The 144179-nt window shown below is 44.7% G+C and overlaps 2 protein-coding genes across 5 annotated transcripts in view; one reads left to right on the top strand and one right to left on the bottom strand.

The window, feature by feature from the left end:
- The window catches only part of PAX5 (paired box 5), a 128162-nt gene extending 101847 nt beyond the window's left edge, over positions 1 to 26315 (top strand). For both annotated transcript variants that reach the window (XM_038124857.1, XM_038124858.1), the window contains 2 exons: positions 12617 to 12703; positions 20076 to 26315. In XM_038124857.1, coding sequence (XP_037980785.1) covers positions 12617 to 12703; positions 20076 to 20152 — 164 coding nt within the window. In that variant the 3' untranslated portion in view covers positions 20153 to 26315. The remainder of the gene's footprint in view (positions 1 to 12616; positions 12704 to 20075) is intronic.
- A 31839-nt stretch (positions 26316 to 58154) lies between these two features.
- Positions 58155 to 140793, bottom strand: MELK (maternal embryonic leucine zipper kinase). Of its 3 annotated transcripts, none has more exons than XM_038125687.1 (19): positions 139655 to 140793; positions 139454 to 139555; positions 139080 to 139165; positions 138567 to 138683; positions 137895 to 138038; positions 136291 to 136359; positions 135104 to 135196; positions 133942 to 134040; positions 130927 to 130995; positions 130305 to 130403; positions 129186 to 129272; positions 127707 to 127835; positions 124074 to 124299; positions 122258 to 122351; positions 121629 to 121797; positions 117318 to 117421; positions 116023 to 116196; positions 72386 to 72444; positions 58155 to 60271 (listed from the first exon to the last, which is right to left on the bottom strand). In XM_038125687.1, exons 2-18 carry the CDS (start codon positions 139515 to 139517, stop codon positions 72423 to 72425), a joined length of 1845 nt encoding a protein of 614 aa, XP_037981615.1. In that variant the 5' UTR covers positions 139518 to 139555; positions 139655 to 140793; the 3' UTR covers positions 58155 to 60271; positions 72386 to 72422. The 3 variants fall into 3 exon arrangements, with proteins under 3 accessions (XP_037981615.1, XP_037981617.1, XP_037981618.1); XM_038125689.1 differs by lacking the exon at positions 58155 to 60271 and adding an exon at positions 70826 to 70924; XM_038125690.1 differs by lacking the exons at positions 58155 to 60271; positions 72386 to 72444 and having other exon boundaries at positions 115802 to 116196.
- Between the last annotated feature and the right edge of the window lie 3386 nt (positions 140794 to 144179).

Raw genomic sequence — 144179 nt, 5'->3', positions numbered from 1 at the left:
GTCCCCTGGGGCATGTACAAGCCATGATGCCCTCAAGAATTAACCTGCTCTGTGTGGGAGGAGACTCCCTTCTCCGCCTGTGTCTTCTCTCCCTCAGCACCATTTTTGGCTGATTCAGCTGGATCAAGTCAGTCTAAGCAGCTGCAGACATTATTTGGAAATGGTGTAGGCTGCAAAGCATTTGCCAGCAAACTGTCCCAAGCGTTGTGCCAGAGGACTGAGCTGCCACATTCCCAGACACCTGACATTGACTGACAAGATTTTGTTCTGCCTTTAGTGGATGACTGTAATGTGGATGTGGTGTAGAACCAAAGCAGTGCAGTGGAAATTAAGTGAGAAATGATCTGTCTTCTGTCACTCAGGCATTCATTTGCATCGTCTCTGGTGTCAGAAAGAAGACCTGACATCATCTCTTCTGGGGATGTGTGTCTGTATTTCAAGCTCCCCACAATCACAGAGTGGGGAAGGCAGATCCTGCTCAGGTGCTAAAGCCCCAGTCCAGGGTAGAAGCCTGCAGTCCAGCTGAAAACCTGGTCTTGCCGAATAGCTGAGATGCTGAGATCTGTGTGGCTCAGCTTGCAGAGCTCACCCACAGAGGGGGTGAGCACAAGAGACTTTTCCATCTCTCAGTGATGCTGCCACCTTGGCAGAGAGGGCAGGACGTGGCCCTCTCCTGGAGCTGCCGTCCCAGTCCCAGGAGAGCCATGGCCAGTCCGTGAGGGGATCTGGCACAGTCACCAGGGACTGGGGCACCAGAGGAATGCCTGAGACCTGCTGATGTGGGAGGATGCTCCCTCAGGCATGCAGATGCTTTCCTGCTCATGTTCCCACACCTGCATTGGAATACAACTGAAGACAGCCTCCCTGTCAGCAGCACTGTGCATATATCAAGCTGCCAAAACGTTTAATTTCCAGGCTTTACAATATTTGTGTTCTACATCACTATGGCTCGTAACGTTACATCTTCTGCTATGAGGTAAATTACTGTGTAAGTCCTGGAGGTGGCCGCACATTGCAGTGTCATTATGAAGGCTGAAATTATAGAAAAGGCTCAAGTCAGGATGAAGCATGGAATGGAATGTTTTCACCTGAACCAACTGCAATATTTCTGCTGCCTAGCTGAGGTATTTTAATCCCACAATATACTTCTTGTGACCTTTTAGACCTTTGGAATGAAACCATATTGCGAAACTTACTTTCTCTGTGTCAGTTGTTTACCTTTCATCCCACCTGCAGTACCATGCTGGTAAGTCTGCAGTAAAGAAGGGGAAGTGGTGCCTGCCCTGGTGTGCTACGGGGTGCTTCTGCGCAGGTCAGGAGTGCGTAGGCACATAGGCGTGGAGCGGCGTTCTGTGTGGATGCATCCCCGGTGCTGCTCCTCTGCTCCCTGACCCTTGTCCACCCTGGGCCGCTTGTCCCTCTGTGGTTCTCATCTGCTGCACGTCCCTTGTCTGCTCTGTGACCCTCATCTACCCTGCCCCCTCGTGCACTCGATGCCCTGCGTTCTCTCTGTGCTGTTCATCCACCTTGTGCCACTCACCTGTACTCTGTACAGGGTGCAGGGGGCTTTGAGAGGGTTGCAGCCGCCCCACCGACCAGGCTTAGGGAGAGGCAGTCTGGGATGGGCAGCTGCAGCAACGGGACAGAACAGCAGTGTGTTCCCAGCCCCATATCTGGCAGCACTGGTACTGAGGCTCTGCACGTGGCCAAGTGTGGCTTGCTGATCTTGATATCACTGTTGGCAGTGCAGCTTCCTGCTGCTAGGTCCACCTGGGATCCCAAGAGTCTGCATGCCAGGGGCTGCTGGAGAGGCGAGATGACTCTACAGGGGCAGCTGAGAGGGAAGGGGCAAACCACTCATTGCAATTAATTGCAATGCCATCTTATATTCAATGAGTTGGGCAATTGTCCTCCAGTACAGAGAAATAAATCTCTCCTAATGCAGTTCCAATATGGTTGCTCTGTGGCACCACCTACCTTTGTTGTATTAAAGTTAAATACCTTTGTGTACAAAAGTTTAAAGTGCATAGCTAAAACCCATGTGCTTGCAGTAATTGCGGATGTAAATCTTTTTGTCATCCTGCAAAGACTAGGTGAGGTATTTCATAAATATGTCAGAAGCAGCATTAAAATTTTATGGCAGGCAGCACGGGTCGAGAATACTACAGTGACTTCTCAGCAAGGTACGTCCACCTTAACCCACAACTCATTAGTCATTGATGGGATTTCTGTGCCTCATAGCTTCTTGGAAATGCAGTAGTGTTACAAAAATCTGCATGTTACTGTTTTCTTACAATATGACAGCCCACTCAGAACTGTTAAAATTCTACGTCTTTGACCACTGTTGGCTAGTGTAAAAATAAAATAAGGGAGAAAGACTGGCCAAACTGTGTGATCACATAATTATATTCAAATTCATTAGAAGTTAATTTGCAGTCTTGATGGGACTGGGAACTTTGGAGAGATGCTCTCGGAATGTGAGAGAATGTTTATTCTCAACTGCGATAAACTTCTCCTTGGCTGATGTGCAGGAGTAATTAGCCAAAGCAGGGGCTAATTTCATTTTGAAATCACATGGGTGAAAATTTAGGAGATGGCTGCAGCTCAGCCACTCTCTGAAGGGTTAATCAATGACTGAAATGGGACAGACATGGACTGGGTGTGCTTCTGGTTAGTGTGAGTATATGAGGGGTCATAGATGATTATCAGTGATCTGTTGATCCACTCACAGGAGATTTGCCAGTGGATTTACAAGCCTGCATGTGTGAGGAGCATGCACATATCTGTGTGTCCATGTTGGCAGGTCTGGTTAGTGTGTGTGTATGTCTGTCCTTCTGTGTGGGGTGTGTTTCTCCATGTGCACCCTTGCTGCTGCAATCCCTGACATCCCAGGAAAAGAGAGCCTGGTCCCCTTGCCAATGGCTCTGTATGCAAAACCCCACCTGCTATAGGAGCAGACCCTGGGTTTTGCCCCCAGCATTTCTCCAGGTGGCATCCAGCTGGATTGCTGTGATAGTGTCTGTAGGTAAATGACCATGAAGTGTGTGGTTTTGTATATTTATTTATATAAATGTATATATTATAGCTTCTTGGGGAAAAAGAAAAGTGGGTCGTTTTTCATGTTTTTAGGAGAGAAAATAGTTCTTACAAACAAAAGTATTCCTCTGTTTGTTCAGATTTTTCTAAGGAGGATGTTGCAGATGCTCAGCAGCCAAAGCAGAGTCTGGCTTATACCACTGACCCCTGTAATTAACAAAAAGTTATTGCCATTTTTTCTGGCAGTTATTCCTACAGGCAGAATGCTGTCTAATTATTAATACAGATTAGTGGCACTACCTAGGATCCTGTGAATATCAATGTCTCAGGGCTGGCATGATGGTTGCAGCACATCACAGCTTCAGACACTGTCTTGGCTGAAGGTGGATGAAATATTTGGTGTAGTTTTGTCATGTTGTGTTGAAAGAACATGGCTAAAAGGTGTACTGCTCTAAGGACTCACTGTTTGTCAGGGTTTTTTTTAAAGATCAGCAAGTGAAGGTTTTGTCCTGTCTAAAAAAAGTTTTACTTGAAAGGCATTTGTGAGGGCTGTTCTTCTGCTGAAATCTATTATTTTAAATTCCATCATCGGAATAAAAAAGCCTGGGGGTGGGATATTAATTGTACAGAAAGCATTTCCACTTTTCCATTATAATGCTTTTTTCACTTCTTTCCTGTGAGAATAAATAGATTGCTTGATACAATGCCAGGTTCAATGAGAGCAGCTTCCCATTTTGATGCAGAGGACCTCAGATGTGTTGAAAAGCAGCTTCCTTTTTTTGAAACTACTCACTGAAGGGGTTTTGCAAAATAACATTTTTCAGCCCCCTTTGGAAACATTTCTTTTTATTAAAGGTTCTTCCCACCACGACCCAGTCTAGCCCAAGGACCCTGGGAGCTCAGGGGGCTTCCATCATGCGTCACTGTGCTCAGAGTGCAGACATGTCTGTTGGGGGTGGCGCATGCACTGCTTGCAGGAATGGGCGCAAGAGTGGCATCTGAAAGGGGTGTACTGGCCCCCCAGGCTGCCAGGTCCTTCTGGGGGATCTGGCTGCAGCCTCCATTGCCATATGTTGGATGTGTCATTCCATCTGGCATCGTTTCTGGTAACGCAATCTTGAGAAAATTCTCCAAGCTTGCCCTTCAAAGATTCATCTGTGAATCCCACCAGTGTGTCCTGGATGTTAGTTGGTTAGGACCCTGAGTATCTTCATTGAAACAAATTGGATGGGTCATGGAAGGCTTTTGCTAGTTACAGTGTATTTTTCTGCTCAGCTTCTTCCCGGAGTTGGGGGATGCTGTTTCGAAAGTACCTGCTTTGTTACAGTAGGAGTGTAGTTTGGTAATTTTGCCCCATTTTTTGGCACTTCTCTAGCATGTAGACTGCTTGGTCTAGAGCAGGCAAGTTGGCAGCCAAGTGTGCTTGGTCTGCAGAGCTGATCCAGTTCCTTCCTCCTGTGGGACTTCTGCACAAAGGGCAGGTGAGGGACCAGGAGAACACCTGGCAGATGACTGGTGGTTAGCCTGTGGCATGCCCTGGGTTGCTACTCCCCCAGGTTAAATGCAGCTGATATTTTTAGATCAGAACAATGTATATCTCTGATCCTGCTGTCTGCTAATGAATGTTGAAGTTAGAAAAAAATACAAGATTCAATCAAAACAGAAAACAACAATAAAAATTACTGTGGAATTTTATTCAAAGTACAGTTCTTTCTTCCTTCCTTTCAAAGGTATGGTTAGTTTACCACTGAGACTTTTGGCTAAGTTTTCTTTTTTTTTTAGTCTCACTGAACTCAATTTGAAAATTCAGTATTTCTCAGAATTTAAAAGGAAAATATTTGTTTGGAAAACAACCATTTAAAAAAAACAAACCCAAACCACAATCCATTACTCTCACTGAGGTATTTTGTCTGAGTTGCCAAAAATATATTTGTGATGTGAAATAACATTTTTTTCATGTGATGTGGAGTATCACCTGAAAGGTTTTTCCTAGCTCTCCTGTTCATGGGGAAAACTTCTAATAGAATGCCTCCTGTGAGCTTCAGAGGCAGCAGCTTCCCACATGGGACTGCAAACCTCATTCTCTCTCACCCTAAACCCCTGCAATGCCTTGATGTGGAAAGGAAAGTTTATGTTACTGAGGGAAAGCCATGCTGTTGTTCTCTGCTGAGAGCCAAGACCCTTTTCCTGCCCTTCAGGGTCCCCCACAGTTGTTTGTCCCTCTGGCTTTATGTGGGATGTTGCCTGAGCTGCTGGATCATGTCTCTGGGGTGGTGTTGGCCCAGAGTGACGAGAAGCTTCTGCTCTGACTTACATTCTCCAGCTCAGGCAGTGCCCTGTGGCCGGCAGAACTTTGACGTGATTTCCAGGCTGTATTTGGATAGCTGCTGCCTCACAGAGTCAGCCAGTGATGTGTGGGTGTGAACACATGGCTCAGTGCAGTGCTTATGCCTGCTCCTCATGCATTCAAGCATGTCTTTGCTTACCAGGGTAATGATTGTTATTGGAATTCGCTGAAGAAATTTATGATCCATGTGATTACTTCCTTAAAATAAAACAATAGAAAACAAATAGAAGTCATGAGAATGTTAATTTTAAAAAGTTACGGTAAGATCCCTCAGCAGAAGGGAAAGGCAGAGGCACCAGGAGTTTAGACATACAGGGAGAGGGGTTTGTCTGCAGGAAACCAGCCTAGGGACAAATACAGCAGATTTTTTTTTCACTTATCCCAAACCCCCAGAAGAAGTGTTGAAGATATTGCTGCTCTGGCCTAACTCTGCATTTTGTCCCCTGACCTTCTGTTCTTGTCTCTTAAGCAGTTGTGTTAATTGAAATTCTTTTCATTTCTTGCCAGTGGAATGGCTGAGTAACACACTGTCCTAAATGCAGAGCTTGATTAACAAAAAGGTCCAGCAGTGGACACTACTGGAGAAACCAGCGGCTGCAGCAGCTCTGGCTGGAGGGGTGGCATGGCTGCCTGGTCAGGGTCACTCTCCCTGTTGGTGGCAGCTGGGAGTCTGAGGCTCACAGAGGCACATGGCTGTGGCAGGGAGGAGGGTGCGTTGCATCCATCATGTTACATCACCTGCAGTTGCATAACCTGCGTTACTCGTAACCGTTACATGGATAACAAACATCTACCCCCATGTTCCTGATGGCTTCTCTGTGCCCCAAACGCTTGTGCAAAAACCTGGTGTCTGAGAAAACTCAGCAAAAAGTGTCCAAAACCTGTGTCTGTCCACACGTAGCTGGCTCTGTCTTGGTTTGAAAGACAGGTGTCTGCCAAGGAAGGCGAGAACCTCCCTTGGAATGGAAAATATTATCTCCTACCCTTCAACTTATTATGACTTTGATATGATGGGGCTGTCAGGCCCATAAGGGGAAAGGAATAACAGCTCTTTACTTAAACAAACAAACAAATAAATAAAACAAGGCAAACAAACAACAGCAGCAGCACAAACAAACAAACAAAGGCACAGACCCAGTCCCAGAAGCACAGATCCCAGTCCCAAGCATAGACCCAGTCCCAGCACAGTCCCAGTCCCAGTCCCAGCACAGTCCCAGCACAGTCCCAGTCCCAGTCCCAGCTCAGTCCCAGTCCCAGTCCCAGCACAGTCCCAGTCCCAGCACAGTCCCAGTCCCAGCACAGTCCCAGTCCCAGTCCCAGCACAGTCCCAGCACAGTCCCAGTCCCAGCTCAGTCCCAGTCCCAGCACAGTCCCAGCACAGTCCCAGTCCTAGTCCCAGTCCCAGTCCCAGCTCAGTCCCAGTCCCAGCACAGTCCCAGCACAGTCCTAGTCCCAGTCCCAGTCCCAGCACAGTCCCAGTCCCAGCTCAGTCTCAGTCCCAGCACAGTCCCGGTCCCAGTCCCAGTCCCAGTCCCAGCACAGTCCCAGTCCCAACACAGTCCCAGTCCCAGTCCCAGTCCCAGCACAGTCCCGGTCCCAGTCCCAGTCCCAGTCCCAGTCCCAGTCCCAGTCCCAGCACAGTCCCAGTCCCAGTCCCAGTCCCAGTCCCAGTCCCAGTCCCAGCCCCAGCACAGTCCCGGTCCCAGTCCCAGTCCCAGTCCCAGTCCCAGTCCCAGTCCCAGTCCCAGCACAGTCCCAGTCCCAGTCCCAGTCCCAGCTCAGTCCCAGTCCCAGCACAGTCCCGGTCCCAGCACAGTCCCAGTCCCAGTCCCAGTCCCAGTCCCAGTCCCAGTCCCAGTCCCAGTCCCAGCACAGTCCCAGTCCCAGTCCCAGCTCAGTCCCAGTCCCAGCCTCTCCCGGCCGCAGGCGCTTTGCCCTCGGGTGCAGTTCCGGGCGCAGCCAGCAGGGGCGCCGGTGGCTCGCGGCCGGGCGGGGGTGCTGTGGTTCCCCCGCGGCTGCAGGGGGCGCTGTGGCGGCAGCTCGGCCGCCTCTCCCTCACGCGGCGGTGGCGGGCGAGCCAGCGGCAGCAAGAGAAAGGGGGCTTCCAGAAAAGGGCTTCTAGAAAAGGGGATTCCACAAAAGGGGCTTCCAGAAAAGGGCTTCTAGAAAAGGGGATTCCACAAAAGGGGCTTCTAGAAAAGGGGCTTGCTTGGCAAATGCATGGGGAGCAGCCGGTCCTAGTGCCTCACTGGCTGGTGGAATGGACTGTAGCAGGAAGCTCAGGCTGGAACAGCAGGGGCGAGCATACGTGGGGTGGCAAAACTAAGTGTAGCAAAAACTCAAAGCTGTGCCAGGGGCTGTGGGGGTCTCAGCAGACACAGGGTGTTGGGTAGAGTGTAGCAAAAAGCCCAAAGCAGTGGCAGAAAAGAGCGGGAGTGGGCAGTGGCAGCCAGGCTCCAGCTCTGGGTTGGAGTCCCAGATTTTTCCCTGAGGCGCCTGAGCAAATGGGAAAGGTCGTTTCCAGTGTCAAAAAGGTCCAACTTCAATGACCGCTCCTATGAGCAAAGGTCTCCCGAAGGTAAGGAGAAGCAGTGAAGAACAGAACATGGCAGTGGTGGCAAATTCTCCCCACAGCAGCGGTCTGGCACCAAGACCATGACTGTCCCTCCTCTGATCCTGAGAGTGAGCGAGCTGAGGCCGAGCCCAGTCCCTCACCCCCCAGCCAAAACCTTGCAGTATCTGTGCACTTCCTAAGAGAAGGCCCCCCAGCTTAGAGACGGTAGCAAACTGCACCCTTCTCCCTCCTCTTCCTCCAAGACACATATTTTTTTTTTCTCTTATGTATCATAGTTATCATCTCTGAGGAAACAAATGGGAGAAAATTCCCTCAGAGAAGAAAAAAAAAGCAAAAATCTTAACCTCCAACATTCCTGTTGAGCTGTACGCTCTGGAGCTTCTGATTCATGAGGTCTTTTGAGTCTAAAGTGTTATACTTAGAAGTGGCATATGAAACACCTTTGCAGACTATTTGCTCAAATTCTGCATTTCAATCCAAAAGTACCATCAACTGGACAAAAACGTTTGACTAATCTGCCGCTTTCTGCTGGTGTTGTCACACAGTCCCGGGACTCATGACTGCTGTGCTTCGTCGGGCTGCAGCCAGGTACTCTTCATGTTGAATGATGTAGTGCAATGGCAGTGGTCAGGCTTTTTTCATCCTGTGAAGTTTCCACTCCTTGGCTGAGCATGGTCTCTGTCAGAGCTGGTCATGCTTTGACATCCTTCTGCCATTCTGCAGGGCAGGGAGTTTTCCTCTACCCTCCTGCCCCGTTCCCAGTGCTGGTACGTGGATGTGCCTGCAGCCGCAGTTCTCTAAAGCCACAGCAGTATGAGAAACATGGTGATATTTTTTTATTCATCTCTTCATTCCTGAGATTTTTACAGTCATGCTTTTCAGCCTCTCTGCAAATCAGAAAGAAAACTTTCAGGAAGCTTACCTTAAAATCAAGAGGACTGGTAAACATGAGCTGATGGTCCCCAGAGAAGAGGTTCTGCACAGTGGACGGCACTGTTTTGCAGCAGCAGAAGGTCCATCCACCACCATGAGATTGTCTCTGTCCCCCTGCCTCAGGGTGGAATGCATCTCCCAGGGCTTGCCACTGGCTTGTAGCAGCAGTGTTACTGGGAATCAGTCTTTGTTCTTTCCCCTCCTACCTCTACTTCTGGAGGGGTGATGGAACGGTCTGACCCCTTTTGGGCTAAAGCAGTACGTGGAGTGTAGAGTCAGGCTTGTGGCAAAGAGGTGAGCTAACTCTCACGGGAATCCTTTGTTTTGTGTCTTTGTGTTTCAGCGAGGTGAGAACTACGGAGCAGGAAGCTAACTATTTCCCATGAAGGAGGGATGTGCGTGATTCCCACCCTTTCCTCACGTTGCGGCAGTCAGTGTGCGCAGCATGCTGCGCGTGTGTGCATCCTTGGATGGCTGATCCGTGGTGTTTGTTTTTGCATGGGGCCAGGGCTGTCTGCTAAGAAGTGCTGTCAAGAAGTGTAGTTGATGGACGTTGGAATATCTGGTGAAATTTGTGAAGCAGTCATGCAATGTTCATTCATCTACCTTAGTTTCACTTAGGGCTGCACCATTTGTCTGCCCAAGTCTTGTGGTGGTAATAACAGGGCTTGAGATTTTCTCCCCCACTTCTCTTTTTCCCCTCCCTTCTTCCATGCTTCTATGTTTCTTTCCTCTCATTTTCCTTCTTTCCCTCCTTCTCTCTCTCTCTCTTTCTGTTCCCCCTCCCCCCTCCGGCAAGGCTGATGGATATGCAGAGTATGTTAAGAAGCGAGCAATACTGTCACTGAGCTGATGGTGCTCAGTGACTCCTCGGGCTTCTGGCTGGTCTGTACTGCAGGAGCTTGACACCCTGACCAGTGAGGCATAAAAAACAGAGAATTGGAAGCCTCAGCCTGACAGGCACTGGAGCATCCCCCAGAGAGGGTCCACGATGTGTGTCTGCGTGTGAGTGCGGGGAGGAGGGCAGTGGGGATGGTGGGGGAGGAGGGCAAGACAGGAGAGGATGAAACAATAAAATGTCAGCCCATTCCCACCCACAGCCCTGCTGCAGCCGTGATAAATGCTTGGAAAGTGCTGCTGCCCACTCCATGGCATGCACAGCATGAGCATGGAATGGACTGTGTCTGTGCAGCTCCAGGAGAATAGGAGAGGGGAGGGAGAGAGGGATGGAAGGAGGGAGGAAGGGATCGAGGGAAAGAAGGAGAATGCTGGGAGAGCTGAAAATGAGGTGTCGTGTCATCCGAGGGGAGAATGCTTACCCTTGGGATGAAGCTCTTGCAGGCATGAAACAGCTCATTGTGAGCTTTGTTTCAAGCCCGGGGTACTCCTGGTGCAGGAATGACAGGACAAGCTTTTCTGTGCACTCCGTGCAAACAGCCCACAACAGTGATCTACATCTGCTGCCCTGTCCACTCTGTCCCTGGGTCCATGCACTGCACAGCTCTCTGGAAGGATGTAGCAGCAACACTTGCTCCCATCTGCTTTTGTGTGTCGTGTCAGGCAGCACAGCTGTTTTGTGCAACTTAACCAGGGCTAAACCTTTGAAAATCTCACTTCCCTGTGGAAAGGAAGAAATGCATCCCCTGGGGAAGGTGGTGTGTGATAGCCTTCTTGTAGAACAGGCACACAGAGAATGAAAGGATTTCAGTGTGACACACATTGGTGGGAGAAGGTGACCATGACTTCAGGCCTGGGAAACATTGTGACTCTCACAAGTGAAGTTCCCACACAGACTGCTGCCTGTGTGCTTTGCAGGCTTGGGCAAGTACCAGAACAGGCTGGGCCAGAGACGAGCAGGATGCCCAGGAGCTGTAGAAGCAGGGAAAAATCAGGGAGGACTGTGGGACAACAGCCTCAATTGTGTTGATGCAGAGGCAGAAAGGACCTAAGAGAAGCTGCTGTGTCCTGCAGGAGAGAGATGGATCCCTGTCTGGTGGAAGGCAATGGGGATGCTCTTGCCACTGGCTGCAGTATGTTGAGCAGCTCCTAGCATCTCTTTGGGCATTGTCAACTTTGCCTTACTCTTTTAGAATGAGCACTCTGGCAGAGGTAACCTTTAGGCACTGAAGTCATCCATCAGCCATTGGGACAGGACCAGAGAAGAATTGTAGGCACTGTATACTTCCCTGTGAAGAAATGTTTGAAATAGCTTCATTTTTCTTGGCTCAGGGTGAAGTAAAGCCATTCCTTAGAGACAATAGGAAAACCCTACTCTGAGCTTGTGAAGAGTTGTTGGCACAGCAAGGTGTGCTAAGTGTGGAAGTGCTTGGTGCTGCATGCTTTGGACCTTCTCTCTATGGATGCTGTGCTGGGGAGAGACAGTAGGTTGCTCCTAGTAAGTGCCATGGGTCCAAAGGGCTGCAGAAAAGAGACAAGAAAGAGATGCTAACAGAGACTTCCCGTAGCAGACTAGTGTTAGGCTGGTCCTGCTGTCAGCACGCTCAGTCTGTTCATCTTGCGATGCGAGCAGAGAGGCAGCTTGTTTTCACTGACGCAGAATCACGTGGAGATCAAGCCATCCTGGACCTGACCCTATGTTTGGGTGACCAGAGCATCATCCCCTCTTCCCTGGCACCAGTGTGCCAGCAAACGGCCTAAACCACGGCCACTCACTGGCCAGGAGACCCAGATGTGGTTTCCAGGTCGCGTCTATAGATTGTATGGGACAGGGGTGCTGAGCCTGAGGTGCTCAGGACAAACTGTCAGGGGTCCATTGCCTAGCTGGGGTTATGGCAGCTCCTGGGTATGGGGTCATGGCTATGCCAGTGCCAAGGACCAAAGCATGCAAAGGTCATGGCAAGCATCTGCTGTGGCCTGTCAGCCCTCAAATCTTGCCTTAGGACACATACCCTTTCTCCTGCTGTGCTGTGCTTGTATATATTTACATGTGGGAGAGGGAGAAGGGAAGGAGGAACAAAGAGAGAGAGGAGGAAATCTGTAATTCAAGGAATATTTTCTAATGTAACAGCAGCAGTGTTGGCATTTGTGTGGTGGAGAGGCCAGGTCAGAGCCCCATGGTGCAAGGCTCTGTTCTGAAGAGCTTGCAGCTAAAGTAAGGAGCAGGTGACATGTGAAGAGAACAAACAGATGGGAAGAATGGGAGCTGATGTGGAGATAAATAGCTGTAATCTTTCAAGCCTTTTTTGTGCCTTTGTCTGGAGGGTTCAAATCTGTCTGAAAGTGAAGCAAACATCCCTCTCCTTGGGTTACAGTGTTGGAGAACTATCTGGGACCACGACAACTTTCCATGAAGGGTATCCAATATCTAGAAATTGTCTGGTTCATCTTCTCCTGCAGCAGAGACTGTATCTGGACAGCCCTGTCATTGTATTGCGCCTCTCACCTGAGTCCTGTAGGGCCGGAGAGGCAAAGGCCAGCCCCATCAGTGTCCCAGAGGCTTTTCCAACTCTTCTTATTTCCTTGCTCCTGCAGCAAGTTCAGGAGGCCTAGGTTGCAGCACAAAAAAGACACATAAAAGATGTTTGCACCCATTTACTTAATAATTTATTCCATATTCCCCTTCCTCAAGGCAGAGTGTCCACCAGTGCTCTTACTGTGGCTGTCAGTGGAGCAGAGCACACACTGGAGAGCTCCTTTACCTCAGAATGGTAACTGTCATCTCAAATCAAATGACCTTTTATTCTGTGTTTGTCTCTTTAACTTAGGGAGCGAGTTTTCTGGGAGCCCATACAGCCACCCACAATATTCAACATACAACGACTCCTGGAGGTTTCCCAACCCTGGACTCCTGGGTAAGTGTTCACCCCTGTCTTGAGAGATCAGTGCAAGGTGTGCAGTGTTTGTCCAGCCCTGGGGTGGGCAGCATGTGTGTCCCAGCTTGTCCTCAGTCATGTTTAGACCCAGAATGGGACTGCAGGTCCCCAGGGGGGTGCATAATTGCTCTTGGTTCACTTTGCCAACAAGAAGACCTGGCCCAAAAGTCTCATCTTCCTGCTTTGGATAAAAATCCTTCCAAAGACATAGGGTATTGCTGGAAAGCAGGGTCACCATGTTTTTTGAGGGTAAGGGACCCTGTTCAGACAAAACTTGTGGTGCCAGTTTGCTTCCAGCCAATTGTAAGCTCCACTGCTTCCTATGACATTGCTGCTTGCTTGTGCATGTGCTTTGCATTTCTCCCTGATCTCGTGTTGTGTTTGCTTCCCAGTTGTGTGTATGCCCACTCCATCTCTCCTCAGCAAGGGACCACTGGTACAGCCTCACTGATGCCAGCATGGTCCTTATGAGCAATGGGAGACAGAAGCCCTGTAACTCCTGCAGGATCATGGCCCTCATGTGAAGGATAAACATAATCCATTTTACACCCCGTCAAAAGCTGGCCCACTTTGACCTTATATACATGTAGCATGCAGTAATTAGAATTTTTCCCTGCATAATTTGCATGGATGAGGTAAGTAAAATACCAATTAATTGTCATCTCTCAACACAGGAGTAGCATGCCTTAGAGATTTCCAGATTTATGGATGACAGGGCTGTTATATGTGACCTCCAGCAGCGAAATAATTTTGAATTTTTGTCATACTTTTTTCATCCAGTTTCTTTGTTTTAAGTAATTGAGTCCCCATGTAATTGAACCACCCAGGCTGTATTCATCATGGTTCTTGTCCTTAAACAAATCCTTCGGGAGCAATAGACAGCCTCTGCCTCCCATGCCATGGTGCTGGTATAATGCTGTTATTTGCTGTGCCACATTTAAGGGTTTGTTAGTGCTTCCATCATAAATCAACAGACAGATCTTCAGCTAATATGGATGGGCGTAGCTGCACAAAGCCAGGGGAGTCCCTGTGCTTAAACCCACTGTTTCCATGGCCACAGCCAGTGGTGCTGGCAGAATTTTGGTTGAGCAGCATGGGGAAGATGCTTTTGCCAGGGGCAAGAGCACACACCATGCTTTTTTCATTTCTCATTTTGCAACTTCTTTTGAATCAGGAAAGCTGCTTCAGCAATGCTCTGCATCATAGATAGGCCTGGGAAGCCAGGTTTTGTGTAAAACAACAATAAAAAAACTTTTAAAAAATTGCCTTCTGAAGTGTTAAAGAAATTGGCATGATACTAAAAGTAAATGACAACCCAGCTCTCATCCTTCTCTTCTGCATGGAGACAGGGCTTCTGGAAAGGCTCCTGGTCTGTTTACTCTGTTCCTGCCTGTGGATATCCTCCTCCATTAGAAGGGTGTGCACTCTGTCTGGAGCTATCCCAAAGCCAGTCCTGAGCAGCCCACAGGCATGGGCAGGGGCCCTTCCATTCTGTCAGCAGTAGGTTGCAGCCACGGCCTGCTCACTCTTTATTTGGGGCAATGGACCTGTTCCAGCTCTGAGCATGCTGTCCACGGTGCTGGGCAAGGTGATGCCCTGTGATGCCCTGAAGATGCTGAAGATGGCTAGGTCTGGGTCAGCAGAAGACTTTATACGGAGGCTAGTCATGAGGCTACTGCTTGCTGCCAGAACCTTTCACCTGTGCCATATCCTTTTTTCATCCTCTTTTTCTCATTTCCTTTTTGGATCATGCATTTTGGGGGCAAATTCTGACTCATCTTTGACATATAAGCAGTTACGGGGATAGTGTGCTCCTTACAGCAAAGCTGGTTCTCTGGCTGGGGGGATTTCTTCAGCAGTATTGACGCAGCAGCATGCTGTGAACATGTGTTTAAATGAGGCAAGGGCAAAAAGAATCAGAGGCTATCACATTTTTCTGGAAACTGTAGCTTTCTTGAAATTGAAGTGTTTCATGCTATAATGTCAATGCTGATGTTTCTTTTTCTGTTGGAAAATGTAAAATACATAATCTTGGCTTCCTTATTTTTGTCCTCTTCAATATACTTTGTTTTGGCCCTTAAAAAAAAAAAAAAAAAAAAGAAATGTGAATTTTTGTTCTGCAGCAAGTCCTGAAGATGAACTTACCATTTCAGTTCAGTCTGGTCACAAAACTGGGAGCTGGGCGGGAGGGCTGGAGTTTTGTGGAGAGGGAATCCCCTGTCTGACCATGGGTAGGTCCAAGTACAGTGGTATGATCTGATCAAGAATGTGTCTGCAATCAACCAGAGTCTGTGGGTCAGATGTCTCTTGTGCCTCACCGAGATCCCTTTCAGCCACAGCTCTACTTGTGTCACTGGAAGCCTGATCCTACAATCCCTTCTCCCTAGTGCTTGCTAATCCTACTGGTAGTTTAGGGCCAGTAGGAGTCTGTGGCAGGGCCTTTAAACCTGCCTCAAGTCTCCCTGCACACCGAGAGGGTGCTGTGTGATGAGCCTGGGCACACGCAGTGGAGAATAGGTTAATTTGAGCTATATCCAGGATGCTTCCTCTCCTCTCAGGAGTATACGTGAGTGCATTTAGTAATTCTCTCTCGAGAACAAGCTCTGGCAGTATCGGCCTCAGAGCAGAAACCTTGACAAAATTAATCAGGACTGGTACATTGCCTGACACAGTTTGTTTTACAAAGTCCTGCTCCTTTCACTGAGATGAAAGTGTAATACTATAAGCACTTAGCAGCACCTACGTTCAATTAATTCCCTGTGCTGGCAAGTAAGAATTGCACCACAGCAATCACACAAGTCTGAGAACTGTGAAAGAGGAGCTAAAAGGAGAAATGCCATGATTTGCAAGTGGAGGAAAGGATGCTTGGATTGAAAAATTATATTTGGGGGAAAGTAAAAAGAGAGAGATGAAAACAGTGAGAAAGCTTTGGGTTTTAGTCCCCAGTCTTTGTTGTGTATGTGTGGAGCAGCAAGGAGGGGAGTGTGGTGGTGTCTTCAGGGGAAGGCAGAACCATATTCATGCAGACACTGGGAATTGGTTGTCTGCCCCCAGCAGAACACCAGCTACTCACCATTACCCTGCTGTCTCCTCTGCCCTCGCTTTGATGCTTCTCACCTCTGCACCACACACCAAGCCTCTTCTGCCCCAGCTGTTGTGAAACCAGTGCAGATGGGGGACTGTGCTCCCTCCTCTCTGGGGCAGTCCCAAATTCTGTGCCCCATGGCTCCTGGGGAAGAGCAGACAATCAAGCCATGGTCCTTTGGAATGGTCAACAGAAGCAGGGGCAGAAGTCAGCTGTCTGCTGCAGCTTTGCAGTGTCTTCATAGTCTTGCATCCTGCATTCACCCTGGGGGCACCCACACCTCTTTTGGTGTCAGAGACATGACCCGCTTTGCTGTGGGGAATGACTCAGTCCCACCTCAACCACAGCAAGAGTGAGTCCAGTCCCCAAGTTCCTGGAGGCATGTGCTGGGAAGAGGACATAAACCCTGGCCACCTGTGTGGTCTGGCTTAGTGGCTGAAGGAGGTATCTCCATCTCATAGCCAGACAAAGAGCTGAGGGAAGGAGCATCTTTTACCTTTCTTTTTCTTCCCATATTGTCCTGCACACGACCTGCAAGCAGTACAGTGCAGGATGCACTGAGTGCATGGAGGCACATGCACGAGTGCCTGAGAGGCAAACGTGCATGCCTAGGGCTCAGGCTGTTGGCACATACTGGTGCACACCAGCATGGGATCAGCTCAGCATGTGCATGCTAAGGACAGATAACAGCAACATTTTCTAATGAAGAAAAAAAGTCATTTTTTGTTGGCTTGTAGCATTTGTGTCAATCCTGCTCACTGTGGTTCTGTTAGATGCAGTGTCCCTGCTCTCACACAGATGTGATCCCTGTGCATGGGCTGGAAGGGTTTGGCTGCACCATCGCTGTGCCATGTCTGCCAGCTCTGGCAGGGCATCATGCAAGGGCAGGGCTTGCAGCCTCTCAGTTAGGATTAGATTCAATTCCTCTGTGGGATTCTGTGGAAAGATTAGAGAACAAGTAGGCACTAGAAATGACTGTGTCAAGAAATAAATTGATGGTAGTATGAATTAGAAAGGAAAAATGACAGAAGGATGGACTAGTCTGTTCTGGATGGGGGCATGGTGACAGGAAGAGTGAGTGATTTCATTTTTCACTTTAAATACAAGCTTATTTGATTGCACAACTGAAAGGCAAACTGGCAAAATCTAAGTTGAAAGAAATGTAAGGCCTTTGGAATGCATGGGAGAAATATTGGGCTTTTTGTAGCTGCATTGAGTCAGAACAGATGTAGAGGAAGAGGGAGTGTGAAAACAAAGGCTCTGACCCCCAAAAGACCCCTTTACCCCAAAACCTCAGAAAGCACTGCATTCAGCTCTGGTGGGACCCACACACTGCTCTGTGAGTCAGGGTGAAACTGTTTGGGCTGCTGGATCCCTCCTGTGTGTTTTTCTCCCCTTTGCCTGAGCTGAGCTGCCGTGGCTAGTGCTAGTGCTAGTGCTGATACCAGTGGGGACTGGGGTCTCTGATAACCACCATCGCTGAGCTCCTGTGCTGTGATGGGTGAGGACAGCAGTTCCACTCGGTTCTTCACTGGCCTGTGAGCTGTTTTACCTCAAGGGACTGCCTGCCATGATCCCCAGGGACGTCTGTGCAGCTGGATTGGCCATGAGGGGACATGGGCCAGCAAACTGGGCACCTTCAAGAGGTCAGCTCCCAAAGAACATCCTCAAAACCCCAGCTAGATATGGCATGTACATTTTAAGGTCTGATCAGCTGTTAATTTTTGCCTTTGCTCATTCAAGAGTGGCCAATTCAACCCAGGAAGTTTTCTCTGCTTTCAATGGCTTGAGTTTGGCTGGGATACGAAGTATACAGCATTTAATTTTAGGCTACCCGTGAGAATGGTTTTTACTGTCCTAGTGAGGCGTTCCAGTATTCTCCAGGAAATATAGCTTCTGAGGCTGGGGCTCCTTAACCTGATGTCAGTTACCTGGAAGAAGACTATCTGTCCAGCCCAGGATAGCAGTTGTGATGCCCTCAACAGATGACACAAGACTACACTTGTGTAAACATAAGTGGAATGATGACCTGCTGAAGGGATCTGCTTTAACACCATTGACTATGGCTTAAAATTTTTTACTTTTAGTAAATAAACCTAGGTCAGATTGGCTCCTGCCTAGGAGTTTGTATAAAGACATCTTTGCAAGTGTTTATCCTGGCCAGTGATTTCATGGACTCTCTTGAATTATTCTTGTGTACTGTAAAACTGTCTTTCTAGTCAGGTAGGACCACACTTCTGAAGATTGCTTTACTTTGTTTAAGCCCTTTGCAGTGGGTTTGTCTGATTTTGGATATCTAGGTCTGTAAGGATGCAACTGAGGACAACGCAGACCCACACGCTCCTGTTTTGTACAAGCTGTACTGCACAAGCTCCTGTTTTGCCACAGCACTGTGCAGGAGACACATTCCAGTAGCCAAAGTCCTCTGTTTCTGAGCCCTCAAGGTTCCAGAAGCAGTGTGCTGCATGCTGTGGTAGGATACTGATCATGATCAAGTTTTCTTCTCTGACCAACTGTGCTGAGCAGCACATTGCACATGTTGGGCAAGAGCAAATGCTGCCTGTGCTCTGTTTTTTGGATGCATCAGCTTGTGCTCCCTTGGAAATGAAAAGCTGGAGGCTGGTGATGAAACCTGAGCTGATCTCCTGATGTGGCACTCTGGACAAAAGCAGCCTAGAAGGACCAGCTGGGCTTGCCTGTCAGACTGAGCCTGTTGGACCCACAGCAGTGAGGTAGCCCTGCATTTTGCTAATGGTTAACAGCAACTTTCCCTGATTTTAGGGATTAGGGTAGCCTAAAATCCCTGTGTGATTTTTTCTCTGTGCCTGGGCTTTTGAACCAGCAGCCCTCAAGAAATCACGCAGGTAATTTTGGAGTGAACAGCAAAGTGTTCCTCGGGAGGCTGTACAGTAAGAGGAGACGGCAGGAGCTCTCCAGCCTCCCAGAGGGGCAGGCCTTTGGCTAAGCTCAGAGCATGGTACCAACAGCATCAGGCACGCCAGCTGGGTTCCCCTTCCAGCTCCAGAGGGTGTGCAGGGCCATGGTGGTAGAACAACGGGGGCACTGTTACACTCAGGCTATGCCTAAGGGGTGGGCAACCACTGGACTGCAGGAGCAGTGTTTGCTAGAGTCTGGGATGGGAAGTGAACAACCAAAAAATGCACCTTTGGCTTCACTGCCACTGATGCTTTCCTAAGGGGTCCGCAGTCCCCACTGAGGTGGTGGCATCACCTTTTCCTAGTGGGGCCAGCTCCTTCGTGTCACTGAAGCAGCAGAAGTCACTGCCTCTGTGGCAAGTTACATCCAGGGCTGTGAAGACCCTTCACACTGGCTGATAGACTGCTGTCCCATGTGTGTTGAAAGCAGGGAGCTTAGGATGGAAGGCAGTTCTCAGACAGGGCCACTCATGAAAACAAACCCTTTACTGCTCCAGAGCTGTTACTCGCATGGGCTCATGGTTGCTCATCCAAACCTCCCTGGTGGTCTCAGATGCATGTGGCTGAGTTCGAGTCCTTCCAGAGGGGTTCTTCCACACTGTGATGAGCATCACATCCCAGACATGTGAAACTGGTGACTTGCAGACCCAACTGCTAGCACCTTGAAGAGAGGAAACTCCCTTCTTAGGATGGATTGGAGTTGCTTTCATTGCAGGTGTGCTTGGAAGGTTTCTTATAACTGGTGCTGGCTGGACAGATTGGTATCTCTCTGGATATCAGTCAAAGACTCTTCCTCATTCAAACATTCAAAACATTCAAAACATTCAAACATTCAAAAATAGCTCAGGTTCCCGGTGATCCTTGGGTAATCATCCTATCCACCAGTGCTTAGTCCTGCAGGACAGAGAATTTTCACCAATATTTTTCAGGCCTTTTCTTGCTAAACAAGTGCTTTCATTGAAGTACTTTGGATGCTTTGGGGTTCAACCTTCTCCTTTTAAAAGGAGGGGGAAAAAGAAAAGAAATCAGAGTGTGGTGGTGTGTTTGGGTTGGAATATTTTGACTTTCTGTTCTGGAAAGTAATTCACTTCTTTTTGTGAAGTAAATGAAGTTGATGGTTTGAGTGAAGGAATGGAAGAAGGTATCGAATGGCAAGCAGCAATGCAGAGCAATGGTGGCCTCCTTCTCATGCATGAAGGCAATTTTCATTCTATTTACCCAGCCTTTACTGAAGCTTTGGCTGGAGTGCTCTCTGACACCCATTGTCAGAGCACTGCAAGCTGGCACCTCTCCACCTTTGTCTTCCTCACAGTGGTCTCATCCCTCACAGGCTCCCCCTACTACTACAGCGCCACAGCCCGTGGAGCAGCCGCGCCAGCTGCCGCCGCCGCCTATGACCGCCACTGACGCCGGAGCTCAGGGCGTCGGCACTGACAGCACGCACGTCTGGGACAACCGAGACAGTCATCTTGCTGCCACCATGCCAGCCACCCCAAAAGGGAAGGAGAAAGTACCTAGTAGGAACATGATGATTGAAATTTTGCTCTTAAAGCTTGTTGAACTGATTATTATTGTATTCTTAAATCTGGTTGGGTCCTGAATCAAACAGAGAAACAGGAGGAAGTGGTACTCCTGAAGCTCTGTGTGGTCAAAAATGTGTGGTAGCTTCATGTTCTTTGCAGCCGGCTGGCTACTGCTTTAATCGCCTGCGGGTGCCATGGCTGTATCTGGGGATAAGGAAGAGGTGTCAGCAGCTCCCCTTGGGGCAGCTCCCTCTTGCTGCACACTGAAACAGGCTGTGAGACTTAAGGCAATTTTCTTTTCTTCTTCTTCTTCTTCTTCTTCTTCTTCTTATTTTCTTTTTCTTTTTTTTCTTTTTTTCTTTTTTTTTTTTGTGTGTGTGTGGCAAAGAAAAAATCAGTCTGCTCAACTTTACGCAAGCACACCACTGTAAATATTTGCTTGTTTGTATTACTGTAAGAGTAGCTTAAGCATAAACAGCAACACTGTACAAGTATGAAGTCAAAACACATCCAAAAGTGTGTTTTGAAACTGGTGCACTGATTCAAAGAACTCAGTAAGCTTTAAGCAACTTTGAACCAGGTTAACACTCATTGTGGCTGTATTTTGGGCTGATGTTGTTTCTATATAGAGCATCCTATTTGACAGTTGTGTGTGATCATGCTATATGCTGGTATCAAACACATGGGCAACTGAAAGACATAGGCAATTTTGTGATATTTTACCGCTTAATATTCATTTATGTTCATTTGTCATCATACTAAACACTGGAACAGATTCACTGGTTTCGAGTTAAGCAGCATCCAGGAAGGAATTCCTAAATAACAGTTGACACCTTACATCTATCTCTACAGATTGTGTGCTAAATCCCAGTCATGAAAACCCGAGAGGAAGGCAGAGAAATACTGTGGTTATGATTTTTGTTAAGTGCTTATATTGAGTGGGGGGTACCAGGCATGAGGGCAGCTGCACTCATTTTCCAAGCCAAGCTAAAAGGGAAATTACTTGTTTCAGGGGGTCTGTACATTTCTGTGAAGGCATTGCAGATTCCAGCACTGTAGTCCAGACATGCCTGAGGGGAATTTTTCCCTGCTAATTCTGTGTTTCTTCCCTCCTACTCGAATAGGAAGCACTAATAGTCACACGTTTCAATATGCACCTTGTGGGGAGCTAAATTAAGAGAGCAGAGCAGCTACGAATGACCACTAAGCAGCCACACCAATCACTGCCTCTCCATGGAGCCAGGAGAACTGCTGATCTCTCCCTGAAGCTTCCCCCTAGCCCAGACCAAGGCATAGACAACCTCAGCCACATAAGGATGATGGGCATGACCCCATCCCTTCCCTCCTGAGGGCAATGGAGAAGCTCCCTGGTCCTGTTGAGATGAAGACCTGGCTGTAGCCTCCTTACTCCCGACCCAACCATCCTCATCCACCCAGAGCTGCCTGGGCTCTTCTGTTGGTGCTTGCCTGCAGAAGAAAGGCTTTTGGTGGCAAACTTGAGATGCACTCCTGTGGAGGAACATTCAAGCAGGTATTCACCAGGTTCCAGCTGTACAAACCTTTCTCTGGCAGCTCCTGAGTTAACACTATTCTCTCTCTTCCCTTCCCACCTCATCACTTGTGCTGCATATCTGGTATCTGTAGTGGCCACTGATCTGCTGAGAAATTCCCTCTCCCACTCCAGTGGCATCTTCTCATCGTATGGAAATGCAGCTATCACTTCCACGTTTCCAGGGCAGATGTGTTCCAATCCTCAGCAAGGAGACATCCAGGTCCCACCAGCTCAGTGACATTCCAGCATGATTTCACAGACCCCATCAGGGATTTTAGCCAGACTCTTTTAAACTAACCCAGAAATAAGTTTTGTGATAAACTTATCAGTGAAATGAGTGCCACTTTTATTCTTTCAGCAATTAATTACTGATACACACCTGTTTTTAACAAAAGACAAATAACAGTATGGAAAATTTATACAAGGAATCTTCTGGAGCCCTGCTTTGGGTTCATAACTCTCTGCATTCCCCATGATTGCTTTCACTCCTTGGACAATACTGGAAAGGGCACTTCTGTCCCTGGGACCCTGGGCAGGACCCTTGCCAAGGGGTGTGCATTGTCTCCACTCTAAGCACATGCACCTTCTCTGGGAGCTCAGGAAGGGATGTGTCTGTCCTGTGCCTTTGCTGAAGAGATGAGAAACAAGGGCTTGACCACCAGTGCAGGTGATATATCTGGAACAGAGGTGTGCTGAGTTACACTGGCTGTTGGGACACCATCAGGCTTGGCTAAAACAAGTGTGTGTGCTCAGTAAGGGAAATGCAGCTCATTGGCACTGGGTCCTTCACCCACTCTGCCTGCTCTCCTGCAACCACATTACTTTTACTTGTTTCCTCAGCAGCATGAATTCTGTGACATACATTAATTCAGATAATGTTGAGAAGACCAAATGAGATTTCAGCAGATGTTACATCATACTAATGCCAGAAGTGCTTGTAGTTGGGCTGGGAACTTAGGAAAGACATGACAGGTGTGTTTCCTCCAGATGATGGATGGGTGAATGCCACTGGCTGAAGTGACCCAAAGTGCTCAGGCCTGACTGGTCTCAAGGCTTTCATCAGGGCAGCCCTTGGCCTGCCAGGCAGGGTGGTGGGCTCCATCCCAGGTGCTCTGGATGCACAGGCAGCTACTGAGGGGAAACCCAAAACTCCCACCCTTGCACATGTGAAGCAGGGACTTGTGCCTGACCCATCTCCCAAAACATGGCAGCCACGGCTCACTCACATCTGCTGGGACATCTTTCTGTCATGAACAGCCAGTATGAGTTAGGCCATGGAGTATTCACGCCATGCTGCTGGAAATGGCACTTCTTGACAGTACTTTCTGGCTTTGGGAATATTTCACTTGAGATTTACAGACAGCTTTCCTCAGAAAGACTTTCTGTCCAGAGTCTTCATTGTGGGAATCCTCCGCCTTGGGGAACATCTTTGAAAGGTACTATTGGTAGAAGGTGGTCATCTGGGGAGGACAGAGGATTGCCTGTCTCCATCCATCCTCTCTGGCCTCAGTATTTTGTGAGTGAGGGGCTACTGGGTGAGGTGGAGATGGGAAGCAAATGACCCTTAAGGGCTGCAAGGAGGGGAGAGAGCCAGTCCAGTTCTGGGGTCTGGGGTGCCCTGCTAATCCTTTACTTCAGTGCCCTGCAGAGCAGTGAATCATTACTAAACCCTTGCAGAAAACAACCCCATGAAGTGCCTTCAGGCAGTTTCAGCACTGAACTCCATTCTAGGCTTGGTTAGGTGGAGGGTTTTCCAGTACTTGACACTCCAGCAATAATTTGATCAAATACATTGCTGACACAGGCTAAGAAATTAAATCTGAGAGGTGAAGAGGAAAAATGCTGCTGTAAGACTAAATCATTGGAGGCCAGAATCAGGATTGCATGAATGAGGGGAATTCTGACTTGTTGAGGAAACCTTCAGTTAAATGCTCTCAGACTGTGACCATAAAGGAGACACAAAATGTTGAGGACACTGAGTTTGTTTATCATCTATGTCTGAAGGTTCAGTTATGGTGATATTATTGTTAGGCATCTCTACTGACTGCAGAGCTCTGGATGTCTCAGGACTGGATCAACAGATCAAAAGTTTTCTTTGATCAATGTTGCAGTAGAGAAACAGTCGGGGCTCTGGTGTCTTGGGACCAGAGAGTGACTGCTCATTCCAAGATGTCTAAGAAGTTCTCTGATTGGACTGGCAGGAGGCACGACAACATCAGTGCTTGAGGCACTTGGGAAGGAGATGGTGAGGAAAGAAACAGCACCGGCGTACATGGAGCTCACAATCTGTCACCCCTCCTTGACCCCCTGTGACTGAGTCCTCTTGGTGCCGTAGTGAGGGCAGTGCGATGGGAGAGAGCAGCATGGGGGGTGAGGGAGGTGTGATGGCCTCACTGTGCCAGGTCTTAGCAGTTACCGGATGTTGATAAATGCTTTGCCATGCTGGTCTTAGCTAATGGGGTTATATTCCTGCTTTTCTTTTTCTTTAATTTATGTATTTTACACATCATTCAGTATGAAGGAGAGAGGAAGCCATGCAATGGTCTTGCTTATTTCCAGGCGCGGGTACCCATAGCTTCCAGAGCTGTGGCCTGTAGCAGAGTCGACTTGTGTAGCTGTCACTGGCTCCAACACAGCTCTGACCAGGTGTCCTTCCCGGTGCCATGCTCTTCTCTGCATGCACGTGCCACTGGGAAGCATGAGGCCCAAGAGGTAGCAGAGCACTAGGCTGACCCACCCCATGACTCTGTCCCAGCAAATTCTGGAAAAAACTGGTTTTTCTTCTGGATTCATTGATGAAATGTTAGATGACCAGCAGCTCTTGGCTAACGTGCCCTGAGGTCTTGCTAAGTGTGTAAGTGATGGTCACATGTGGGTGTTGTTAGGCAGAGCTGGGCCGGGCAGCCTGCACTGACAGAGGCACTAGGCACACCTTCCTAGCTGCAGCCAGCTGCCCTCCACTCTGGAGGCAGAGTGCTCAGCAGCAGCACAAGGCTGGGGATTCCAGCTAGGAAGCCCTGTAGTTTCTCAGATCTGCTCTTGTCACAGGTACATGTTACCGCAGTATGACAAGCAAAAGGATCTGAAAGGATCAAAACCAATTAGTGCTTTTTTTTTGGTTGAGCTAATGAGACTTGACATGCAAATGCTGAGTGAAAAGCATGTCAAAGTGGTGCCCAGATTGCTCACCTCGGCATCACAGCTGGCACAGGTGTCAGCTCCAGCAGTGGCCTCACTCAGTCCCGTGAAAGGCTCACAGAAGGCAGGAGCTCCATGGTGGGAGCCAGACTGAAAGGACTGAGCTGGACATAGCTGCAGCACTGCTGGGTGAGCAGGCATGCATGTAGGGATTTCTGTCTACACACCTGTATGTGTAGGCACACTTGAGTATCTCAGAAGCTTGCAGGGGTTGTGGAGAGGTGGATCCTACTCCAGCATCAGCCCCAGACACCACCCAGCCAGACCCCTGTGTCCAAGGTTTCTGGCTCTGCCTTGTCTATATGAGGTGGGGAAAATGGCCCGTGGGCATTTAGACCTGCCTTTCCATTTGCTCAGCCTCCTGTGGGAAAAAAATCTTGTCCTGGTTTTTCACTTTCTGTAGTGGCCTTCGTACATTTCGAAATTACAGAAACTCATTTCATTGCAAATGGAATTCCTTTCCAAGAAAAAAAGGACAAACTTTTTTTTCTTACAGACAAACAACTATGTATTAGGGACTTCTAGCATCAAAGAAATACATATATATTGTATCCACCAAAGTCTGCAATGCCTGCATTGAACCTTACTTCTTTGAAAAGAGAGGAAAAAGAAAGAGAGGGAGAAAAAGAAATGCCTCCTCACCTTGAGAAGTACATACAAACAAAAAATAACTTACAAAAAAAATCCTAAAAATAACTGTTGAATTGCCTTTGAAAGTAGGGGATAACATCTGTTGCAAAACAGATGAAAAAATGCTTCTTAAAATGTGTATGTTTTGTATTCTTTTTTTCTAGTAGGAAAAGAACAAACTTGAAATCTTGGTGTTTTTTCCTTAGTGCTGTGTGTTGCTTTTGTGTGTTATAATATTTGAATGTAATTACAGCGGTGCCAATTTGCCAAAGACGTCGAACATTATTTTGGGGATTTTGTTTTGGGTTTTGTTTTGGGTAGCGGAAAGGGAGGTGGGCTGGGGACCAGGGGTGCTAAGGCATGGGTCGAAAAGGAGGGGCCATTTGAAGGGGTTTTTTTTCTTCCTTTTTTTTTTTTAATTCTTTTTCCTGTCAATACTGGAATTTGTGATTTTATTCTAAGTTAAATGGTTGACTGCAACACTTTTTATTTTTAGATTAGTTGAAGAAACATGCAATAAGATTGGCGTAGTTCAATATCTGTGTGTCTTTTCATGAGAGTGACTGTTACTTGTGGACATTTGGTTTTATGTAACCTTTATGTGAGATAATTATTTGTAAATATTTACCATAATTTTATTGGTTCCTAAAATAAAAGTAATTTTTTTAAGTTCAAAATGCCTGATTTCTCTCTTGTCCTCACCTTGTGTCCTGTCTTTCTAGGGAAAAAATCCACCAGGTAGTTGCAGTTGAAGTGGGACACTGAAGGCCTTCAGGAAAAAGCACCCATTAGCCAGGGTCAGTCACTGCAGCCCGGTGTCACCAAACACCCTCCCCAGTGCAGCATGGTCGGACCCAGCAAGGTGCTCCATGCTGTGGCAGAGCCCAGGCCACCAAAAAGTGATGAGATCAGTGTTGGTGAAGCGTGTCAGGCTCTCAAGTGTCAGGGTCCTGAGGACTGATTGTTCTCCCCATGAGCAGCACCCTCCAGGACAGCCCTAGGTGCAAGGTGGAACGGTGTGCTGGGGACTGGAGTCAGGTACTGTTCAGAACAGCTTGAAGGCATCTCTCCTGTCTGCAGACCACAGTGTTTTGGCTGAGGCCTTCCCTGCTTTGGAGCAGGGCTCTGTTGTATTGCGCTGCTGCCCAGCCGTTCCTCTGTGGGCAGGGCGTCCTCTGGCTGCTGAGGGAAAGGGGCTCCGAGGCATGGGGATTTTTACCCCAGCAGCCTTTTCGTTCCAAGCCAAAATCTCTTGTAGACTGTAGGACAGATGGGAAGGCCTCAGCCTCTGCCCGTGTAACTGCTGGCCACCAGAAGAGACAGGGTTGCACTGGGCTCTGGAGGGTGGGAGAAGTCTCCCTGCCCCTGCCCAAGGGACATATTCCACCAGACCATGTTGGTCAAAGTCCCAACAGACCCATGTAATTGACAAAAAGGGAATGACAGTGAAGGTGTCCAGAACTTTCACCCTCACACTTCCTGAATTCCTAATGATTTACTGATGATGTGTGTACCCCATTTAGCTGGGATGGAGTTAATCACCTTCATAGCAGCTGTATGGTGCTACTTCATAGTCAGGTGCCATGCTCGGGATTTGTGGCTGAAGCAGGGTTGGTAACGCACCCACAATTGGCTCTCACTGAGCAAACCAGCACAGTATCAAGGGTCACAGAGTTGCCTTGCGCGGGAAAGAAGGTGGTAGAGGGGCAGCTGGAGGGCTAACACCAACTGACCAAAAGGATATCTCTAAAATACAGTGCCATACTCACCAGCAGAGGCTGTGGAGGGAGTTTTTCAAAAGCAAATGTTGCCTAGGGACTGGCTATCACTATCAGTGTATTTGTGGGAGGTGGTGAGTGGATGCCTTTGTTTTATTTTCCTCCATCCTTTGGTTCACCTGTTTTTGTCTCAACCCTTCCGTTTTCTCACTACCACTCTTCCTGTTTTCTCTCCCATCTTGTTTTGGCAAGATTAAACAAAAGGCTACCTGAACACTGAGCTGCTGGCCACGTTAAATTCTCTACAGCAATGCACTCCTCATAATAAACATTGATAATGATTTTGACAGGTAAAGTCCTCCAGGAAGCTGAGGACAATGGATTGTGTCCCAGTACCACACATTTCAGTTTTAAACCTGACAAGCAGAACTCACAGAACTTTTCAACATTCAGTAAATACTTGTAGGTAAATAAAATCATAGTCATTGAGCTCATAGACAATGGGCAGAGAGAGGCAGAATTAAGTCAACCAGCAGCATACACTGTGACTAGCAAGCTCCACTTTGGGGAGAAGCCTGCAGTCTGTGCTGGCAGCATAAAGCAGGGATGCTTCAATGCAGTTGTATTTCAGAGGGAAGTGGGTATGCTTACACTTGACCCTGCGGTATAATGGAGTGCACTTAAGAAGAACAGGTGTTCAAAAAGCAGTTTTCCATGATTGCCAAGTTCGTACAGCAGCACTTGTCCAGCCAGGTTGGATTTGTTGCGTTTTGCTCCACCCATGTTGTTCCTCTCCTGATGTCCTGATGCATTCTCCATGCACCATGTGCACTTTGCAGCTCTTTGGGATGCCCTTCGGCTTTTGGAATAGCCCTTCACTTCTCCCACCCTATGCGGACTGAAGCAGCGCCTCCCAGTGCCACTGCCCATCTCATTGTTGCGAGCTACTGTTTGCCATTGTCATATTTCACTGTGGAAAACTGCAGTTCTTTTTTAAAATGAATGGCCAGGAATGAAATTAAGCCAAACAAGGCAAGAATTGTATCTGAGAACCGTTTATTTGTAACAAAAAAACCAAAAAAGACAAAGGAGTTGTCCAAAACGAAGGGGTAGAAAAGACAGAAAAGAAGGAAGGAAAATGGGAAAGGAGTCGGCGAGAGGGGAGAGAGAGAAACAGAAGGGAGAGGCAGAGGCAGAGGCAGAGGCAGAGGGAGCGTTACCACGGGAGGTCGGGAGAGCGGTCGGCGGCCCCAGGCGGGGGCTGTGCGCCGCTGCCCGTGCCCGGCTCCGGCCACACCGGCCACCCGGCACGGGTGAGGGGCGCTCCGGCCGCGGGTCCAGGACCATGGACACGGCCACAGCCAGGATTGCTGCGCCGGGCTGGCTCGGAGATGGGTGGAGTTGGACACAGGTGGCTCAGGCAGGGACACAGAGACGAAGCAGACGGGACATTGGTCAGGGACACGGGGAGGCAGGACAGACCTGAGAGCGAGCAAGAGCCAAAAGACAGTCTGGGGCCAGGGCAAAAGGGACAAAACACGGGCTAGGGCCAGGGCAAATGAGTAGCAAGATAGCGGGCAAGCTGGAGCCAAAGGAGAAAGCACAAGACCCAAAAGGCCCCTACATTCAAAAAGCCCAAAGCCAAAAAGACTCAAAAAAGCTCCCAAATGACAACTCTCAAAAAAGGCCTCCACTCAAAAAGCAATCTTCAAAAAGGCCCAAACCAACATCACCCCCCAAACCAGAAAGGACAGTCTCCACAGCCCCAGGCCTGGTGATTTACTTTTTATCCCCCGGGCCCTGCCAAAGCCTGCCTGCTGGCAGGACACCATCAGCCCAGTCAATGTCTCACTGCAGTCCAGTGGTAGAGATCTTTTGCCATCTGACTGGAGAATGTCTCTGGGGTACAGTGTCTTTGGTGATCTCCTGCTGAACTACCTGTTCCATGTGAGATGTGAACTGCATGCCAGACGAAGTGCCCCCAGAGACAAGGCTTTCCTCCATCTTCTCCTAGCTGCCTCCTGGATGTGGCACTTGTACAACCCCTCCCCTGTATGCTTCTGACAACCACTGTTAAGGCAAATCAAAATAAAATTGGCTTCAGACAGCCATCCACTGGCCCCTGTCAGGGCACTGGCACCCTGAGGAACCCAGTATCCCCAGGCAGAGCAGGCATCCCTTGCACACCCCTCAGAGTCATGGGAGACTCAGCTTCTTGTAGGCAATGAGGGAGGAAAGCCATTAGACCTTTAGAATCCACTGCACCACAATGCATGTCTCACCTCTCAGGCAGCAAGGTCCCAGAAGGGTCTAGAGCTTGGAGACCACCATCAGCATCTGTCCATCCTCATGAGGGTGCTCAAAGACCTGGAGCACCTCTCCTATAGAGACAGCATGAGACATAGGCTTGTTCAGCCTGCAGAAGGGGTCTCCCTCTTTCTCTTCAGGGAGACCTCAGGGTCCCTTCCAAGACTTGAGAGGGCTCCATGAGAGCTGGAGAGGGACTTTGGACAAAGGCCTGGAGAAACTGGACAAGGCTTCCCATTGACAGAGGACGGTGTTGCATTGGATATTGGGAAGAAATTATTCCCTAGTGAGGCCCTGACACAGGCTGCCCAGAGAAACTGTGGTTGCGCCGTCATGAGAAATGTTCAAGGCCAGGTTGGATAAAGCTTGGAGTTTGGATCTGGTCTAGTGGGACGTGTCCCTTCCCACGGCAGGGTGTGAAACCAGGTGAGCTTTCAAGGTCCCTTCTAGCTCAAACTTTCTATGGTTCCAAGATTGCTTTAATGCATCTCCCAGCACTTTTTGAGGATTGGCAGAGAGTAGATGAACCAAACTGACATTTCCTTGCAGAGCCTGTGCCAGTGCCTGGTCAGCTTTCAGTAGAGATTCACGGCCTAGCAACAAAAGGACTTTACAGGAGAACACCAGGAGCCATGTTGTGGCTGTCCTGTGTTTGCAATGGCAGGGATTGCCATTTCTTGCTCTGTTTTTTATACTTTTTGTACTTCTGCTGTCTTTCAGCCTTGGTAGGTTAAAAGAGAAATGAGTCATCTGTCCTGCAGCAGGCAGGCAGTGCCCGTTCCTCATTAAGCCCTTCCACGTTTGGATGTGAAATGCCATGGCAGCCTGCTGGTAGCAGAACAGTGGGATTAGACCTGACAAAACTGCGGTGAGAGGCATGGAATCCTCCTGTCTCTTCAGGTGTTAGGCCCCATACTGCTTTCTTCAGTGAGAATGCCCTTCAAGGATGCAAATATGGTTTTAGCTCAAACCTTCATACAAATGGCCATTGTTTAAGATGCCTGGGAATTGTCATCTATACTTTTAATGAATAGGAAATGCAGACCCTTGGTCAAGCAAAGGAATGTCTCTGTATTGTAACAGATTTTGCAGACAAGGGCAAGATACAGTCCAGCCAGGAACGACAGGAGCAGAGATGGTGGGTACACAGGAGCTGGTACAAAGAGATCAAAGTGACAGCTCCTTTGCCAGGATTCCTGCAGTGGGCCATGATGGCTAAGAGCAGGAACATCTGGAAATAATGTCACAGACAGCTGGTGAAGACTTACGGCTTCCGTCTTAAGATTTCATGACCTATTTTCCTTCCTTAAAAAAAATAACCAATAATTTGAAATGCCGTAGGAAGAAAAGAAAATCCCTTATATGTACATGCACTTTCTTGAAGCCTCTAGGAAGCGTCTTTTTACAGCACTGTTTCCAAAGCAGTGGGGCTACTGATCGTACCTCAACAGTGAACTGACAAGCATGCTCCAGCTGCCACTCAGCTAGATGGACTTCTTTCTGCCTACAAATTTGTAGTAACTCTCACTCATTCACTCTCCAAAGCCCTGCTGGACAAGAGGCTTTGGGCCCACCTGAAACTGAATTACATGCCCTTCCTTCAATGCAGTAAGCATTGAAAATGTAGCCAAAACTGCAGAGCCAATGTTTGTTACCATGCACAAGAAAAACTGACCCACCCACAGCAAAATAGGGAGAGTTTGGCAGTCTGCAGCAACCTACAATACAAGTAAAGGCTAGGAATTAGCAGTGGGACATGTTTTGCAGAACTATCAACAGAATAGAAATGAATCCCACAGAGAACTTCCAAAAGGTATACATTTATGCATCATGCTGTGCAATCTCATCTGTATGTGCAAAAAGACAAGGTGGTGCTAAAGCATGCAAGAGTCCTGTGGAACGAAGGACTCGATCCTGGCTAGCTCCCCTAATTTATATGCTGGACATGACATTCTGTCGTGTAGAATATCCCTTTGAGCAGTTTGGGACAGCTGCCCTGGCCACGCTTTCTCCTGGCTGCTTTCACACCTCCTCTCTGTTAGGAAACTGAACAATCTGTGGCCAAAAGAAAAGTCCTTGATTTAAGATAATCACTACTTAGCATCAACCAAACATCCATGTGTTATCCATCTTATTCTTATCCTGAGTCCAAAACACACCACGGCACCAGGTACTGGGAAGAAAATTATTTCAGCCAAAACCAGGACACTGCATCTCAGCCAGCAGGTAACACATGTAGATCATGAGGGTGATGCTCCAGTCATCCCTTCCATCCTATATTCCTATTAAGCCTCTGCCACCTCACAGCACCAGGAAAGTCATACCTGATAGGAGACCACTTAATTCTGACTCCTAACTCTATTAACCCCCTTGTAAACAGCCTCTTATAACTCTTTAAATTGTCCATTATGGCAGCAATGCTTAATTAAGGTGGAACTGACAAATGGATTCATCATGATTAATGTTATTATAATGAATACATCTGCAGTTTGGTATAATGCACAGAACGTCTGACTTCCCAGGAAATGCCCAGATAGAGAAGTTGTCTTCTATATTCATAGGGATAGAATAATTCCTCTGAAGGAATGTCTTTGTAATTTAGCATGAATTAATGTCTCCTTATCACGCTGTGTTACCCAGAGCAGCAATTTATCTGAATCCTATATATGAAATGTGGACTCTTGTCTAAGAACACCCAATAATGGAGAAATCTTTGGAAAAAATACATTTGCTGTAGATCATTAAGGCTCAGTCTACTAAGTGGCCTTTAAATTAAATAAAGTTAAATAAACTCTTCTTTAATATACCACTGTAACTTTTTCATTAACAAACATATTAAGGTCTTTTTCATTTTTTATACAGCTGATGCAAGCATATGATAACTAAAATATTCCATTAGCACAGGAAAATGTAATTCAGAAATGGTATATATGGTAAGAAAGGGGAGGAGTCTGGCACACCAGCCTCACATCTCTGGATGTCTGTATGCCAGTCCTGCAGGAACTTGCTGTAGGTTTATCTGTACAGCCTGGCTCTGGAGTTAGCTGGAAGTATTGGAGAATCTTACAAGGTCATAGAAACATTCTTAGTTGGAAGGGACCGCAAGTTTCATCAAATCGAGCTCCTGGAAGTCCTTGCAGAACTCAGATCTCCAGATTAGGCTTGGACATGGTCTCTCTCTCACACATAATCTCTGCTGGTTGGCTTTGCTGGATTTCTCCCTCAGCACCTATTTAGTAGGTGCCAGTGTGTGGATGATTTTTCAATATATTTTCATATAATCAATAAAAATTTAAATGAGAAGACCTTGGCGTATTCTTTAAAATCTATTATACCTAGGAACATATTCTGTAAAAAGAAGTATTTTAGAACAAAACCACAGCATAATATCAAGATGCTTTCTAATTTTTGTCCTTCTTGTGATTTATGTGTTTTCAGAAATTATCACTACAATTTTCTGTTTCGTGCCATGCATTTCACAAATAGCATGCATGCTGCCCCAACTGTACTTCCCTCCTTGCTATGTCACAGACATAGTTCTACCTGGTTCATATTATTTTCATGCTCATGGCACGCCTGTGCCATGCCTTTTCCTTCTCAGTGCTGTGTACCACCGCATTCTGCCTCTCTCGTAGTCTGAATCTAAATGGGAAGCTTTTCAGCTGCATCTCCCACAGATAACTGCCAGGACAACACTCTTGCCTGGAGCTTACCCCTGCCAGGCACAAACTTGTATTTGCACCACGTTTAAGGGGCTGTCCTCTTTCCTTTACAACTGCAAACTGCTGTCAGCTCGCGGTGCTCTCTGCCTGCTCCTTCTCAGCTGGAAGTGCCACCACACACATAGAGCCTCGCAAGGACCAGAGATCTGGACAGGCCTCTCCCACAGACCTCACAGTTCCAGCCAGTGTAACAATTCTCTGCCTGTTCATTTCTTTCACGATCACCAAAGGACAGCGGAAAACTACCACATGCAGATTGCTTACTAGCCCATAACTATTGTGCCCGGTTTGAGACTCTGGCTGTGTATATCCACATACCATCACCAGAAGAGAAATGTGTGTGCAGCAGAAGTTTTCTTACTGTATGGGATAAAAAAAAGTAAATATAACATTCAACTTCGATGTAACAACTAAAATAAATTTTAATTGTTTTCCCTTCTCTTATATTTTATGCTTGGCTGATTCTGCTTATGAGCCCTGGAAAGGCCAGCTCATCAGTTTTTGTTGTTAATCAAGAAGAGTAATGGTTTAAGTTATAAAGACATGAGATGATTCTTTGCTGAATAGGACAACAACTTTCAGAAAACACAAAGTAGTTTATAAAAACTTTTTTGATTAGGGAATTATAAGACTGCTATCTGAACAAACAAGGACCCCAAAATGTGCTGAGGATCCAGAATGGAGGAAGGTTTTCTCCTGTGTTCCTGATGAAGCAGTTGCTGTTTTAGAAGGAGGGCTCTCACGGGGCATTAGTGGCTCAGGGCACTATAACTACTCTGCTAAGGATCAGAAAACAGACTGCAGCTAGGGAAAATGGCAGGAAAATGTTCCACATACCCTTGATCCCGTGATAAGTACTGCAGCAAGGACTGTGAGAGTGGCATTGACACTCCTCAGAAGGTATAATTAGTTCTCAGATGTGGGGCAGGGAGCACATCACAAGCCCAGTTGACTTGAAATATTAATTCCTGGCTCATTGTCCAGTTTGTGGCCCACAGACAACTCAGTCCACTCTGACTCTGCTTGGGGAAGCTCATACACAGGGCTGCCTGTGTGATGTGCTTCACCTCCTCTGCAAGATGGAGTTTGGGTGTCAGGACACTATTATGCCAGTGACCAACTGCTGAGGCATAGGAAAGGGACATCTTTTTGAGGATGAATTCCTAGAAGTGTTCACCTTTCTGTGAAAACAAGCCCTGGAGTTACCTTGCAGCCTCCTGGCTGCCTTGCAAAGCGTCATGGCTGCCCTCGTTTGAAGGGCAGGTGTGCTGCCCCTGTTTGGTGGGACAAGAGACCTATTTGGCCACTTGGCAGAATGGGTGTCAAGGATGGGAATGAATAAACCCTGACGCGGGTGGCACTGCGCACTTTGCCTGACATCAGTCCCTCAAATCCTTCAGGTCCATCCCTGTGAGCTGCTCACCCTATCATCATTCCATCTGGCAGGAAAGCCAGACATGGACATGTGTGCACTTTTTCCTTTGTCTCAGTGAGGCAAACAAGGGCCCCAAAGAGAAGAAGGCTGGGAGTGTTGTGAAGCTGGGAGAGAGGCTGGTGATGGAGAGGAGAGGAGGAAGGACCTTACTGTGGTGCCAGGAGCTGGACTGTGTTGCTGGCAAAGAGGGATGAGACCAATGTGGGACATGGGCAAAGTCTGACTGCTGAAACAACTCTTTATGGTGCTGATTGGTCCTTAAAGCCTTCCTATCATGGGCTCAGTGTGCAACACTAACCGCACTCTCTATTTGCAATACACTTCGTCTAGGAAATAAAATGCAAAAATCAGTGGCTTATTGCAAGACAGCATTTGACAACCAACAGCTAAAAGAAAACTTTGGAGGAGCTTTGGGTAGGGTTACCTCTGCTGCACAGCAAAACAAAGTCATTTCTAGTGAGTATTGGTAATATTCAGCACAAGCCTAGAAATTGCTGAGGTAAGTGGAGTGGCACAGTCTACCTCACTCTAAATATCAAGTCTGATTTAAATTTCATTATTAGCAGTAATTTACTTCTCCAGCAAGAATATTTTGAAGGGAAAATAGGCTAAATTTTTAAAGCACCACTAGGAAGTACCATTGTATCATGAAATCCTTTTGCTGTGTATGTACTGAGCTCTGAAGTGGATTTAAATGGATTTAAATGGATTTTAACTCTGGTGCAGTCGGCTCAGCAATGCATGAAGAAAAGAATTGGAGGTGTAGAAATGCCAAATACCCTTCTCATATGCATATTAGATTATTAGTAAAGATAAAATTATCTTTTTGTTTTCAGTTTATAATGTCTCTTTTCTAATAGTAAAATTATTTGCTCTTTTCACTGCTTTGTGTGATTATGGCAAACAGGTAAAGAATCACACCCAGAATGGGCACTACATGGAGAGGCATAAGGGGCAAATGAATAAGAAAAGTTTCTGCATTTTGAAGCCAGGCCATTGCTTCTGTGGAGATCTCCTCACTTCTATGGGGATTACCCGACATTGAGGACATGGGGTCCAGAGTGAGGAGAGGGAGATGCAGTTTATGGGAATTCCCAGAGCCAGGGTGATGTTTCCAGGACCAAGTGGTGCTCCTGGGGCTGGTTTGCACTCTGGTCCTGATGGTATTTATGCCCTTTGGAAACAGTGTTGAAAAAAATCATTACATGTGGCAGAGATTTTTGCAGTCTCTTCTATCCATCTCTAACTTGTAATTAAGGTATTCTGAAGTGTCAGACAAATGGGAACCAGGATGCCAAAACAAGATACCCCAGATCTCCTGTCTTCTGCAGGCCACCTCTGAGAGGTCAGATTTCTTTAAATATGAGCATTTGGAATAATTAATGGAGTAAAGTTTCTTTAAGACAAACTATAGCTTCAGTCACAAACCCTCTGCACTGTCTGAATCCAGAACAGAAGCCCAGAATTGTGAAAATCTGAAGATGCAGCTGAGTGTATCAGACACAGACTAAACCGATCCCTGGAAAACCATTTAATCTGGCTTTGCTCTTGACATACATCCATGGCCCATTCAATACCCACTTCTACAAGCCCAGGGGAGCACAGGGGAAGAGAAGCAATTGGGAACCCAAATATGAACTCATTGGAAGGAACATCTCATACAGGACCCTTACAAGTTTGTCCCAGGGAAGGCTCAGGGATACAAGGGCAACTACCAAGCAGACAAAATCTGTGCTCTGCTGCCTGAGGGATATATATTCTTGAAGATATGTATATATATTCCTGCTGATGGTCTCTGTCCTACTCAACAAGAGAAGAACTGGTCTTCTCTGTGTTCAGGTATGTGCTCTATGAGTCTGTGTTAACCTGTGTGGCTCACACTTTCCACATATGTGAACATAAGTGTGTGCTTGTGCACACACCTCCTTGCAGCATATGCTCAAGCTGCTTCTGGCTGGACCTCACCTAGGCTGCTGGATCCTTAATACCACCATTCATCACCACCTGCCAGATGTGAGATGTATCCCATATTTCATTGAAACAGCGCTTCATTCTCCAAATGTGCAATTCTTGCCACAGCAAAAATTGTCTCAAATCATCAGATGTGCAAAATTTGCATCTGCATTGTTTCTCTTGCCTGGTGTAAAAGCCACATCATGGACATTTTATCTATCACTGACAGGAAACTGGACCTCATGTTCAAACAGGAGCAGCCCTTTGGGAGAAAAGTAGCAGTTTTCCTGGGGGTGTACTTCATCCTCCACAGATCCTGTGCCCCTTCTCCAGAGCTACTAACAGCTGAGAAACACTTTCCAATGAGAGCTGAAGGAATGAGGGTCACCTGCCAGGGCAGGTCCCACTCTTCTGCATCTCTGGGGAGAATGGCATGAGATCACAGAGCATCCTTCTGCCAAACCACCTCCTGCCTGCAATGGTATAGCAATCCCTCTCCGTTATCCTTCAATGCAGGATTTAAAGCATTCAATCTTAAAATATTCATCCGCCCCTCTACTTCTCAGATGCTGGATTTCTGTCCCTCATGTGGTGATTTTCAGAATTTTGTTAGAAAGGCAGTCCTCAGAAACTCCAGACTGATGTCTGTATTAGAGGTACTAAATACACTTATGGACATGTATGGAACTGCATCCCTACCGCCAGGAAAGAACGGGAGGATCCTAGGACTTGGCCAAGTCCCTAAGGAACACCCTCTATAGAGTGAAGATTTCAGATCATGCTTTCCAGGTGTCATGGTTTGGCGCTGGTGCAATGCCAGTGCCCCCATGAAAACACTCCCTCCCTGGTGTCTGCTGTGAGATGCGATCAGAGACAGAGCAAAGCAGGCCTCCACTGGTGAATAAAGGGAAAAAAAACCTTTATTATCATATAACTACAATAAAATTAACACACAGAGCAAAATGGAAACCTTTCAAAATGTTTCTCCTCCCCCCACTCAATTTCCCACATCATAAAACAAAACCTTAGATTTTTACCAGTCCATCACCCTTCAAATAATCAACTCAGTCCATCTCCACCCTTCCGACAATCACCTCTCATTTCATCAAGGAGAGAGGAGCCCCCCTTGCGCCACAGGCTCCCCCTGGAAACACAGCGGAGTTCAGTTGTGTTTCCACGTCACTCAGCAACCACCTTTGTGACTTCTTCCTTCCATGTTCAGTGCTCTCACCACTGCACATGGACCAGAGCTGCTTTTAGGGTTCCCTTTTCAAGGATGCTTCGCCCAGTTCCAGGAGAAAACGACAGTCTCTCACCTTTTTGGGACACTAGTCCCCCCCAATATTTCACCCCCTGGGGCCGAGGGGTCTCGAGAGCACCATCACTTCATCACCTGTCGTCTCTGCTCACATCGCTCCTTTGGCACCAAGCCACCGCCTCCCCCTAAAATGCAGTCTCTGTATTACAGGAAAGGTTCTGTCCATGGCCATACAAGAAAAGTCCAGCCAAAAGCCACTCCATCATCTCCTCCCACCTAGGATTTTTCTCAACTTCTCTCAGTCGTTCTTCAACCTTCACAGCTTTCATCACACTTGCGTATTTCCTCTTACTTTATTTCCGTCTCTCTTCTCCTTCAACTCCTGGAGAATCAGCATTTGCAAGGTTTCCATCATCCCACAGAAGGGTTAAAATCACAGTCTCTACTCATCCAGAACTCCCACGCTGGCTCTGCCGGGCACTCTTCTCGCCGCCCCCCCTTCTCCTTCTCGGCCAGGCCAGTGCTATCAAATTTCAAGGTAGCACTGGCACCTCTCTCTCTCTCTCTCTCCCTCCTGGGAAAGGAGGGCTGCCGGATGCCTCTCAGAGTTCTTCCACCCTTCCATCTCTGTGGGGAACTCACTCTTACCCAAGCCATCGCCTCCCTCCTCTGCCCAAGGCTCCAGCCTACCTCCCTCGGCCTCGTGGCTTCTCCTCCCCGCCCAGCCCGAAGCTGGGCAGGGGAGGTCTGACCTCTCCATCCACCAGAACCGAGAGAGGGTTCCCCTGGGAGTTCCTTGCTGTTAACCCCTGTGTTCTCAGAGGCATATCCATATCCTCAATGGCCAAACCAGGTGCCAATATTCACATCTGAGCACCGATTTGTTTGACCACCACCACCTCCCAAAAACTCACTTCCTCTCAAACCATGACACCAGGTCTTATGTTAGCAATAACTAATACACCTTCTTGTGCCACATGCTGCTGGCAGTGTCTATTGTACAGAAATGTAAACAAGTACAATACTAAACCTATTCACTTGTTTTGACTTTAACTTACTAAGTAAGCTAAATTAATTGTTGAGTTAAAACAACAAATGCTGTGGATGACTGTTACTATGTAAAGGGTGCAGTGCCCAAGCCAATTTTTTAACCTGTCTAGTCTGTGCAGGAAAGTGGAAGTAAATAAGTATTTTTTAAAAACTTGCATTGTTCCAATGAATTTTGCTCTTTCAGACATGGATGTTTTGCAAAAGAAGGGATGCTGGGGCAGAAAAAGTATCTCACACAGTCATGCTCCTCAAAGGACTGGTAAAAAGGGTCATCAATTCACCCAGTTAATTTTTGGTCTAACTAGCGAAACCTAACATCCCACTGGACAGCCAGCAGTTGCTGCTCATGGAAATCTCCCCTGCATAAAATGAATGGCTTATTTTCAGACCATCAAATCCATTTAACAGGGAGGTGAAATATGCAATTAGTATCGTAGAAATGAGCTTCAGTTCATGATACATCTTAATTAGCTGTGTAATTTTATTTATGTTCCGTTTGTAAAATACAATCTTGTAATTACTGCCTGAATGTTGAGTGAAGTTGGTTTTGGGTTTTTTTTTAGCCTCGAGTCATAAAGGAAAGAGAAATGTTTGGCAGATGGGAAGGGAAGTTTCCTGAGGTTAAATGAGGTTTCAGTACACACATGCTCCACCACTAATTGAAAGGCTGTGGATTACGTGTTGGCTTTTGGGTCTCAAATCTAATAAACAAATAGAAAATCACAAATAGTCCAAACAGCTGTTCTGGTGGGATCTGTTCACACAGTATAATTTCTGCTAGGATCTATTTGCTTTTAATCTCAGGTAAAGGGGAACAACATACACCAGATTTTATTTGTCGTGAACCAATCCTTCTTACTTAGGATCAGAAATATTGTTTGATAGAAATTCAGTTCCTGAGATGGGAAATCACTCTTGTTTCTCCACAATTCTTTGAGAAGAAGAATGCTTGAAAGACTGCTGTTTGGTAAGGAAAATCTCCTTTTCAGATGCATCTATGAGTCTAGCATTTTCTGCTTATTCGGAATGATTATCCATGGCTAAATATTTAGTAAATTAAGCCGTCTTGTTGGTGTGCCCCCAGGAGTGATCATGGCTTTTATGGATTTGATTGGACAGAAGCAACATTTTAGCCTCAGCAGACCTCAGACAACCTTAAAATAGGATTCTCAAATTCTCCCCGTGTGACATACATGACCATGCAAGATGCTGTAGAGTGTGTTTTGCAGAGGGTGAGCAAAGGCAAGTCCTGTGGAAAAAACAAACGTGGGAGAAAACCCCACATTTCACAGTAAACAAGGAAGAGTAATATCTCCAAGGAAAGTGGGTGTCAGTACCATGGCAGATGATGCAAAATCACTTTTTCATAAGTACCCAAGAGCACTGCTTAGCTCACTCCCCACAATCCTGCTACATGCTAGCTTGGAAAGAAGCGAATTATCACGGAACTATAAAATCATTTAGGTTGGAAAAGGTCCCTAAGATCAAGTCCAACCATTAGATCAGTACTGCCAAGGCCACCACTAAACCATGTCTTCCAGCAGCACATCTATATATCTTTTAAATCCTTCCAGGGATGGTGACCCTACCACTGCACAGAGAAGCCTCTACAAGGGCTTCACAGCCCTTTTAATGAAGAATTTTTTCCTAATATCCAAACTAAACCTCACTTGGCATAATTTAAGGCCATTCCCTCCTGATCTGTCACTTGGTACTTGGGAGCAAAGTTCAGCCTCTTCCTCCCTAGACCTACTTTCAAGTAGTTGTAGAAGCTGCAGAGGGTCAAGAGAGGCAAGTTTGAGGAAGCATTGGTACTTAACAGACTAAAAAACTTCGCCAGAGTCATTTGCAGTTCATAGAGAATTGATGTGTTGTAATTCAGAAGAAAGAATTCCTCTGAAGAAGTCAATATGTTACCTTGGGGCTTACTCCCTGTCTTTGTATGTGTCATGTCCCTGCTTTTATTCAAAGAGGCATTTCATTAAGGTGTAAAAATATTTTCATTTAGAAAAGCTGTCTTGCAAAATTAGTGAGCATGTAAAGCCTTCTAAAACTACTCATGGTTACTTAATAGATGATTAATAATTAAAGGATAGCTTGTCATTAATTACAATCCAGACAACAATTCCTAGTTCTCCTCTAAAGAAGAAGAGCCAGAATGGATAAGGGAGGTGCCTCCAAAACCAGCAACAAATCATGATGCTGCTGATCAGGGTCATCTGTTCTCCACTTAGTCTGTGACTACCCTTCTCTGGAAGAACCAGCACCTCCTGAAAATGGAGCAAAAAAACGCTGGAAATAGGAGCTTTGAGAGCTTCAGCTTTGACATGTGGGTGGTGGGGAAATAACTCCCATTCTGAGGTATCAGCTGGATACACGTGTGCAAAACTGACATTTCATCAAGATGTATTTGCTGTCAGAAGACATGCCTTGGGTTCATCAGAGCCCAGGAACTTGGTGATTCCTAACAGATGGTATTGGAGGACAATCCTCTGTTGAACCATCTGCAAAAGAAGAGACTACCACGTGAACAGTGGCACGGGCATCTTGGAAGATCCAATTCACCTCATTACAAAGTCACAGGCATTCCAGTAGAGGTGGTGTCCAAAAAACTCTGGCTACTGAACCATTTTGTCAAGTCTGTCTTGTGACTGAAATGGTGCTGCAGGAAATTGGAGATTCGTGAGTCCTACCTCCTCACCAGAACTTTCTGAGCACAGCCTGGGAGGATGGGTTTCAGGTGGGGACACAGGTCAGATACCACATGACCTTAGATGTGCTCACTTATAGCTTCATCATTCCTGCATTCAGTGATGTGCCTTCAGAGAAGTTATTCTTTTTGATGCATTCAGTGACAAATGTATGAAGGTGCCTGGGGTAGCCTGGGAGCTATCCAGGGAGCAGAGAAACACTAGCTGCACTGCTGGGGAAGAAGCAGTCTACATGGAGAGACCGGCAAGGACCTTAACCAGTGTATTTTCTTCTGCTTCTGAAGGTCAGAGCCCTGAGGGCAGCCTGCGGCTGACCCATCCTAGCAGGGCAGAAGCCTACAGATGGCTGCGGACTCTGAGATCCAGCTCAGCCAGGAAGGCCAGGAATGTTCTGTCTTTTGCAGAACACTGAATTTCCAAGCTCAAATAGAGAGATAAGCACCCATTAATCACTCAAATTTCCTGATTTCCTGGTCTCCCACTCCTCCCTCGCCCCCTCCCCAAAACCCTCCCCTCCCCCCCATTTATCTCATTCTGGCTTTTTCCCCCAGAATAGTTCCCCCTCCCACTGGTCCTGGATCTCTTGCAGTATACCCTGCATTACAGGAAGATGTGGTCTCCTGCTGCATTCCCAAAGATCTACAAGGGTGGAATAGGACAGAGGAGAAATCCTGAAGGGGCTTTGCAAAGCAAATCTGGGAATGAAAGGCTGAGATTTGTCCCAGGGTCAAGCCAGGACCTTCCTCTTTGTCGCGGGCATGCTGATGGAGGAACAGGACAGTGGCTGTTTGGCTGGTTGCTACACTCCAGCTTGTTGATGACGAAAGAAAATCAGCTGCCTCTGGGCTTGACACGGACCTGTGAGCTCTTTTCATTAAGGGAAGAAACCAGCTGCTGAGGCCCCCAGGAGAGTCTCAGGGTTGCAGAAGAGAGAGGGATAAATGAATTGTGTCACTTTGCAGTGACTTGGAAAGGGATAACAACATATCACAAGCAGCACCTTGGAGATCTTACTGTGCAAATAAGGAAAGAGTGGGAGACAAGCAAACCATGGTAATACCAGTGATCACATCCAAAACCAAAGTTGCCAGCGTCTTCCTTGCAAGAAGTTCTCCACCATAACTGCAATTCCAGAGACAAAGAGCACACCCATCTCTAACTCCAGGGAACTTAAGCGACTTCCATTTAGGAAGGTTTGGCTGTTTTCTTATTATATTTGTCAGTGTCTCCAAATGAATTAAAATATAGAAAATAATCTGAAGAACTTCCTTTTTAATGATTTATTGTGCTCCAGGGCAGACAAGAGTGATGAATAATCAGAATTCCCCCAGAGCAGAATTTGTGAACCCCACTTAGCTCTATCAGGGAGCAGGAAGGAATTCCCAGTACCATAGTCATAATGTCTCCAGATGCCACAGGTTAGTGGAGTGTCTGGTTTGGTAGATGACTATAATCTGCAGAGTATGCTGGTTTTACTTGACAAACATATCTTTCACATGATGAAATGCAAGCTCAGGCAGGTAAGTGCATGAAATGTTCTCAGACTTGTAGGAAGGAGGGAAGTTGAGTCATCACCTCTGGAGGCATTTAAAAGCTGTGTAGATTTGATACTTGGAGACGTGGGTTAGGGCTGGCCTTGGCAGTTCTTGGGGAACTCTCTTCTGAGTACCACAGCAAAGTAAAGTGTTTCAGAGTCAGGAAAACTGGACATGGCTTTTTTTAAGTCTCCTAGACTAACTCACAGCCTGGAAACCCTGATTTGAGAAACTGAAGGAAGAGCAGCCCCTTTGGTTGTTCCAAGGGTCAGTTTGAAAACAGCTTGACCTAACTGGTCTGAAAAGCTTGAGCTTTGAGCACAAGGCTGCAATCTGGCAGAGAAGAGCTTCTGCACTGAGCAGAGACACAGCGGGAATCAAGAATTGTGTGGGACAAACACAGGATATCTTGAACACATTTAAGTTGGGGGATAACTGAACACTGGATCCCTCACAAAAAAATGAATTTTTCACTGTTGGCTCCTCTAGGTATAGCTTCAAAAGACAAATGTGGTGCTGGCCTTGCACTTGGTGAGGAAGGCTGATGGTAGAAAGCTCTCTCATTCTGGGAGACAGGGCAGGTGATACTGTGTCTCTTTCTGGCCTTGCCACCTCAGGTACTATGCATTGAACTTCAAAAAGAGTGCAATAAAACCTGTGAAGCTTTGGGGGTGGAGGACCTGCAGCATCACCTTTACTCCTGGGTTAGAAGTGGCAAACCTCACTTTTCTCTAAGCATTGGAGACATTCATTCTATTTTGACTCCTACATTGCAGAACCAACATGGTAGTCAGAAGCCTTGGAAACAGAAGCTGGAAGGCTGAATAAATGTACCATGTTGCTCTGCTGCAACATCTTAGATGAATTCCACCATGCGGAACAGACCTGGCCTGGAAAGGTTCAGGTTTGGAGTCCATAGGTGTATCTGGCTGGCAGACACTGACCTCCAGCAGCTCCTATGGAGGAGGCTGTGTGTGCACAGACCTTGGCCCCTGGACACCTGTATAATTGCTTTAAACCTCTTCTTTGGGTCAATAAATCCCTACCAACTATTTTCTAAAAAGGGAAGTACACAGGTGACAAACTGCTTACAGTAGAAATAATGTGAATATTAAGTTAATCAAAGCATTCACATTGGAAGGGATTAAAAGAGGGAAGGGGGAAAAAAAGCCAGCTCGTAACAAGCAATCCATGTCACTTTTTTCCCTCCTGTGTACTCTTGCTCTGTCCCATTTGTCTAGCAGTAATCTACATTTCAAATTATTACATGGGAAGCTGAAGTGGTAGTGACAGGGATAAACGAAGCTTGTTAAACTAATAGCTGCACTAATGCCCAAATATGTGAACTTCCAGAGTCAGGCAGCATCCAAGGCTGCCGGAGCTGTCAGCCCCGCTCCCCCTGGGCTCGTCCGCCAGCCGCTGCCACATGATGAATGGCCCTGTCGAGTAAATTCATCCGGGGCCCAATTAAATAGGCAGAAATGAACTAGAGCCGTCAACCAGGGAGAGAGAAAAGGAGAGGGAGGGAGGGAGGAAGAAAGAGAGAAGATTTAAAAAAAAACAAGAGGTGGGAGGAGGGGAGAAATATTCCTCACAAAGTCAAGGAAGCTCTGGCGCAGTGAAGTCATTCTGTCAGAAAATGGCCATTTAATGCTTTGCCGAGCCCACGACAGATAAGTCATCTGAGGAAGCTTTAGTGGAGTCCCAGGGCATTTCATTTATTAATTATCAGCTTCGAGCGGGGATTGCAGCCGCCTCTGTCTCTTCCCCATCCCTTTTCTCCACTGAACACTGTCAGACCCATGCCTCCTCCCTGTCAGGTGGGAGGCGGCTGAGCAGCCATGGGCAACTTGGGCACATAGAGGTGGGGACAGAGGAGAGAAGGCACTGTGAGCTCTTCATGTGTCCTCCTACTTCATCTTTCTCAAAAAATCCAGTCATGGCACTTCAACCCTAGCTCCAGTCCTCTCCTTTCCCTCTTGGTCCCTAAACCGCTCCCTCCCCCCCACCACCACCACTGTAAGGGCTGCTCAGACCCCACAAAATGGTCTTACCTGCTCCAGCGTGTCCCCTCCCATGCCCCATCCACTCCCTTTTAGGCAAGCCAAGCCCTGAGGCGATGTCTCCTCTGCTGCATGTGGGCAGGGACAGGGCCCGTGGGTAAAGCAGCCCTTCGAGGCCATGTTCTCCCTTCAGGAAACCAGACATGCATTGGATGGCTTTGGATGAACATTTCACCTGCTGCATGCAGGACCTCCTGTCCCACTTGTCCTTGCTTTATCCCACCAGCCCTGCTCCCAACCACATTTGCCAGCTCAGTGCTGACCCCTGCCTGACGTGGTGCCTGCCTATCACCAGCAGCAGCAGGCAGTGATGGGGTAGGTGAAGTCACGCCAGGCAGAGCTGCTGACCTTGGTGAGTCTTCAGCCAATTTTCCATGGTAGACTCCAGCACAGTGGATGACAGCCAGTGTTTCTGACAATCTTCCCAGAGCTTTCTCAAAATCCACAGGTTTTTTCCTACTCTGCACACAGGCATGGCCACACACATCTGAAGGAAAACTTGGCACTGCTTTTGGTGAGGTAGCCCCTTCCTCCAGCCTCAGTCCCCAAGTTCTTGCTGAAACACCAGGGGGTGAAATCCAAAGGCTATTACTCAGCACCACTGCTTCACATCACAAAGGACTTCCCCTATCTCTCTTTCTGGCCACAAACTTAAAATAATTTCTAAAAATAACAGATTAGTTATTTTTATTGACAGGGTACATGATGTGGTGTTTGGAGAATGCATCTAAATTAATGCAGGAACACTCTCATGGCCCAGGAAAGTGAAGTTTACATAGTGAAAATCTGGAAAAAAGTTGCAGTTCATGGTAAGATACATGAAGGATGAACAGTCAGCAGGGTGAAGAGCGGCTGGCAGCGCAGCTGAGCTGTTCTCTAATCCACACTAACTGATGGTCCTGATTCTTGATCCATCAAGGCTGCAGGGGTTGTGGCAGGCACAACTATTCAGAGATTCAACTGTGCAGAGATTAACACCTTGGTAAACCTGGTCCTGGCTCTGCTTCATTTGGTGGTTCCCCTGTTTGGGGACAATCTCTATAGCACTGAGACTTTTGTTCACCTCTGCCAGGTTTCTCTAGCCCTGCAGATGCAAGTTCAGGGCATCGTCTAGCCATAGATTCGTAGAACCGTAGAATGGCCTGGTATAGAATAGACCTTAAGGATCATCTTATTCCAGCCCTTGTCTAACCTTGTCTGGAACATTCCCAGGGCTCTGGCATCAACAACTTCTCTTGTGTGTCACCACTCCTACGGTCAAAAAATATTCCTAATATCTAATCTAACCCTACTATCTATCCATTTGGCCCTCCCCTCCCCTTCCCTCCCCTCTCCTCCCCTCCCCTCCCTTCTTCTGAAGAATCATTTCAGTTTGAAAAGCCTTCAGAGACCATAACGTCCAACTGTTCCCTCAGTATTTCCAAGGCCGTCACTAACCCATGTACCCAAGTGCCACACCCACATGGCTTTTAAAACCCTTCCAGGTTAGGGATTTTAGCACTGCCCTGAGCAGCTTGCATGCCTGTAACTAGGACTGAACCACCCTTTCAGTGAAGATATTTTCCCTAATATCCAACCTAAAACTTCTCTGTCACAACTTGAGGCCATTTCCTTTTACCCTGTTCTTGCTCCCCGGGAGCAGAGCATAACCCCTACCTGGCTCCACCCTCCTGTCAGGGAGTTGTAGAGAGACAGAATGTTCCCCCTGAGCCTCATTTTGCCCAGACTGAGCCCCTCCAGATCCCTCAGCCACTCTGTGCCTAAGACCCCTCCCCAGCCCCATCCCTTTTTCTGGACATGCCCCAGCACCTCAGTCTCTTTCCTGAACTGAGGGGCTCAAAACTAGGCACAGCTCTCAAGATGAGGTCTTACCAGTGCCAGGGCAGAGGGACAATGACTGCCCTGGGCCTGCTGGCAACACTGTTCCTTATACAGGCCAGGTGCCATTTGCCTTCTTGGCCTCCCGAGCACACCTGGGCTGTCAATCAGTGCACCCAAGTCCTTTTCCAACTTTCCATAGACTCTTGCTCAGCCTGAAGCTGCCTCAGGTTGTTGTGACCCAAGGGCAGGACCCAGCACTTCTTGCTGGACCTCATCCTGCTGACTTCAGTCCATTGAAACAGCCTGTAAGAAAACTGAAACTCCCTCTGCAGACCCTCCATGTCCTTAAGCTTGCAACACCCAAAGCTTTCTCTGCAGTAGTTGCCCCAGTGTGTACCTTCCAGTATTGTCCCGAATTAGGGGTCCCATTGGCTTTGCTCTGGTCTCATGATGCAGCACCCTGCACTGCAGGTAGCTGTGAAACACCATTGGCACAGCTTAACTACCATGAGCTCCACCAGAAATGCTGATCTGCCATCCGCACAGGAACCCACCCTCTGCCTCACCTCTGTGTATGGCAGAAGACATATCCCATAGTAATAATCTGTAAGTGACAGTGTAAAGCTTTGGCATAATGTCAGCATTTGCTTTCAGAACATTGGACTCTCTGCTGGAGCACAACAGAACCACTCACTGTGGCACCCAGTGCCTGGAGGATAGCTAAAGGAATAATTAAAGAGAAGTTCTGTTTGCACTAAAAATGTCAGATTATTTGGTTCTCTTTTTTTCACAGGGCAAAGATTTTTCTTATCAAAAATCTATTCACTAAAATGCTAATGATAGTCAGTGATTAGAAACTGCTGCTCAAGTTTTGAAAGTTCCCAGTGGGTTTTCTAGACACGGCATGTAGCTTGTCAGTTTAGGAAATGCTTTCAACAAATCAAACTTCAGGGTATGATTTTTTTTTTAATTTTTCATTTCCTTAATGCTTCACTGTGCTAAAGCCAATAGGGACTTTTGAGTTAAGTGATGAAGACTACATTATTAGTTGCAAAGTCAGTTCTGATAGAAGTCTCTCATGGCAAGGTGCTCTCAGATAGGCATAGAGGAACTGCTAGCAAATGTATGTGACGCTTATCTTAATTAAAAAGAATAATTGTTTTATTAAAGTGAATTATGAACTTCTTATTTATTCGTGTTGGAGAAGTTGTCTGCCAAGAAGCATAGACTTCTAAGAAGCAGAGGACTTAAATTCCTCCAACTTTAGCAGGACTCATGAAAATATATTTTGTTGCAGGCAATACTATATTTATGCCAGCAGCTGACATTCAGGGTAGACACATTCAGGACTGTTTGTGGAGCCTTTGTAGGCTTCCAGAGCATCACTACTACCTCTGCTGCAGGGTTAGAGGAGAATGTAGGACGTAGCCAGTAAGTCTGCAGTTCAGATCCCAGACTCAGCACACACTCTTCTGGAGTGCCCTGTTACCCCAATACCAGCATTTCCTCCAGCCTGACAGGTGCTAGTTTAGTTTACAGTCCCTCTTCTGCTAAAAACCCCCAGTTTAACTTCCTACCAAAAGTTTAATGGAAAAATAGCATTTAGGTGAGATTGTTCCTTCTGTATCTGGCACTTTGGAGCCATGACTTACTACTTTCCAGTGAAAAACACAACTCGACAGCTTCTGTCAAGGCAGCCATGTGCAAAGTGAATGAATATATTTTTGTTTTATATCAAAACCCCCCAGAATAAAGTTGGTTGGGCAATGTCAACAGCTGAACTAAAGAAGCTCTGTGAATGCACACTTGCTCTTCAGAGTGGCTGCCCCACGGCACAGAGCTCTGCCAAGAGCTTTTCTCCAGGTTAGCCACTGTATAAATCCAGCCTTTGTGAGAAAAAATTATGACAGAGATGGTCTCCATTTCTTTCCAAGAAAGGCGAGAACCACCATGCATATATTTATATCTGATTAGAGAATGGGAGTATATAGATGAAGGAACTGCTGCAGGAAATGAGTGGTTGTCATCGATGAAGAGCAGGAGAAAATCTACTGAGCACATCCATGAGTGCTTCTTTCTGCACAGGGCTTGCAGATTAGGAAATCTAAACAGAACTGTAAGTGTGGAAATTAAATAACTGAACTATTTTGATGCCTTTTAAGCTTCTCAAGTCTGCTCAAGCTGTTTCACTGCATGAAGCAAGAGTGAGAGTTTAAAATCACAGGGAAAAAGAACAGCAAGTGGTTACTCTGCTGATCAAGGGGAAACAAACCCATCATATTTTGTAAGAAATTAGTTTTAGATACATTGCTTACTAAATGCGCCAGAATTTGTTAAAGTATGAGTTATTGCAGAAATGAGACAGCAGGAGGTATGTTTAAAATGTTTTATTTGCTGTTGTAAACAATAATGAGAAGCAGCAGAGGAATTAAGTAATAAGAGTGCATGTCTGGTGCTGTACGTGTACATGAGTAGTACATGTACTCACACTTCCACTGGTTAACTCACCCCATGGGCTGCAGTGGTCCAGTGCTCTCCAGGATTACCTCAGAAAACATGTCCTCACCACACAGTCCCAGCCTTCAGCCTCCTTGTGCCTGCAGGATAGATAAGTCCTTGTTCACCCAGCAGCACCCTGCTTCCCCTGGCTCTCATCCACTGCATGCCCTTACAGAAGCTACATCCCTCAGCCAGGGTAGACAAGTGTTCTCCCAGCATGAGGCTTCACTACCACACCGCGAGCAGTTTGTCTGATGAGTGCATGGCAGAACAATCCCCCATTTTTAGTGTCTTGCCCGACCTTGGGAGTGGGGAAGAAGACCCATAAAGGCACTCCAACTGGATGGTTGGTACCCCTTAAAAAAAAGGAAAATAAATAAAGCAGTAGATTGAAAAACTCTCCCTGCAATTCTGACCATACGAGGGTACTTATGAGGTAAGACGCCCTCTGATATTCGTAATCATCAAGATCAAAGAAAATTTCCAAGGAAGGACTTGTGTGTGACCACAGGTGGAGATGAAGGGGAGTTTTTGCCTCATTTGCATTCCTGCAGAGCTGGGTCACAGTTTATATCTGCCCTTACCACTCTGCAGCAGTACCCTCCTGCCTCTGGTGCCACCCCTGGAGAAAGTGAGGAAAAAATGTGGGATGGCAATGTGTTAGAGTTAGAATTGTTTTTCTTCTTCTCTATCTCAGGGAATTTTCTACCATTTGTAACCTAAGAGAAAATAATGATGCTTGAGAGAGATAAAAAATGGACCCAAGGAGGAGGGGGAGGGTGCAGCTGGCTGCACTCTTACAGCTGAGGGGTCTTCTCTAGGGAAGAGCAGAGATAGTGGAAAATTTGGCTTGGGGAGGTGGGGGGAGAGGGGGGAGGGTGTTAGGGACTGGGCCGGAGGGGAAGAGTCGAGTTGCTGGTACTGTGTGGAAAATTCACTGCCGACGTGGAGTCTAGCTATTTACTGCTTCCCCTACTTTGAGTGAGGCTTTGCTTGGAAGAGTGGCCATTGAAATGGGACCTTTTCTCAACAGCCAGTCTCACTGGAAAGGACCCTCACCATCTACTTGGGTGCCTCAGGGGAAAATCCGGGACCCCAACCCCCTCCCCCCCACTCTGAGGGAGCGTCTCCCGGCTGTATGCAGGAGCCTGGCTACCACTGGCCAGCCTCTCTGTTTTTCTGCCATTGCTTCAGGTTTCTCACTACACTTTAACCCAACAGCCCATGCCTGCCAGGACATCCCATGGCTCCTGCTATGGCTACAGAGTATCTGCTACATTTTGTTTGCCACTCCGGGGTCTGCTTGCCTCTGTCAGTTCAGCTTGCTGCTCCCAGGTTCCTGCTACAGTCCATTTCACCTCCCACAGGGGCACTGAGACCAGCTGGCCTCTGAAGCTCTAAAGGAAGCCCCTTTTCTCTTGCTGCCGCTGGCTCGCCCGCCACCGCCGCGTGAGGGAGAGGCGGCCGAGCTGCCGCCACAGCGCCCCCTGCAGCCGCGGGGGAAACCACAGCACCCCCGCCCGGCCACGAGCCACCGGCGCCCCTGCTGGCTGCGCCCGGAACTGCACCAGAAGCAAAGCGCCTGCGGCCGGGAGAGGCTGGCACTGGGACTGAGCTGGGACTGGGACTGGGACTGGGACTGGGACTGGGACTGGGACTGGGACTGGGACTGAGCTGGGACTGGGACTGGGACTGAGCTGGGACTGTGCTGGGACTGGGACTGGGACTGGGACTGGGACTGGGACTGGGACTGGGACTGAGCTGGGACTGGGACTGGGACTGTGCTGGGACTGGGACTGGGACTGGGACTGGGACTGTGCTGGGACTGTGCTGGGACTGGGACTGGGACTGGGACTGGGACTGGGACTGGGACTGGGACTGGGACGGGGACTGGGACTGAGCCGGGACTGGGACTGGGACTGAGCTGGGACTTGGACTGTGCTGGGACTGGGACTGGGACTGGGACTGGGACTGGGACTGGGACTGGGACTGGGACTGAGCCGGGACTGGGACTGGGACTGGGACTGGGACTGGGACTGGGACTGGGACTGGGACTGGGACTGGGACTGTGCTGGGACTGGGACTGGGACTGTGTTGGGACTGGGACTGTGCTGGGACTGGGACCGGGACTGTGCTGGGACTGGGACTGGGACTGGGACTGGGTCTGTGCTTTGGGCTGGGTCTGTGCCTTTGTTTATTTGTTGGTGCTGCTGCTGTTGTTTGTTGTTTGTTTGCTTTGTTTTATATGCATACATTTATATTCAAGTAATGAACTGTTATTCCTTTTCCCATATCTTTACCTGACAGCCCCGCAATTTCAAAGTTAAAATACTTTGTAGCAAAGGGGGTCATATTTTCCATTCCAAGGCAAGTTCCCACCTTCCTTGGCAGACACCTGTCCTTTCATCCAGGACACAATACTTGAAACAAAATCAAAGGATGAAGAGAGGGACTGATTGGTTACAGATGGTGATGGTCAGCAAAGGGATTTTCCAACACTGGAACATGTTTTCTGGGTTTGTCAAAAACCATAGCTCCAAAACTGACTAGCTTTATAGCCCCAGCTAATTAAAGTTGTATCATGAAGGATCAAGTAAAAGATAATAATGATAATAGTTTTTAAAAACTGAGATGTTAACAACAAACATTTGTTTATTTTTGCAGGAAGAACTGTATAATCCTTAGTCAGTTAGGCTTAGATTAATCTGTCACTTTGAAGTAATACTCTTTTTCATTATATGATACAAACCCAATAAAATCTCTCTAATTTTTTTAAACCAAAACTAAACCAGAAAGGCTAAAAACGGGCAGAATTTCTTTTTCTGTGCTTAGGGTTTTATAAAGGGAGGACTGCATTTGCAGACCATCCTTTAGCTTCTGGACAATCCAGTTTAAAATAAAGCTGAAACCTGACATTTCATAAGGATTTGGGAGATTTCATGCTTTACTGGGAATGACAATCCATATGGAAGGTCATGTAATGCTGGAACAGGGAAGGAAACAGCTTTGTGTGCATCAAACTTGGGCTGAATTTCAACACTGCTTACTCTGCTTTTAGTTTTCAGTTTAGGTAACAGAGGCCACCCAAACCAGCAACAAAGCATTCATGAAACCAGAAGCACAAGGGCACTCTCAGTGACCTGAAGAAGGAGTGTGAAAATTTGGTCTAACAGATAGAATGGCATCCTGTCTGAGTAGACACATAACATATTTTGGAGGCATCACATTGGTCCCACTGCAGGTTTGCAGACAAAAAGGGACTTTGAAGACCTCAGACATCCTAGGCTCAGGACATCTTAGGAGGTGGCTACTCCTTCCCATGCACATGAACTAGATGATGGACAGAGATTTCCAGAAGGCACCCAAGACCAGCTGAGCTGAGCCCAGCCAGGGCAGGGAGACGACTGGTTAATGCCTGTCATTTCAGCAGTTGCCAGCCCAGTGCTGTGTACATACCCTGAACTGTATTTCCTCTTGCAAGCTCCCCAGCACAGATCTGTCTCCTGTGCTATGGAAACTGGCAAATTTAAGCAAATGCCAATAATTCCATTTCACCCTTAAATTTCTTTTGTCATCATCATTGAACTTGGCCCACTAATGATTTCTTAGAGTTTCAGGTTGAATGGGCATCCATAGATTTTCCTTCTTTTTGGGTTAAACCTGGAGATATCATCAGCTGTGTTTCTGTCAGCTCTTAACTGTTCATTTCACTTGCCCATGGCCAAGATGCTACATGAATCTGAGGATGCAGAAGGGATGCTGCGGTGAAGGAAAAGGGCTTTATATCAAGGCCACTTTGTTGCATGCATTATGTTGTGACACCACAGCACTTAATCAGATTCTAATTACACCTGGTTGACAAATACCTGGCCTTTTCAACTGGAGATAGAGTGGTTTTGACTGAGTCCATTTGGGCTTGTAATTTTTGACAGTTGACTTTGCCAGTTGTCTGCTTATACTGATTTTTTTCCCCTGCTAAAACCAACTTTTATATAACAGCAAGTCTGGGTTCATTTGCTTTATGTACAGGTCCAATAAGAGGCAGGGGAGTGAATTATATTCTCCCTCTTGGTCTCGTGCAGTTACTAAATTACATTTTTAGCACCTGAAATTAACAGCTAACTGGAAGCAGGCTAGGAAAAGAGTAGAGTTAATGAACTGACTGAATATGATAGCAGAGGATAGCAAAGAGCCATGTTTCTTCTACCTATTTTTCCAAATTTTACTGAAGCAAGAAACCAGCAATTACTTGTCAGTCCCAGGGAATCCATGACCTAACTAAGCCAAACTGCCTGCCATGGATGTCACCACTTCCCTCACCATGCAGCTGGCATTACTTTGGGAAGCAATGAGTCTGTCACTGGCCAGCCCTGGTGCTAGTGGTGCGTGGTCTGGGAAGTTGTTTCTCTTCCCAGTGGAGCTGTGTCAGCCAGGTAGCAGGTGGACTTCCAGACCAACAGCAGTTTTCTCATCCCTATGCCTTCCCCATCAGTGGTTGGAACCAGGACAGCAGTGCTACCCTGGGGAGAAAAAAGGTCACACACCACAAGCACAAGTCTGCAGGTCAAGCTCAGGCTGATTTTACTTTTGCACTTGATGTGTTTCCCAGTAGATGAGAGTTACTGGAGACACTCTCCTGGGCTTCCTGGAGTGATGCACAGGAGTGAGTTCAGCTCATTGAAAGCCACCTTTTTAAACTCCTCCTCTCTTTCTATTTTTTTTCTGTCGTGCACAAGCTTCTGCCCCACTCAGCCCCACAACACTGTCAGCCCTGTGTCCTGCTGAGGCTTGGCTCTCCCCATACCAACGCATCAGGACAGTGTCCTGACCAGGACAGCTCTGGACCAGGATGTTGCAAACACGGGTACTGGCTGCAGTTGTAAGATGCCCCCCAGAGAGGAGGGCTCTCTGCAGGGGCTGCAAGAGTGACAGCCTCCTGCCTTTAGTCCCTGTGAGAGGAATATTTGCCTGTCCCTGCCTGCAGCCCTTATCAAGAACACTGAGTTTAGCTTTGCCTGTCAGCATCACCACCTTGGTGCATCCCACAGACATTAAAGTGGCTGGATACACAACACAGTGCAGTCAAAATGTAAGCTACTAGGTTTGTACCTCTGATTTGGACAAATTGCTTTACTTTTGTCCTCACCACTGGTGCTCCAATGCCACAGCTTCTGTTACTTTGGGGACAGAGTCATAGCAAGGATTGAGAATCAGCTTGGCATCTTGTATTGGGGTCACAGCAGCAGCAAAATGCTGCAGGAGATCAGCCCTTTAGAGAGGAGATCTTGACACAACACAAGAAAACATGGAAACTTAAATAGCAAAGTAGGAAGTGGAAGAAATATTTACTCAAGCAGCCCCTTACCAGCTCCCCTCTGGCCTGATCAGCATTGTTGATATGAACAAGAATATGTTTAGCATGTTGAATGAACAGCAGGTGCAGTGTGGAAAGTTGCTAGCCAGGTAAAATCTACAATTTCTAGCTTAAGAGAAACACCAGGGTTTCAAAATTTGTCATCCTGATTCACAGTGAAATAAGTAAGTATTTCTAGAATTACTATTCAGAGTGATTTGATCCTGAAAGGTGGCATTCCACAACCCTGGCATTTCATGGGGGAACTGAAGCCTTTTCAAATATGTTTATTTTGAACTCTTTATTGCACTTCAAAATATGGCAAGCATGAAAATGGAACAAAGGGAACCCCTCCTCCCCCTGCCAACTCTCTGCCCCCCTCTTCTCCCAAAAAAACGGACCAAACCTCAAACTGCTGCTAAAAGGTTGTTTTAAAATAAAGATTCCAAAATTAAAAATATCTTTTGGAAGTTTCTCTACCAGAAATTTCTGATTTTCTCAAAGTTAACACATGTGCTGAAACTTCCCTCTTTGGGTAAAATGGATGTTTTAAAACACAATGTGCTGAAAAAGTTCATGACCCACTTCAACTGGCTGATAGCCAGAGCAAGCAAAAGAAATTATGGCATAATGACATAAAGGTTCTCATTAAAACTGGAAATTAATCTAGGTCTGTGCTCCTGGATGAAGAACAATCAGTTGGTAGCACTGAGAAACAGAATCACATAATAACAGAATCACTTAGGTTGGAAAAGGCCTCTAAGACCACCAAGTCCAACTTACTCCAGCACTGCCAAGGCCACCTCTAACCCATATTCTTAAGTGCCACTCGGGATTACAAGTAATGAAGAGGGACTATAAACAAATGGATAAAATAACCCTAAAGTGTATGTGTGTATAATCTTTGACCATTCACACTCACAAGAATGCTACAGACAAGGGGTTTTTGGTAAAAAATGTACTTGGGCAAAACTGTTAAACCTCTCTTTCAGGAGACTTCACATGTCTTGAGAGCCATGCAGAGCCTCAGGTACTGTCCTCCCACCTTGGACACGCTCTTCCAAAAGGATGCCTGAAGAAGCAAAAAAATGTCTTTATGTTCCCAGTATTTCTGGTTAGAAACATATGCACCAGCTTCCTTTGAAGTTTTGCTGGGTTTTGTGTGTGTTTTTTCCTCTGCAGGAATAGTGGTGCTGCTGTGTGTATTGGGTCTGTCTGAGATATAGCCCAGTCCCATGTCAAGCTGCACGGTGCTGACCACAGAGAGCTGTGCCAGTGCTGCCACAGCAGTCAGCTTCCCTCTGCTGAACTCATGCCTATACAGGAAGGAGCTGTGGCTGCATCACACAGGATGGATCCTGCCAGCCCTGCGGGACCACCCAGGGCTGCTCTGATCATGGCATGTCCACTCAGGTCCCTCACATGAGGCATTAGCTTGCTTGAGGTAAACCTTGAAACCTGCATTTCCATCCATCCATTCTTCCACCTCCATTTTGTTAAAAAAAAAAAAAAAAATTAGTTCCCTAAGAATACATTTGTTGCAGTCTTTAAAACAGTTTTGGTCAAGCACCTCCTGGTCTCCGTGTGTGTGGTGGGCACCTCTGACATAAGTGTTTGAAAAAAAATGGAAACTGACAGTGTTGAGACACTGAAAGGGCTCAGTGACAAAGGACTCATGCAATTATCTTCTGTCGGAATTCATCTTGTCAGCCTTGCATGGTGTTAATATCCTTAGAAACTCTGAAGATGAAAAACTGAATGAAAAAATGAACACTGCCACATAGAGCAGACTGGTCACAGTAGCATTTTTGGAGGCAGGAGAAATGACAGCCAGGATTACCAGTGATACCGAGAAAAAGCAACAGGCTGGAACATAATTTAGCGGTAACATGGTGGAGCTGGTTTTATGGTTGGGCTTGAAGACCCTAGAACTCTTGTCAAACTAACAATTCCACGATTATATGAACCTGACTATTTGAGCCATGGGGTGTAGGCTCGAGTGAGTTCAAGGTAGCTCTCCAGGAAGCTTGCTCGTTGGTGTTGGCTGTCTTCTACAGCTATTAAGGCACATCAGTGAGTGAAACTGCTCCTGGCTCAGGCAAGATGTTACCTTAAATGGGTCAGCCATCATTAGTTAAAAGGCAGAAAAAGTGAAACCCAAAAAACTACTGATAAAATGTGCAGAGATATTGTCAGAGAGGTGTCCTGTAATTCTGGAGGGAAATGCATCAACACACCTTTGCTAGATCAAATTTCACAGATAGTTTTATTTGGCATTTCTTCTAAGAAGTAATGGCTTTGTAAAAAAAAAAAAACAAAAAACAAAAAACCAAAACCAGCTCCTGTCCATCTAGTTTTAGTAAGCTAATTCCATGTTTCATGCACTTCTTCTTTCAAGATTTCAAAATTATTTATTTCAGCAGGGAGCAAAAGAGTTGTTTCCCATTATATCTCTGAAAATCCTAATTAGCTGATACAACCAAAGGGAAAAGTATTATTTTTCATTTTGGTAATAAAATTTTCATTCTGTGAAGAAGCGCCATTCCCTATTTAACATTCCTTTGCTCCTTCTGCCCCAAGAATACCTTGCTCTGGCTCAGGTGAAGGCAGATGTGGTGTCGTATCAAAAGTTAGCACCACCTCTGCACCAGACAGCTGGGTGCTCAGTCTGGTCCCTGGTGGTCAGCCAGGCTTGGCAGCAGCACTGGGCTCTCGAGGAAGGGACATGCTTGACACGTTTTGACTGGACACAGTCTTTCCAGCCCACTGGTGGAGCTGAAGTGATTAGCGAACAGGACACAAATGATCACTGCACTTATTTGTCACCAGGAAGGGCCTCATTAGGGAGCACAGATATCTTCCTGGTGCTCAGGAGCTGTCAGTCCGGGCTGACAAAACCTATGACAAGGACATTAATGAGTTACATGTAATTTGGAAAGATCTCTTGTTTCTGAATATTTAGAGTTAGGTTTTACTGGCAACAGAATTTATTTCAGAATTTATCAATTAGATGAAAACCTTACTGTGCAAGCCTTTCAAAACCACTTTCCAAACACCTTCTGTTTCAAAACATTTGCAGAATCTGAGGCTCTTTGAGCAGAGACTTCCAGAAAAAAAAAAAATCCATGTGACCTTCACTGAATTTTAACAGATCTTCTGTTGGCTCAGGGTCTCATCCCAAGTCTCCACAGTCCTCAAGGACCAGCCTTGGATGCTCAGTGGCTGCAGCTTTTTGCTGGCAAGAGAAAACACCTGATTGTCTCGGGCATGGAGCTGCAAAGCAGCATTGGCCTGAAGAAGAAATACATCAGATCACCAAAGGAAACCTAAGAGATTAAAAAAAGCAAGAAGACAACTGGAGAAAAGCTGGAGTGAGAAGGACTAGTAAAAAGGGATGGGACAGACTTGCAAGTCTGACCATGCATGTCTTTCTCAAGTGACACTCTTTGATGTAAGGGATGGAATATCTGCAGATGCAGAACCAGTGCTTTGATCTGAAAAATATGTATATTATTTTATCTGCCTCTTGCATCCAGGGAATTTCTTACAGGCCAACATCCCATCATTTTGTCTGCAGCTATTAATGAAAGCAGTACAGGAAACTAGAACATTTGATTAAAAAAATAAAGATTTTTTTAAAGCATCAATGACACTACTTATTGAAATTAGAATTGAAGAACTCATTTTCCATCACAAAAAGCTCCACAAAATACTTTCCCTTGCCTACAGTGTTTAATTCCAGAGCTTTTTTCCAAAGGACCAAGAAATATGTATCTGTCTCTACCAGCTGCTGCAAGATCTGACATATCTATAGCCCTCAGAGAGTTAGTGAGTTCATCAAGGCACCACCAAACCATCACTGCTTAAGCAAACTTTTAGAAACCAAAGGTTGGCATTGTAAAAGAAAGGAAAGATAGAAATTTATCTTACTTATCATGACCTCTCTCAGGATAGGTTTGAATTACACTTCAGGTGGACTTCAGAAATCTTTTCTGTCTCTCGCTCCATTTGTTGGTACACTTAGTGAAAACTGGGTCTTAACCAGACATACTTTTCTCATCATGAGCAAAACATCACTACACATTTACTCTTGTGATTTCTGCAATATTCTGTTCTCTGTGTGAACAGCATTATCTGTTCCATCCCTGGCCTGGCTGCAGTCCCGAGGTCAGGCAGCACTGATGGGCATCCAGGTCACCCATCACTACCATCAGCATGACAGAGAATGAGCTTCTTCCTGAGGATTCCCCACCACCATGGTCAAGGCCAAAGCTTGGGTTGTCCATTAACATCCAGAAGCGGGGATTGATTGAGAAGTGCCCTCAGGCAGCAGGTGCAGAGCCATAGAATCGTAGAATGTTAAGGTATTTGAATGGACCTTAAAGATCTTCTAGTCTGAACCTCCCATTACAGGCAGGGTCACCTGCCACTAGATTGGGTTGCTCAAGGCCTTATGCAACCTTGAACACTGCTCGGGGCATTCACAACCTCCCTGGACAGCCTGTTTGTGTATCTCACAACCCTCAGAGTAAAAAATTTCTTCCTAATAGTTAACATAAATTGGATTAATGTCTTTTAATTTTCCCTCATTTCTCCTTGTCCTGTCACTGCAGTTCTTGCTGGAGAATCCTTCTTCAGCTTCTCTGTAGGTACCAGAAGTATCCTTTAGATACTGGAGGGTTGCTATGGGGTCTCCACAAAACTTTATCTTCTCCAGGCTGAACAGCCCCACCTTCCTCAGCCTGTCTTCATAGGGGATGTGCTCCAGTCCTCTTATCAACTTCATGACCTCATCTGGACTTGCTCCAAGAGTTCCATGTCCTTCTTATGTTGGGTGCACCACAACTCCAACATAATCCAGTGTTCCAGGTAGAGTCTCACGAGGCCAGAGGAGCAGATTCCCTCCTTCAACCTGCTGCCTACACTTCTTTGGATGAAGCCCAGAATTCCTTTGGCTTTCTCAGCTGCAAGTGCACACTGATGGCTGATACTGGTTTTTCATCAACCATCTCCTCCAAGTCCTTCTCTCTCCACAGAGGTGCTCTCAATCACTTCTCTGCCCAGCTGGTAGATGTAACTGGGATTGTCCCAATGCAGGTGTAGGACCTTGCACTTTGCTTTGCTGCACTGGTTTGCACTGGGCCACGCCTCAAGCCTGTCCAGGCCCGTAGTCAGTAAAAGACTTGACTTCCTTGCTCCTGCAATAGAAGGATTAGAATATTAAGTGCTTAAACAGCATCAGCCACAGCAATGTGCTTTTACCATTTGACATAAATTTGTTTGCTAGTGTTCTTTTTTAAACTTTTATGTGCCAGAATAACAATGAGAAATGAAAACATCAGTTTTCACTTTGTGGTTAAGTGAGAAACTTTTTCCCCCATCGGCAAAGAATATTTCCAGGACTAGAAGGCAAATCTAGAGAATGCAGGGAATTTATTTTCTTTTATAAATCACTGTGTAGAGGGTTCTGTGCCTCAGGGAGGGAGAAGTTAGAAAGATGCATAGGCAGCTGCTGCTGGAGTCAAAACTTCAGTTTGTAATCACTGCAGAGCTGGGCAGAGAGAAGGAGAAAAGCAGACTCCTCCCTGTGGGAAAACCATCCTAGATCGGAGCCTTTGGACAAAAATGTGAAGCTTCAGGAGTCCTGTACAGAGCTTCACCGTTCATTAATGACTGTGACATGTGGTCTTACCCCTCATTACTTTGGCACTAATGGATACTGGCATTGATGTCTCTGCTGAACAGGGACTCCCCTGGTGCCATCTCAACCCTACATTACAGCATGCCCACCAAATTCCTCCTCACAGGGAGCCAGTGTGCAGCAGATGGTGTGATAAAAAGTTGTCTTTCAGTCCGCTGAACTACCAGCTCCCCTGAGCAGAGAGAGATTGGTGGCTCCTGTATTGTTCCAGGCTGTGGCTGCTGGGGTCAGAGGTGGAGTAGAGAGAACAGCCTTTGTGCACAGCCTCCGGCCCACCACCATGGAGCCTGACCCCAGTTTGGGAACAACTGGCTTTGCTTGCATATCATGGGCTTAGGTAGATGAGGTGTTCATCTACTGACATTCACTCATTGACACAACTCTTCTTAAAAATAATGAAAATGCCTGGGGTAAAGGTCAGCAGAGGTTTGTAAAGCCTCTTTACAGAGAAACATGATGACTTTCCTTAAACTTTCTCATTTCAGGTTAATTGTTGTAACATTTAAACTGAATGGACTTTACAGACTGGAGTGAACCTGCTCTTGTAAGACCAACCTGCTCGCTATATGTGGGAATGGCAACATCTGACCCTAAACAAGCAAAAAAATTAAAGCAACAGTTACCGTATCTTTAGAAGAAGATAAGTAAAGCCAAATAATCAAGAAGAGCAATTTAAACTACTAGTGGCAATAATAACGTGCCTTGGTCCATATTTGATCTTCAGCTATTTCTAAATTACAAAGATAATAAAAAAGAAACAGGATCTACTACACATTCCTGTGTCCAACAAGAGTCTGCAATTAGTAAGCTGAGGTTTATGGTTGATCAATAGTGACCCTCCATTGTAACTTTGAGTGTTTTTACAAGGGAAAGGTCATTTCTCTTACTCTGACTGCACAGGGAAGAGGATTCCCCCTAGAAAAAGAGACATTATTTCTGCCTCTTTCTGGTGCAGGACTGTACCCACACGGATTTTTTCTCCAGCTTCCATCTTTTGACACTGTGGTCAGCAGGATGTAGACTCCACGGATCAGGTCTTCTGTGAGTTGTGTCTCGGGAAGATCCTAGGATCACAGCATGGCTGAGGTTAATAGAAGACTCTGGAGATCATCTTGTCCAGTCCTTGTCTCATCACAGGTTCACCTACAGCAAGTTTCTCCAGACCATGTCAAGGCTGGTTTTGAGTATGTTGGAGGCACCATGACTTCTCTTGAACAAACCTGTTCCAGTGCTTAACCACCCTCACACCAAAGTTGTTTTCTTATGCTTAAATGAAAATTATTTTTACAGACTTACTTAGTCAGGTTGGGAAAGACCTCCAAGACCATTGAGTCCACCCTATGACTGATCATGACCTTGTCAACCAGACCAGAGGATAGAGTGTCATGTCCAGTCATTTCTTGAACAAGCCCAGGGATAATGATTCCAAAGTTTCCCTAGGCAGTCCATTCCAATGCTGAACCACCATTTCTGTGAGGGAATTCCGCCCCCCCCCCCACCCCCCCCCCCACGATGTCCATCCTGAAGCTCCCCTGGCACAGCCTGAGGCTTCTTGAATTTTTTTAAAACCTTCTGTCAATAGACTCCAATTATCTCACTGCTTGCCATTGTGAAATGCCTGGCTCTGAAGTCTGTGCTCCTCTGCATCAGGTATTTATACACACTGACAAGATCTCCCCTGACCCTCCCTTTCCCCAGGCTGGACAGCCCCAGTGCTCTCAGCCTCTCCCTTTATACTCCTGTGCCTCCAGCATTTTAGTGACCTCTTCCAGTAAGTCCTTGTCTTTTGTACAGAGAAGCACAGTGTTGCACCCAGAAGTCCAGATGTGTCTCATCAGTGCTGAGCGAAGGGCAGGATCACATCCTGCTGATGACATCTCCAAATGCAGACCAAAGACAATCAGCCCTCTCTGCCATGAGAACACACTACTGGCTCACGTTCATCTTCTATCCAACAGGATGCTGACCTCCTGATCTGCAAAGCTACTTCCCTGCCCATTATTCTGCAGCCTGTCCAGGTGACAGGGATTATTCCTCCCCAGAAGGTGAGCCCCACATTTCTTGTTGTTGAACTCCATGAGACGCCTCTTTGTCCAGTTTTCCAGCCTGCCCCTTCTAACAGGCAGCACATTTACTTACTTACACCTTTGTATTGCCTGACAACTTTCTGAGAATGCACTCTGCCCCATCATCCAGGCTATTAGCCAAAACATTAAAGGATATTGACCATGGCTATGGGGCCCTGAGGTGCACCATTAGTTACTGCAGGACTTCTCGTCACTCATAACTTCACTCTGGACCCATTGTTTCATCCCCTCTCAATTAATTTATCCACTTCATCAGTTTCCCTAGGAGTATTTTATGGGAGGTAATGTTGAAAGCCTTGTTTAAAGTCAAGGAAACAGCCCATTTTCTCTCCCTCTCCACTGAGCATTTTCATTGTAGAAGCTATCAGGCTGCACAGCCATGGCTTTCCCTTTGTAAATCTATGGTGACAACTCACAGTCACCACTTTCTTCTCCATTTGGAAGAAAGGCATTTGGAAATGGCTTTCTGGAATATATACTCCATTACTTTCCAACCAATCAATGTGTGCTGGTAGGTCCCAGGATCTTCCTTCTTCTTCTTTATAAAGGGATGACATTTGTTTTCTTCTAGTCCTGAGGAACCTCTTCATATCACCACAACCTCTCAGAGTTAATCAAGAGAGGTTCTGCAATGATATCAGCTTGCTCCCTTAGCTCTTACAGATGCATCCCATCAGGTGCCACGGATTTAAGGTTTTTACAGATTGTTTAACAATTCCCTAACTTTTCCACCCTACCAAAACTAAGTACAACCTGCCCTGGTTTTCCTACTGGTCTCATCACCTGCCACAAGTCAGAGACTTATTTTGTCTCACATCTGTCCTTCCCTGCATTCCCAGTTTGTCCTTTCTGCAGAGCCCATTTCCACTCAGTGCAGAATTTGTGAGATACATCACCACCTTTCCATGATCCCAATGACAGCATAACTCTGCTAAAGCACAAAAGACCCCTCATTTTCCCTGGTCATGTTCCATGTGGCATGTGTTGGTGTAGGATCATTTCAGAATGGGATCCCCACATGCTGGTTTCCCAAAAAGGGTATGAAAGCTCTCCCCACAACTCTCTCTGGTAGGGTCTTCCTTCTTAATGTGGGTACCCCTGTGATGGACCCCCTTTAGCCCTGTTTTGTTGATAACAAGCTCCCTTCATTTGCCCCATATTCTTTGTTTGTCCACCACTTTCTCACCTTGTTTTGGTGATCCCCTCTCCACCCTACAGGTCCTAGTTGGGAGTTCTCTATCAGACTGACCACCCTCTTGCCAAAGATACTTTTTCTGTGCTTGGTCAGGCGGATCCCATCTCTTTCAAGCAGGCTTCGGTCCTCTAAGAGAATCTCATGGTCATAAGCACCAGAACCCTGTTGCCAACACATAAGGCAAATATATATAACTGTTGACCTGCAAGACGTGCCTACTTCTCCAGCCTCTCACTCACAGGATCAAGGAAAGAACCCCCCTTGGTCCCCAGTGACCATTAGCCCAGACACGTGTAGTCGTCCTTGATACCGTGCAGGTCCCCCTGGCAGTAACTGTGGTGACAGTCCCATGTCTGCGCTAGAGCAGATGATGGGTAAGAGCTGAGCTGCCCACAGAAATGGGCCAGGCAAGGGGAATTTCCACAGGACTAATGAACACTCACATGGAGCATCATGTCCAGGAGCTGTCACAGCAGCCTGTCCGCTGCACTAGACCTCCTGCACACTGGTATGGCAATGTACTGCTCTTGCAGAGGACTACTTTTGCAATCCAAACAGTTTTTAAAGATTCTTAATTTTTTTTTTTTCTATTTAGAAGTACAGGTAAACAAGTTTTCTGAAAGTTTCAGGAGTCTGGATGAGAGCTGTCAGCCACAAAAGCAGTTGTTCCATCATCAAAATATATTACAAAGTGGATCCATTATTTAAAATCAAAAATATAAGCAACCTTATAAAAAACAAGTGACAGTTCAACAGAATCAAAAGAATTTATGCAATTCTAAGGAGATAAAATTTATTTGTTTTCACTTCCTCAGTTTCATTCTTGCTTTCTTATTCTGTTAAGCCATTTATAATGCTGTGTTGCAACTTTCGGATAGAATCATAGAATAGCAGAAGTTTGGGTTGGAAGTGACTTTTACCAATCTTCTAGTCCAATCCTGATGTGCCCAGTGACGCATTTCACTAGATGCTATTGGCCTTTCACAGGGTTAAAAATGTTGTGTGGTTTTCTTTTTTTTTTTCATCTGTTAAAGTTGTAGCTTGAGTTTCACTTTATGGAAATATAAATTGCAAAAAAATAAACCACAGCAAAATAGGGTTGCTCATCCCAGTTTACACAACACGCTTCTTCAAGCTGCCAGAACCTACATTGGCAGAGGGACACATCAGCACCAATGGGAAGTTTGTGACCACAAGTCCATGTGTCTCTCTGAATAATGTAAAACCCCATTAATAAACCTGGACCAGCAGTGCTTTTTTGACTTTATGTCAGCAAAGATCAAGCAGTAATGACTAACTAGATTTCACATGGCTCAGCTATCAACAACCACAGTGGCAGTGCAGGATAGACACATAAATGTTTGAGACAGAGAGGAAGCTTCACAGGGTAAATCAGCATAAATCAGCTGTAAAATTCAGAGTTCAGTATACTGCAGTTGCAGGAAATGACAGAAGATGCTGCAGTGAGTATTTAAATGGAGGAGAGCAGTTTTTCAAATTATGATTGTAAAAAGAAATTATTCACAGAAAACCAGAGAAAGAAGATGATAGATTATGATGGCTGTGGGTAGGCAGGAGGGTGCTGGTAAAACTGCCTAAAAACAACCCTGCAGCCTGGACAGCCGGGGCCAACTACCAAACTTTGGGTTTGATGCTGTTTGTTTAGGCTTCCAGCTCTGGACAGCCACCCCTTCTCTGCCTCAAGACCTTAATTCCGGTGTCGACGGTGGAGACAAGTGCAGGGTGCAAGCGCAGACCCTCTAGCCAGCACAGGGACTGGCAGGCAGGCGAGGGGCCGAGGCGGTGGTGGCACAGCCCAGCCGTCGAGCTCAGATAGAGTTGGAAGCCCAAGCTTTCAAAACCACAGCAGGAAGTCTTGCCGCTACATGAGGGTAATAAACCGGTGTGAACGTGTGCCGCCTCCAACATGGCCATGTGCACTGGCCGCATCCACAGCAAGCCCTCTGCTCTGTGTGCCGGTTCCGTCACATTAACTCATCCTGCGTAGCCATGGCAACACGTGTCAAAAACATGCTGTTGGCAGGTCCAGATCCAGCTCTGCTGAGCTCAGCCCTGGCGTGCATGCCAGTGGGGAGCAAACCCTTAATGAGGCCCCTTAATTTCATTCATCAGCAGCACCTCTGCTCACACACTGCCAGTTTGAAAGGTCTTGAAAAAAATCTTTAGAATAAAGGGGGAGAAAAAAAAGAAAAACAGGCGAACCTCTTCAGCCCAATAGGAAGATTTCAGGCAAGTACCAAAATGCTTTGCTTTCTATGAGGAGACACCAGTGCTGTGTGGCTGCCTAGCTGCACAGTCTGCAGATCCTGAGCATCCAACACTTGTGTTTGTGACCAGCAGAATCACCCTGTCCTGGCAGGGACCCACAGCCATGGCTTGCAGCAGCACCCATCCTCTCTAGAGCCCGTGTGACAGATTTACATTGTGACAGACCAGTGACAAAGGAGGGACAATAATCTGATAGGAGGCATGACTTCAAATTAGAGAGACAGTGCTGGTGGTGGCAAGAGTATGTGAAGTGGGAAGGAAGGAGAAGAAAAGCACAAAATTCATCAAACTCGTACTTGTCTCACTGGAAGTATTTTTAATTTATAAGGTCCTGGAATACAGTTGTCACCCACTTGTGCAGCCATCACCATGTTGCCTCTCATTTTTTTCCTCCAGCTCTCCTATTCCACCTTACTTGGAATGCCATCAATTTCCTTCCATCAGCAGGAGTTACAAAAAATCTATTCACTTGTGGGCAATCAGAGCTGAAAGGTGACAATATAATTAAGGTTTTTAATTCTGTGTCTGAACAGTTGTCCAGAATTCATAATAATTAACTGCTATGAAGGATATATACTCATTATTTTCCTTTGTTTCATATAATTGTTCACTTTCGCCAACTACATTTTTCCTTTAATCTCAATCCTATTGCCTGGGGGTGCAGAAAGTAGTAGTGCAGGAACATATGAATGGTAAACATGGACACTGGGCAGCACCCTGGGTTGCATAGCATGGCAGGTGCCTTTTGCACATGTGCAGGGGAGGGAGCACATTGCTGGAGTAGTTGAGGAGTGAGATAATGGAGAAACAGGGAAGAAGGGAAGGCTTTTGATGTCACAGTATCTAAGACAAATCAGGCACTCCTCTCAATGTGCCTGACTGGACCTGCACGTACCCTTGCCATTATTGATACTCAAACTAGAGGAATGACTATCACAAAGTATCAGAAATACTTCCTCACAATTTTTTCCTTTAAAAAATGAACAACTGTGACAATTGCCTGGTTAGCCTGCTAGCTGTTTCTATGATTCTGTATTCCATAACTGATACAACATAGGTGGCTGAGGCAGTACACTGGGGGAACAGAGGAGTCTCACCAACAGCAATGCCACCAGAAGGCTATCCTTTGAGACAAGAAGTCAAAAACCTCTGCAATTACTTCTGTAGAAGGAAGAAGCAGGACATGACAATTGTTTTTTAGTACTGGTAATAAATATATAACATCTGCCTCCTCCTCACGGGTTGGATCACCCACTGGTGCCAATAGAAAACCTTCATGCCTGTATCTAACCTCGCAGAACTAGACTACAGGAGCTGTTGCCACACACTGGCTTGACGTTCACCCCAGATAAATCAGCTCACAGGCCCACAGCTCAGTCCTTTCAAACGCACAGGGGTATTGTCCAACACATTATACTTAGTCTTGGCTTCTTGGTTCCTGGGAACTGGCCCAGCAGCATACTTTACCCTTTCCTCCTGGCCTAGTCCCAAGCATTTGTTTTCCATCAAGATCTCCAGATAAGGGTCCCACAGGCTCTAGACTTTTAGGTCTTTGGGGTCCCTATAAATCAAATATCTCACCCTTCTGAGAACTTTCAAAATGACTTTTCTATTAGCCTAAAAGGCTAATAGTCATTAGGCTTTCAGAATTACTTCTCTATTAGCTTCCTATTCCTCTGAATAAAATCACATTTTATTATGATGAATATATATATTTATATAAATTATACATATATATTTAATTATATATAAATTCTCTGAATTTAATTCAGAGAAATATCACCAAGGAAAAGTGAGCATGTCTTGGTTAAAAAGGAAGGAACAAGAAGCAGGAATTAGTGAACAATAAACCAACACATGCATTTGGAAAGTTTCAGCAGAAACCAGCAGCAGCTTTGCAGAAAGCGAGTCACTCCATGTACTGCAACAATAACTACAAGAAGTACTGGAAAATGTTATGCAACACTAACTTTGACTTATCACATACCTTATCACATAATACCAATAAGACCCTTCAGCGAGACTATTTTGGCATGTAATTTGCCCTCCCTGACCTGTCTGTAATCTGTGATAGCACTCTTACTGTTTCAATGTTAAGGGGACTGAAAAAAGAGACAGAAAATATTCTTAAAAAAAAAAAAAACAACCAAAAAACGTTGGTCTTACACAGGACAATCAAACACTGACAATGCACATAATGGGTAAGTAGAAATGTTTCTGGCCATCTGCTCCTTTGTTCTGTCCTTTGCTATGTCTGGGTATGGCATCCTCTCCTACCCTCCTTGCACCTATTCCTTTGCTTTAGGATAGAATTTTTTCCAGGGTGATAGAGCTATGTTCCACAGGAATTCCTGATTTGGTTATCTCCTAGTCCTAGCATTGTGCAAGGTTTTCCTGAAGCTCAGAAAGCTTGCATGCAGTGTCTTGCACAAGCTGGACAAAATCTGGCAAGTGAGGGGAGATGTGACTCTCTGAGCCGTAACTTCACACAGTCAAAAAACAGTTCATCCCCAAGCTGATGATACAGGAAGTTATCTACCTAGGAATAACAGCAATGTATTCTGTGAGAAACATTTAAATCTGCAGAATTAGCTGCTAGTTATCACTGGCATCATTCCCAATGTCAGGGTTAGTGACTCATCTGGATGTGCCAGTGGCGTTGCTTTAAACCCGGGGTTAGCTTTGAAGGAACTGGGGCAAAACCTGAGGAACTCCAGTTTCCCACACCAAAATAACCCTTAAGTACCCTACACATCAATCTCAATATGCCAAAAAATATAATTATAGTCCCCAACACTCTTCTTCTCCTTCCTCACTAGCATTTTTAGGGAAGCAAGCACCTCTTGGGCAAGTGTGTGCTTTTGTTAAGGGGAGTTTTAGTTTTGATTTGGCTCAGCTCAGCTTTTGTTACAGATTTCACTTCAAATCCATGCAGCTCCTTCTCATAAGATGGAATGCCACAGTTTGGGGAATACAAACCCTTGTAATACCTTACTTTAATCTGTAATACTTTACTTGGGCTTGCAGTTTCTTTTCCATTATGCTTTTGTAAGGGAAACCCCACTAACAGTCCATGCAGAGTCATGGGCAAGTGGAGACAAGCACCCCATTGATAGCACCAGCACTTGTTTCAGGTGGTGGCTGGGAAAGGATGTGGTCAGCAAATACCACTGGCTGCAGATGCCATGATGTTTAACATCACTTTACAACAGATTTCAGCATCGATGTTCATGGCCATGCACAGTAAACAGATGCATTGCTGGCTGCACTTCCCATTGCAGCTGAAGTCTCTGGCCATCCAACCACAGCATCTGTCAGAGCATTTCATTTAGCAGTCTATGGGACCAACATTTCATTGAGGCACAAAACAGTGAGCTCAAGACTTTGATTAATGACAGGAAGGACAACCCAGGAGCAACTGTAAAGACACACACACACACACACACACACCCCCCACTTATGAGCCACAGAGACCAGCTGCACCATTTAAACCTATGGCATGCAAGTCAGCTTACAGGTTGCCCCCATGGTCGATGAGCTGGAGAGAGACTTTGGACAAGGGCATGAAGGGAGAGGACAAGGGGGAATAGCTTCACATTGGCAGAGGGCAGGACTGAATGGCATATTAGGAAGAAATATACCTGTGAGGGTGGTGATAGACTGGCATGGGTTGTGCAGAGAAGATGTGGCTGCCTCACCCCTATAAGTCTTCAAGACCAAGTTGGACAAGGTTGGAGCAACCTGGTCTAGCAGGAAGTGTCCCTGTGTACAGCAAGGGGTGGAACTCGACAGTCTCTTAAGTCCCTAAGAGCAGGCAGCACAGCATACAACGAATGACACAGAGACAAGGTTTCTACTGCCACATGAGTTAGAAGTGCCTTTCCTGTCATTTTGACATTTATCAAGCAGTAGCAGAGACAACATGCTGCATGCTCTCTTTCTGGGGGAATTCCATTAATTTTGTTGCTGTCATTCTTCTCCCCTCTGGATGAGTCTGGGCTCTGCTGGGCATCCCTCTGCACCAGCTGCCGTTTGCTGGTCTTTACAGGTGTAGGAGACACACCCACACAAGTATTTGCAATTCTTGTCATTCAGCAGGTGTTTGCACACCACCTGACCAAACCTTTCATGCCAACTATCTACTTAAGCCTTTGCTTCTTCTCATTTCCTAGCCTCATTCTTGAAACCTGTAGCATGTGCTTATGAACGTGTTCCTGTGCCCTTGAATCTATTAACTGCAGCAAAGTGGTTAATTATTTTAGCTTCTTTATGGCATCCCTGTTAACATACTGCACATTCGTACTTCCAGTCATATAAATGATAGTCTTTAAATACAGAGGACATGTGTTATTGAACTATTTATATTCAGAGCTGTCTGGAGCAGAAAAAGATTCCAGCGGGCATAAGAAAGCAACAAAAGTTAATGATTCAGAGATAAAATACAATGTTTTAATCTGCAGGGTGTGTGACAAATCTAAGAAATTAGAAGTTAAAAGGATACATGACTAAGGTGAGAGCCTCAGGACACATCTTCAGCTGCTGTAAAATTAGCGCCATCTGGGAGGAAGCCTTGCTGTAGCTAAAACAGATGGAGGAAATGTAGAGGATCACTGTGCCCACAGCATATATCCTCATAGCTGCCTTGTGGGGGGACCCAGGGGTATCTGAGGCTGATAACTGCCTCTGCCCCTTGCAGTCAAGAAGGGGGATTACCATGCAGGAGTCCTCTCTTGACCACTGCAGACCCAGGGGGGACCCCACAAGGGCTTGACACCACAGGGGAACACCAAGGGGTCCATGGGCCTCTGACTTGGCATGGGGCTATCTTGCCACTTCAACATGTTGGGGGTATTCCATCTCCACCTGTTAATGCTGAACTGTCAGTCCTGATGGCAATGAAATTCTTATATCCAACAGAATTCTCTCCTGTGTGCATGCCCACTTGCAGATTTTCCTCTCACCTTCTGTCAGGGAACTCATATCATGGACAAGGACACACATCTTCACAGTCTCCTGGAAACCCCAGTATACTCTCCTTGATTCATTAAAAAAAAATATAGACATTGATCTAGTACCAATATCCAACTGTGATGGACAAAAACTCTCTAACAGTTTAAAGTTAGAAAGTGTATGTTTCTTGCGATGCCGGGTAGCGTGCGGGATAGCTCCCAAATGCACACCGCAATTTACAGGTGATTACAGAGTCCTTTTATCTATACAAGTATTGAATACCCAAAATACAAATACATATTCACAACTTTGGTACATCCCATTCCCTGCTTTGTATGGTAATTAATTCAAAAGCCATTAAGCATGCCTAGTGTGTTCCTTGAAATGGGTCGGTGGTCCCTTTCATGGGGAGGGGTCCCAAAATGAGGAAGGAAATGTAGTCTTCCTCGTTCTGACCTTTCTACCTTTTCAATGCAAATATGACAAATGAACCCTTGGTAGAACTCCCATTCCTTGTCTTCAATTGGTTTCAGAACAGAAGAGGCCCACGATTGTCTTATGTTCCTAGAAGCTGTTTGTCAGTTTCTATATTCTTCATTATAAACCCAGCTGACCAAACATTGCGTTGACAAGCAATCAATTATTAGTTAGCTACTAACTCTTAACTTCATCAAGGCCTACCTATTTATTTTAATTAACTCCAATAAAGCTTATCTGTAACTAAAATCTTAGCTCCTCTAAAATATCTAAATTCCTTGAAGCTTATGTCTCATCCTGACCCTCAGCTGGGTCTATAGCTTCCCACAAGATACCCAGATCAGGACCTCTCTGCCAGATCAGCATATGGGCATAGTGGGACACTTCTGCATGGAGATACCAGGACTGGAGGCTGTATGTGAGATTCTCCCCTCCCTGCCACTACCCATTTCCCTCCCTGCATCCTGAATCCAGGGACCATTAACATCCAGGGCACCCTCTGGGTGCTTAGCTCCACCGCCTGCCGCTAGGGAGGTCAGCCAGTTTGTGTTGGGGGACAGACAGTGGTGCAACACAAAAATAAGGTGAACTTGGGTGTGTTAGAAAAGCTTACCTCTCAGGGGTTTTTAGCCCATCAATCATTCAGCATATCAATTATTCAGGTTAATGCACCTGAAAAATATGAGGGGAAATGAGGGGAAAATATCAGTGAGGACTAGAAACATTTGGTCTAGGAGCTGAGCAGCTCTAACATGCTACACTAGGAGCTTTGTTCAGTGCCTAATTTCTAATGGAATCACGAACATGGATTCCACTAAAATGAGAAGAGGAGGGGAGAGGTATCTACAACAACCATCCAGTACCCCCACCTGCACTCTTCAGGGCAGAATCTTCTTTCTCCCAGCCAATTACTTTTAGATCTCTATTACATCTGTGCACAGAAATCTGAGGTGAAATCATTACAGTGATTCAGAAGAAGTCTTTTGCACAGGTGTTAAATGGAAATCACAAGTTGTTGCTGTTGTTTTACTTTTGCAAGCAATGACTATAACATTGACTTTGTCCCTTCGTCGCGGTCATCTGTAAAAGGGGGAGTTGGGAAGGATTCTTTTTGATAGATTTCTCAGAGAGAAATAAAGTGCAAGTGCAGCAATATTATACTTGAGAAACGTTTACTGATAAAAAAGGGTGTTTCTACTAAAGAGAGATAGGAAAAAGAGCAAAGAGGGGGAAAGAGATATAAAGAAACAGAAGACAGGGACAGCGTTACCACAAAACCCCCAGCTCTTTGTCAGCATCAGCTTAGCAGGCGGAGCGTGCGAGCTGCGAACTGCAGTGCATTTGCACAGCTCCCGTGGTGGGCTGGGCGCGATTTCCAAACAGTAGGAGGCTGCGTGTTCCTTCCGTCGGCGGGGAGCAGGCTGTCTTGGCCGCGGGCGCAATCCTGGAGCAGGTGCCGGCTCGCAGGGTCGGCGGCAGGCTGGTCGCCACGGGCTAGTGCTGCAGCAAGTTGGTGCAGGCGGGCAGCGCAGAAACAGCAGCGCTGGCCGCGGCTGGATGCAAGCGGGATCGCGCTGCAGAGCACGGCTCGGGCGGCAGCTCTGGGCTCGGCGGGGTGTGGGCTGCTGGCAGCCACAGCCGGCTGTGCCCGGGAAGCACACGGGAGCGGCCGCCTGCAGCAGCGCCCGCTCCGCTGCGGAGGCAGGGGAGCACCAGGTCGCCGCGAAGACAAGCTAGTGTGTCATCGGGAAAGCAGGGAAGCAGAACCACGGGAGGGAAGAAGCAAGGGGCGGGGGGGAGGCGGAACCGAGCGGATCCTACAAGTGGACCCCGCTCCGTCCTGGCAACCCAAAGCAAAAGGGCTCCTATTGTGTTGCAGTTAGCTACTTTTACGTCCTTAAGTCCCTCCCACAGCTTGATTTCCCCAGCATTCTCTGCAGCCAGCCGGGCATTAGCCCAACCAACAAGCGGGCAAGGGGACAATTGGAGGGGGGGGGGAGGGGTAGTGTGATAAATGAATGTGATTCGTGCTAACAATTGTAACTACATTGGTATTTTAGAAAATATCTGTTAAAAAGTAGTAGAAGAAAATGACATGTAATTAGTGTCACAAAACAGATGTTTTCAGATGTTCATGAGAAAACAGGATACAAGATGGAGTATTGAGATAAGCAAAATCCTAAAACAGAATCAGCCCTGAGAATTAACAAAGTTAGGAAAACTCACAGAGCGGAATTGGCAAAGATGACTCCCAAGGCAGGAACGGCCTTGAGATTAAAAAAGTTGGGACAATTCCAGATAGGGAATCTAAAACAGTAGTACTTACATAACACAAAGCTTAATGCACATGCACAACTTGCCAGGTTATTCAGAGGACAGCGAGGAAGATGTCAGCCTTCCTCTGAAAAGACCCCCAAAAAGCCAAAAAGACCCCTTAGTGTGAGATACAAAGCTGTGTTTCGTGTCAGGTACATACAGGCAGCCTCTGTGCTTGTGATTGTGATATGTATGGAAACTGATCATGGGACAATTAAAGGATGAATTCCAAAAAAATAACTGAGGGAGTAAAGCATGGAAGAAGGCCTTTGAACTTATCCTTTATTTGCAATTAACTTTTACAGCATCTGAATTAAAGCTTTAAGGATGTTGCTGCTGGACAGGAACTTTTTGCACATAGCTAAGCATTAAACAGCTTTGCAATAATAACCTTTTGAAGTATAATTTTAGAATATTGCTTGTAGTAAGGAGCTTTGAAAATATAAGTTTAGAATATATGTAAAGGAAGCATGCTTATTTCAACACCTTAGCAAAACAGTAAAAAGCAGCTTGAGAAAGGAAGATGAACATCAACCCAAGGATTGATAGCTTTGACCAAGGGAAGCTGGACATCACTGTTATGAGATTTATAGTCTTTGCAATTAAAAGGTGGGCCCACATCTGGAGTCTGGACCGCACCAGCTGGGAGGCCTCTTTCTTCTTTGGGAAGTCAGACCCCACCATCTGGGGATACTCCTTTCTGGGGTACATCCTGAGAAAAACTAACTCACAATAGTGTATAGAATTGTGACGTGAAAATTGGGAATAGAAACTGCTGAAAAAAGCTTATGTGCACCCCTATAAATATCTGTACGCCCCAACCATTGTTGTGCAGCTGGAGGGAAAACTTCCCCCACTGTACCCAGCGCTGTTTGCTCATACTTTACCACACTAATTGATTGATTACTTTACCACACTAATTAAAATTGATTGCTGCTTGAATATTGGCCAAGTCAAGCTTCTTACTTATAACATTAGCAACAGGTGGAGCATGCACTGTGTAGTATAGTAACATAAAGCTCAAGATTCGAAAATAAGAGGAGATTTATGGGAGAATATTGATGAATGCGTATTAGCATGCAGTACATAAGCTGTGTTTGGATCCTTTTGCCTTTTGTACATGAGGCAGGGTGGGAAGCCCTCCCCACACCCCAGTCGGGTTTGTGCCCTGGTCAGTTCTACTTATGCTTTATCCAAACCACTGCCAAATTTCTTTTTGGAACTACTGGACTATTATTTTATCTCAATTAAAACTGCTGCTAAATTTTAAATTTGTGGTTTATTAAATTAGACATAGGGGACCTCATTTATAACAGTAGGAACTTGCAGTCTGACCATGGAGGTTTTCTCTGCCCTGATGGCTGCTAGGAGAAATCTCCCTGGGGACAGGGCTGCAAGCCCATTTATAGACTCTATAAGAATATAACATACGTTGAGGTATAAATAAAAATCAGATTGGTCTCTGTCACTCCTCCTGAAAAATGCTGTAATGAAGTGCATCAAGGTACAACTGGATTCAGATTAGTGATGGAGACTATTTTTCCAGATCTTTGCTTGAGCTTGAAAGATGTTCATTTTGTGATAGGCCCCAGCCAAGTATTGTATTTCTCCTTTTCTTTCTAAAAGTGATAGTTATGAGATATCATCTGCAATTTAAAGCTGAAAGGGGATTCTGCTCCTAATTTTCTATGCTCTTCTATGTCCAAGGATAAATCCAGCCTCCAAAATACCCCTGTGTGAGACCTATGGAAGGGCTCTGAGATGAAACTTAGTTGCTGAACCATCCTTCCATTAAACCTCTGCCCCAAGCTACAGTAGCTATTGCAGTCCCAGAATTTTGCATATAAAAGGCCTGTCCAGGAGCGGTTTGGAGTCAGTTTCCCTGCCCCTTTGTCATATTCTAAGAATAGGTGAGAAATTAAAAACTGCTTGCTGTTGCTGGGCAATTCATGTTTTCCCCTTTTTGCACTAATATTCCAACCAATAACAAAGGAGCAGAACTGGTGTTTTACAGAGAAAACTAGACTTTGTTGAGGTACAAAGGCTCTACTCTTGTCAAGCCCCTTCCGAGGTGGTTGTCAGTTGTTGCACATCTGCCATGTCCCATGGATTCCCTGAGAGCTGTCACTGCTCACTGCTGTCACTCTCATCTGTTGTCATGGAAGAGGATCTCCTGCTTCAGTGGATGTCTCATATCTAGTGATGGTTGGGACTCAACAGATACATCTGGTCACCTTTTTAATTGCTTTCATTTTTGGATCGTTTAGAGGTCCAAGACAATGATATTTGTTCCTGAAGATTCTGGGCACCAGTGCCTGCCCTTTGACTCAATGTAGGGAAGGTTTTTGGGCACTGTGTTCCTTACTGTTCTTGTGCTTATAGCCATGTCTGCTGGCAGGCAAAAAAAATGTGACCTGGCTGAATGCCTTTCATGTCTCCAAGGCATGTGACAGTATTTCCCTGTCACAAATGAACACAGAATGTGGTTATTTTGTCCATAATAAACGTGTATTTTAGACTCTGAAACTCTGATTTCAAACAGCTGATTTAACAATTCAGTGTGCTGATGACTTTCCATATGAAGCCAGTTTCTTCCCATAAAGTGACGCTTTAAAGCCAACCTCTGGACTCTCAGGATCTGCCTGGTTTTGGCATGCTAGAATCACCTTGTTCTACCTCCCGTTTAAGAATAAAATCTTGAAAAAACATCTCTACAAAGCAGATTTGTAGTTCAACCTCTTTGTTCTATCCCTCCTTGGGCTTCTACCAAAGTTTCCTTATACATTTGGCTCTTCACGCAGCACTGAAGCCACACCTTTTTAAGGTTCCCACCCCAGTTTTCTAGAACAGCATATAGTTTTTTTGGAGGTAAGTGTTTCTCTGTTTGTTTTTCTTTCTCAAAGGAATTTCCCCCCATGTTGTTGCTACAGAACAATAAGAACTGTGTACTTAAGAGAGACAAAAGAAGTTGCCAAGTTTAGGGGAGGAGGGCATCTGGCTGCACTTCTATCTGAGGGTTTCTCTTGGAGGAGCAGAAATACCTTGAGAACTGGACTGGGAGAAAAGGAGCTGGGGCAGCTGCTAGCTTGCTCTCTCTCTTTCTGCTTCTGAGGGGAAGGCTGTGGTCGCTGTGGGAAGAACTCACTGCAGGGCTGTGTCTCCTGCTGCCTTTTACCGTGAGTGGAGCTCTGCTCTAAAGAGGGGCCGTTGTATTGGGACCTTATTAACACCCTGCCTCACCAAAGAAAGAACCCTTTCACCATCTTCATAGGTGTCTCAGGGGAAACCCCTGGGACCCCTGATCCCCTTTCCCCTCACAGGGAGTGTCTCCCTCCAGTGTTCTGGAGCCGGGTTGTTGCTGCCCAGCCCCCCAGTGTTCCTCTGCCGCTGCTCTGGGTTTTCCACTACACTGTAGCCAGGCAACCCCTGCCTGCCGGGAGGGTTCTAGATACAGCTTCTGATAGATCTCGTCTACCGCTCCAGGGCTTTGCTCATCCATGCCTTCCCATCTTGCAACTCAGAGGTTCTACTACAGGTCCTTTTGCTGGTCAGACAGGACACCAGGATCGGCTCCCTCTGTGAGTTCGTAAAGGAAGCTCCTTCTCCTTCTCCATCCCTTTCTGCCCGCTGCGTGCGACGTTACCAGCGGAGAGAGACCGCGGAAACTCGCTCCGCAGCGCCCCCTGCAGCCATGGGGAATCATCGCACCCGCCGCCCCTGCCCGGCGGGGAGCCACCAGCGCCCCTGCCGGCTGTGCCCGTAACTACACCAAGGGGGAGGTGCCTGCAGTCAAGGTTGCTACTGGGTTTCTGGTTTTGTTTGTTCTTGCTGCTGCTGTTGTTTGTTTGCCTTGCTATACATACTAGTAAAGAACTGTTGTTCCTTTTCTCATATCTTTGCCTGAAAGCCCCTTAATTTCAAAATTATAATAATTCAAAGGGAAGGGGGACATATTTTCCATTCCAAGGGAGGCTCCTGCCTTCCTTAGCAGACACCTGTCTTTCAAACCAAGACAAAATTAAGTTTTAAAACACCTCAAGATTTATTTCCAGCAGCTGAGCAGTTTGGATTAGATTTACAAAGTTGTTCAAATGCTAATATCTGTAATGAGTCCTGTCAAGGCCCTTCTGGAAAGGCACTTCATTTTGGGGTTTCCTCCCTACTCCAGCTGGGGTGTTTAGCTGATGCCTGTAGGCTCAGCCAGTGGAGGGGCAGAATGCCTTAAGAACTTGACTCACACTAAACACTCACGTGGACACGGAGAGAGTGCTCACCTTCTTTTTGACAGGTAACACCAGTGTTATCTGCTAACTTGCATTGTTTGCATATCCCACACTGGTAGAGACATATATTGTATCAGACCAGGTGCTAACTCCACAGAAAACAACCCTGTCCTGCTTTCACAGGTATCTCAGGAAATTCCATCCATGCATCACCTTTGCTTGTATGAACACTCCATCCCACTCCTGACCACCACCCACCTCTACGGAGACAATTCACCTCGAATTCAGAAGTTGAAATTTAGTGGACTTGAAAATGTGTGGTGTACTTGACCATGGCAGCAAGCATGCAGCCCCTCACTCCACTCTCCAACAGCAATGCAATTGGCAGCAACATGTCTCCCCTCACTCCCCACTTTCTGCAGTTTGCATACTTTGGAGGAATTCTGCATCCCATTTGGAGCCCAAGAACCTGTGAGTGGACTTATTCGCCTGCCTGAAAATATCCCAGGGACTCCAAATGCCACAGACCCACATACTTCAGTTGCTCTAGAAGGGAAGGGAAGGGAAAAGGGAAAGGGAAGGAAAGGAATAAAGGAATATTCTCTTTTTCTCGGTGCCTGTTTTTCTAACAGCTTATACCTTGTGTATTAAATACAAAAAAGCCTCGGAGTTATGTAAAAGTCTGTAGCTTTAGCATCATGTATATCCTCTCCCACTGTAAAAACAGGGAGCTGGAGAGGACTATTTTTAATAGATTTCTCAGAAGAAAATAAAGTGCAAAGTCAGTAATATTATATCTGAGAATTGTTTATTGATAAAAAAAGAGTAAGTGTTCTTACTGAAGGGGGATAGAAAAGAGAGCAGAGAGCGAAAAGAGAGACAGAAAGAGAAACAGAAGACAGGGACAACGTTACCGCAAGAATCCCAGGTGCTCTGTAAGCACCAGATCAGCAGTTGGAGTGTGTGTGGTGCAAGCCACTGCAGGTGTGCAGGGCTTTTTTTGAGTAGCTGGGCACAATTTTCAGGCAGCAGCAGGCTGCGTGTCAGTGCCATCAGCAAAGAGCAGGCTGCCGTGGCTACGGACGCGCAGCTGTGGCTGTCGGGGCCGCGACGCAGTCACCGTGGGCAGTGGCGGCTGCAGCTGCCACAGGAGTAACACGGCGGCGGCGGCGCTCACGGCTGGGTGTAGGCAGTACCTGCTTTGTCAGGGAAGCAGCAGAGCACCATGAGTTTGCAGTGATAAACTGTCTCCCAGAAACAGTGCAGTGGGGCAGAGCAGGTCAGGACAGGGAAGCAGGACCACAGGGAGGAAAAGGCGAGGGGGGAGGAGGCGGGCCAGGCTGACCCTCTGAGCCAGCCTGCACTCACTCCAAGAAACCCAAAGCAAAATGGCCTCGATTAAGTCGTAGCTAACTGATTTTATCTGCTAAAGCTCCTCCCACAGCCCAGTTTCCTGGGCATTTTTCCCCAGGCATCCGGGACTCTGCTCTGCCGGCCAGCGGGGAGTCAGTCGCTCACAGCCGGATCGAGAAAGCTTTCTCTCCCCTGGCTGGCCGGCAGGTGAGGTCCCGCTGGAGACAGGGCTCCAGTACGTATACAGTCCCTATAGGAATGCTTCACCTCATGTATAACATATGTTGAGGCATAAATAAAAATCAGACTGGTCCCTCTCAATGAGGGGGACCTGAATTATGACAGTATGCTGCTCTGTAGCAATATTACACTATGACAAAAATCACTCTTTTAAAATCACTTTCTTTTAATTACCTTTTTTCTCCCACTGAAGTTTAACCACTTCAGGACATATAAACGTTTCTGGATTTCTTACTTTATGTCTTCTCAATTAATGGAAAAATGCACGATGTTTTAATTTCTCCATTTTTACCACTTAACACCACATAAAAAATTGAGGTTCTGTAACACAATCCTCAAATCCAGGTAGAGAGTAAGAAATTCCTTGCCCTTTATATGTACCACACAATGTAACAAGTCAAAAATCAGGAGTATAACTAGTGTCCTTCTACACAAAATGCAAGACTTAGGCAGCACACAGGCAGATGCTGTAATTAAGGCCCACCATGGTCCTCCCAGACAGCACTAGGTCTTCAACCATGGAGATCAGCAGCACGGATACCCATTTCTCCCATAATAAACTAATAAAATGCAGCAGATTTTGGTCTAAATTTACCTGTCATAATCAAAGGCACTGCCTGCTCAAGACAGAGGACAGAACAAAGTGTGTCTTGCTAAGCGTTTCTGATGGAGTAAGGAGTTAATGCTCTTAATCTGCAAAATGACAGACACCACAAAAGCAAATCTTGAGTCATAGCTGAAGTCTTTCTTGGGCAGCTGTGGTGAGTCTCCTACACCACCTCTCCTCTCCCCAGTTTGGGAAAGATTTTGACAATACAGAAATAAAAATTAAGAAACTGATGAGAGGGTATCTGACACAAGCTGAAGACCAATTAATGCAGAAGGTAAAAAGCACACCTGTTCCTGAAAATTGTCCATAAGTCTACAGGTATTGCCAGCTCTGTACAGCAAAGCTGTGTTGCTGTAGTTGTCTTCAAACTTAATTAGAGCAGAGAAACACCACTGGCAAAAGAAAAGTGCTCACTAGTATGTGTGACTGAGGCTTTAATTATAAGTACCCAGACCAGTAAAGCCAGGTCTTCCTGTTACTGCTCTGCATTTTGTATCAGGCCACACTGAAGTGTGGTCCCTCTGTCCTCATGAGCATGATGGGCTGTGATGCTGAAAGTGCACCCTCTCATATCTGTCTGGCTCTCGGAAGAGCTGTGGGAGGGCACTCTGGCTCACTGAAAGGTCATCCTAGGGACAGAGCAGCACCACGCAAGCCAACATAATCAGAAAACTGTTGTTGGGCTACAAAATCCCTTCTGGAGCTTAGGAACAGAGGTTGCAACTGCTTTCTCACACTGCTCCAGCATGAGGTGGTGTGGAGCACTGCACATCAGCACTGTCCATGCCATTTGGGGCAATTCAGCACCCCTGAACCCCATGGCAGCAGTCTGTGAGTCCTGCCTGCAGCAGTTGCCCAGGTGACCTGAAGAGCACTGTATCACTGCCACACCGGAAGCAGCAGCATCTCTTTCAGAAAATCAAAGACAAATCAGACAAATTTCCATACAAATCCAAGCTGCAGCTCTGTACTGGTTTTGGCTAGGATAGAATTACTTTTCTTCCCAGTAGCTGGCACAGTATTGTGGTTTGGATTCAGTATGAGAACAATGTTGTTAATAACACACTGATATTTGGTAGGTGCTCAGTAATGCTTACCCTAAATCAAGGACTTTTCGGTGTCCCATGCTCTCCCAGTGAGAAGGTGCACAAGGAGCTGTGAGAGAGCATGGCCAGGACAGTTAACCCCAACTGGCCAAAGGGACACTCTACACCATAGAGCATTCTACCTTATGTCTATAAACAGGAGGAAGTTGTCCAGGAGTCAATGATTACTGCTTTGGGACCAGGCTGGGCATCAGATAGTGTGAGGTCAACAACTGTATTGGGCATCACTTGTTTCTCTTAGGTTGTAGACCTCTCTCACTTGCTCTCCTTTTTTTACTATTATTATAATTATTGTAAGTAGTATGACTAGTATTTTATTTTAGTTTGTTTTGATTAGTAAATTGTTCTTAACTCACAAAATTCACTGTTTCTTTCTGATTCTCCTCCCCAATGGGTTTGTGATGGGGGGTGTGAGCAAGCAGCTGTGGGGTACTTTGTTGGTGGCTGGGGAGGATTAAAGCCTGACAGCATCCTGTACAGTTCTCCATGCACCATTTGTCCCACTCTAAAATCTCAACAAAATCCATGACATGTAATGTACACAAATGTGAGAGAAGCAAAATCTTGGAGAGTCTCTCAAAGACTGCAAGTTTGTTTACCCAAGTTTTCTCTGTGAGGGGCAGGCACAAACAGACAGAAAACCAGAGAATATCTGCAGGAGCAGAGGCAGAAGTGGCACTGTTTGACTCACATGTTACAAGTCCATTCTCTCTGAACCTTGGAATTACAAGAAGAGTACCCCAAGCTTCTACAGTAAATGACAGAGATTTTTTGTATTTGTAGCACTTTTCAGAATTAGGTTTTCACCTGAGTTCAGCAGAACTTCCTATAAAGCCTATACATTGGATTTTGCCTCTTGTAGTGCTGGAGTTTTTGCTGTTGCCACTTCATTTAGTCAGAAGTACTGCTAATCTGATGCGCATTACTTTTTCACAGATTTATATTGCTGTATTAGTCCACTTCATTACTTAAAATATGTATTTTAATAACCACTCAGTTCTAGTACAGGATACCCTTGGATATAATACAGGGAATCATAACAAGAACAAACCAAAATAAGTTGCTTTCTATTTTTGCAGAGACTGTGACAAGCTTCCTTACAGCCATCAGACAGAAATGGCAGGCAAACTACATTCTTGTAATCAGCCCACGGCATTGTATCACAAACCTCTGGAAAAGCCTGGTGATGTTGCTTTCCAGAGGAATTCAAACAGAAAAATATTTTTGGTGTAAATGCAAATATTAGTGCAGTCATGCTAAAAATTGTTTCCTTGATTAAAAGGTGGTTCTAGCCACTAGAAGAAAAAAAAAAGACAATACCACTGCATGTTCCTGGCAGGTTCTGCAGCAGAGGAGAGTTATTAATCCTGTTTAAATTTGCTAGAACCATAAACACATACAGGCATAAAACATAATCACTTATGTTTTTCTTTAAAGATCCAGGAATCAAAGTGTTGGAAATGATCATTCACAAATCACTGAGCAACCACTTTTGGCATATATAAAACTTCTGATCTTTTAATAAAATTAACAAAATCAGACATTCAATTTGTGATTGAACTGCAACTGTGTAAACTGATGTAGGTTTTGCATTTCTTTTAAGGAAAATTTAGATTTCATTCTAAGGAAAACAATGTGTTTTTTCCAAGCTACACAAATGTTATATTCTTAATACTTTTTCTTAATTTTGTTCAATTTAAACAATGCTTTTCACTCTACAGCTCTTGGACTGGCAAGGGTCCACCTCTTTTCCTTCAAAGACCCCACCCTGTCCTCCCTGCTGCTCAGAATGGGTCTCAGTTTGCTGCCCTGGCAGTACCCAGCCTGCTCTTCTCACAGTACTCACCATGCAGTGGGTGGTTTCGAGGTGCACAGCAAGCTACTGTGGTTAACAGTGGAGAGGCACGGGGAGCTTCTCTACCCCAATACCAGGTGGTACTGGATGTACCAGTGCCTGGGGGAGCTTCTTCATCTTAGTGCTCACATGTACCTGCTGCACTGCAGTCTTCCACCCCAGTAAAACCTCCCAGAGTCCTCAGCCTCTGCCATGCAGAGCAGCCATACTGAAGTCATGCTAGCCACACAACACTCATGCTATTTTAAACATATTCGTGTGTCCCCTACCAGGCTGTTGCAATGTGAAAAGGCAAGAAAAATCACTGAAATGTTTAATTGTTCCCTACAACGGCTTTCCAGGGAACCTGAGCATGCTCTAACCTGTACACCCCAGCGGTGTCTTTCACAGGGGAGGGAGGCGCCAAGTGAGGTTTTAACTGTGCTTTCTCCTCCACAGGGTGGGGATGTCCAGGACCCCTGGCCCCTACTTGGGGTGGCAGCCAGTGTGAGGGGCCACAGCACAGTGCTCCCCAGAGGTGCTGCAGTCAGAAACCACAGACCAGTCCCCTCCGACAGGTAACTGATTGGATTAGGAGTCCTGCCTGACAGCTTGTCTGCTCAGCCGCACGGGCTCATCAACCTCTCTGTCCTGCCTGCTAATAAACTCAGCTCGTGGGACCATTCTGCTTGATGATCTCTCCTTGGGGAGTTTTTAAGGCTTTGCTCTGTGAAAACTACTTGGAGTCTATTAAAATTGCAGCTCTGCTGTTGTCATGTTGTCCCAGAGAGTCATGGGAGGTGCCTGTCACCCAGGTGGAGGTGACTATTATATATTCAAGTGAAAAAACAACCCCTGCTTTGGGAAGAAAGACATTCCTGCCAGCAAATGGAATGGAAGGTGCTTATCTGGGATAAGGGATGAGCCTTTAAGGGATAAGCATGAGGAAAGGAGACACAACAGAGTATCACTGTGCCCTCGCTCTGCTGCTGAAAACACCTGTGATGCCTCTGCTGAAGGGATTAGGGAAATGGGCAACTGTTGTCCCAGGGCTCTAGGCCATCAGCCCTATGCTGCTGCTTCTGCTCCTCACCCACGGATGCTGCCAGCTGGCTCTCCAAGCTGCAGGAATTCAGTCACAGGCACCTGTTGGAGAAACTGCATACTCCAAAACCTTGGAATTTAGCCATGGCAGAGTATTCTGCTTTCAGGATGGGATTCTGCTTCAGTATACCTACACATACCAGCAATCATCTCAAAAAGGACACTGCCTGAATAAATCACAATACAGCAATTGTGGGATCTATAGTATCTATACAGGACACATAAAAAAAAGTCACAATTTAAATTCTTTTCTTGGATTCACCTTTGGAGAGCTAATAAGAGGCAGTCTGAGAAGATCTGAATGCAGAAAAACAAATTTAAATCTTCCAGGTTGTAAAGCTGCTGTGCCTTTTGCCTCAGCCACCACAATGAAAGGACTCCAATAATCTTTGTTGCTTAAGATAAAAAAGTTAATGAATACCGAGTGTCAAGCTTAGTTGATGCAAGATATTACAGTGAGATTTCAAGGTTTGTTTTCATTGGGCAGCCAGCAGGGGCAAATTCTGAACTCGTGTTAGGCTTGGGAGAACCTTCCAGCATCCTGGTATCAACAAGCCATCAGAAACACTGGGGCTGTTCAATGTCCAGAACATTCATGATTCACTTGAAAAAACTCAGAAGGAATGAAATGTGTGTCTGATCAGCCAGATTAGATTATATAAATAATTTTAAATTACGGACAAGCAATCTTGGCAGCTACAGAGATCTGCTCCTCCCTTTGCAAAGGCCTGTCTTTCTTTCCCAACAGAGCCACCTCAATAAAACTTTCCCCTAATGCACAATCCTGTACGGAGAGTTGGGTTTGTGTCTGGAAGCTGTCCCTGTGCATGCTTTCACCCACAGACCTAGCTGTTTGTAGTGCTATCTTGGAGTAATTCATAATGACAAGGTATCCTAAAAATCATCTAATGCCCAAAAATTGTCGTTGTATCTTTAAGACCCAGCAGTTAGGAATCTGGGTGAGGAGAAGTAGGCTTTCGTGCAGCATCTTTAAAAGGCTGCCCATCCAGGCTCTGGCTCCCTCACGGCTCAGGACAGGGTGTGTTTGTTTTGCTGGCGGTTTGCTTGGTGCTCAGGCAAGGGTTTCTTTTCCCTCTTTCTTCTTTTTTTTTCTTTTTTTTTGTGTTTTCTTTTTTTTTTTTTTTCTTTTTTTTTTTTTTGGTTTTTTTTTTTTTTAGTTTTGGATTTGGATTTTTTTGCAGCTTTTTGTCCATGGTTTGAAAAAAAAATCCGGGGCTGATATTTGGGGGCTGCTTGAGAAAGAATTCTGCAGCTGCCTGTTAAGGAGGTGGCATTGCCATTAACTGCATTGAGCTGGGAGGAGGGCACAGGAGTGACCCCAGCATAGCTGCCCTGCTTTGACTACTGCTGCCAGGAGAAAGATGGGGGAACAGAGAACAATAAATATAGGACATTTTTTCTGCTTAACACTTTGCAATCTTCCTCTTCAAATACTTCAGATACTTAGAGAAGAAATGCAAAAACCAAGTACTGACTGTCACTGTGTTATTTCAAGTTTTCACCAGTTCAGAGTGACAAACTCAGGTCTTGCAGCTCAGGTGCAAGGCTTCTGTGCACACTCTGCACAGATCTGCCTAAATTTAAAATTCAGGATCCTTTACTTCTTGGACCCTTTAGCTGCCTCGATGCTGTGACAATTGTGACCACCAAGAGGATGTGCTCACACCAGTAATGTTATTTCAGCTTTAAAATTAACACATATTCACATCTGTTGTATAATTTCTACACATCCTTACACATAGCTCTCTAGGATACATTTCAAGGGGGAAAATTTGGTTTCTTCCTTTACTTCCCATGTGCCATATTTTCACATTGGCATAAAGAGAAAACATAATTGTGGAAGAGATGACACTTTAATTCAAAATCTTAACTGAGACTAATAAACTGGTTACAATTTGTGTACTGCTTGTTTTCCCCATTTACCTTATGTTCAGTATAGTACACATTAAAAAATTAGTATGAATTTCCAGCTTCTGAGATGTGGAAAACAGCATGATCCTCAAAGCCCTCAGTACTTTGGCCATGATGATATCTTGGTGAGACTGCCTCTCTAAGTGTAAGCACAGCAGCTTCAGCTTGTGAGCAGCAGTGGCCATTAAAATGATGGCATGTGAAAATCTATCACAATATTTAGAAAACAGCATTTGGCTGATCAGTTGCAGCATTTTGATTTTGCTATAATTGTCTTTCTAAGGAGACAAAGCAAATAAAAAGTCAAATTACTCCATGGCTTTAGAGCTGGTTGTGGCTGTACTGTCAGGTTTTGGTAACTCTTTCAAGGGAATTATCTCTTGGAGATTTCTGTTGTGACATGCTAATGTTTTTTCTGGGGCACCTGTCCATGGCAGGGGGGATTGGAGTAAGTGACATTTAAAGGTCCCTTCCAGCCCAGGCTATTCTGTGGTTCTGTATACCAGCCCTATTATTTGGTAGAAGGTCACTCCACTTAGTATTCCACTTCCAGATCTCCTGTGAATTTTGGTAAAAAAGCAAAGCAAATTCACATATTTTGTTACTGTCTAGTCTGAGTTTGGCATTGGGAAGGGTAACGTGGTGGCAGCAAAACCTGCAGCAATACTGAAGTCTACTTATGATCCAAGCTCTGTTTTGGGATCAACATAGCCTTATACACCTCAGCTCCATGAAGCCCTCATAGCTTGGCGACAGGAAAAATGTGCACCTGGAGTTGAGGTTCACAGGATGCACTTGATGTTGACTGTAATTATTCGTGGGAATGTGGTGCAGACACTTGCATATGTCCAGCCTAGGGCAATAGTCCCTTGAATTTATTTATTTATTTACCTCCATGTTAATTTGTTGGAGGAATTAGAGTCCTTAAAAGTGGTTGGTAGCAGACAGTTATCTATGTCTAGTGACTGTCTAGACACTGTATGAGTTTGTACCATCAGTCCCTGACCATCCTCACAGTAAAGAATCTCTTATTCATATCAGTCTGGTTATAGGTTTTAATTATTAAGTACATAAAAGCTTTGAATGGAAGCAGGCATTCTTAAAACTCTACAAATGAGCACTCGTTAACCACTTAGCAGCTATCTGAGCAGAAGATGATCTCCATGGTAGCATGTGGTGGCTTATTACCATGGGACCACATTCTAAAAAGCAGTGATGTCCTCTTCTTCCCAGGAGCATCACATGCAATCTGTGTGCTGTGGGCTGAGCAGAGCTAGTGAAGGGTGGCTAATGGGGAGCCAACAACTTTACCATGTGTTCTCACATGATGTCCAAACCACATCTCCTGTGGTGTGACACAGTGGGTGATGAAAGTGTCCACCACTGGCAGCAGCAAGTTTTCCCTGCTACCTTCCCCCTAGCTGCATGTGCAGTGTGGTACACTGCACCTCAAACAGCAGTACCACAGCTGCTCCATGCCTGATGTCCATGAACCTGTCAACAGTGTTGGAGGCATTGTCTTGGGTCAGTCCCTTCACAATGCTGAGACTCCACCAGATTGAGACTGAGACCTGTTTGAAGGGGAAATACTCTGAATTTTGCTGGTCTGACCTTGCATAATGTGGCTCTTGAAAGGAAAAGAGCCTTTCATAGAAGGTAGTTTTGCCAAATTTATTTCCAAACCGGGTATTTTAATGGAAGGGGAGAGACATTTTCAGCTTTTTTACAAGGGCCTATTGCAATAGGAATTTAGGAGTTTAAATTTTAAAAGGGTGAACTTATATTCTGTATTAGGAAAAATTCTTGACTGTAAGGTGGTGAGGCACTGAAACAGATTTCCTAGAGAAGTTGTGGATGCCTCATATCTGAAAGTGTTCAAGGCCAGGTCAGACAGGTCTTGGAGGAACCTGGTCTAGTGGAAGATGCTCCTGCCCATGGCACACATTTGGAACTAAATGTCCCTTCCCACCCAAACCAGTCTATGAATCTGTGTTTCTATATTTTGGTGCTGCTGTATACAGGTTCAGTGGAAAATGCTTGTCTTTGTGTTCAGTTGCTCATTTTGCTGAAAATGGACATCAATTTTACAAAAGTTCCAGCTTCCTTAAAGCAAACAGACATCTCTGGCATGTTAATACAAGAGCCTGTAGTCACCAAAATCAGGACATGAGTGGTAAATGTCATGGCTGAGCGCAGGGTGCCCTTAGTGACTGAAGCTTTGGAGGAAAAGAGAAGTGCTCCTTTATGCTTGGCCTGTCCAAGCCAGCTAACGAGATGATGCTGATGTTTGCTGTTGATGGCTGTGCAGTTGTTGTAGTCACTGTTGGGTGATGCGATGGGGGTCGTGCAGCACAACACAAGTGCAGAGAGGATGCACAGACGTGAGCAGCGTTGCGGTCCAACCTCAGTAACTCAAGGGAGCAGGAAGGAAAATGTCTTTGACCTCATTTCCTTCCCTGGAGCAAGGCATTCCAATATTAAAAGGAAACCTCTGTAGTATCAAGTGAACCTGAATCCTTGAGTGAGGGAGATCCTGCCTCTGCCTCTTGCTTCTCTGGGGTTTGAACCATAAGCCAGCACCAGCCTATGACATGGGAGGGGAGGCTCAAGTCACAGTTCAAGACACAGTTCAAGACATAGTTTCTGAGGTTTATCCCTGAAAATGAATAACGACAGGTGTTCAATCCCTTGATACAAATGGATCAGGGGGAGATCTTAAACCCCTTGCGCCGAGAATTCACTGGCACCGCTGGGGCTCAGCCCTGAGGGACCCATCACCATCTGCTCGTGTGCCCCGGGAATCCCGGGCTTCCCCTCTCCCTGCCCTGCTCGAGCCAGGCCGCTGCTGACCCGCCCCGCTGTTTCTTCGGTACTGCTCTGGTTTCCTCCCTGCAGCTCCAGCTACCGGCTCGGAATTCCTGATACATTTCATCCACCACCCCGGGATTTTTGCTCACTCCTGCCGAGGGGCACTGGTAACTGCACCAAAGGGCCAGCGGCCGAGAAGGGTTTTACTTGGGTCCCTGGTTCTGTTGTTAATGCCATACTTATTGTTTGCATTGCCTTGTTATACATACTAGTAAGGAACTGTTATCCCTATCCTCATATCTTTGCTTGAGAGCCCCTTAATTTCAAAATTATAATAACTCCTAGGGAGAGGGGTTTACATTCTCCGTTCCAGGGGAGACTCCTGCCTTCCTTAGCAGATGCCTGTCTTTCAAACCAAGACAGCAGGTTGCTGCAGTTGTTGTCCTGAGATGTTGACGGGAAAAGGCCAATGTCTTGCAGTGGACAGGGACATTGGGTAAATTGCTTCAAGTGGACAAAATGTGGGACCAACACTGGGGCTGCCAGCCCCCACAGCCTCTCTCGGCTCTGGTTCCCAAGCTACCTCTGTTCCCCATCTCCCTCTTGGTCCAACTTCAGAGCAGAGACAGTAGCAGTGACCCTCTCTCACTCCAACATATAAAGCGGGGATCCCAAGCACCTCAGCTCCTGCCAAGACTCCCAGAGCCTGGTCACCTCGTGGAGTACCCGCCTGGTTGTCTGGCATGGACGGTCCATGCTGGGAAGCTGTCGGCCTCTCGGGAGCCACCTTACCGCCTGCTGGCCTGGCACTTTTATCATGCACAGTAAGAGGAGACATAATCAATTCCCCAGTTGGCACTTTGCAGTGAATACACACTTTTTCAGTCTGATAGCAGGACTAAATTAGTTATTTAGCAATGAGACCCTAATTTAAAGTGAGCAACTGCCCTGACAAGGATCATTGTTCAAGGCTGTTCCCCCTTTGCTTTCAGATGAGAGGCCCACCAATCCATGGAAGGGGATAAATAGACAATTAGAAAATAGATATATTTTGTTAGTTCTACAAAGCTCCCTGGTGCTGTCAGGCTCACAATAAAGGGGGCTCTGGTAAATTGGTGGGCAATGAAAGCCAGCTGTACAGTCATCACTCCTACAGACACAAAGCCATATGTGGCCATTTACAGAACATCCCTGAAAATAGATGGAGCCAATAAGACCAGGGGGAGCTAAAAATACTTGACAAAGTTGGCTCCTCTTCATTTAACAAGAATAAAATATCTAATGGCATGTAATAGAAGCCATCAATCATTCTTGAGTAAAGAACAGGTTTAATACTCTTAACTATTAATGCAATTTTTTATTAATCTGTAAGAAGTCAGCAATTAGTATCTACTGTATGCAGCACGGTGATGTTGTGCAAGGGCTCACAACAGGAATGGGCCCACCACCACAGCTGCAAAGATATCTAGGATCAAACATGGCAGGGGTGGGAGACACAGACATGATAAAGAAAGACAACCAAAGGTGAGAAATTGCCTCTTCAAAGATAATGAGATATCTGTGAGCACTTCCTAGCAAATATTCCATTTAGGCTTGCAAGTAAGATGACATCTCTTCTTTTTACTTATTTACTTTTACTCTTTCTAGGCAAGGACACATGAGTTTGGTGTCAGGGAAAGTCCTTCAACTACCTGCTTATGACTGATAAATATTTGCAGTGCTTTTTCTGGAGATAAGGATTGGGAAGTTGAAAATTCCTGACAAGGCCTCAGTTCTGCAAAGTGGGACTGTGATGTGGAGCTCAGCACTGAATCCGGGCAACAACGCATGGAAGTCAAGCATGAGAAGGAGCCAAGTCACACCACACATTTGCCTTCGAGGTGCTCACGGCATATGCATACTACTGCTGAGTCATCGCAGCTATTCTGAGAAATTACTTCTTCACGTAAGCAATCAGCCAACCAAATGCCAAGTTTTATCAAAATAAACTCAAATGATTTTGCCTCATGTTACTACTGCTATAAAACAGGACAAAGCTGCTACAATGGTTGGAAACTGGTATTTAATAACCATGGAGCCATGGCCCCCTTTCGAGATAAAAACGTGCATCAGCAAGTCAGATGGTAGTGGTTGTGCATGAGTGCTCAGACTCCACCCTGTAATGCTGGGGTCTTTGCCTGCACTTAGAGATGGCATATGCTGCAAGGTAACTGTCTACTCTCTTGCCTATTTTTAGTTGCTTCCACAGGACAAGAATTGTAATTTATTTTGCAGACTAGCAAATGTCACATCCTATGAGTACATTGTTGTACAAAATGTGATATAGTAACTGGAGAAAAGTGACCTTCCATAATGGAAGTGTCCTATAGAACTAATAGAAAATGATAACCAATAGGTTTTACCAGATAATTATATCCCTCTTCTAAAACAGTTTTAAAAGCCAAGGACATCTCTATCCATAACATTGTGCACTTCAGGCTTGTTAGGTGTGTGTCTTTTTTTTTTTTTTTTTCTCTTTCTATTCCATTACAGCCAAATTAATTTAATCTCTGTCTAAAAAAATTCACGTTGGTATTGTCAGGGATTCAGACACAAGGCTTAACCTTTTGACTATGATTGACCAGCTCCCCCTTTCTGCATGTACCTCAAGCTTAGAAGATTCCAGTCTTCCAAATCAGTTTAATTGATCTTAAATCTATTATGTTTTCTTTTCAGGGGATTGCTGACTGGGTTACTGTAAGGGTTTTTGTTCACTAATATAAGATTTCTTTAATTTTGAGATTTCCTAACCAATGTACTGATGAGTCTGGTGGGTTTCAGTGCTGGCTAATCACCCATGTGCTCATTTTCTGCTGTGAGATAGGATTAGGAGAAGGCAAAGCTGGCTCAAAATTTTAAAACGGTATAAAGAAAATTTCATTATCAGTAACTGAAACGCAAAAGTAGTAAGATTGAAAACAAACCCTTCAGACCACTTCTCCTGCCCTCACAACCTTTTCTTTTCTACTGATAATGTAAAGAAACAAAGCCTTAAATTTCCAGTTAGTTTACCACTTCTAAAATAGTTTTTCTTCAGTTTACTTAGGGAGAGAAGTTCCTCTTGTTAAGGTTATGGAGACTTCCACAAGAGGAAAAATACAGTTTCCTCATGGCTCTCTCACAACTAGCAGCCGCCTGCTATTGTGAAGGCCCTTCTATTTTCTACAAGCCTTCTCACAACTTGGGTTATGTTGACTTATGGGGTATTGTTTTAAAGATGAGCTGTTCAAAAGCAAAAGTTCTCATTATCTATCTCTAAAATCCTCTTCATCCCTGGGAACAGAGCTCTTCTTCTTCTCCTGGAGTACAGGACTACTCTTTTTCTCTGTTCAAACTTCTTATGGGATTACAGCTACTTTAACATGTTTCCTTTGTATAGAGGCTTTTACTTGATATCTATAATTTGAACACTTCCATCTCCCCACAGTTTCATGTGTTACAGGGAAAAAGAATCTTTTCTCCATAGTTCACAAGAGGATTTCAGCCCCAAGATCAAGGCATCTTCTCATTCCCTCCCATCTGGGACTTCTTTCTTACTGACCTCGAGGTCTCCATGTTGTTTCTTTACATGCTTGCATCTTGTTCCTTTCTCTCACTCGAGGGAGGACTGAAGTACTGCAAGGGTTAACATGTTGCTTGGGCCGTTCAAATGGTCAGACTGGTTCAATGGCTGATCTTTGGTTTTCTTAGCGTTCAATTCCAGCCACAGGGCCACTCTGCACGGCCTGCAGGGGTCTCAGTCGCGCTGGGGAAAGGACACCTGACGGCAAGATCTTCACAGCCGGGGCCAGCCCTGCTCCGCCAGGGCTCGGCAACCTCCCCCCATCCCTGCCGGCAGCTGCCGGGGCCCGGCCCGGCCAGAACGGGGCCGATGGAGGGGGCGGCGGCCCGGGGAGGGGGACGGGGCCCGGCCCGCGGCAGGACCGCCCGGCCCGGCCTGGCCGAGACGGCGGCCGGGGCTTGTTGCCTCTTTGGCGACCGAAGAGAGAAAGACAAAGTTCCCGGGGATTTTTGTCTTTAACATGTGTTTTTCACAGAGGCATGTTCAGTTTCTCAGCAGTTCAACAGACTGTCAGTTTCCCAAAAAGCTTTTGCCTCACTTCCTCAAATTCCTCCCATGTTAAACTATGACATTAACAAATACAGAATTTTTTATATGTGTCTACAGCCACACATGAATGCAGACTTGATTTGTCCTCTACCAGTGTAGGGTGCTATCCTGAACTGAAGCCTCTTTTGTAAGGGCTTTTTGGTCTGCTTTTGAAAGATTTCAGCAGCTCCAGGTGGTAATGATAGTAACTGAAGTGCACACCTCCTGATGCAGAGTTATCTGTGTCCGAGCAGAATAATAATTTAGTTTATGGGAACCTACAGAGTACTTCCAGGAAAAAAAAACCCATGGCTTAGGACATATCCACTGTTCAGTGCCAATATAGCTACCGGAAACAGAAAACAAGCTTCCATTTACCAGCAGAATGAAGACAGAGAAATGAGCTCATTCACAGCATTGGGAAGAAATGGGCATTCTTGCTGTGGCAAGCTCAGGCAGAGGATAGAAACCATTTTACACCTGCACCTCCCTGAAAATGTTAGAACAGTCTCCAAATAAGGGCCAGAATAACAATACACAACACAGGTCAGCAGTCCAATTTTTCCAACATAAATATCTATGTGCCCAGGACATAGAGGAGCATGGGTTCTGTCCCACATTTTCATGTTTTTCATGATAGTTAGTAAAACTTTGAGAGGAAAAAAACACCGATTTCATAGAGCTACCAAATATTGCCCACATATACTTTCTGTCAGCTACCTACATCTGCATCAGGGTTTTCCCATTGCCTTAGAAATCCCTCATGCTTACTTCTGTGATAGAAAAAAAGCAAAAGTTTCTATGAATGGATCTTCCCATAAAAATTTAGGACAGGATCTCAGAATGCTGGGGGTTGGAAGGTACCCTGGAGATCATCCTCTCCACCTACTTGCTCAAGCAGGGCCACCAGGACTGGGCTCAGGTGGGTTTTAGACATCTCCAAAGATGGAAATTCCACTGGGATGATGCTCAGTCACCTTCACAAAGAAGAAGGGTTTGTTGATATTCAGAAGGAATCTCCTGTGCCTACATCAGTGCCTATAGTCTCTACTCCTGTTTCTGGGCACTGCTGAAGAGAGCCTGGCTTCCTCATCATCATTCCTTCCATCACTTACTTATATACCTAGGTAAGATCCTCCTAAGCCTGCTCTTCTCCAAGCTGAATAAACCCAACTCTCTCAGCCTGTTCACATAGAAGAAATGCTTCAATTCCATCATAGCCTTTGTGGTTGTGGGAGGCACAATACTGGACACAATACTCCAGATGTGTCTTGCCAACAGTGAGTATAAAGGAAGGCTCACCTCCCTCAGCCTTTTGGAGACACTCTTGCCTAGGATGCCATTGCCTTCTTTGCTGATTCATGGTCAAGTTTGTGTTCACCAGGACACCTAATGTTCTTTGTGCCATCTGCTTTCCAGCTGGGTTGCGAGATCATCCCTCCCCATGGGCAGTACTTGGCTTCTTACTTTTTTGAACTTCACAAGGTTCTTCTCTGGCTTGCTGGCATCTAGTCAGAGAAAAAAAAAAAACAAACCAAAAACCTCCTAAGAGAAGGATTTAATAACAGGAGTTGCCTTTGTATTAGTCAGCTTAACAGAGATGGTCTTATCAGAGGTATGACACTATGAGGATGGAACAAGAAGTCTTAACTTGTACACTTAGAAAAACACACCCTGAATGTGTCTGGACAGCAGTTCAGCACAGCCCCTTGCTGGGCTCATTGTAATTTGTGGTCTCTGTGTATGTGTCCTGTCTTCCATTGGTGCCAAACGATAGCTGCAATGGGAAGAAGCATTTTTCAATCCTAACACACCCAGAAGCGTTCCAGGTCTTTGTCTTTCCCAAAAACTGACATGTCTGGAGAAGTGGGCTATCCCAAACAGACCTTATCTCCCTATCAATAGATTGGAGCTCAGATCCTCTCTGCCTTGCATACACCTCCAAGAACCAAAAAGACCATTGCAAACCCTTTGCATGGACACAAACAGACACAACATCTCTTATACTTGGAGGCAGTGTAAGTCAACTGGTCAGGAATAGACAGAGCATGTAAAGATGCTTGTTTTCCCGTGTTAAATGTTCAAAACCTCAGGGAAAATGCAAATTCCTCCTAACTTCAAAAGGGACAACAGCCTGGCTGAGTCTCTTCAGCAGAGGGCTTGATGCTGATGTTGGAGGAGTTGCATCCAAAGTGGTATTCAGAGCTCTGGTCATAGAAAATAGAACACAGTGCTTGCAGTCCATGGGGACAGGTTTGGCACACTGCTGTTAAATGGAGTTCTAGTAATTATTTACAGGGAGTATTCTTAAAGATCCTTTCTATGATTAAATTATCATAAAATGTTTAAATACATGAAAATCACCAAAGAGGATGTATTTGCAAGGGATTTTTTTTTTTGGTTTACATTTGATAGGACAAATAAAGAGTAATTGCTTTTCAGGATGAGCTTGTGCTCATTTGTATGATTATGACTTTTTGATTAACCTTTTTTTTTCCCTTTCTGTTCTGTACATAGTAAGCAGGATCATCTCCTCTTGTAACTTTATCATTTTAATAAACCTTGCCATGCCAGCAGCAACCCAGAGACCATTGTAACCTGCCCATGACCACCTGAGCCCTACTTGATTTAATGAATTTACCTTACACAATCTTTGAACACATGTTTAATAAAATCCATTTGATACACTAAAAAACTCAATGCTCAATGGACACTCTTGTTACATCTTGGTGGAGGAGGTGAGTGTGTGTGTTTTTGTGCTTTTGTGTGTGTGTGTGTGCGCTAATGTCCTGGGATGACTTTATAATGCTTGTATCCCCATTTGTCTGTTTAGCCCAGAAATAAGTTCGGCACCTTTAAGACTGGTTCTGGGAGCAGAGGAGGAGAGAAGAATCACGGAGTTTGTTTTCAGAAACTGCACTTGGTCCCCCGCATCATTCTCCTACACTATGTTGTCTACAGAGAGCAGAGAGAGCTCTCCTTTGTTTTTTAAGTTAGTTTTTAGCTGGCTGAAGCAGAGAAGTTCCCCAGACTATAGTTTTTCTTTTTCTTAGAACTGTTCAAACTTGCTCTAGACTGAGAACTCAGAAGAGCACCAAGAACTCACACCAATTGCCCACCAGAGCCTAGCCCCAGCCACAGCATTTTTCCAACACCAAAAAGACTGGTAAGAGACTGAGTGAGCCAAGCTGCAGCCCACAAAGAAGACTTTCTGCATTTGTCATCCCTTCAAAGTGGCGAGAAATTTATTGTTTAATAGTCTTCATTTTTTGTGCTAGTTAAATAAACAGCTTGTTGTGGTTTTTTTGTTGGGGTTTTTGGTTTATTTGTTTATTTGTTAGTTGTGGGGTTTTTTGTTTGTTTGGTTTTGTTGGGTTTTTTTTCCTGTTAAATAAACAGTTTTTTTCCACTTTTCTGCAAAGAAATCTTTTGCCAAATCTTTTTTCCCCTAAACCTCCTTTTTGGGGAGGAGCCACTTAGATTTGCTTTCTAAAGAGACCCCAATTCAGAAGTTTCCTACAAAATTTGCCCTAAACCAAGACAGTTGTAAAACTTCTTTGGTTTGCCTTTTTAGAAGAAATTAGCTTTTTCCCTATGATCTTTGCTAAGTGAAACCATACACATGAAGAATAGATTGACTTCTCTCAAAAAAAGGAGAACAGTAAGAGCAGCTATATAAGTCTATTCAGTCTATCTGACTGTGATGGGATCATCCCAGTATGGAATGCCCATGGAGTAGTATAGTAAGATAGCTATTACTTTACTAAGGTTTAATTAAATAATCTCACACTAATCAATGATTTACAGTTTATAAGTGTCAGCACCTCATTTTTAGAAAGATTTCCAACTCAGAAACATGAAAGAGGGGCAGAAGTACCACACCAGTCCTTGAGATTATAAAGTAGTTGCAAAAAAATCACAGGAAAAGAGATGAAAAAGGAAGAGTTGACTATACAGTTTATAAACTGGTCAAAACTGCAAAGCGACAACATATTGAAAAAAGCTACACACAGAGTGACACACAACTTGGAAGCAAGCCAAGTGACTGAGACACCATCCCCAGCAGGTTGTGATATGATGGTGCCTGTCACAGAGGCACCTCCAAGAGGGGGAACTGCTGCCCACTACACCCTCATCAAAGCCATCTCCAGAGTTGACACAGGCCACAAGGGTGCAGAGCAGGCTTCCTTTAAATGTTATGGTATTGTTACTTTTTTTTAATCACCCCCTGTAGTTACATTGAAATGACCATTCTCCTCCTGCTACTGCAAAAGCTCCTTTCTAAGGGAGATCTCTGGAAGTCAAGATATGCATTTTGCTTCTGGTTGAACAAAACATCTACCCTGACCCTGAAAACAAAGTCAAGGAGAATGATTTGTGGTGACTCTTGGCTGAATTTTCATGAGGAAAGGAGATCAGCAAACTGAGCACCCAGACCAGGTGTACAGAGAAGCTTATTACATGGTGTCCTAGTTTAGGGCAAATTTGGGAGAAAATCTGCAAAAGGAGGCCCCTCCAGAAAGCAAACCCACACAGCCCCTCCCTCCAACCGGCTCGGGAAGGATTCCTCGGAGAGAAGTGGAAAGAACCTGTTTATTTAACAGGCACAGCACCCCCCAGCACACAGAATGAACAATACCAGATGATAACACTCCTTCACCACTCTGAAAAGGATGACAAATTCAGAAAGTCTCTCTCTTGGGGGGTGGTTGCTCTGTTGTCAGTCCCTCCGGCGCTGGAGATGGCTGCTACAAGCCACGAGGTGCAAGCTCTCGGTGTTTCCAGGTCCCAGTCCAGAGCAGGTTCGAGTAGTTCCAAAAAGGGGAGGGAAAAAAAGGAAAAAGGGAAAAAAAGGAAAAAAGAAAAAAAAACAGTCCAGAGAAAAAAAAAAATTGGACTGCTTAGCTAAACTAGCTAATGAGCAGAAGCAAAAGCAAGAGCGAAGCAGGAGCAAGCAGAAGCCAGAGCAAGAGCAAAGCCAAAAAGCCCAGCAAAAAGCAAAAGCCGCACTATGTACTCCCTGTCTCTGTGTCCCGCCAGCCGTGGGGGAGCGGGCTGATAACAAAACCCAAAACAAAACATTCACTCTTCAGAGCCAGTCTTGAAGGCACAGAACATAATATCCAGCATAAACAGAACACACAAATGGGGATACAAGCATCATAACGTCACCCTAGGACACATGGGCAGGACAGGCTTGGTCCCTAAGAGGTCACAGGGAAAACCCCTGCCAAAGAGTGAGTGCTTCACACCAGAGGAATGCAGTGACCTGCACAGCCCTTCATCATGGCTTGTCAGGTTGCTTGGTCACTTCCCATCCCACTGGAGGCCCAGCAATGAGCATGCAGGTAATGATCACCATTCCCTGACTCATCAAAACCAACGTAATCAAAGAATAACCGAGGTAATCAAAGATAAACCAAGGTGAATCAAAGAAGCACAGAATGGTTTGTGTTGAAGGGAACATTAAAGATAATTTTGTTCCAATGTTCCCATCATGGGCAGGGACAACTTCAATTAGACCAGCTTGCTTCTAGCTCAATGCAACCTGGTGTTGACCACTTCCAGTGATGGTTATCCATGAGCCTGAGCCCTGTTTGCAAAGCCTTATAGAAACTCAGCTGGTTTCAGCCCATGCCATTAGTATGGCTGTGTGACTGTGGACTCACAGTATTAGGAAACAAGGATTTCAGTGTTTGGGGTACAGAAATCACTCACTCTGCCCCTTAAGTGCATTTGCAGTTCTCTTCTCCAAACTTAAAATTCACACATCCATAAAGCCCTTGCAACTTGGATGTGCGGCTTTGTGATCAGGTTGGCCCAAAGCACTGTCGCTGCCAGGGGGGCTGCTGGCCCCTTTGCAGTGCTCTGCTTCAGGGTCAGTTCACTCTGCAGCTTCTCCCTAGTCTCAGATGCTTTCCCCACCAAGGCTCTCCCCAGCACAAGGCTTTTCCTTGCAAGCTGGTGCTTGCAAAGGGAGAGAGCAGAGGATTGTGCATGAACAGAAAAACAGGAGCTTGCTCTCAGCTGCAGAACACTGCCTTCTTCTCCTGTCTTTCTCCAAACACTTGCTAGACCCTGAGGGAGGACAAAGCCCCCAAAACCCCCTCTATATCATAAGCTCCCAGGAGGGCATAGGAGGAATGTCCCCACTACTGCCCCTGGGTCTAGCATCCTACTCTGGATCTGTGCCTCACTGCTGCCTTTTGGGGTTCTGCATCTGACATTGTTCATCTGACTCCTGTGTTGCAGTAGGCTGGGATTCCCCAGCATCCTGTTGGTCCTCTCTTAGTGCAATGTCTTTTCCTTTCTATCCACACACAGTCAAAATCACCTGTCATAGGACTATTTCTATACAACTGAGTATGTCTGTGTAGTGGTATGTCTATGCTGTGGCTGAGCAGCTGAGGGGAGGCCTTCAGCCATGCATGAGAAATGGGACACAATTTGGGGATGATTATGATAAAATTTATTGCTAGTAAAGTATCTAAGTATTGCTGATATCTACATAAAACTATCTTAAAAAGTACCTAAATAACAACTCATAACAATAGTAACTCATCTATTGCAATGCATTACAGTATGATTGAGTCACAGTCTCTCCTGTTGAGTCACAAGCCTTGTCTAGACCCCCTCTTTCTTTGAGCTTTCCAGAGAAGTCTAGTCTACTTAGTCTCAGATCTGGTCACAGTAAGTGTCTAAAGGACTATGATACAAACAGGTTCAGCTGGAAACATACAGGTTTACAGTTGGCCTTTCAGAATTCACACATCACTGGTTGGTTTTTGCTTTATTTTTTTTTCTTTAAGTGTGTACTGAACAAGACTTTATCTACGCAGCCCAGATCCCAATGTTAAAATCTCTTTTATCCAACAAGTTAAACAAAATAGAAAACCTATTACTATGCAATTAATTAAAAATGAATGAGTTCCTAGTGGCTGACCTTTTAATTAAAAGAAAACCTGTATTATCCTGATCATTTGCATGAGGAGGCTGTAAATTATTGCTGCACAGTGATATAGAGAGAGTTTAGAAGATTTGAGTGCAGATCTCCATGTTTCAAAATGAAGATATTGCTACCAACAGCAGGAAGCCACTTTACTGTTTCCCATTTGGGAACTCTGCTTTATCCTAGCTAAATTTCCCTTTGCCAGCACTCGAGGTCAGCACATCCAGCAACTCAGTTACATTTTCCCAGCTGGCTTGTGAAGCTGAAACCCTGAAAATAAACACTGGAGCAAGGCTAAATATTTTCCTCTGCTTCCTCCTTTCTCAGATAGCTATGGGTTTTCAAGAAAACTGAGTCTTATGGGGAGTTTCAAATTGCAAGCAACAATTGGATTTTCACCATTGCTAGCACCATTTTATAAGGTAAATCTGAATAATTTATCTTCTTGGGAAAATGTTTATTGCTTTTTCTTCTTAGGGGCAACTTTACCACATCATGTCACTTTCAGTGCTTGCTTCCTATACTGCTCCTCAGCCTCATGAAACCCCTTAAAACTTCCCTGGTGTTTCCTGAGCACCATGAGTGTACCGTCTGGTGCTGATGGGGACCTCCTCTGAGTTCAAACATGGGGAATCCTTTCTCTAGCCAAACCTTTATGGGGACATCCAGTTCCTGCACTCCAGGAGAAAGCCTGGTAGAGGTCAAGAGCAGTTCCAGTGCTGGAGGTCCTAAATCTGCTACTGTATCCCAGCTTGCAAATACCACTGGCATTCATAAAATCATAGAATCACAGAACAGTTTGCGCTGAAGGGATATTAAAGGCCCTTTTGTCCAAATCCCCTGAAATTAACACCTCCTCTTCCACATATATGAGTAAGCTGCCTCCTGATGTGGGATAGACAGGTGTTCACACATGATTTTATGAGCATGGTGGCACATATCACAAAACAAAGCTTTTGAAGACGTTCTTGCTCATTGTAGGGGGGTTGGACTAGATGGCCATTAAAGGTCCCTTCCAACCTGAATTTTTTTTTAATTCTATGAATATTGCTTGGCAGCAGCAGTGTGACATGGGAATTGTCTTCTGTAGGATATCTTGGGGTATTTAGTTTTCTTCATAGAGTTTCTTATGACTCATAGTTCTTCCTTGGGATTGTGATGTATTCTGAAGGTTTAACCTCATCTTGCTGTTGAAGCCAACCGTTTGTCCAAGACAGATTTTTTCTCCTTTTACCAGTAGATAAAAGGGAGAATTTTGTCCTAGAAAGGATGATCATTAACTCACTTTTTTGGTACTGTCTTCAAGAAAAGTGGTTATCACTTCAGAAAACTCAAGCCTGGATGAGGGGAGTGGACAGGAAGAAGAGACTGAGAAAACTGTAATCCATGAGAAGCAGCCAAGGACCCAGAGAGATTTTGGGGATGTCATGAGCACTTGAGGAAGGCAGGGCAAGAGCATCCTTTACGGGAAGGCTTTGAGTGGGAGACAAAGGATCTAAGAGGTGTCATGAACTGAGAAGGTAGAGTTCTGGAAGAAAGGAGGAACTGGTGGAACTGGCAGGGAGGAGGACAAAGAAGGTGATACAGATAAGAAGGGCCACAAGGCTGTGAGGCAGATTGAGTGGAAGGAAAATTTGCTATATTAAAAGATTAGTACTGAGAGTAGAGAAAGGCCACAGTCTGCATCTCTAGTTTTCTGATCAATGATGATAGCCAACACCCCAAGAGCTAATGCCAAGGACAGACAGCTTGGCAGCTGTATGTCTTAGATGGACTCTGGAAGATGAGTAAGACTTTGTGACAGCTTTCTGTGAAGGCCTTGGACTGGGACAGCTGCCAGCTCCCAGGAAGTAAGATCTGCCCCTGGTTCTGCCCAGCCCAAAACAAATCAGATTGTTGTTGATGCAACATATAAACTACCCGATTTCTTTTTGAGGTAAAGGGTTGTTTTCTTGTGATGATGACTCAAGGCAGTAGGAAGGGCTAAAGAAGAACTGCTGTTTATGATTATAGCTTCTCTGCTGCAGAAACACAATGAATTCTGCCCATTACTCCCAGTAGAAAATTTTCCCCCTTCCCTTTCCTTCCTTTCTTAAATTATTGTCATCTCAAGATTCAAACACAGTTTATTTTCACAACACTTGATCAGGCATATTATTTCCGCCTTTTATATTTAGCATTTAAGTTTAATCATGAAGTTGTTGACCATAAAAAAACTATTAAATTAATACAGTACATTCAAAAAAATTAGTATTTCAGAATGAGCAATTAAAAAGAAAATTTATGCATAGAAACAATGGAGAATTACAATTAAGAGCTCTAGGGATTGGAGAGTGATTTGTCCAGCCATTACACAGTCATTTCAATTTAAATTAAAATTGCAACTATTTCCTAGTCTACTAAAAATATGTGGTGTCACATTAAGAGTTTTAATGGACCTTTCTCTAGGGAATGCAGCAAAGCTAGTTAGTAGCACATAAATAACTAAGTATTGGAAATGGAATAAATTCTTTGCCAAAACACTAATATGATAAAGCCAAAAATGGCAGTAGATGAGTTTATTTTCTCTAGTGAAGTGCAGCACCCATATTAAACCACAGAAACAGTTCACAGAAACAGTTCACAGTGTCCAAGTCTACATGCTTTAATCAGATTTTACTGATAAAAATAAATAAAAGTCTGCCAGACATATTTTTCTAACCTGACAGGTGCCTGGGTGAATAATGCTGCATACTTTGTTAACAAATTACAACGGTGCTATCAAAATGTACAGTTATCCCTCATTCACCTAGAATATGCAAAATAAGACACTGTGGTCTATCCAATATCCCTGGTGTAGGGAAAGTTGGCTTACTCTTTATGTTTTCAGATTTTAGCTTAGTAATTGAGCTTTAAGTTTTAACCACTGCAAAACATGTTTTCAGAAATAGAGGTTTTTACTGAGTTGCTTTATGCAAGTCTATTTTAAGATCTGACTGATCAAAATGTACCCATTCACTAAGTCAAAGACAGCCTTCATGTGAGCCTGGATGGCTTTTACAGTTCAGAAGGTACTTGGGATCTGGGATCGCCAGCTGCTGTGCTGGGTGTACTGCAGTTTTCATAAACAACAAGACAATGTGTTTCACCTGTTTCGCTCACCACCTCTGTACCTGGATTCCAGAGAAACACTAAGAACTTGCAGCTCACCCATTCTGACTCCCAGTGCTGCAGGTAGGATGTCAGTTGTGGGGGAAATACTGTCCCTTGACCTGATGCTCTGATCAGTGCAGCTACCTTCACATCTAAAAGGAAGAATCTCCTTTCTGCTTCTGCTCCTGTGCTCAGAAATGAAAAGGAACACATCCTGTCTGTAAGTGCCTTCATACCTCTCAGGCACAGCTACAGACTTGGCAGTGGGGTGTTTCTTCTTGCACTATCATTAACAGGTCAGTATCCTGCGCAGTTCATGCAATGCCTGCACCTGCAGAAGGGTGGGATCTGCCGTGTGGGATGGATGGCAGCTGTCAGATGTGAATGTAAAGATGTGTTCTGAGGTCATGGGAAACATCTCCCAAACATTCAGCAGACTTTAGGAACAGGAAAGTTTAATGCAAACCTTTTTTGAAGGCTGTTTGCTATTATAGCTCTCAGATACCTGGAACTTATTAGGGACCAGCAGCTACTACCAAATACATTGTAATGAAACAACTAAAATTTTATTATCCATCTCTCCCAACAAAAATTTGGCTGCATTTAGACATTGGAAGAACTTTCCATATGGCATTCCTAGTTGTTTTTTCAACTTGCTGTTTTCATAAATTTCATACATCAGTATTGTAATTCCCTCAGTTAGTGTATCTAATTTAGTAAAACAAAAGGCAAGCCATCAGACTAACAGCCTCAACCCTGACCAAGCCTGGATAGCCAAGTCTGTGTGGTTTTCCTTTGCATTGTGTCTACACCAAAACTCGCTCTATGAGCTCAATAATTACCTTAACTTCAATATGCAAAGATATTTTGGTTTTTCCTTCTCAAAATTTAATTTTGTTTTTGTCTACTCAGATTACGCAGATGTTTCTACCTTAAAGCGAACCAGCTGCAATTTCTCATTTGAGTTCCTCTGACAATTGCACCTGAACTACCTGTCTGCTCATCTGCAAAGCCATCCAGTTAAACAAGTTCTGAAGGAAAGAGACAAAGAAAAGCAACAAGAGTGACAGTCTCTATGAAATATATCTTACTTGTTATAATTTTAAAGCACAGTTTTAAAAAAGGATCTGCACATCAAGCTTTGAATGGAAAAATAATTTAAACATGTGAACTGGTGAGCTGTAGGGGTAAAACAGGAAGGGTTCCCTGTTGTCTGTTCCTCAAAATAAAATCAACATATCACAGTTTAAGATATCAAAATTACTCCAGTCCTGCTTTGAGAACTGGTTTTCTTATCAATCTGCGACAAAAAGGCAAAAGGCACCTCATACTGCAATAGATAGTAAACGCAATTGCTAGGACAGAGGTTACTCCATGAATTACTGAGATAAGGGAGTAAAAAAGATAAAAGATTATCTGTTGAAGAGGGTAGAACTTCTGGTAGGCTCTTCAATAATTGGTCTGGAACTACTCTTTCTAAGTATATTTATTAGTGGGCTAGACCCAAACTGTAGGAGGCACTACAGAAATTTGCATAGTAAGTAAGAGATCACAGAATTACACAATCATTAAGGTTGGAAAAGACCTCTAAGATCAAATACATAAAAGGGTTAATGCAGCATCACCACTAACACATGTCCCCAAGTGCCATATCCACACACCTTTGGAACACTTTCAGGCATGGTGGCTTCATGACTGTCCTGGGCAGCCTGTTCCAAGGCTTGACAACTACTTTGTTACAGTGATTGACAAGGGTGTTGGCCAACCAAATATCTCCCAATGCTGCAGCCACCTCACCAGCTAGGACCTGAAGAGGCATGGGATTCAAACCAATGAGAACATCCAGATCGGGTCTTTCAAATGCTTTATATAAAGGAGGGGTTTGGAAATAAAGCTCTTGGTGCCATGCGAGCATCTGGCGTGAGTGGTTTCTGTCTCCTTCCCCCTCACTGCCCCCCTGCCCCCACCATGTGACCTAACACCCCTTCAATGAAGAAATTTTCTCTAATACCTGTCCAAAACTCCCCTGTTGCCACTTGAGGCCGTTTCCTCTGATCCTGCAGTTAGCTGACTGGGAGAAGAGCCCAGTCCTCGCCTTGTCCCAAACCCTTCTGTCTGGGAGCTGTAGAAAACAAGAAGGTCAAACCTCTTTTTCTCCAGGCTGAATCCCTCCAGCTCCCTCAGCTGCTCCTCATCAGATTTCTGCTCCAGACTTCTCCCCAGCTCCAGTGCCCTTTTCTGGACACAATCCCACAGATCTATAGAATATTCTAAGTTTGGAAGGAACTCACTAGGATGATCAAAGTCCAACTCCTACCCCTGCACAGGACAGTCCCAAGAATCACACCATGTGCCTGAAAGTGTTGTCCAAATGCTTCTTGAACTTTGTCAAGCTTGGTGCTATGACTGCTTTCCTGGGGAGCCTGTTACTGAATCATCTGCAAACTTATTTTGCATCCCTTTGAGTCCTGCATCCAAGATGTTGATGAAGATGTTGAAGAGAACTGGGCCAAGGATGGAACCCTGCAGAACCGCACTAGTGGCCTGTTGCCAGCCTGATGTTGCACCAGTCACTCTGTGACCCGCGAGCCAGCTGCTCACCCACTGCATGGTGTGTTTCTCCAGCTGTGGACTGAATTGTCTAGAAGGACCCTGTGAGAGGCAGTGTGTTACCATCTGATTATCAGAGGGAGATGCCTCTACACGAATTAAGGTGCAAGCAACACCCATTAATAGTATGGATTTTATTTAACAATAAATGTGAGGTAGAGAGAGATTTAAAAAAAATAGAAAAGAGAGCAGGGGGCAGAGAAAGAGAGTGAGAGAAAGAGGCAGATGAAGTAGAAAGATAGTCACCATCCCTGTGGATCCAGGCAGCATCCCTCTTCACCCTGGGCTTCTTAGTGGTAGGGGTCCTGAGGTTGCTCAAAACTTCTCACCATTTATACATTTTAGCAACAAAGAAATTATTGCTCATTGACTACACACTTCTCTTATTCTATTGGTTAAATGATTCTTTCGCTTCTAATGCCACTTAGTCCCATGCTCAGTCTTTCTCTTATTTTATTTCAGTGGGTTTCTGGCTTTAATCAGTGGGCTATGGTATCCCCCTGCAAGACCTGTCAGAGCTGATTTTCACCCTAGCTGCTGAGTGCACTTTCCTTGTGGATACAGTCTTCTAAAGATTTCTTTACCTTTTCTCAGGCCTGAGATAAATGGACAATAGTATCACCTTTATGTTATCTCAAGTTCCCATTAGGTGGCTTAACTCATACTCCAAATTCCAGGAATCCAGGAGGCATATTTGGGGTGGGGTAGAAAGAGGGAGGGGGAATGGTGGGGAGGGAAATGGGGGAGTGGGTTTTGGTGGTGACAGATGAGCAGTTGCACAGTTTGCTACAGTAGAGTCTTCAGCAATCTTAGTGTTTGAGGAAATTGTGGTCTTGAAGTCTCTTTATGCAGTATCAAAAGCTTTACTGAAATCAAAAAAGATTATTTTCTACTGGCTTCCCTTGATCATCTAGGCAGGTTACCTTGTCAAGGAAAGGAATCTGATTTGATAAGCAGGACTTAACTCATTAAACCATGCTGTCTGTGACCTATGCCTATGTAGTCCTTCAGATGTTTTTCAATACCTCTCAGAATAATCTCCATAACCTTATCAGGCACTGCAGGGTCATCCTTCTTGTGCTTTATGACAGCTTCCACTCAACTGGGACCTCTCCAGATTTCCAGGACTGTTTAAATATCGAGAGAAGCCTCACAATGGCATCAGCCGGCTCTTTGCGTAGTCTCAGATGAATCCCATCAGGCTCCATAGATTTATAGGGATGCAGCTGGTGCAGCAGATCCCTACAACTTCAGGATCAATTGTGAGTTTATCATTCTCAAACCATGTTGGTTCAGCTCAGGGCATTGGAACTCCCTTAGCCCATGCTGAAGAGAGGCAAGGAAAACAATACATATCCCTGTCTTGTCAAATTCTTTATTTGTGAGGTGCCCACCCTCATTCTGGAATAGGCCAATGTAACTTCTGCACTGTTTTTTGCTGAAGTATTTTAAAACCCTCTTTTTATCATCCCTGACAGTTCTGGCAAGTTTCAACTCCAGTTATGCTTTGGTTGCAAAAATTTTCTTCCTGCAGAGCACCACCTCTGTGGTCCTGCCATGTCACTCAACCTTCTCCTGCTGGGCATACACCTTCCTTTTCTTCTTTACCTCCAAAAGAAGATCTGTGTTCAGCCAAGCCAGCATTCTGTCTCATCTGTTTGATTTTCAGCACTTTGGAATTGCTGCTTCTTATGCCTGTAGGAGGTGATACCTAAAAAGTGACCCACACTAATGGACCCCAGCACCTTCGGAAGCATTTTCCCAGGGATCTTGATCACTTCTTCCCTGAGCAGCCTAAAGTCTGCTCTATTCATGTCCAAGGGTGAAAATTTTCTGACACTTTTCCTCCTAGCAACAGAGATTTTAAACTCACTTTGTGGCTACTGTAGCAAGATAGCCACCAATCATGTCATTCACGCAACCCTCTCTGTTAACAAGCAACAAATCAAGGAGGGCATCTTTCCTAGTCAGGTCTCCTAGTACTTGTATATGAAATTGTAATCCAATTGTTTTAATAATCTTCAGGCCTGGATTGTACCAACTGTGTGATGCTCCCAGTTGTTTTCTGACTGGCTGAAGTATCTCAAAAGGACAAGGGCAGCTCACTTGGACACACCCCTTAGTTCCTCAAAGAAGAAACCCTTAGTTCCTTAGTTCTGTATCCCTTAGTTCCCTTGGTGTTATTGTCCAGGCTGGGAGATCTATAGTAGACTCCCACAGAGACATCTGCATCCTTTCAGTGCCCCTTGATTCCTACCTAGAGGCTCTCAACTGTGCCACTGTCAATTGTGACCTCTCTGCATTCTAACCTTTCTGTTACATACAACGCCTCCCCCTGCCTCATCTGCCCTGCCTATTCTTCCTAAAGAGTCTGTTCAATAGGGCACTTCAATCACAGGACTCATCCTGGTAAGGTTTCGCTTATGCTAGTGATGTCAAATCACTGGGACTGGGCCAAGGATCTATGCTCCTCTTGTTTGTTTTTCATGCTGTGCGTGTTGGAACAGAAACACTTCAGCTCTGGTCTGTTGTAGCCAACACCTCCCACCAGCGCTCAGTTCCTCAAGTTTTGGTGCATCACCCCACTGCCTCTCACTACCTGGTTTTGTCCCTTCCCCCTTCCAAACTAGTTTAAAGCTCTATCGATGAATCCTCCTAGTTCCTATGCTAGAAACCTTTTCCCCTCTGAGATGTGCATCCCATCAGATGTCAGCAGATCAGGTGTTGTAGAGACCATCCCATGGTCAAAAACCTAACATTATTCTAATGATATCAGCCCCAAAGCCCAGTGTTGATCTGATGGATCTGCCTATACCTTTGAGTATTGTTTCTTTGAATATTATTCCTTGGTATTGAAAGGACCATGGAAAACATGATCTGTGGTCCTGATCCTTCAACAAATCATCCCTAGATCCTGAAATTCCTTTTACTTTCAGACTTCTCTTTGTTGTCTCATCACTGCTGACTTGATGAACCAGTAACAGATAATAAGAGAGCCTTAGCAGACTGGAGAGTTTTCCAGTAATGTCCCTTACTTGACCTTCTGGGAAACAGTATACTTCTCTGTAAATTGACTCCAGGCTCCATATCAAACCCTCTGTTCCCCTTAGAATAGAATCATGATAACTAGTCTTCCAGCTCTCCTGTTCAACAGACCATTGACTAGATACATGACAGTGTTCTGAATCCATCTGGCTCTTTACTAAAACAGAAGTTCAGGACTCCTTAGGCTGTAGCACCTCTGAGTATTCATGAATCTCTCATTCTCTTGAATACTGTGTATTCACTTCCCCTCGTTGTTTCTTCATCTGGTGATGCAGCACATCGACAACACCTGAAAAAGGAATCATTGAGCCTCACAGAGAGGCATCCAGCACTCCTGATAACCTGAGACTTGGAGAGCATCAGCAGGTCTGGCTGTCTGGAAGCCTCTGACATGGCTGGTGCAGTGACTTCAGCAGCTACAGGGGCATGCCAAAACTACAGCAGCTCTGTGGCATGCCAAAAATGTACCTGAGAGAGGATACACTATTAAGACTGGTGCTGAAAAGATCTCTTTGTGTCCTTCACCAACTATTTGGTCTGTTATCTGCCTCTATTGGCTGCTCACAGAGAGCTGAAGAGCAGCTCATCCTGTCCATAGAAACTGACATGGCATGTTCCCATTTGCTCACTCCTGTTCTCCTCATTCTGGATCATCTGCACTCCCTAGAACCATTTAAATCTCCCTTGCTGCTTCTGGCACTGCCCCCTGCTTTCTTGTTGGCTGCCAAGGGCTTCCAGGTCTGGATGGGGCTGGTGGCTGCTGTTTGAATAGCCCTGAGATCAGGTACCCCGCTGTACAGCTGAATCTAACTCTCACCCTTAGACCTATCTCAATTGCCACTGATGCTGTCTCATCAACAGACAAGTATCTTTCTTGTCATGATGGACCCAAAACTGAAGATGATTGGATAGGAACAGAAAGGAGAAACAGAGAACATGTACATTGGAAAGAACATGAATATCCACAGTACAAAGTACTAGAAGCAGTAGTTCTAGTAGAAAAAAAACAAAGATCATGGCTATTGCATGAAATCCATACAGGGACTTACAAGAATAGGGACCACCTGCTTTTGAAAGAAGATGAACCAACATCACCTCAACACTGGGATGACGAAATGGAGAGTCAAGATAAGGCCCCAAAGTTTGGTGAATTCAGTCTTACAAATCATACATTGGTAAGTTGTAATGACTCATATACTTGGACAAATGGTAGCATCATCAACAGATAAGCATAATGGTAATGCCAAGACAACGTTCATGTACAATTGTCATGATTTCATCACAGCTGACAACTCAGACCCATGCAGCCACTTGCTCACTTTCTCTCAGTGAGATGGGGGAAAGAAATGGAAGGGTAAAAGTTAAAACCCTTGGTTTAAGATCAAGGCAGTTTAATAGGCAAAGATAAAGCACACAAACAAAGTAAATCAAGGAATTAAATCCCCACTTTCCATGGGCAGGAAGGTGCTCAGACAAACCCATGACAACAAGACTCTTTCATGCCTAACCAGAACTCAAGAATACAAATGCTGTCCCTCCCTTCTTTCTTATCTGTGTTGATTTTGCATGGTCTGATTTTTGGTAGTGTGGAGGCCACAGAGGTGCCTTCTGTGAGAAGCTGCTAGAAGCTTCCACCATGTCTGGCAGAAACAATCCCTGATGGCTGTGAGGATGGATATGCTGCTGGCCAAGGCTGGGCCAATTAGAGATGATGGTAATGCTTCTGTGATAACATAATTAAGAAGAAATCAAAAACAAGGGTGGTGGTGCAGTTTTAATTTCAGCTATAGAAGAGCAGGTGAGAGCCTGTGGAGACACCAAGGTCAATGCAGAAGGAAGTGGAGGAGGTGCTTCAGGCGCTGGAGCTGACATTCCTTTGCAGGCTGTGGTGATAACCATGGTGAAGCAGCTGTGCACCTGCAGCCCTTGGGGATCCATGAAGGATGCAGAGATCCACCTGCAGCCCTTGGAGAAGGTGCACACGCCAGAGCAGGTAGATGCCCAGAGGAGGCTGTGATGCAGTGGGAAACCTGGTCAAGAGAAAGGACCCCTGCTTCCAAACTGGAGCAGCCTGTCCTTGGAGGACTGCACCTCATGGAAGAATGTCCCCCCAGCACAGCCATTCTGGGAGGATGGCTGCTTGTGAGATGGGAACCACACTGGAGGAATTCTCAGAGAACTGCCTCCCATGGGAAGGGAGACCATGGTCTCACAGGGAGAGAATGACTTCTGGCCCTAAGCCAAGCAGAAGAAAACCTTGTGTGATGAGCTGACCCCCAGCCCCTGTCTCCCTTCACTGTTGGTTGGAAGGAGAGAAGTGTTAGGGGGAAAAAGGTATTTTTAAGGGCTTATTTTATTTCTCATTTTCCTGCTCTGGTTTTGTTAGTAATAAATTCACTTAATGCTTCTAAATTGAGCCTGTTTTGCTCTTGGGGTGTTTTTTCCTGGTCCTTACCTCAAGTCATGAACCCTTCATTAAATTTTCTCTCCTCTGCCCAGGTGAGTGAGTGGCTTTCATGGATGCCTGGCATTTGGCCAGTTTCAAATCACATCCCTGCAGGGCTAAATGCTGACAATGACACCCTATGGTTGGAGATATCCCTTGGGTCAGATGGGTTTGGCTATCCTGGCTGTGCCCCCTCCCAAATCCTTGTGCCCCCTGGACTGCTCACTATCAGAGCATGAGAAGCTGGAAAGCCCTTCACTTAGGTTAAGCACTATTCAGCAACAGCTAAAATGTCTGTGTGTTACCAACATCATCCTCCTCCTAAACCCAAAACATGGCATTGTACCAGCTCCTGGGAGAAAATAAACTCGATCCCAGCCCAAACCAGGACAATAATAAATGTAAATTTAGTTTAGATTCCAAAAGAAATTCCAAGGGACTGACATTAGTACACATCCCTAGGACTAGCAAAGCAAGCATGCTTTAAAGACTAACAGATACCCATGATATTATACCACCTGACTGAGTGAATGCAGGCAAACCTTCTGGCCCTGTGTTTGTCCGTGCAAAGGCTTCCACGAGCTTGGCACATAACCCATGCTTCTGCTCATCTACATAGCTCCTTTACGTGTTAATCTTTGTTTTTATCTTCGAGAGGGGCAATTGTGGGAATCCTTAAAATCAGAGGGTTTTGGGAAAGCTGCAAAAGACAGGCCTCAGAGAAACCAAATTGCGATTAGAGCTAAGCAATAGCCATAAGATTTGTCAGCAGAAAAGTTATATAAGAAGTAGAAAGTAAGGACAAATAGAACAATGATCTGTGTATTAACGTTTGGCTAGAATAACTCCCTAAGCAAAGTATATCTAACAAGATATTAGGAAGTTCTAAGCTTGATAATGGAACTGTGCATTATATTTTAGGACTTACAAACAAGTATATTTAAAATACACAAGCATTGTTTTAACAAAAGGTATGTGTGCTTACGGTAGTTGGATAGAACTACTGTCAATATGCTTTTGGTTTGTGTGATTAGTCGAAAAACTTATGAAGTAAGTCGTAACATTGAGTTCTTGGTCTGCTGCCAGGGATGTGAGCTGCTGGCATCTTCCCATTGTCATAACCATGAATTGAGACTAATGCTGGAAAATAAACAACTCGAGACGCGTTCCACAGCAGTCCCATCCCATTTGTGATTTGTATGTACATAGATGCCCTGCCAGTAATACTGAGGTCAGGTGGAAATAGATCTCCAGCAATGTTAGTAAAAAAAAATTAGTGATATAGTAGCAGAAGTTTGGTTTAAAAAAAAAAAAAAAAAAAAGGCTACCTGATTCCTGTTTCTTGCCTGTTTTCTAATTCCTATCACCAAATGTTATGGATTCACAGCAAGGAATATTAGTAAAAAAGTGAGGATGGTAGCCTATGAAGAAGAACCTTATTTCACACATCAAAGCTATTAAGACAATGTGAATCAAATCAGTGATCTTTAGCTTAAAAAGAATGAACAAGACATCCTAATTACTTCTTGTCTGTTTACAACATCAGTTTTGTCACCGAGGGGAGAAGATAGTTACACACAGAGAATGGGCTTTTGAGCAGTGGCAGCTGGGGTATTACAGGATACTTCTGTAGTCATTCCTGAATTTAAAACTCAAGGAATGCAAAGGCAAGTAAATGTTTCAGTTCCTCAGCCCTTGTGCTTGATGACTGCGACTGGTGATTTAAAACACGTCATGCTATTTATTAGTGAAACCGCTATCAATATGCCTCCTTCTCACAGCCCTTCCATCTTCTATCCTTTCTTCATTTTGATCAAATTCCAGGCAGAAGCCAAATTCTTCAGGAGAAGTTTGTATTGAAAAAAGAAAGCAAGGAAAGTCAGAGATCACATGATACTGCAGCACTCCAGATACACATCAGCTACAATCCTCAGCTGCTCCACCGACAGTTTTAGCTGATTTCTAACTGATAACTGATATTTAGCAGATTCAAATTTCAGCATGCAGAAGCCAAACAGGAGTGTCACGTTGCAGCTAGGAATACTGAAAGTATTTGAGTGCTGATGTGAATCTTTAAGTACCAATTTATTAGAAAAATAGGCTGGCTCCGCTTTTACCAACACAAATCTTTAATTAATGTGCCAGTCACACACTACATATGAGATCTCCTGCACTGGCAGGAGGAATGGCGTCACTATTCACACTTCAACACTAGCAGTTAATGAATATCAAGAGCATAGTTGCCTACCACAGCACAGGCATAAGTCAGGGGTACCCCAGAACCTATTCCGGACCCTGACACACTGACCCCATATGGGTCCCCTGCTTACCATCTGGTTCAGTGTGGTGCTCACTGTAAGCATGCAGCACTTGCACACTGGCCCATGGGCTTACTCTGGGCTTCTGTGTCCCCCTCAAAACCAGCACCCACCCTCTGCCCATGTGACACGCCTGCCCAGATCTGAGGCCTCCCACTTTCTTGCTGGTTCAATTTCTCGTTTGCTGGGCAATGTACAGACCTAGTATGGGGAGGGCATAGCCAGCAGCAGGCTGAGACCTCTGTGCATTGCCCCATCAGCTGGCACCAATGCACCAGCACTCGCAACACCCCAGACCCTCAAGATTCCAGACTCACTCAGTGCAAAGTTCTGTTTTGATGCAGTTTCCCCAGAGCCCCTGCACTTGCTGTGATTGACAGGGTTGTTTTGTTGTCTTTCTGTCACAGACTAGACATAAAATGTGTCAAGTTGAAGGGAATCATAACCATCAAGTCCTACTCCTCTTGCAGGACTGCCTGTCAGATTTGCATCCCTCAATTTTAATTTCTGACTTTCACTTTCCTGACTTTCCTTTTCCTTAGTATCCCATTTGACAAGGTCCTTGATTAGATAACCTTTCCAAAGTGAACATGATCATGTTCCACGCCTTCTTATCAATTAATGTGACCAGCCATCCCTGGCTCTCATTACTACCTCTCCTACCATCTCTCTGGTGGGTTTGTGTCATTGTTCATGTTGTCCCGCTTTTCCTACTAGGTCTTTCTGCACCTAAAATGTTCTTGACCAGAAGCACTTCGAGGAGCAGCAGTTCTCTCTTTGCTCTTCTTCCTTCCCAACATTTCTTTTTCTTGAAATCTGCTAAAAATGTTCCTATTCCTTTACTTGTCTATAAAGCAGCAACTGGACAACCTGGCACTGGAAACAAAATTGATGGATATTTCTATCTTGATACAGAAAAAATAACCCTCCAGTTCCTGAGGTAATGGTCACAGAGAACAAGCAGACAGCTTTCATAAGCAGCCAGATCTCATGTTTGTCCACACAAGCTTCCAGCAATGCTCAGCCCTCTCACCCACCCAACCCTTTGGTGGATGTGCCTCAGGCTTTAGCTAAGGAGCAATAATGTGAGGTTTACATGCAGCAAATGGCAGTTAACTCCTGTTTAAAAAAAAGCTTCAGCACACTGTCAACTTGTCTAGGTATTACTGAATGTCATCACATAGAGAAAGGCTGCAGCATGTATCCTCCCGCTGCTGCTGCTTAGGATTGGCCTGGTGTGGTTTCTGCTGTGGTGTAGCACAACTAAAGGCAGAATTAAACACTCCACACAGCACCCAGCAAAAGCATAGGGAGATATGCATCTGTTTTTAAGATATGATAGCAACCCCCCAACCAACTCTTAGATGTTCTTGCTTTGTTCTGCATATTTCTAGTTTTATTTCTAGTGCTTAAGTTCTCTTAAAGGTGTCACTGAATTCCTTGCAGACAGTTGGCTGACAAATCCCTTCTCAGAACAGTTCAAAGGTGGTGGTGTTCTTCAGAGATCCTCCTATCATCACATTAACACAAGAGCATCAAAAAGTGCACAGGCTTGTTAAGCATCACTGAGGCTTCGTAACAAGATAGTGCAATGCTTTATATGGGATCAGTTTAAATCCTAGCACTCTTGACTTCACATTTACTGAAGCCCATCCTATTTTGTACAACACTGAGCATATAGTGTAACTCTGGGAACCACAGCTGTGACTTAGTTAATGATCTCAATAAATCCTACTTAAGCAGAGACAGGAAGAGAATTATGCAAATGACTATTACTGTGCACCATGCACTTGATAACTGAAGACATCCCACAATAAGCTTCAGCACATAAAACGAGTACTTTTTAAACCCAGATATGTGAAAAGTATGTAAGCAAGGGAACGCCTTACAGATTTTTGCTTCTGAAACATTGCAGTTGAAGAACATTTATTACAAACCTAATATTAAAGGAAGCATACGGAAGGAATATATACAAGGAGGGATAGTTAAAAACCCAAGACGACAGATTTTTCACATATAGCTGTGACTGTGAGAAAGAATTACTTGTCTGAAAAGACCTTTCTAAAACATCGTGATAAAAGACTCTGCCACTCACACTTGGCAGCTAGATAAGATGTCTTCTATCAGCCTCTTGTAGACCCAGGCATCACCTTTAAGCCGTTGTCGCCGGATACCCACTGCTTCAGGCTTAGTGAGCTGACATACTTCTAACTCAAACTCCATAGTTACTTTACCAAAATCTGACCGTGTTTGACATTTCAAGGTATAACTGTAAAACAGAAGGGAAAACAGAATAATTGTTGAACCATTTCATATTTGTTTTGCAATGCTATTTTAAATCAATAGAAGCACTTTAAATAAAATACCCCATTGCTGTTCAGAATATTGTGAAACAGTCCACAATTTAGTTACCTGGGAGCTTTGTAAATGTTGTAGTGTCAGGGCACCATATTTATTATTATGCCCTAGGACCAATATACAGCATCAATGTCCTACACTGCCACATGAACCTCTGCTAGCCAAAGGCCCCTCTCCTCAGAGCTGGAGTGATGGAAAGTTACCATGGTTTTCCTAGACAAGAACACTTTCCTCTCTGTTGGCTGCAGCTCAGCTGGTGTGAAAATAGGAAAAACAGAATGCAGAGTTTGAATGATTACAATGGAAGCAGGTGCTGCTGTGCAATCTAGCATCCTTCCATATTATGAGTTTGGAAATGCATTAGAGGTTGATGTATACTCTGATGTTCTACCAATACCCAACGCTGAAATACTCAAGAACTTGAGAAAATGCATATTGAAAAGTGGGCACAATGGTTATTTCATACACTGGGAACTCAGGAAATAGTCTTTCAGTTTGATCAAAAGTAAGAACCAAGTAAGAACCAATCTAAGCAATCAGTAGCTTAGTGTAGCTAGTAAACAGTACAAATTCAAATAATCCACAAAAAGCTGTATGGCTTCTGCACACATTTTAAAACCTACTGACCTCTTGCCTAAAGGCTAATGTTTTTTAACTGCCAAGAATGAGAGTTAATAGGTATCTACACTATTTTCCAAAATTGTCCCATTTGTTCATGTGACTGTAGCTAAAACAACTTTTGGTATTTAAAATTTCACATGAGATGGCTGATGTGATTTTTTCCTAAGTGTTACCCTACTACTATTGGTTTAAACCTGTTGGTGCAACAGCTCTGCTAGAACACACTTAACATAGTTTTGCACTGTTTGGGCATGTTTTATTGCATATATTTATTTAGTGCTTTGTACGCTTTCTATAAAGATTATTTTACAATAGGGTCAAGAAACTAAGTTTAAATACTTTGCTTTTTAAGGACTGGATTAGCAACCATTTAGACAAATACAAGTTGAACTAATCATATTTTACACTTACCCCTTCTGAACGTATTCCACATGCTTCTTTGAAAGAACAATAATTATTTCATTCAACAGTTCATCTGGATTCAGCAGATGAGTGGTGGTAATGTTACAGTGTGCCTAAAAGTAACATTAAAAGTAACATCAGCTTTTTAAAACAAGGAATAAAAAAATAAAAATCTCTCTCCTAAAACTGAAGACATTGCAAAAAGTTTTCACTAAGGAAGTTTCAGAACAGCTAACCATGGTGACAAATGCTTCAACATCCCAATACTATCACCCTGCTGTATGATCCAGAGCTGGGAAATGGACAAAAGCTGAGACAGTGTGCTTCTGATAACAAGGAGCAGGCAAAGCACAGGGCAACTTTTCATGTGTAGAGAAGAGAGGTTACAACATGTCCTGTATCTGGATTCTGAAGTCACAGAAGCAACTGAGAGAAGACAAGACTGAAAAAAAGCTTGAAAAAGTAACATAGTTTGAGGATGCAAAGTCAGTAGAAGAGTGCTTCTTGTGGTCTTTATTTGGATTTAAATGTACACAGCTCTGTGACATAACTGCTGTAACACTGTCTTGCCATACTGTAGCCCAGTGTCTCTAGACATGCTTCAGGAATTTTGCATAGACTATAGACAAGAGAAACTGAAGCAGGAGACTAAAGGCATTTAGAGAAAGAATATAGCTTCCAGTTGGTCAGCTTCCTGGATTATTTGTACAGTCTAGACTCTTATCTGATCAGCTGGTCAGGTTTGTAGCCCAATATCTTGTCCTGAATGTGCATGATTGACAGACAGCTCTCAGTGTGTAGTAGGCATCCCAGCAGCCAATCAGTTGAAGGGACACATCATTGGCTTACACAACTGCTTATGCCTTGATAAACAACCTGCCCTCTTTCATGGTAATTATGTTTTTCAAACATGTTGCCTGAAGATTTAGAAGCTTGTATAGCTTCTGAAGTATTTAAGTTGCATTTGAACGATGTATACAGAATCACTAGGGTTGGAAGGGACCTCTGGAGATCATGCAACCCAATCCCCTTGTCAAGTCAGGGTCCCCTAAAGCAGGTTTCACAGGAATGTATCCAGGTGGGCTTAGAATGTCTCCAGGGAGGGAGATTCCATGATCACCCTGGGCAGCTTGTTTCAGTGCACTGCCACCCTCAATGTTAAGAAGCTCTTCCTCATGTTGAGGTTGAACATGAGGTTATTTTATGGCCACTGCTCCTAAGCCTATCACTGGGCACTATTGAAAAGAGTCTGGCACCATCCTTTGACACCCCTTTGAGGTATTTATATGGATTGACAAGATCCCCTCTCAGCCTTCTCTTCTTTGGACTAAACAGGCTCAGCTCCCAGCCTCTCCTCAAAGAGATGCTCCAGCCTCTTAATCATCTTTATGGCCTCTGCTGGACCGTCTACAGCAACTCCTTGTCTTTCTTGAATCTGGAGCCCAGAACTGAACACGGCATTCCACATGTGGCCTCACCTGGGCAGGGCAGAGGGGCAGGATCCCCTCCCTGACCTGTCCCTGGCCAGACTCTTTCTGATGCATTCCAGGATCCTACTGGCCCTCCTGGTACGCAGGACACTGTCAGCTCATGGTCAACTTGCCATCCCCCAGCACCCCTAGGTCCTTCCCCACAAAGCTGGTCTTTTTTGGGTCACTCCCAATCTGTTCTGGTGCTTGGGGTTATTCTTCCCCAGGCACAGGACCTGTGGTTGCCCTTCTTGAACCTCCTTAGGTTTCTCTCTGCCCAGCTTTCCAGCCTATCAAGTTCCCACTTGAATGACATCACAGCCTCCAAGTGGATCAGCCAGATGCCCAGCTTAAAGACTGAGGCAAAAAAGGCCTGCAGTAATTCTGCCTTCCCTCTTCTGTACCTTTCATTACCAGGAAACCTATCTGATTCAACAGCATCCCCGTGTTTGCCCTTATCTTACTTTTGCTGATGATGTACTTATAGAATACATTCTTATTTTCATTGATATCCCTTGCCAGGCTCAATTCCAAGTGGGCCTTAATCTTCCTAGTTGCATTCCTGCATATTCTGACAACGTTCCTACTCTTCCTACATGGCCTGTCCCTTTTTCCCTGTATCATAAATTTCTTTCTTCCATTTGAGGTTCTCTTGAAACTCCCTGCTCATTCATGTAGATCTCCTACTCCCTGTGTGTAACTTCTTTATCACAGGGCTATGCTGGATCTGAGCTTGGAAGTAGTGCTGCTGACCTGCTGTCTTGGACTCCCTTTTCTTCTGAAGCCCCATCCCATGGGATTCCTCTAAGTAGATCTTCAAAGAAGTTGAAGTTAACTCTCTAGAAGGTTAGGGTTCTAGTCCTATTACCACTCTGCTTCCATCACACAGATCCCATGTTCCATTATCTCATGGTCATTACAGTGAAGGTCACTACAGCCTTCACATCTTCACTCAGTCCCTCCTGCTTTGTTAGTACAAGGTTCAGAAACACACCTTTCCTTGTTGGCTTTTCCACCACTTGTGTCAAAAAGTTATTTTCAATAATCTGCAGAAACTTCCTGGACTGTGTATGCTGTGCTGTGTTGTTCCTCCAACAAATCAGAGTGGTTGAAGTCCCCCATGAGAACCAGGGCCTGTAATCATGAGGCTACTTCCATCTGTCCACAGAAAGGCTCATCAACTTCCTCCCTCTGATCAGGTGTATTATAGTAAACACCTGCAACACTATTTTACCTATTTTAACCTTTCCCTTAAATTCTCACCTCATTCACCTGTCCCTGGGTAGAGCTCAATAAGTTACAATTGGTCTCTTACATAATGAGCAACTTCACTACCTCATCGCACTGACTTGGCCAACCCTGACACATTTCAGTCACATAAGCTATTCCACTGTATTCTGCCATTGCACTGAGATCATGGCCCTGTGACCACACTTCGATTTTTAGTTCTTGTTTATTCCCCATGCTGTTCATGTTTTTGTCCCGGCATTTCATAGAGGTAATCAAGCAACTGGGTTGCACAGAACAGGTGTAAGAGCAATCACACTCTCAGCGCAGTTTGCCCTTTGATCTTCATCTTGAGAGGCAGCCAAGAAACACCTGTCACTGAATTGCTTGGTATGACCTAATCACCAATCAAGAAGGAAGTAATGACACAAGCATACCATTTTGAACCCCACTCCTGAGTCCAAAGCCTGTCTGTCCAAATTGACCAGGGGGCTGCCAAAGAGTCTCTTGCCCACTTTAGATAGGTGGATCCATCCCATCTGTGCTTAACAGGCTACAATCATTGAAGTACAACACATTGTTATAAAAGGCAAAACCTTCCCCATGGCACCAGCCATGAAGCCAGATCTGCACTATGCATTTGCTTCTGGCTGTCCCCTTTTCTCTCACTATGAGAAGATGACTTGGGCACCAATGTTTTTACCTGCCTCACCTCCTTGATCCTGTCTGTTGTTTAGCTTGCAGCATCACTTGTTACCCCTGATAAGGTAGTAGCAGGTAGCTGCCATGCTCTTGAGAAGTTGGGGTACCCTCTCAGCAACATCATGGATCCTAGCACGTGGTAGGCAGCAAACTTCTTATGACTCTTTATCAGGCAAGCAGATGGGTGTCTCTGTGCCCTTTAATAGAGAGTCACCCACTGCAAGCACTCAATGTTTCTTTTTGTGGTAACCTTGCCTGTGGACATCTAAAACCTTTAAAGCATTATATGTGTTTTCAGTCTGAATGTTGGAGGGTGGAACTTGAATTGGAGCACTGTTTTTTGGGTCACAAAGGCTCAAGGTGTCTCCTGCTCAGTGGTATCCATTGTAGGTGGATGGTATTGAAGCGACAACTATGCCCATTTCAGCCCCTCAGTTCAGTACGGCCTGCTAACTGTCTCTTGTTATTCACCTACCTGTCACAACCGGCCATCAACCTGTGCACACTTTGTGCCTTTTCTCCAGTAGAAGGAGAAAAGGCTTTTAGTGAGAGATATCTATACAAATAACATGATTAAAAACTAGCCAGTAGTTCTCCTTTCAAACCATGCTGCTTCCTTCACATTTGGTTTAGATGGGCTATAAGCAGCAAGGGCCAAACTGCTCCCTGGATCTGTTGCCTGAACCCAGACAAACTGCAAGTGGTAAGTGGAGCACTGTCTTGTTATCAGCAATACTGTAAGAGCATTTTACTGTAGAATTCAGGCAAGACAGGCCACAGAAGCTTTCACAAAACTGTTTCTGAAGCTACTGGATGTTTTCAATCATAATTATTGTAAGATAACAATTAATACATTAACTAATATAATTACTTAATATTATAATAATACTTGCTTTATGTAAGACCTTTGCAGCAACCATACCTTAAGTTTCCTTGGACAGTCTCTAGTGCATCTTTTCTTCTTGCTTGGTGTAAGCATTGTGATCACTTTATCTAGGCCTCTTTCAAGACTTCCAAATATTTTAGCTTTTCTCTTCTTTTGGCTGCTATCCACATGTGCAAGGTTGAGATCTAATTCCACTGACTGACACCTGTTACATGAATAAATTAATCTGTTATTTTTCCCTCAGTGCTAAAAACCTATTATTTCAAAGATGTCACTAAAATATTACCAGACATGACAGAACAAAGAAAATGAAATCAAGTGCAATGTATTATAGGAGTTTCTGTTTGAAAGTCTGTTGAAGTTTAAACCCAGAGATGTATCTAGAAATTGCAGACCTTTGGAGACCTGGAATAAGAAGGCACCTACATTATGAAAAATAGATGATATTGAGTTACATAGTTACATATATTTTAAAACTTTTCTGTACCTTCATTATTTTCTAGTGACTGTAAAAAGAGGTTTTAGAAAGGTTTTTACTGAAAGAATAGGAACAGCAGCTTGCTGTTGTGACAGGTCTTCCCAGGCAGGAAGGTAGGTCTTCCCAGGTACGGATTAAGGTAGTCCTGCTCTAAATCAGGAATGTACACAAACAACTGGATACTTACCTTCTTTCAAGAAGAATCTCAGCTGCTGCCAATTCATCTGCATTTGTTGGGTTAGCAGGTTTCTTAATTGGGGTGACTGCAGTGAACTGACTCTCTGAAAGAAAATGTCCAAGCCAAACCAGATATGTCTTTGTGTAAAAGGATCTTCTTTTCTTCACTGATGATTTTTCATTAGTAATAACTTAGTTCTAACACCAGACCTCCTTTTCTATCTCAGGTCTATATTTTGGGAATTATAAAATATGTTTTAAATACTACCTCTACTCTACAAATTAAAACTGTCACTGATTTCCCCAGGGCTCTACAAGTCAAACCTTAGGAGTAACCACTGGAGTTCAATATTAGAAATTTGAGGACTACATTTGCTTTCTTGCTCTGTTGCTGGTCCATGAATAAATATGGAGCAATCCACTGCATTGACTAGCTGCGCTCTTCAGTGATCTGTTTGCCTTATTTGAAGGGTGTAAGTTTACAAAGTCATAATATACAATAGTATATTATGTAGTATAAAAATAATATAAAAATAGTATAAAATACATTGTTTAATATACAATGTACATGCCACACAACAGTCTAAAAAGTCAGTATTTGCAGAGCATGGTTTTAAAGGCGCAGGAGAAACCACCAAGCGAAACTGTCAGCAAATAAGTTGTCACAATTAAACCCAACTTCAATGTTCAAAGTTTCAGCTCTCTACAGAATTGCACCTGTCTCCAGACAAACAATCTCAAAATTTCCAGTGGATTCTTCCATTTTTCTATTTCCTGAATCAAAGATCTTTCAATGCAACAAAGTATTAGCTTTCTTTGTTTAATCCTCAGAAATGTCACTAAATAAAAGAGCTAGAAGTGTTTCTACATTTCCCATTTTGGACAGGATCTCTTTTGGTTTTGGACATACACAGATGTCAGACATTACAAGTTTATGTACAATCAAGGCAAACTCATAAATTAGTTTTTGTATTGCTATTCTTTATGAATGATCTCATTAAATAGCATTATGTTCAAAATCCCTTATTCCTCAAATCAGCCTGCAAAGACTTACTGTTCCTGAACAAAGCTTCTTAGCACCTGAAATGAAAGAGTCTCCTATTGCAAGGAGCCTTTGGCATTTGAAGGACAGAGTTAGCATTTACAGAATCAACACCAAAATTTTAATGGTAATCATTGAGCTAAATTGTAATGAACATATGGGATGGATATGTTCATGACTAGATGGGCTGATGACAGAAAATTCTGGTAACTCAGAAAAGCTGACATAATTTATACAGATTTCTGTGGCCTATTGCATAGCTGCAAGACCTACATGTAGTTAACAGGAGTATTTTCACTGCTATACTGGACTGCCCCTATGAAAATGTTGATATGCAACCATAAGAAATCCAAAAGCTAGATTTCTCTTAGAACCAGCAATTAAAGCAGTATGCTTTAATTTTTAAAAGTATGCTTTTATTTTCATTCAAGGTAATCACAAAGGAAAAACAGTGTTGAGGAAACTGCAAGCTCAGCCTTCATGGAAAAGTGGAACCAGGTGCAAGCTTTACCAACACAGTGCTTGGCTCCTTGTTTGGGTACTCCAAAAGGGGCTCACACATGATAATTGTGAGTGGCAATACAAGTAAGATGCCCTGATGGTTAAAAATCTTGCAGCATCCTATCAGATGTATTAGAAGAAACTGGGTTGTACATAGGGAAAAAAAATTTAAGTGTTCCAGAAGAGATGTATTGGATGAAGAAATATTGTGCTTATATTTGAGTTTCACTAATTCCCGAGCAACATATATGTTCTAAGCTTTCATTAGTTACATTCCACATACCTTTGAAAGCAGGTGCCCTGAGGGGAATGGCTTCTACCTGTGTCTCAATCTGACTCTTTGCAAGAGGAGTCTTAGGAGCAGGAAGTGCAAAGGGCATTTCATTTCTTAAAGCTGACACTGTCTCAACATTCTCTTTGTTTTTATGCTTCTTTGGTGCTACTTTTCTTGTCACTGGAGTTGACAGTGTGAATTCCATATCCTCCAGTTGGGCATCAGGCCTTGAATGCTGCAAGAGATGTAAAAAAAAGAAAAAAGCCATCCTTTGCTGTATTCTGATCACATTCAGGAACATGAAGCAGGGTAATTCTGAAGCAGGGTAAAAATATCCTACAACGCTTGACTGTAGAGCAATTGTTAAAAACTCTTTAATACTTCTGATTCCCTCTACAACTTGCTCATAAGGTTTGCAAGTAATTTGCCGCTTCTTTACCAGCTCTTCTAGATTCTTTAGCTTGCACATTTAAGGCTATTCCTCATCAGCTCATCTAAGCACAGCTAGGAATTTCCATTTGGCTTAATTGTAAAATTTTACTTGCTTCATTTTATTTTCTTGTCCAATATAGAGAGGCTGCACTTCTTCAGAGACTTGTCCAGCTGTAGCCTAGGTCTGAGACCTTGTTTGTTGCACCTTATTTTTTTCCTGTTGGTTTTAAAATCCTTATTTACTCATTATCTAGATGATCAAAGCCCAAGTTTTAGTCAAATTACCTACAGCTAGAGGAAGGCACAATGTATGTTCAGCTGTATATTTAAAACACTTCTTCATTCCATTTGTAACTCCCCTAGGCTAGGGTCTACCAAACATTTCCATACCCAGTAATTTTTATGTACAATGAAAAGAAGATCTTTTGGATTGAGAACATCATATCAAACACCTGCTTCAGTCCATTAGTATTTATATCAGATTTTTCTAACAGAGATTCTTCAAACAGTGAAGTTGTATCTGTAAATTCCATGAATACAAATGCTCATAGTACTTCACTGCATTCTGGCATATCTTCACAGTTTTTTGAGACTGGAAAGAAATATTCATTTGAGATTCCACTCCACTCTTAAAAGTAAGATTTTTCATCAGAAAAGACTGCCATTAAACTCTTAATCTAATTTCTGTCTAAGTTCCTAATAATGAAAGTTCCCATGATGGCGACTTAGATTTTATAATATGACCTTAATGTTGTTGTTGTAGATTTGTCATTGGTATCAAAAGCACATGGGAAACTATTCTCAAAGCACCGTTGCCAAATCTCTTTCTTGACCAGTGTCATGAAGAGAAGCAACCCACAAAAATAGCCACCTTTGAATTCAAGGCTTGGACCACAACCTCCTTTTACCCAAAGTCCTAGGAATAATTTGGAAAGAATCCAAGAGAAGAATGGAGTAACATTTGAAAGGGGCTGGATAAAGGTAAACGCATGTATCCAAAACATATGACTACTGAATCCACAACACTAATTGGAACTAGCATTTGGAACCCTTCATCTGATGGGTAGCTCTGCCCTCCCCAAAAGTTGTCAGTTATTAAATCAAGAGATTTGTAACTTCAGCCATGGTTGCAAACCGTCATGGTTCACACGACATACAAGCAGGTATATATCAAAGCATCCCTAGTCTCTAACACCTTTTTGCTACTTATAGGAAACTCTTCCCAAGGACTTACTTCATACCATTACAGTGAAACTGTACACAGTCATTTTAAAGTGTCAGTCTGCGGCTGAAATGGACACCATTATAAAAAGCTGGAATGGATGACATTTTAGTAACCTATGTTCTGCTGGTAGGTAACTTTCTGTTGCCCCATGATCAAGGATATCACAATGAGCAGATCTCTCATTACTACTGGAATAGAGAGCTGTCTGATAAGCTCTAGAGCTTGTATGATGCCTTACTCAAAAGCCCTTACCAGAGGGTTGCTAACTACAAGAACCTGATACTGTAGTTTAAATCACATTCCATTAAACATGAATGTATGATTAGATACCTCAGCTGCTGTGTTCTAGATGTAATTCATGGCATGGTGACTATTTTGCAATATGCTTCTATATCAAACTGCTTGAAGTCAAGTGGTATTATGTACAAGCTTGTGCCACCAAATTCAAAAATGGCTAAGTAAAAGGTTCTGTTTGCCTTGTTGTCTTCACATTAGAGCAGGTCCGGCTAGAGAGCTTTGCTAGCTGGGTGTTTCAGCAAATTCTGGGTAGAGAGCTTTGCTAGCTGGGTGTTTCAGCAAATTCTGTTGATGTTCACCCAGAAGCTACACACAGGCAAGTTAAATGTGTTTTGAGCACTGCAGGAGGACTAACGGATTGCTGTATTGTAGCAATGAATTGTAGACATGAATTTCACCATCATCTGGGAAGGCATAATGCATATGTTAATTAGTAGCATTTGCCAGTTTACCTTGGACATCACTAGAGATGAAGTAGCTTAACAGTTCAGCACAACTGAACCTAGTGAACCTCTGCCTTAATCATTAAGAGTGTAGAAGGCTAACCCACCGTGATCACAGAAATCACATTATGCATATTCAGGAACACTTACGATTCATGATCTATTATGCAGCTCTAGCAGTCCTAGAATTCTCATATCAAAAAAGCTGTATGGGTGAACTGAAACGATTTACACACAACTGAATCAGATACATAAAGTATTTATTCTGAGTGCTTGCCTCTAACACAGAAAGCAGCACACTCAGACCATTTCACAGATGTTTTGTCTCAAAGGGAAACAGCTTATACAAGTCTGCAACTCCACTGAATGCTTTGAAATTTGTCAAATAGACTAATATCGCTGATGTCACATATATTTGCATATTGTATCCAACATTACAAGGAGTTTAGCAACTCTAGCCATGTTCTGAAAGACCCTATCACTACCAAACTACAGGAATAGAAATTCCCCTAAGATATACAAAACTACTTCAGAATCCCAATCATCAGAAAAACAGCAGCAACACATTTCCTTTACTCAAAGTAAACAGCTTCCTCTCTAGGATTATGTTCTCAAGTGCTACAGATGAGAAAGGGAAGACGCTCTCTGATTTGATCACCAGCTCTCATAGTGCCTATGTCATCTCAGAGAACACTCCCCAGGTGACATATCATGAGGTATCAAAAGATTTCCCTTACCAAATGCAACCCTCAAGGTAGAAAAAAACAGATAGAGAGTACATTTCGTCATCACAAAAAAACATCTGGAATCATCCAGGCCACAAAAGAGGGGATTTGAGCCCATTAACAAGGAGGAATTCAGAGCGACACCTGATGCATCAAATCCTCACAGATGGCTATTCCAGTAGAGCCAATGCAGAGAAGCAGCCTAGCTTGCTATATCATGTTAATGAGACAACTGAACTCCTTAATGCCCAAGACTTTGGCTGCCTGTGTACTTCACAGAATATTCTGAATTGGAAGGGACCCTCAAAGATCATAAAATCCAACTCTTAAGTGAATGGGCCGTACAAGGATTAAAACCCCTGTGGTGTTATTACCACCATGTTCTAACCAGCTGAGCTAAACTCAAGCTCATGCTCTCTCTTCCTGATGTTTAGAGCACCAGAATGTCTCTCCAGGCAGAGCTTTGTCAATGCAGAGCAGGATTTTAAGCAAGATGCTGTCCTGCTGAACTCAAATTTACCTCAAGGACTGTTGACATCACGGTACTGGAATGCTCTGTTAGACATGGAAACCTTAAACGAACACGCTTGCCACGAGCCTTCTTGGACAGAAGCAAGAGGTATGTTGCTGACATGTGGTCATATTTCCACTGTGGGGTCAGGGAGAAAGAAAGAAAAAGTATTTTAATCTCCTCTTTGGAAACATTGCAAGTACAAGTCAAGCTCGGCCTTCTGAGTATTTCTATGTCTCTACAAATTTTTCTACCTGATATGCAGCCCTAATTACATGTAACTGTAATTTCAGACTTAAGTGATTTGCATTACATGCCTGAAATCAAGAAAAAGGCACTATGTTCTGCAAGTTAGAACATTGTTTGCAAGGTTGTTTGCAAGTTAGTTTGTAGTTTATGCAGTAGCATGGAAATGCTGAAGTGAAGAGCTATCTACTGAAGCAAATGCAAACCTAGTAATTCGGTTTATCCAATAGTTCAGCAAGAGTATAAATTTTTTGGAAGTAACTCCTGCTCATTCTTTCCTAACTGCCAACTTTTTGCATGATTTTCAGCAACTCTCTGTGTGTGAGGAACACAGACACCACTTTTGATGGGTTTGCAGCATAGTATAGTTAGTTTGAATAACTTATAAAGGATTAGAAGTCTTCCAGGAAAGAACTATGCAAATATCATAACTTATTTGGAAGGACTTTCCCCTCTGTAAACAGGTTTTTCTGATTATTTGCTATAACTAAAGAACAAAAAGAATTAACTCCACAAATCTGTTATAAGTATCACACACATTTAAAAAGTCTGTTTCTGCTACAGTTATGTGGAAAACCCAAGTGTTTTCAAAAACCCAAAACCGTTGTCACTGCTAAGAAGTACAAAGAAGCAGCAAATTCAGTTTTAATGAAGAATTTTCAGATTCAGGTAAAAGCTGGAGTACACATCATGATTTAAGTCTTTTCAACAGCCTGCGATGTTACTGCTAACATTTGGACAATTCTTCCAGAAATATTCAGTTCAACTTTTGTAATTTGTCATCAACAATGACTAAACATACTCATTATTTTTAAAAATCTGTGAATAGCAACTCAACAAGCCCCATATTTTTTAGACTGCCTGGGTGTTGTTGATATTTTTTTTCCTACTCTACATTGAACAATTTCAAAGCAAATAGTTAATAGCAAATGGTATTTGTTGTGGAACTATAAATTTCTACAAGTCTATTCTGACTTTCAGAGATTCAGAAGGATTTTACCATAGTGGTAAGATACAGCAAACAGTAAGATTTAGGGAACATGAAGATCGCAATTAAAGGAGTAGTAGCTTGTAGTTATAAGCTACAGCCAGATTCTAGAGTTCTGCAGGGCCTCCTTAAATCTGAAATGTATGTAAAATATCATACTTTGAAATATATAAGTATTGGTCTGATAACACAGTAAATTTAATTACTCTATTACTGTATTTAATTACCGTAAATTACTGACATAAACTTCTTACCTCATTTATTAATTGCAATATAGTCTCCCTGCTCTGCTCATGAAACACAGAAAGCTCTGTTACACAGTCCTCATCAAGATGTCCCAGCTGCAACAACACAAAGGATATTGAAATGTGAGGTTTTCAATTTACCCCATAATCCATATCTGACAGTGACACTGTTGTGAAATGCAATGGGCTGAGTCAATAGTCAGTGATGATTTTAGACCTTGTATTTCAAATGTTTAGCAACACAGCTAAACATTGTAGGAAACAGACTGAAAAAGTCATGCAACTTCAACAACTTCACAGCCTCGATCCTCACAGGTGAGAGCTTATAAATTCAAATAAGCCACCCAAAAGCCAGTAGGATTTTTACTAGAATTGAAGGTACACTTTCATCTGCCTATAAATATGCAAAGCTATGAGCCATGCCCATCTCTACCAGAGCCAGGTTGCACTCATGGTGTGAGCACAGTCAAACTGTCTTTTTTTAGGGTAACAGTGGCATCTGGTGGCAATGGGAAGCATTGGCTGTCAACGTGCAGGAACTTCTCAGCACATTCTGCTGACAGCCAGATTATTTTGATTTTTTCCCTCTCCATACTGCATTCATCTCTCACATAAGTAAAACAAGTTACAGAGAGACAGCATGAATAACCTTTCAACGAAATTTTAATTTTCCAATTAAAAATTGGAAAATTTTGAATTTCATTTAATTTCATTGGATTTTTTGAAAATTGCAATTTTCATTGAGGACTACATTCAAGATAAACCATAACCACATCTAGCATGACTTCCAGAATATTTGTGTTTTACACATTAAAGAAAGTACTGATCAAGCAAGTCTGAGGAAGGAGCTGGTCATTCATATGTGGAGGTACTTCACTTTTTGATGAGAATTCAGTTATTGTGCATATTCAGCTGAAGAATATAAGGAAAACACATATGAAATTTCTCCTTAAGAGAAATCAAGACCAAGTAATAATATTTTGACAGCTAAAAGAATCAGAAAAGAACCACAACCATCTCAAAGTTCATCTTGTAATAAACAATTTCATACCATGCACCATGAGGACGGTAGTAAGCCAGCAAATATTACATTAAATGCTTTAGTATCTATCTGACCAAAGTACTTACTGGGTATTTACTTTGCCACTGAACAGCATCGGAAAAACCTTGCATGAGCCAAGGGTGACTTAAAAGGTGTTGGACTGTAATCCGCTTCTTTGGGTCGACCTGGTGTGCCATAAAAATCAAAGTGATAAATTGTGGAGAAAAAGTGAAAAAACAATTTATCTTCCACCCAAAATGTTAAGGTGGTTAGGGACAAAACCAGAAACCAGTACTTTTTCAGAGCTTCACAAAAGGAAGCTCACACTCAAAAATCTTAGCCGTGAACATACAGCTACAACAGATCTCCAAGAGATATGCAGCATTGGCTTTATTCCTTTGGTGTAGTCCAAATGTATGTTTGGGCTACAAAACAACTCTTGTTTCTATAGAACACAATGAAAAACCAAATGCATGCTGTTTGAAGACTTTGTCAAGTCATGTAAACTTTGCTAATTATTTTTCAAATCAAACATTTTTCCCAAAGATTTTTTTGCTGAAGGCAATGGTAATCCTTTCTTCAAAAAATTGTAAGAATTAAACTTCTTATTTAAACACAGAATGTTTTTTAAATATTTCATTGATGTAATGTTTTGAACCAATTAAACTGTACTTTATACATCTATTGAACAGAAACAATAACTTTTACCTGCAGCATTTGGTCAAGGAGCAGTGTACTGCTAGGAGAGAGCCACTTTGGAGTACTGTATTTTCCTCTCTGCAAAAAAAGAAGAGGATCTAGAACTAACACTGAACCTCAAAAGGAACTACTAAATTACTTGGATAATAGTGACATCTGTACTTTGTATAAAAAAGAACAGCGTGAAGATGTGAATTTACTTTAAAGAATGACTTGCATAAATGTCACGGCAGTACTAAAACCCAGCAGCATTAGTAAGGAAAATGCCATGTTTGAATCACTGGCTGCAGTTTTCATCCACTCTGCTTGTGTGCCACTTCCATTCCCACCCACTTTTGCAGTTAACTTGTTTCTTTTTCCATTGCCTTGGTTCATGCTATCAACTTGGTTCATGCTATCAACTTCGTACTGAAGTTCTATAAGTGCAAACATACTGGATTATGAATGACTGCTATTAGCACTTTGCAATGTGAAGATTCCCTGAAATCACTACTTTTCAGACACTGAAATTACACCATCCTCGGTATTAGGATATTCTTTTTTGAATAGGTTACATTTAATGCTAAACTTTCAAATCTCATATAGCAGACAGGAGAAAGGTTACAGATCTAGCGAGTGAGATTTTTTTCAAGATAATTATGTACAGTTGTTTTTCTTTAATTTTTGGTTAGAAGAAAATTGAAAAAAACAACTCCCAGATGTGAGGTGTAACAGTAGCTAGAAACCAAACCAAATTCACCACCAAGAATCATTTATTTCTGAATGAAAACCGAGATACAAATAAAAATCAGTACAAAGTCATTGTCAAGTAACATAACTATCATTTTAGAATGGCAGTTTTCTTTCTACAGACAAATGCCTTAATAACAAACAGTTAGTATTATATGCAGCCACATTTCTAAATACCGTATGTATTGTGCTGACATCACAGATTAAAGACTTTCTGTTCCATTTTTACAGATATTACTAGTAAGTTATTTATGAATAGTTCTGTAGGCTGTTTTACAGCACAGCTTTACTATGAAACTAAGTAACACAGGTAATCTACATTTTAGTTTTAGTATAATGCTACAGAACCCAACACAACAAAGAGCAATTCTCATCTATTGTACTGTGGGCAATACTGGATGGTAAATAGGTTATGATATCTGCCAGGCACATAAGGTCATACCAGAAGTAATTCTTTTTTTACAGTAGTTATACCACAGCCTAATTTTCCAGTCACAAAGTCAAGCCACTGATTCACAAATGAAGAGAACATTCCAGGGAATTAAGACTGCATGTAAGGCATATGATTTTATTTAAATTCAAGCAGCAGATTTCTCTTAGAGCAAAGCAACAGGTTTGAGATGAGATTACTATAAATTTCAGGATTTAAAATGTGTGAAACTAATTCCATAATAGTGGGTGTCATCATTTGAAACAATTTTCAATTCACAACCACTTAAAATTAAAACAATTTCAGAGTGGAAATAGCAAGTATGCATCTTAACACCTGTGATATGATTAGTTTTTGACTGATCCCAGACTGAGCTTCAAAACCTCATTTGTTGTTTCAGCTCAACACATTCCACTGGCAGACACTGTGTTGCTCCAAACAACTCAGTTCATAGTTCCTGTCCAGGCTAGACAATGGTAACTAGACAGAATCATTTTTTATATTCTTAATTAAGATCTCCATTTCACATCTGAGTTCTCAGCTCTGTGAATGCCTTAAGCAGTTGGATCATTTACCAGGTTCTGCATCTTGGTGTAATGAGCACCAAAAAAGGCTTTTGTCATCCTAAGACAGCATGCTTATGGGTGGACACATTCTCAATGTGCTCTGACCTTCTGGGTAGACACAGTTCATACCAGAAGCAGAGAGGGAAAAGCAGCTCAACAACCCCGTTGTTTACACTTAATAGCAATTTCACTGAGAAATTAAGTGCTTGCTAGCATTATTTGGACAAGACTCCTAATCACATGGTTTAACTCAGGTAGTCTTGGAAAGAGCAGGGAGTTGGACTTAATGATCCTTTTTGCTCTCTTCCAACTCAAGATATTCTATTACTATGAGTTGGGAAGTCACGTAATTTTACTGGCATCCCATCTGAACTTTAGCACCTTTACACAATCTCTTTGTATTAGGTAGTCTTTGCTTGTTTTTTCCCTTTTTTTATTTTTTAAAGTTCTCTTCAATTACTCAAACTAAGCTTCCTCGTCAAGGTACTTCCTTCTGTCAAGGTACTCAAGTGTACTCCAATTCCAGATTAAAAATCCATACTCTGTTGAAATAATCAGGTGCTTCATAGAGCTCAGACTGTTACGCACCCTGAAACATTTTCTGTGCAAACCTGTGTCAGCTGCTCCCTGCCAAAGTAGTGCTTGAATATTCTCAAGGAGGGTTTTTTGGTGTGTTTTTAAAGACATATCAGACTCCTGGTGAGAGGAGAATGAAGTAGAGGAACACAAAGCCATTACTCTACACTGCTGTTCATCATCCCACTCAGACCAAGCTTCGTTAACACAGATTTTTATGGCAGCTCAGAAGTGGCTGGCAGAGATGCATGTGTGATGAGGAACAACAACTGTTTAGCCACATCAAGAGGAGTTTACAGGGAAAGAATCAATTACTTAATTATACTATTTACTATTTATTCAACTACTTTTGGAAGAGAAAAGTATAATAGCAGATGCAGAACCTGCTTTTCCTACACATGAGAGTGGCTGACATTCAAGAAGAGTATTTTTAGTAATTTTTAGGGAGAAGACAGATGAACACTCAGATATAAAAGTCCAGCCCACTAGCAAGAAAATGCTTTTCTTGAAACTCACTTTTCTACTGTATCATAGGACCAAGCTAGAGTACTGTACAGGCTGAGGGAAAACAGAAAAAAAATCCACAAAATACTGATCAAAAGAGAAGCAAAATATAAAAAAATTCAGAAGACAAGCTTTTTTTGCTTAAATCAGAAAGTAAAAATTTCCCATAATGCTTAGTGATTCATGTTCCTCATGTACTCTAGTACCATCAATACCTACCACGATCTTCCTGTAGACAGCCATGACATTATCATCATCAAAGGGGAGAAAGCCACACAGCAGAGCATACAGCAGTACTCCCATACTCCAAATATCTGCCTAAAAATAAAAGTGAGAGTTCACAAACCTCATTTGTTTCAAATGGCTTAGAGACTGATCACATTGTCTCCCTTTGGCAAAGCCCACATGAAACTTGTGGAAAGTAGGTTCCTTAAATCTGGACAGAACTCTTTTAGTCCAAGTGAAAGCACACAATTTTCAATTCACTGAAACTAGAGCACTAGTAAAACCATTACCCTTTTCCTCAGGTGACCAAATCGCTGCATTACCATCAACCTACAAGGAATTCACTGACAAAAAGGAAATCAAACTCATCTGAAGGGATTTTGTACTCAAAAGTGTTTGCGATTATGACAGATGTCAGTACAGTAGCAATCAGCTTTAAGGCCCACTGTTTCTTTTCTGTATAGACATGGCAAGGTCTACATGCCTCATACTTCAACTCCCACTTCAGTCATAAAGATAAAGGAGGTTTGAGAAGCACTGATTTTGTGAAAAACTAAAAGAAAGCAAGACATAAAGGTCAGGGACAGTGGTGCAAAGGAGGTAAAGACTGACTCCATCCAACAGCACAGACAGTAAGGAAGTTTGAGGAGACTGAAATTGCAGCATTTTGAATGGATTGACAAGGGCATGTAGCACACCCCAATGCTCTAGACATGGAATCAAAGCTGAATAATTGCTACAGTTTTTGTTCTCTTTAATTTTACTACACTGCACAGTCAAAAGAGCAAGATTTCATAGAAGATTTCAAAGTCAAAGTACACAAGATACTGAGACCGCATAGAAATTTGCAACAAGACTTGGTAAATTAACAGAACAAATTGCTGTTTGGAATAATGTGGTAGAAGGTAGTAATTTTTTTGTAGAGCAACACCTGGTGACAGTGAAAGATTAGTCAGAGATGAAGAAGCCAGGTGCTGAACCTGTGGTCAGGAGCTATTCCAGGCTGTGACTACTCTCAGTCACACAGCTTTTGAGGGCCACTCAGGCAACATGACAGTGAATAAATACACTAGGGGAGTATATCTGAATCTCACCAGCTTTAAATACAGGGTGCTCACGGAAAAAAACCACCCTAACCTACAATTGTATTACCTACCTCTGAACCAATGTATGCTTTGCCCTGAATCAGCTCTGGTGCCGCATAAGCTGGGCTTCCACAGCAGGTATTCAGATGGTAATCAAGGCCACCCTAGAATAAGACAACACTGATGACAAAGAAGTATTGCTCTAGCACAAATGGTGTCTTCTAGTGAAAACATATTAGAGGCCTCAAAGCTTCTTTTTCCAATGCTGTCTATATACAGTCACCTAACATTTTGCTTTGGTAAAATATATGGCTTCACCAGGCAAAAACTGTCCAAGACCAGGAGACTCCTATAAATGCTCAGATCCCAGGCCACTCCTTCACATGTTCTCCCAGAAGCCTCTTCTGCAGCTCCTCCTGTGATAGGAATACTTCCCTTTGTGACCAGAAAGAAAACAGATGGAACTTGGGAATCAGTAATCCAGGAGCTACTGGGCAGGAGGCTGGTTGGATATTTATATCAATATTTAAGACAGTAACTTCATGAAGAGCCACTAAAATGCTTCCTTATTAAAAATGTGTTATTCCTTAGCCTGGGCTTTGTTTCAAGCAGATCAGAGTGAGATGACATTGTACCACCAAGATGGTGGTCTAATACTCCTGATTTCCTGCAAGGTGTTTTAACTTGACTCAGCTAAAGCAATCTGCGGACTTTGGATCTGTAAGATCTTTTTTCCGATTAAATTCCTTTTTCCCAGCACCCATCTTGTATGTGAAGGTGACAAACACAGCAGCAACATAGAAACCAACTTCAAACTTGTTAAATAACTCAGTACCACCATGTGGATCCTGAGGCTTTGTAAAGGTAAGGGGAATCTATTTGATTTGATCCACAATCTGCACACATAAACAAATGCTATGAAAATGACACATGCCATTGAAAATTATTGGGGAGCAAATGGACACCAACATAAGCTTTACAGTGCAAGCCTTTGTGGGAGTAGATACTCTACACACAAGGCAATATGTGCCTTATATTGGGATGAAAGATGAAGTGCAAGAGGAGAAAAACTGATATTCTGCACAGAAAAACTGTCTCACACTAGTAAGGCCCTACTAAGCAATTAGCAGCGGGACAACTACACCAACAGCTTGAATTCAGGGCAAGGCTCTGCACTACACCCTGAAGGCACGCCTGCAATTTTATGTGTGCACTGTAGCTGATTAAGCTCTGCAATGATAGCAACTGATGCCCTTACCTTTGGCTTTGCACAAAGTCCAAAGTCTATCAGCTTCAGGTTATGTTCCTCATCAATCAGCAAATTTTCCTAGTAAAAGACAAAGTGGTAATGAATTCTTACATAATGCCAGGTATCCAAGAAACTACATTTTCTTTCACCCTATTTCTTCTCACCATTACCAGCCATAATTTTCCTGAAGCTCTCCTCTGGAGATTTTGGTCTGTTGCTAATGAGTATATCCTATATTCCAGACAAGGAATACAAGCTCCTACCTGCTCAGAGAGGCCTATGGGGCTGCTACACAGAAGGCAAAAACTGTGAGGCAGCAGCCTGGCCTGGCAGAAAATGCAACCAGTGATATCCCAGACAGTGTGAAAAGAAGCAGAGCTGGCAAAGTGGGGGAAGCCACTTGCCCTCTGTTCACCACAGTGAGAACAGCACATTAAGTTTCTGCCCACCCTCCAGCACAGGAAAGACAGCAAACTGAGGTCAACTCTATGGATGTAAACCAGCCTGTCCAAGGTGCTGGAGCACTTTTTCAATGAGGAAGCTGAGGGACAGATGGTTTTTCAGCCTGTAGGTGACAAAGCTTCAGAGGAGACCCCATGGCAGCCTTTTCATTCCTACAAAGGGGGCATAGAGACAGCACCAGCCCCTCCAGAGAAGCACAAGGTGGGATGATGACAGTCATCCTAAAAACAGCTTTAGGAGACATTCAGATTACTACTAAAAAAAACTCCTTTCTCATAAAAAAAGAAGTGAAGAGCCTAACAGGTTTCCCAGTAACAGTACGGTGCCTCATCCTAGGGAGAGGTCCAAGACGTGCCTGGATGAAGAAGTTTGGTCTGACACTGTTTTAAACAGGATATAAAAGCAGAAGCCACTAGAAGTCAATTCCTAACCAAGTTATCTCACAATCCCATGAACCCATCAGGTCTCCAGCTACAATCCAAATCTTTCGAAGAGGGACACAAAAGGCTTTGCTTGGAGAGAAGCTCTTTGGAGACAAGGATTTTCTGAACTGTCCAGTAAAACACTTGTACCCAAACAATTTGCTTTTCTCAGTTATCAGTCTCTCTGAACATGCAAACTTCTAACTCCTTCCAGGAGAAATAGTCTCAAGGCTTCCATTCCTTAAGCCCATGCTTAATTCTTGTGGTGACAGCAAAGCCACAGGATCAGTCTTGTGGCATATCCCTCCTCTGTCCTTACTTGTTTACAGTGTGGGAGTCACATTTTCCTTTGAATGTCAAAACAGAACAGTTTGCACAATAGAGAGGAATCGTAACAACTCTCCCTGGATACGTGCTGGAGTAAAGGGGATAGCAAAAATGCCTAACCAACAGTCAAAATCAAATCTGTGTCTGCTTGTCTGCTCCACTCTCTACTGGAGTGCACTATTCTGTTCCTCTTCCAGAGGAAGCTCCTTCCTCAGATACAGCTACATCCAGCTCAGCTGAGGAACAAAGCAATAAGTAGAAATAATGTTCTTTCAGAAAATGTTAACTAAAGAGCTCTAAGCACAGGAAAACAGAGAATACAACTCACACCAGCTCCATTCAGAGAAATAAAAGTGGGTGTTCATTATTACTTGTGCAAATTTGACTACTGTTCAGACTTACTGGTTTGAGATCTCTGTGGGCATATCCCTGACTGTGCACATAAGCAATTGCTGAAACAATCTGACGAAAAAATATGCGAGCTTCCTCCTCAGAAAGGTGGTCCTTAGAAATTATGTAATCAAACAGCTCTCCTCCAGGACAGTACTGCATGAAAGCAGGAAAGAAAAAGAATACATTTGGGATACAGTCATGAAATGTAAACATGAACAAGGGCACTGGACAACAGGAAGGTACTCTTCTCTTTCCTTCCCTCTGCTTAGTCGCAGCAGCACCCAGGCATGCCCCAGGCCAGTGTGCAACAGATCCAACAAGACCAAGAGCCCCACTCTTTTTTGATGCTTGCCACAGCCATATCACACTACCAGCACAGGTGACAGAAACTGCCCAAGACGTGACAACTCGGTGGCACTTCTCAGGTCCCACATATCCTGCTGCCACTGTGTTTTGGAGAGTGAGGTGGGAATTAAAGTCAGTTTGTTTATTGCAAACAGTGAAAAGTGGCTTTTCCAATGAGACAGAACATATGGTCAGCTTCATTTTTAAACTACAGCACCTTGGACACAATTGTCATTGAGATGATTTTTTAAGAATTGTTTCATTTGGACTCTACTACCATCTACTGCTACAGCAAAACCCAGAAATTTCTGCCATAGCAGAAACACCATTCCTTACCTCTAAAACCATGAATATTTTCTTGGGTGTCTCAATCACATGATACAACCGGCAAATGTGCTGGTGACTCAAATCCTTCATGGCATCGATTTCTAATTTAACACGAGGCAAGTCATCCTAAAAGATCACAACAGCAAGACATGAAATTGCCAAGTAGTTTGACAGTCTGTACCTCAGAGTAAGACTGCAGATCAGAACTGCTCAAACTAGCACCAGCTCTGTCACTGCTCACCTGCCCTCCTCACACACTGTTCAGTAAAACCCAAAGGGGCAGATGCTACAATGCTACTATTCCCATTAGCACTCCGTTTAATATTTAAATTTGTAACTGCCTCAGTTTTACAGCCAGGGAATATTGCCCTCTCCACATGAGGGCACAGGATTTGTGGTGCCATTAAAATTCTTCCAAATTTACAGCATCTACCACTATCCCACAGTGACAGGTTGCACCCGTGCTCCTGAGAGCTCCACAGGAACAGCACATTACCACCTCTGAAGTATCTTTTGGATTACCTGTAAAGCAAGCTTGTCCATGATTTTTATTGCAACTTTTTCACCAGTGAGACGATGTCGTGCAAGTTTTACTTTTGCAAACCCACCTAGAATTTGAAACAGAAATGTATAAAGCTCTGCATGGTGACAAGCTCTCTCACCCTGATCTCAGTCGCCCTGAAGCAAATACCATATGCACAGCATGTAGCATCTTTGCTAGAGGAAGGAGCAATTGCTGCCACCACCTTCCAGTTGCATTTCCACAATTGTGGCCCGCAAAACACACTGAGAAAACATTACCCACAGATTCTGAAGTAATAGTTAATCTCTCAGATAAACATCGAGATGAGTGGACACATCACACACACTTGTTTGTATTCACAGACTGAGCCCACCTGTGCCGACTGTTCCGTGTAATTCATAGTACTTGAGAATTTCCTCATAGTCATCTCCGGCCATTCTGCGACCCGCAGGATGCGGGCAGCTCTTCTCAGCACCTACAAGGGGAGATCGCAGATTGCTCTCATGCTTTCGGCCACAGGAACCAACTCAGCAGCAGCCCCAGGGAAGGCGGAGCGGCTGCTATTCCCACGGACCTGTTACGGCTCCCCGGCGACAGGCGCGGGAGCGCCGCGATCCCGAGTCGCAGCAGCCAGAAGACCCTCGAGTCCCACCCCGTTTCTTGGGGTGCTGCCGGCAGGAGCCGTCCCGACTGTTACTCCGTCCCGAGGCAGCGACCCCGCAGCGGAGCAGCCTAGAGAATCCGTTACTGTTCAAATGTCCCGCTTCCGGCCGCCGGGATCGAAAAGCCAATCTCCGCGCGCCGCCGAACCGGAACGGGCGTGAAGGCACGGCTATGCCGGGAGGGAGGGAGGGAGACCGGCAGTGCGGGCTGCCAGAATGGGAAGGTGTCTGCTGCCGGGCGGCTGTCTGCTAATGGGGGCGGCCTCAGCCGAGACCAGTCTCTACGGAGACAGAAAACAGTGTCGGCTTCTCCCAGAAAGCGCGTACCCAGGAGCAGCGGTTGGGACTGGAGCGGGGTCCGCGCCGCAGGGGCTGGCGCCAGGCACAAGATGGCGGCCGAGGCCGTTGCTCCGAGGAGGTGGCGTCTCCCGCCGCTCCCCGCGGGCTTTCCCATCACAGCCCCGGCCGGCCATGGCAGCCGTTCCAGCACCGCTCCTGGGCATCCTGGGGCTGGCCTGCCCAAGGCACGGTGTCTCTCCGGGGCGGAACAGCGCGGGGCAGGTCGGAGTCTCTATTGTGAGGTATATGTTTAGATGACTGTTAATAGGCAATAGGTTCGTTAATGCAGTACTGCATCTTTGCGAAGAAACACGCGATAGTTTGTTCCCCCGTTTGCCAGTTATTTAAAGAGGCAGGAAATGTGAGGGTGACATGGTTGGAGGAAAGCATGAGAGAAGAAAGGGCAGGAAACGTGATGGGAAGAGAGTGGGAAACATGACTGGAATAAGGATAGGAAACGTGAGGGGGAAAGTGTGAGAAGCATGAGGGGAGAGGAGTGGGAAACGAGGGGAAAATGGCAGGACATCTGAGGAGAAGAAAGGGCAGGGAAACAGTATGGGGAAAATGCAAGAATTATGTGTGGGGGAAGTATGGCAAATTGTCACCCTGATTTTCTAAGACTTTGCTAAGCCTTCTGATGTTTGCATTCTTGTAACGAACTTTCTCACACACAGTTCTGTAAACAACTTATGTTTTGCATTCTTTCATGGAGGAGGAGAGAATTGATGGACTCTTAGTCTGTCCAGTGTCATTGGAGAGGTGGCACTGTCACCCTCCAATCCACTGTCACTTTTGGAAAACTATAAATGTTGGAGTCAGAAAATAAAAGTCCCTCTTTTTGTTCACCTGGAGAGCAGCAGTGTCCGTGTCGTCTTTTCGTGTCGTATTACGACAACAAATGTGAGGGGAAATGGGCAGGAAACATGGGGGGAAATTGTGTTACAAAATCATCAACTTCTATTGAAATGTCCACAGCAAAACTAGACTGTGTGGCTCCCTTGGGCTCCCTCAGGGCCAGCCATAGCTCCAGAGATTAGCCTGGCCCTGGCAGCAAGGTGCTAATCCTCTGTCCCATCCTTGTGCTACCATGCAGAGCCACCAAACAGTCTGTGCAGAGCCTGGAATGCCTTCCTGAAGCAGGATGGCTGTTGCCAGCAAAGAGCCCACTGCTTGCTGAGGGCATAGGCTTCCATCTGCAAGGCAAGGCTTGGACTAGTATGTGGCTGTGCAGGCAAAATGCCTGTGCCTCTCAGGGGGCAGGATTAGAGAGTCCCTTTTCTGTAGAACTACATGATCTTATTCTCTTGGGATAGCTTTTTGTCACTTGGGGCAGGCCCTAGACACTGTAGATTTCCTCTAGGGACAGATCTTAGTTGATGTAATCTTTCCACTCTTCATCCTCCTTGGCAAAAGCTCCATCCTTGGGCTTTGGCACTAACAGGACTGATACCTTCAGCTGTCCCTGCCCACTACCTGCTGTGGGCATGGGCTTCCAACAAGCGAGGTGAAGGACTGGGTGAGCAGCAGGAGCTGTGCAGTGCAGCTGTCTGGCTCTCTGCCCCTGCACCTGTTACCTGCCCACTGAAGGCCAGAGAATCTGTTATTGCTGCCTCTTGTTCCTCAGCAGCAAGAGGTGCATGGTGCTCCCCTTCCTCAGGAGCTCTGGCCAGAGCTGGCTCAGAGGCCGTGGCACCCTCTGGGGCAAGAGGTGCTCAGGTCACTAGCTACCTCTCCTGCTACCTCTGTGACCATGCTGCTGAGACAGCTAGGCCTCCTCTGGGTAGCAGTGTGAGGGTCCTCATTGTTCACTGGGCCCAAGGAGTTGTCCCAAGTGCTGTAGCTGACATCACCTTCCGTTTAGGACAGATCTTGGTCTTTCTTGTCAATGAGAAAAGACAAGACATTGTCTTTTTTTTTTTTTTTCCATTGTCATCTTCCCTGTGGGAGAGCTCTTTGTCATTGCTGCTTTCCCCTTGGTAAAAGGTCTTGGTCTTGGTCTTTCTCCTGTTCCTGTTGGGACATAGTCTTTTCCATGGGAGACCTCTTTGTCATTGTCATTTTCCTACTAGGATGTGTCTTTGTCAAAATGATCTTCATCTTGGGACATGTCTTTGTTGTCTTCCTGCTGGGTAAATTTTTTGTCATTGTCCTCTTGCCTTTTGGGGAGGTCTTTGTCTCTCCTATATGCCTTGGGACATCTCTCTGTCATTCCCATCTTCCTCTTGGGACATGTCTTTGTCATTGTTGTATTCCCATTATGACAGCTCTTCATCACAGTATTTTTCTCACTGTGCCAACTCTTTATCTCCTGCATTCACCTTGAGAGAGATCTTTCTCGTTGTCTTGCCTTTCAGCCAGTTCTTGTCTCTTGTCTTCATTTTGGGGCAGCTCTTTGTCCTTAATGTCTTCCCTTGGCACAGCTTTTGCTATCCATCCTCCTTCCACTCCTTTTCTTCCTCTGATAAGGTGGCATCATTGAAAAATTTGGTTCCAAGAGCTCTACCACCCTCTAATGACTCATGATTTTTTCAAAATCCTGGAAAATTGGTCTGGCTTTCCTGAGCAGGGGCAGTCTATGCTCTGCACAAGCTGGGCTTCTCATCTTCACTTTCCTGTGGAGGCTCTGACTTGGACAAAATGCTCAGATCCTTTGCAGTCTTGTGGTGTGCCAGCAGAGACCTGCTGCTGAGGTTACATTTAACAATGTTGCTCTGTCCGGTGCCATGTCCCTGCATCTCTGCCCAAGGAAGCTGATGTAGCCATGCTGTCTGCCCAGTCTCAGCTTTCTGCTGTGTCTCTGTCTCGATATGTAGTTCTTGTGAGGGATGTCATGCACAGGGGTCTGGTTCTTGTCCTTCACACCTGCAACACATACTTCGTGGTGGTGTGGTGCAGCCCTCAAGCTCTGAACATCTGTGGCTGTGCCCTGCTCAGTGTGGATGCCCTGAGCAGTGGGAACAAGCAGTAGGTGGCTGTTACTTGCTGTGGTGACGGCTATTCTCTTGCCCCTGGCAGAAGCAGTCAGCTTCTGGCTGCTGCTGTCAGAAGAGGCAGCTTGCAAGTACCTTAACCCCTTGTGTGTGCAGGAGTGCTGCTGCCTGTATTGCTGGCAGATGGGCTGTCTCTTCCTGGTACAGACGGGGCAGTACCAGGCTGTTCATCTGAGAATGATTAAGGAATAAGTGTTGGAAACAGGGGAAAAAAGGGCAGGAAACGTGAAGTGACACCGTCCTTCAGTTGCTGTCAGCTTGACCTCGAGCCAATCAACTCTTGTTACCTAGTCCCAGACACCCATGCATCCATCACCCAGCTCCACATGGCACCAGTGCCCATAATTAGACCTGAACCTGACCAGTTCCAGTCACCCAGCCCTGGGTCCCTGCAAGGATTGAGAGACAGACCATGCTGTGCAAGCAAAGCCAGTTTATTAGTCACCAGTATTTATGGTTCTCTAAGTTTCATACAAAATTTTCCACTCAGACCCCTTTGCCCCTGTTCCCTGTTCCCGAAAAGTAAAACAATCTTTTTGGTTATCAAGTCCCTGTTACGTTCTTTTGTGCTTCTTACATCTTCTCTAGTCAGAGTGGTCAGAGTGACCAGACATGATGTCTTCACTTTTGTTCTTGCCTTGAGTTTGTCTTTCCCATGGCTTTCATTGTACCAGGGCCAAGAGGTTGGTGGTGCTAGCCAGCTCATCTTCTGTAGCTGTATGATCAGCTGTTTCTGTTTCACAGTAATTATTTGCTTTATTGATTTATTGATCAATCTCTGAATACATTGAATCAAGCAAGGCAGGCATCTCACTATGTGAGAGCAGTCTGTGGCCACAGGGTGGAGGTCCGCCAGCAAGCAACACCTTCAGTGGCCGGAGGGCACATACAAGGATGGCTGCCCCCTGATCTCTGCTGAGATTGTCCCGGATGGCAGTGATTGTTGTGGTGTGGGTGACACTGCAGGGGCTTTGCACGAGGAACTAGAAGTAAAGGAAGCAGGGAAAGGACACTTGCCTGAGTCTCCAAGGAAACTTTATTTTCCCGAAGGGGGTCAGAAGCAAATGCCAAAAGAAGAGGGGTCTGGAGAGCATTTTTAAAGAGGGGA

The sequence above is a fragment of the Motacilla alba genome, chromosome Z, assembly GCF_015832195.1.
Source record: "Motacilla alba alba isolate MOTALB_02 chromosome Z, Motacilla_alba_V1.0_pri, whole genome shotgun sequence".
Taxonomy (NCBI): Eukaryota; Metazoa; Chordata; class Aves; order Passeriformes; family Motacillidae; genus Motacilla; species Motacilla alba.
The sequence above is the reverse complement of the archived record's forward strand: the minus strand, read 5'-3'. Positions and strand labels throughout refer to the sequence as shown.

Bases quoted from the DNA above. Each gene is read 5' to 3' on its own strand.
- MELK (XM_038125687.1), bottom strand. From the start codon at position 139,517: ATGGCCGGAGATGACTATGAGGAAATTCTCAAGTACTATGAATTACAC. The intron at 127,836-129,185 runs GTAAGAAGTTTA...CTGACCCCACAG, and splicing joins TATTGCAATTAATAAATGAG to TGGAAATATGACCACATGTC. The intron at 122,352-124,073 runs GTATGTGGAATG...ATTTTCTTTCAG, and splicing joins CAGGGCACCTGCTTTCAAAG to AGAGTCAGTTCACTGCAGTC.